The sequence below is a fragment of the Rhinoderma darwinii genome, chromosome 6 (genome assembly GCF_050947455.1).
Source record: "Rhinoderma darwinii isolate aRhiDar2 chromosome 6, aRhiDar2.hap1, whole genome shotgun sequence".
In the NCBI taxonomy this organism is placed as follows: domain Eukaryota; kingdom Metazoa; phylum Chordata; class Amphibia; order Anura; family Rhinodermatidae; genus Rhinoderma; species Rhinoderma darwinii.
The window spans coordinates 138,776,003-138,920,181 of record NC_134692.1 but is presented as its reverse complement, the minus strand read 5'-3'; the positions used below and the strand labels follow the sequence as shown (position 1 = coordinate 138,920,181).

The window sequence follows — 144,179 nt, the reverse complement described above, 5'->3', positions numbered from 1 at the left end:
ACTAACTGCACTGAATCCTGTGTCTTTAACCACTACTCTGAATTCTGTGCCTTTACTCACTACACTGAATCCTGTGCCTTTACACACTACACTGAAACCTGTGAATTTACTCACTGCACTGAATCCTTGGGCCTTTACTCACTACACTGAATCCTGGACCTTTACTCACTGCACTGAATCCTGTGTCTTTACTCACTGCACTGAATCCTGTGTCTTTACTCACTACACTGATTCCTGTGCCTTTACTCACTACACCGAGCCCTGTGCCTTTACTCACTACACCGAGTCCTGTGCCTTTACTCACTACACAGAGTCCTGTGTCTTTACTCACTGCACTGAATTCTGTGTCTTTACTGACTGCACTGAATCCTGTGTCGTTACTCACTACACTGAGTCCTGTGTCTTTGCTGACTACACTGAATCCTGTGCCTTTACACACTACACTGAAACCTGTGAATTTACTCACTGCACTGAATCCTGGGCCTTTACTCACTACACTGAATCCTGTGCTTTAACTCACTGCACTGAATCCTGGGCCTTTACTCACTACACTGAATCCTGGGCCTTAACTCACTGCACTGAATCCTGTGTCTTTACTCACTGCACTGAATCCTGTGTCTTTACTCACTACACTGATTCCTGTGCCTTTACTCACTACACCGAGTCCTGTGCCTTTACTCACTACACAGAGTCCTGTGTCTTTACTCACTGCACTGAATTCTGTGTCTTTACTGACTGCACTGAATCCTGTGTCGTTACTCACTACACTGAGTCCTGTGTCTTTGCTGACTACACTTAATCCTGTGTCTTTACTCACTACACTGAATTCTGTGCATTTACTCACCACACTGAATCCTGGGCCTTTACTCACCACACTGAATCCTGGGCCTTTACTCACCGCACTGAATCCTGTGCCTTTACTCACTGCACTGAATCCTGTGCCTTTACTCACCGCACTGAATCCTGTGCCTTTACTCACTGCACTGAATCCTGTGTCTTTACTCACTGCACTGAATCCTATGGCGTTACTCACTACACTGAATCCTGTGTCTTTACCCACTACACTGAATTCTGTGTCTTTACTCACTACACTGAATCCTGTGTCTTTACTCACTACACAGAAACCTGTGCCTTTACTCACTACACTGAATCCTGGGCCTTTACTCACTACACTGAATCCTGGGCCTTTACTAACTGCACTGAATCCTGTGTCTTTAACCACTACTCTGAATTCTGTGCCTTTACTCACTACACTGAATCCTGTGCCTTTACACACTACACTGAAACCTGTGAATTTACTCACTGCACTGAATCCTTGGGCCTTTACTCACTACACTGAATCCTGGACCTTTACTCACTGCACTGAATCCTGTGTCTTTACTCACTGCACTGAATCCTGTGTCTTTACTCACTACACTGATTCCTGTGCCTTTACTCACTACACCGAGCCCTGTGCCTTTACTCACTACACCGAGTCCTGTGCCTTTACTCACTACACAGAGTCCTGTGTCTTTACTCACTGCACTGAATTCTGTGTCTTTACTGACTGCACTGAATCCTGTGTCGTTACTCACTACACTGAGTCCTGTGTCTTTGCTGACTACACTGAATCCTGTGCCTTTACACACTACACTGAAACCTGTGAATTTACTCACTGCACTGAATCCTGGGCCTTTACTCACTACACTGAATCCTGTGCTTTAACTCACTGCACTGAATCCTGGGCCTTTACTCACTACACTGAATCCTGGGCCTTAACTCACTGCACTGAATCCTGTGTCTTTACTCACTGCACTGAATCCTGTGTCTTTACTCACTACACCGATTCCTGTGCCTTTACTCACTAGACCGAGTCCTGTGCCTTTACTCGCTACACTGAATCATGTGCCTTTACTCACTGCACTGAATCCTGTGCATTTACTCACTACACCGAGTCCTGTGCCTTTACTCACTACACTGAGTCCTGTGCCTTTACTCACTACACCGAGTCCTGTGCCTTTACTCACTACACCGAGTCCTGTGCCTTTACCCACTACACTGAGTCCTGTGCCGTGCTGCTTTGTATTCTATCTATTGTATGATATGTGGGATGAGGGTCGGGGTCCATGTTTTTGTGACTCGTCGATTCCCTGAATGAAGGGACTACAGTTCTTGGATGCTACTTACGGCTTTGTTGTATATTAGCAGCCGTTTGCAGGCGGCCCCATACCTCACCCACCCACCCACCACAACATCTTAATTATATACCTCAGTGAATCTTTACAGCGTGCGCTGAATATGACGCGCCTTTTACTAGCACCTTTCTCCTGTACGACACGCTCAGCAGTACTTTACAGACGAAGAAAAAAAACCAAAACCAGAAGGGCATCCAGCAAAAATACGGGAAATCTGTGGAATTTACACAAGGACAATATAAACAGTAATAGGGGCAGATATATGTGCCGTGTGGAGCAAACGTTTCAGAAACCACTGTGTCCCCATAATAGAGCCTTTCATAGTGTCCCCATAATAGAGACAGCCACAATGCCCTCATAATAGAGACAGCCACAATGCCCTCATAATAGAGACAGCCACCATGCTCCAATAATAGGGAGAGCCACCATGCTCCAATAATAGAGACAGCCACCATGCCCCCATAATAGAGACAGCCACCATGCCCCCATAATAGAGACAGCCTCCATGCCCCCATAATAGAGACAGCCACAATGCCCCCATGATAGTGACAGCCACCATGCTCCAATAATAGAGAGAGCCACCATGTCCCCATAGTAGAGACAGCCACCATGCCCCAATAATAGAGACAGCCACCATGCCCCCATAATAGAGACAACCACCATGCCCAAATAATAGAGACAGCTACCATGCCCCCATAATAGAGACAACCACCATGCCCCCATAATAGAGACAGCCACCATGCCCCCATAATAGAGACAACCACCATGCCCAAATAATAGAGACAGCCACCATGCCCCCATAATAGAGACAGCCACCATGCCCCCATAATAGAGACAACCACCATGCCCCCATGATAGTGACAGCCACCATGCCCCCATAATAGAGACAGCCACCATGCCCCCATAATAGAGACAGCCACCATGCCCCCATAATAGAGACAACCACCATGCCCCCATGATAGTGACAGCCACCATGCCCCCATAATAGAGACAGCCACCATGCCCCCATAATAGAGACAACCACCATGCCCCCATGATAGTGACAGCCACCATGCCCCCATAATAGAGACAGCCACCATGCCCCCATAATAGAGACAGCCACCATGCCCCCATAATAGAGACAGCCACCATACCCCCATAGAGGCAGCCACCATGCCCCCATAATAGAGACAGCCACCATGACCCCCATAATAGAGACAGCCACCAAGCCCCCATAATAGAGACAGCCACCATGCCCCAATAATAGAGACAGCCACCAAGCCCCCATAATAGAGACAGCCACCATGCCCCCATAATAGAGACAGCCACCATGCCCCCATAATAGAGACAGCCACCATGCCCCAATAATAGAGACAGCCACCATGCCCCAATAATAGAGACAGCCACCAAGCCCCCATAATAGAGACAGCCACCATGCCCCCATAACAGAGACAGCCACCATGCCCCAATAATAGAGACAGCCACCAAGCCCCCATAATAGAGACAGCCACCATGCCCCCATAATAGAGACAGCTACCATACCCCAATAATAGACAGCCACCATGCCCCCATAATAGAGGCAGCCACCATGCCCCCATAATAGAGACAGCCACCATGCCCCCATAATAGAGACAGCCACCATGCCCCATAATAGAGACAACCACCATGCCCCATAATAGAGACAACCACCATGCCCCAATAATAGAGACAGCCACCATGCCCCAATAAGAGACAACCACCATGCCCCAATAATAGAGACAGCTACCATGCCCCCATAATAGAGACAACCACCATGCCCCCATAATAGAGACAGCCACCATGCCCCAATAATAGAGATAGCCACCATGCCCCCATAATAGAGACAGCCACCATGCCCCCATAATAGAGACCACCACCATACCCCCATAATAGAAGCAGCCACCATGCCCCAATAATAGAGACAGCCACCATGCCCCCATAATAGAGACCGCCACCATGCCCCCATAATAGAAGCAGCCACCATGCCCCAATATTAGAGACAGCCACCATGCCCAAATAATAGAAGCAGACAGTGTTGCCATAATAGAGCCAGCCACAATGTTCTCATAAAAGAGCCAGTGACAGTGCCCCCATAATGGAGACAGACAGTTTTCCCACAACAAAGTTAGACACAGTGCCCCATAAAAGAGCTCTAGCCACAGTGCCCTCATAACAGTGTTAGCCACATAATGCACTCTGTTGTTTTGATTTTGTGCCACTTTCCCTTATGAATGTGGGTTTAGTTTACCAAGTCATTGGTATCAAATGGTTTAGCGTGTGGTATCCAATGGTTTAGTGCCCCATTCACTGGTGTCAGATGGTTTGGTGCCCCAGGCCGTTCTAACTAATGGTTTAGAACCACATTTTCTGGGATCTATTGATTTAGTGTCTCAGTCCCATCCATTGGCTTGTTTATTAGGTGCTCCAGTCCCTGGTCACCACTAACTGTCCTGATCTCTTGGCACCACAAGTGTCTATGGTAACACATTTTAGGAGTCAGCACAAAATATGAGGGGATGTTGGGGCACGAGCGCTAATTTAGGATATATTCAAACATGGCGCCAAAGTGTTTGTTTGTACAGCCGTCCAATTCACATAGCTATCCGCACAATGGGCAACTTAAGAGTTAACTGCAGCATATAAACATTGATCTGCCAGGGAATATTACGTGCTGAGACTTTAGTCTGGGATTTGTTATCTGGAACAAAGATTTCATACAATGATGCCAAAAGACTTCAAATCCCCAAATTCTTTCTCAAGTTCTGAGCTGGAGAGAGATTAATGGACAGGATTGCACTTGGTCGGGAGGTTTATAGATGTGTCTACCACCGACTCACTACAAATTTCTGTGATGAAATTTGCACTAAATGGGGAAGTTTTTGAGAAATCTGGAAATATTTTGGAGAAGATAGATGTATCAAGGTCTATATGAGATGCTGGAACACTTCAGAGGAAAGGTCTCCAGAGCTTCATAAAAATTATTACTCTTATCTGTCTCTACAAACGTCTAAGATTCGGGGTGGTGCAAGTTTAGAGGTTATAAAATGTGTTTTTGACAATAGAAATTCCCCCTCCGGCACTAGGGACCCTGAAAGATGCCAGGGATAAAAGTCCTGGAGGAGTTTCGGCAATACATGTAGTATAAAAGGTCTTTATGATGGTCTCTACGAGAGCGTGCAGATCCAGTGGAGTCCCCTCTTGAGTCCTGTTGCTAGGCAGTTGACCAAATTCATGGTCCTGCCTAAAAAACTTGGGGCTTGCATAGACCTGTGTGCCAAATAGGACTTGATTCCTGGTGTGATTCTCAGATCAAACATCACTGTCGTCCAAAAAAACTTCCAGAGTTATGGCCAGCAAATAAACACAGCGCTACTAAGCCAGACGTAGACGATGAATCAAACGTGAAGCCCAGGCCAGGAACTGGTGTTCTTCATTGTAAACTGGTCATATCTTCTGATACCTTATAAATATTTACACTGCCTAAATCAAGTGTCTTTGTCACAAAGGTTTTAACAAAACTAGAAGTGTAGAAATTATTACCATCCCCACCTTCTGATGATCCACATATACCCTCAAAGAGGACCATAGGTGGGAAAATGTGTCACCAAAATTCACGGTCAAGGAAAGATCTGCTCCTCTTTGGACTCGGAGTGGTGGACGATAGAGTAAAAAATACATTCTTATGCTCTTAGCAAGGAAAAGGACTGATCAGATGGGCCGGGCATCTGAGGAGGCTTCCCAAGCCTACCTTCTGACCCGTGTAGATGACAGGTGGACCTTTCATGCCAAGCTGCTCAATCGACTAAAGATCTCATATTAATGAACTTGTTGGGTTTGGGGACATTACTAGTTCATTCCCGAGAGTCTAGAGCATTCTAATGCCTTTTGCAATGACCATTTGATCATGTAATCCATCATCTTATATCGACTACTTTATGTCTTGCAGATGCCGTTGGATGTGTTGTCCCAGAAGAGTGTGTTAAAGTTTGTGGGGCTGAAGTTGGTTGCTCTAATATTGCATATCCAAAGCTGGTTATTGAACTGATGCCTAGTGGTAAGAGAACATCTCCTCTCCCCGGTAGATATGATGGCTTCACTGACAATGGGTCAGTCTATTATAATACCATTGGTAGTTGTATTCTATGAGGCTCAATAGATAACAAGAAGGTAAGAAGCCATGTGAGAATCCAAGACAACTCGAAACACTCGAATATAATATTCAAAAACTTTACATAAGAGGATGAGACTTATGTTTCCTGGTCAGGTTATTTAAAGGAATAGCACTCAGTTGTCTTCTTCTCCCCTCTTTCCTTTCCATTGTCACCACAAATGATTCCAAAAGGTCTACGTGGTCTGATGATCGCAGTGATGATGGCGGCTCTCATGTCTTCATTGACCTCCATATTTAACAGCAGCAGCACTCTTTTCACTATGGACATCTGGAGGAAGATCAGGAAGAACGCCAATGAGAAGGAACTTCTGCTGGTGGGAAGGTGAGGAAACCCAATAGACCATCAATGCTGGAACCTGTAGACATGGTAGGGTCTCATGGTTGCTTCTATATTTAATTTCTTTTTTTTCTGATGGTCATTTCTTTTCTCAAGGGTTCCAACAAGCAGATCCCATAAAAACATATATAGATACAGGATTCATAGATTTACAGCATGGGCTCAGGACAAAAGCCATGAGCCGCATTCATTGTGGCCACCAACCCTACAGCTTCTCAATATTTATTGAAATCAATAAATGTGATGTATGCCTCATCTTTCTGCTCAGGAGCCCCCTCTTTTAGCTAAAGCCTAGAGATGCATCCAATGTAGATCTAGAGGGACACTGGCATTAAGATCAAGCAATGCAATGGAAGCCCAATGGTTCATCACATGGGGACTCCCAGCAGAGGGTTTATCCTCTCACCACCGACCCCCCCCCCCCCCATGGTCAGCTTGTCTAAAGGTGGCCATAAATGTTACGTTTCGACAGCTATTCCTCCCGACTCCCTTACACACATCAGTCCAACATGCATGATTCTTCTTTCCCTAAGTCGGGACTCCCCCATACACATTGGACCGTCAGACGGTCATGTCGAAATTGTCGGGTTCGGCAGACTTTCATCTGTGTATGGGCACCTTGAAGGAGATCTGTCTTATGAGAAGGGGGTTCAAATCCTTAAGTGAGTATTAGTTGACACTTCTGTTTGTGTAAAACATGACTCTGGCGCCAATAAAAAAAAAAATCACCAGTTCTTGAGTCGTCTTCTTCTGCCATGGAGTCTGGGGGAATGGGGCGACAACCCTTGTGAGAGCTGTAATGGTGGCCATATTGGTTGTCCAATAGATTTTCAAAGAAATTGATAAAATGAAGAAACCACTGAGTAGAATTTTTTAATATCTCGGCAGCAGAGGACGCCTCAAGGACTTATATTTACGGAGGAGTATGTGAATTGTGGTGGAATGTCTCTGTGTGTTGTATGGACTCCGCTCTCGGAATACGGGCTGCACCGGACTTGTGATGTGTATATTAGATTTCATCCGTCTTTGTTGCAGCCTTCTGCTTCATGAGTTACCTGAAGATAAAAGGAAAATGTATCTCTAGTAATTATGTAGGAGTGGGGGAGAAGTCCTTTGTATATCTTTAAAAGGAAAGTGATTTATAGTTGATGGTTTCATTCGGTTTACGCAGGTGTGTCACTATCGGGCGTATACTGGTGTCAATCATGGTCTCCACAGTTCTCTATAGATCATGGCAAATCCAGATCACATCTGTCGCATCTCAATAAAGGGTCAGCTGTGGCCAGATGTCACTTTCAAAGTATCCCAATCCCACAATATGGCTTCTTGTCTTATATGGGTGAACTTCCTAGGAGTGCACTAGAGAAGAAGCTGGAAAGGACAAGTGTGTTTTCTGTTTCGTTTCATTGTCTTTATCCATTGCATATTAACATGGGGACTTAGGGACTCTCCACATTTTTCTTCGAGGCAATAGTAAGGCACCCCCAGACCACTTCGCAGGTGAACCCCCCGGCCATTTACCTAGTGATATTCAGATATTTAAAGAATGGAAGGAGAAGCGTGATGTTTTTTTATATTCTGCCAAGATGTCTCCCTGCCGCCATTCTGTGTTAAACCCTCAGGGAAATTGCTCTAAAATTGGTTAATTCCAAGCCAGTCTGGTCAGTCTGGGAATGAGGTTTGGTTTCTTTGTATCTTGTCTATTAAAAGATATTTTAATTAGGCTAATTACATAGTGTATGATAAATCACCGCGTCTCAGACTAACCACTAATATGTTTCCGTCCTTAATATTAAATCTTTAATGTAACAGGCAGTTAATGGCCCCATATGGACAGCCACTGTGCCCAATAATGGCAGCCGCAGTTCACCCATAACAGTGTCCGCCATAGTGCCCCCTAATGCACCAGGGCGGGATTACACAGAGAGTCCTCTCCACCACTCCTGGGGACCTATGGTGCCTCCACTCTCCCCAATGGCTGTTTAGTGATCCTCTCCATATGAGAAGAGGTGGAGAAGTGGTCACGCATGTCTGTGGCTCTCTCTTTCAAAGACTAAGGGAAACTTTGGCTCAACTATCTCCATAACACCCACAAACTTGAGTGGAGAGGGTACTTTATATATTTGGCTTCGATAGGGGGTCAGGTAGGGTCTTGGTCAGTTTCCCAGGAGTGGGATGGGTCCAAACTATTATTTTTGCTCAGGGGCTTTCACTAACTTCCAGCCATGACAGGCACAGTCGAGCAATAATAGTGATAACTACACTGACCCCATAACATGAAGGCCATGGTAACCTCGTAAAATAGCTACAGTGACAACCACAGTGACTCCATAATAGTGACAGCCATAGTGCCCCCTAATAATAGCCACAATGCATCCATAACAGTGATAACTACTGTACCCCATAACAGTGACAACCACAGTGACCCCATAAGAGTGACAACCATAGTGACCCCATAACAGTTGGGAGAGACCTGTAAGCAGCCTACGCGTGGCCTTTTGGGAGTCGCTTCCTCGTCCTGTGCTGGTCTCAGGGATCGTCACAGGATGATGGTTTCCTGTCGTGTAGGATCAGTCTTTGATTGACAGCTGTGCGGTAGACTTGCCCGGTTTGCCGGGAGTCTTGGACATCTGTTATCTCCAGAGTTTCCCGAACATTCCAGACGAGGAGGGGAGTTTAGATAGAGCTGAATCCTACTGGACCCCAGGTCTTCATTCATTATGTTTCGTTCCCACCACAGATCCCGGTCTCCCTCCACTTCACGCTAAACGTCCTTGTAGGATGGCTACGTTTGACCAACGTCCAATCTCCACCAGTTTATTTCTAGTTTCTGGACGTATCATATAGATGGAGATAAAACAGAACAATATGTCAATATCCGGCAGTGACCTATTATTTGGCCTTTCCTTGAACGTCTCATTAGTCAGCGCGTCAGTCACATGTTATCCATCTCACATCCATAATCATTAAAATAGAGTAGACAGCAAGTGACGGCTGTAATTGACTTCCCATACCAGTTTACATACCCTGCCGATGATGAACCTCGTCTTGTGTCTGGTGAAGGATCTTATCAGTAAAGATGAGAAGTGCAGCATAAGCCGTGTATAAGATCCAATATAATATGATCAGATGTCACTTATCTGCCTCCAGATCCATGGCCGAGGATAGATCACAATGATTATGGGGGCACGGACGATTTTCTCTCTACCTTATTTGATATCTTTGCAGTTTGTGTGGAGAAGTGGAGCCCTTTTTAGCTTCTCAACATCCATGGGAAAAAGCATGGGAACAACCTGGGTCCTCTCCTTTGCACGTGCCCCATAGGAACTGCATTGACTGCCACTATAATATTAGGACTTTGTCTTAAAGTGAATCTCCACCTTTTAACGCCGTGTAATTTTTAGGTCCAAATTTTTGTGCTGATAAATTTCTTAATTTATATTTATTGGGGTTGAAGCTCCATTTTTCAGGTACATGGCTCCAAATCCCTTACATAGATGTAGAGTTAAATGATAAATTTGCCTGCAGCCACCACTAGGGGGAACTCCCTGCATACTAGTTTGTTATTTAGTTCAATGTATGCACAGTATTCAGTAAGCTCCCCCTACTGGTGACTGCTGGCAGCCAGAATTGTATCATTTTCTTCTATGTCTATGCAGATTTGGAACTCTGTATAAGAAAAACGGCGCTCTGACTGATATAAAGATATATTAGGAAATTAATCATCACAGAATTTTAGACTTATATAGATAAAACAAAACAATGTTCAAGGGGGGACATTCATTTTAAGGATTCACGCACACGACCGTTGTATTCTTGAGCGGATAGCACACTGAACCTTTCACTTCGACAGTCTCTATGAGAACTATGGTGGTAGCGCCACCCCTGGTGACAGTTCTCTATATATGTTGGCGCTTTATACAATTAACAGTTATCATAGGAAATGGTAATGGTAAATATTCCCAACGATAAAATATATATATTTTTTTAACATAAAAAAACGGTGAAAATTATTTAAGTCACATACCCGTCAATCACATCATTCTGGAAATCACACATGTAGGGCAGTGATGATACCATAAAGGCCAAACCTCTGCCAAAGATATTCGTCAAATCTGAAACATGATATCAATGTTAAGTACTGAGAACAAGTCGCTGCATGAACGAGTATTCTCCCTGAGATGATAATACTGTATGGATGGAGATGCTCACGAGCAGTAAAAAAGTTAATGTCGGCGCCAGGAAGAACTATAGAATACATCACTGCAGGTCTATGGGAGAAAATTTTGGTCAGACAAAATATATAATAAAAAGAGAAGACCCTGTTAGGGAATTCTGAGTTAATAGACGAAGGGGGTGTCCCCGATCTAGAACCTTCATCTATTATCTGGTGAAGAGTGGCTACAAAGAGCATCGCCCTCTCTGGAGGACTTGGCCCTGCCATGCATTACACGGACAGCCCATTATTTTCATTTGCATTGTGTAATACTTCATTTCTCCTGTGGCGGCGCTGCAGGGAAATTGAACACTTGCTGCCAGGTTCCTCCACAGATTACAGCTGATCACCGGCAGTCCAAGCAGTGGGACTCCCTGTGATCGACTTATCATTGGGGGACCCTTCTAAGAAACAGGGATGGTTCAGAAGAAAAGAAAGCACTGTAGAGTCACATGGTCTATCACATGGACCCCCACAGCCAATCAGCAGCTCTGAAAAGGATCACGTGACATAAGAAACAGAGTAGTCACAGGCTCGACACCTGATTCTATTCTAAGCTAAGATATAACGGTGTTGGTGCAAATATTTTTCTCCGTTTCACAGAACTAAATAGATAATATACACCGGTGATTATACTTGTATTTTTTTCTTTCCTCCTTTGTCAGAGGTTCTGCCCTTTAATTAATTAGAACAGAATTTGATGTGACTAAATTAATGATTTTACATTGTAAACGGATAATGGATATCAATTTAACAATTAACATATTTGTTACATGATATCAATGCGTTTATTAATGGCTCCAATTATAGGAGGTGTGAATAGTTATTTCCGTCAGAGCAAGACCGGGTTCACACAGCGTTTTTTGGCGCTGATTTTGACGCAGAAACCGCCAAAAAACGTCCAAAATCGCGCCCATAGATTTTAATGGGAGGCAGAGGCGTTTTGGGAAAAAAAAGCGGCATGTCCTTTCTTGTCGCGGTTCCGCCTCTGACCTATTGAAAACAATGGGAGGCAGAAAAAGCGTTTTTTCGCTGCGTTTTTTGCCCGCGGTCCTCAATGTCCGGGGACGAAAAACGCTGTGAAAACCATGGCAAAAAAGCGCAGACAGGTCAAAATCTGACTACAGGAATTTTGAGGCAGATTTTTCATGCCTGCAAAAAACGCAGTGTGAACTAGGCCTAATAAAAGTGCCTATACCCAATAGAGAGAACTGCAGTCTGATGTGTATGGGGGGGGGGGGGGGGGTGTACCGATTCTCCCCGAACGACAGATGTTGGAGTAAAGCTTCTCTTAGGACCGCAACCTGGAGATTCCCAATCCCCGTGAGGGGGTCAAGTGTGAAGTCCGGGACTCCGCTCCTCAGTTTAGCTGAATCTTTGATCTTGACACCCAGTTCACGATCCAGTCCTCCTAGTCCGGGGGGGTGAGAGAGTGGTGGCCATTTAAAATAGTGATTTTAAAAAACAGCGCGGATGATATCCCTCCTTCGTCACCCCGCACCCCTTGTTTGCACATAGAGATTCAATAATTTGTGGGGACGCGGCTAGTCACTATAATAACCGTATATTTATACATCTTCCAGTGTGTTTTCATGCTAGACGGCAAATAACCAAAGCGGGTGCCATGCACTTATCCTCCATGTGTCATCTCCCAGAATCCTTAGCTGTTGGGATTGTTCATAATCTGCTGGTATTGCAACAGCCCAGTGACGCCCGGTGAAGGAAATGGGCCGTGCAGAAGACCGGCTTGTGTGACCTGGATAACTTTTTTTAATTGAATTTAATTAAGGAGCGTTGTTGAAGTTGAGGGAAAAAAAATACAATGACTAAGTGGCCGCGATCTAAAAGCAGATGATGAATCACGGTGAAGGAGGGCCGGGCTTATATCCCAGGAGAATATATATTATCTTAAAGTGGAAGTAACAAAATAATAATTATAATAGGCAAGGAAAGTTGCTGCCATCACAGAATGTTACATAGATAAGGTCCTGTTCACATCACAAGGTTCCTACGTACATGCGAAACGTTTCCGTAGGGTTACAATAGCCAGTCAGAATCCAATTGGTCGTCGCCTGGCCCGTATACCGCCAAAAAATATGTTGTAGACCGCTATTCCGTGCAACAATATCCAGTAAAACGACGTATATCACGCGGTCTATGGTTTATTTTACAATAGGAGCCTATGGGTGATGGATGCCACTATATGAAACTCATCAGAGGCATCGGGTTAAACGTATATGTCAAGAGCTTTTCCTGGTGTGTACGTTAAATTGAGGTCATAAACGTTATGTGAACAGGTCCTTACGGAGACCAATGACTCAGGCTTTAAAAGGTTGTCTGCTTTGGACAATCCCTACTTGTTAGAAGGTCCTATCAGAATAAGGTGATCTGCTGAGACTCCGAGCGATCAGCGGTAATCTGTGGGGAAACCTGGCAGTAAGTGTTTAGTTTCTCTGCAGCGCCACCACAGGGGAATTTAAGTATTACACAAGGTCTATTCATAATCAATGTGTTGTGTGCGTGATACAGGGCAGGACTGGTCCTCCAGAGTGAGAGACGCTCTTTGTAAACGCTCTCCACGGCCAAGAGATGAGGTTCCTGAACAGAGGACCCCCCCCCCCTATTATCTCAGAATTCCCTAATAGGGTGTATGACAATGGGTTTTCTAAATTGGACGACTCTTTTAAAGAGAACTTCTATAAATGAGATTGTCAGTGTGAGACCCTAATAGAGTTATACTAGTGAGGGTAATCACAACCACTTAACAGCCTCCAAAGTGGGTGGGGCAACATAGAATCACTTCCTGGTTCTGTGGAGTCACATGGTGCATCACATGATCCCTCTCAGCAGCTCTGAAAATGATCATGTGACGCACTCTTGCTTCTATGTCACATGATGCTATTCAGAGCTGCTGACTGGCTCACGTGATACACCATGTGACTCCACCGAACTTTTGTGACAGTTTGAGGGGCTGTCAGTATATGTAATTGTACCCACTAATAGACTTCTAGTAGAGTATTGTACCGGTGTCCTTATTTTATTAGGTCCGTCATAGCGACCGTGATAAACCGCTTAATTGTAGTTTATATTTTATCCCATGATGCATTATTTCCATTTTTATTTTTTAACTCTTTCCTACCATGGGCAGATCATTTTAACTGTATTTTGCGCCTGCCGGCCATCAATTGGTCACATTCTTTAGTGCAAATTTCCAATAACCAACAATCCGGTGACATTTTATCCTATCCTGTTGAGTGAGGCCTAAGGCTGGGTTCACACGAGCATGTTACGTCCGTAATGGACGGAACGTATTTCGGCCGCAAGTCCCGGACTGAACACAGTGCAGGGAGCCGGGCTCCTAGCATCATAGTTATGTACGACGCTAGGAGTCCCTGCCTCTCTGCAGGACAACTGTCCCGTACTGAAAACATGATTACAGTACGGGACAGTTGTCCCGCAGCGAGGCAGGGACTCCTAGCATCGTACATAACTATGATGCTAGGAGCCCGGCTCCCTGCAATGTGTTCGGTCCGGGACTTGCGGCCGAAATACGTTCCGTCCATTACGGACGTAACATGCTCGTGTGAACCCAGCCTTAGAAAGACATGAGGGTGGAGGTGGCTGGCGATAAAAATATGCAAATCATGCATTTGAAGCTATCACAGTAATCTGGGTGTCGCCCTGTCTAATACCGGTATCCCGGTGAGCGGTTTGCTAGTAAGGAACTTTACTATAGCGTGCGCCAGGAATAAAGGGCATGATGCGCCAATTGGGGAAAGAGGAGCAGATACGGAGATACGTCAGGTTATACTTTGTAGTTCTGGAAATCGTAGCCAAACCCCCTTTCTCCAGACTCGCATTGTATTAGAAAAAGTGTCAGGAGGCGGCGGGGCTGGATAAATATGGCGCTCAGCCTGGGCACCATTCTCTTCATTGCGATTACACATGGCGCATTTTCTCCTGACTATAGTGAAGAACTATAGAATAAGGCCCCATGCACACGACCGTGCCCGTAATCACAGTCCGTGATTACGGGCACGTCCGGCCGCGGACAGTCATCAGCATTTTCGGCCTGTGCTCCCATATAAAGTCTAGGAGCACGGTCCGCAAAAAGCAAAAAACAGGACATGTCCTATCTTTTGCGGAGCCTTTCAACGGCCCGGACACCTTCCCACAAATATACGTGAAGGTGTCCGTCGGCCATAGAAATGAATGGGTCCGTAATTATGGACGAAATCTACGGTCGTGTGCTGGGGCCTTACATCTGGATGATGAAAAACTGGGTGATATCCGGCAGGTTATCATGTCATTCAAGACTCAGAATCCCCACCAAGCATTGTAAGTGCAGGCACACCCCGGTATTCAACAGCGTTTTAATTCCACCCAGGCGAAGGAAGCCACTAAAATGTACGACGCCACACCTCTGTAATTGTTTTCAGCTTTTGTCTCACGCGCAAAGCGTTCAATTAAACTTCCCCGTGAGGGAGCAGACGACCCAGCCGTAAATGAAGAAAACTTGGCAGCTTCTAGTCACTGGCACGAAGACACGATAAAAGAATAATAAAGCAGCGGAAGGTTCCTGTTGGCTGCAGTGTTACTTAGTTCATTGTATTTGGTGGGGGTTTGACTAAGTTCTGTTTGACTTGTTGTGTTGTACCCTCTTCTGCTGCCAGTGGCTTTGATTAGAAATGAAGTATCACATGATGATGCAAAAGGCATTTATACAGTTAGTTGCAAATGCAGAATAAAAGTGACGAATGATTGCCGCAATTTAAGCCACACCCCCAAAATGAAAACGGTCGGCCATGAGAAGAACACCCACCCACTGCGAGCTCGGCAGTTTCCGTACTCCCGGCCACCTCGTAACTCAGTAGCCAGAACCCAGCGACAGCGAAAGAATGTAGGATGTGGGTCAGGGGTCCCGTTCTAGAGATAGGTGCGGGTCCCAGAGGGGGACATGCATCTATCGGACATTTATGCCATAGCCACAGGATATTCCATAAACGTCCAGGATGGGAATACACCTTTAACTTGGTCCTTGCAGTGGATTTGGAGCTTTGTTTCAGAAAAACAAAGCTCGGACCGTTATAAAGATATATAATGAAATCAGAGCAGAATTTTAAACCTATTTTAGAAAAATGTGGTCACCGTTCCCTGCTCTTTTGTAATGTCTTCAAAAATATGTAGAATGAATACAGATTCCTACAGAAAAACCCTCGGTATGAAGTCGGAGGCATATAGAGGTACAGCAGGACCCCATAGAAGTGTATGGGTGCCCTATTACGGCTCCGGCTTGCTATTGGAATATATGATAAGCGTTCGTTGTAGTTGCCATGAACAGACGTGACGCAACCTCTGGTCTGGATGAAGGGCCCTCGTCTCGGAGATAGGGCGTGATTTTGCATTAGACGAAGTCCTTGAACCTCTTGTTCCCTCACTTGTAGTTAATGTTCTATTGTTCGAACCAGGAACCAGGTAAAAGTCTCCGCACTGAATAGCTCCGTGTTCACATGTCATCTGTGTAATTGTTACAGGTTATGGTAAATTTACTTAATGACATGTGTAACAAAGCTCCGCACCTGCCAAATATTCATTGCTGGAATTTCTGAAATAACCCTGAACAGCTCAATCCTCCCTCAGTATCTGTGACACCTGTGAAAAGTCCAGCGCGGCTGCTTCATATTTCCAGATCTCCCCAGATACTATCGGAGGCACCAGTCGTGATCCAATATATCTTCATTCTATTTCTTTTCAGGTTGTCGTAATATGTACTGCATACATTAAAGGATATTAGAACCAGTAGGTAATGTAGTCCAAAGAAACCCTTGAAAGGCATGGGAGTAGGCAGCTCGCTCTTGCAGTTTTCCTCTTGGAGTGTTGCATAAGCCCTCCACTAGGAATACTCATCATTGGAATGAATGATATGCGGAGTAGGTTGGTGCTGCATAAGAAAGGAATAAGAAACAAAATACTATGTCACCTGACAAAAAGAATGTGACATATACACATCATTGGACAAAAATGTGCTGTGGAAAAATAAACTGCGTGATTGAAACGGATGAGCAGCCTACTCTGTGAAATTCAGTAGCCGTGAGAAGATTGATTATAGCCAAAGACAGAACGTAGCCAAAGATGAAGCATATCCAAGGAATGGGAAGTTATAGCTAAAGAAAGAGCAGGGAAATAGCTGAAGACAGAACCTAGCCAATGAAGGAAGATCATCAAAGACAGAACATAGTCAATAATCAAACATGGCCAACGATGGAACCTGATCAAAGAAAATACATAGCCAAAGACAGCACATAGATACTGGACGTAACCAATGGTAGACCAGAGACAAAGTCAAAATATAGCACCAGTGATGGAGTATTGCCAAAGACAGATCATAGGCACGGATGGAAGATCCAAACAAATGGAGGATAGATAAAGAAAAGTTGTAACCAATGATGGAATAAAGCCAACGATAGAACATGGCCAAAAACAGAACATAGGCGTTGATTAAATATAGTCAAAGAAAGAACATTGGCAAAGACAGAACATAACCAACACGGGACATAGCCAATAACCGAACATAGAGGGATAGATAACAAAACCAGGAACAGAAGATAGCCACACATGAGCAAAAATAAAATGTAGCGAAAGATAGGACATAGCCAATAACAGAAGATAGCCAGAAACAGGACCAAACAGTGAAAGAACATAGCCATGGAAAGAACATAGCTGAATTTAAAGCATAGCCAAAGACAGAACATATCTGTACACAGAATATAACCAGTGACATAACATAGCCAAAAACTGAACATAGCCAATGAGAGAACATAGCCAAAGACCGAACTTAGCCAATGATAGAACAGAGTCAAAGACTGAACATAGCCAAAGACCGAACACAGTCAAAAAACGAAAATAGCCAAAGACTGAAGATAGCCAAAGACTGAAGATAGCCAATGATAGAACAAAGCAAAAGATCAAACATAGCCAATGGTAGAAAAAACTCAAAGATCAAACATAGACAATGATAGAATAAAGCCAATGAGAGAACTTAGCCAAAGACCAAACATGGCAAATGTTAGACCATAGCCAATGACCGAATTATACTAACGAGACGAAACATAGCCAAAGAGCGAAGATAGCTAAAGACCGAACCATTGATAGAACAAAGACTGAGCATAGCCAATGATATAACAAAAGAAAACACATAGCTTCATCTGTCAGAATAAGACAATCTTCTTAAGGCAGGAATCTAGAATTGAGATTTCTCATTACAAAATGTCAATTTCTGTCAATTATCTTTGCAGGATAGTGACTGTGGTCCTTGTGATAATCAGCGTGGTGTGGATTCCCATCCTGCAGAACGCCAACAGCGGGCAGCTCTATGTGTACATCCAGTCTGTCACCAGCTACCTGGCGCCCCCAGTTACAGCCGTGTTTGGCTTGGCAGTATTTTGGAAGAGAGCCAATGAACAGGTAAACCCCATGTGTGCCCGGTTTGGTCCTGAACACACAATACTAAACAATAGACATACCACAATAGGCCGCACCCAATAAACACAATGTATCTTAACACACACAATGCACAGAGTCACTTTCTGTACAAGTATATAAGGTCACTGGTCATAATGAACGTGGAGTCTCATGACAAGAAAATCACAATAATGACTTAAATGCGGATGATTGGGGAGTGGTTCACGTTTATGTCATTGAACAGATTGTTGTTCGTTTCCAGCTGAGATTTTAATTTGGAAGTGGATGTCATTTGTTACACATTAGCGACACTTAGTTGAGCTAAAGATACAAGATGTGGGGTAAGTGGACTAAATAGCACAGACCGTCCTGTCGAGCAATGATATCATGTTAAGACTCTCCCCCTGAGCTTGTAATCGACCGGATGTCACTTTATACAGGCTGTAGAGAACATTTTAGTAAGTTTGGATGGTTCCGTCCGAGTAGATGCATTTTTTGATCAAATTTTGCTAATGTCACGGGTGGCAGAATTTTAGAAACGGGCATATATTCAGTGCCTAGGGGTAGTTAAATAGTGGCCGTAAAATTACAGCTGTAGAGTCCCTTTTATTTGGAATTTGGGGTGCTCGGAGCCATTAGGAAAGTTCTCTGAAAAGGATAAGTGGGGGATGGGGCGCAAGCCCTTCCAGTCAGCGGCTCTCCTCCAATCAGTGGCGCCACTAGAGCCCCTTGGCACCAGTCACCCTGTCAATTAGAAGATTCTCCTGGTTTCGAATACTGGAAACCTTGACAATCAGCCGTTATCGGGGTAGTTCGTGGCAACTTTAAGGGATTTGTATTAAATAAATGGCGAACCATGTAATACATGGACGGGCCACTCTTTCTTAGCAGCATCCCACTCTGGCTTATCACTCCTGAGCAGGGGATCCTGAAATCTGATTGGTTGCATTTGAAAACTGCTCCACTTTTCCTTTGCACCAGTTTTGATCAATGTTCTAGACAAAATAGTAAAATTTACTAAGCAGAATGCGCCAGAGTTCCAAAAAAGTAAAGTACATGCCGTGCGCCATGTTTAAGACACAATTTGCACCTTCTTCGACAGTTTAGAAAAATGCCTAGAAGGACGAGGACTGGAGGAGTTGTAAAATGCACGTAATTTGCTGACGTTGTGCGCCATTTTTTGGTGCAAAATATTGGTGTGAAGTACAAAAGCCAAGAGGTGGCATAAGAAACAGTCTAATGTCTCGTGAGTGGTGCCACATTTATATGCGGTGCCATTTGCGGCAATTTGCACTTTTTCTGCCATCTCATAATACAATTAATTTTTTTACTTTATTGATAAAAGTCATTTTCATTCCCCCCTTTAAAGAATTTTGAGTTAATAGAGGGGCTCCCCGTCCTTCAGGACCCTCATCTCATCAGCCAGAGTGGAGAGCGGATACAAAGAGAATCTCTCACTCTGGAGGACCCATTACATGGATAGCCCATTGATTTCAGGGGGAACTGTGTAATATTTCATTTCTCCTCTGGAGGCGCTGCAGGGAACACATTCTTCTAACATTTAATCTATTGCATTGTATAAATTTCATTCTTGTTTCTAATCTAGATGTAATATATTAGTTCTCAGGCTTGTAAGTAGTGATAAAAACAGATCAGAAATGTTATAGTCCTCACATCAGCGGCTGTGCACACCACATCAGATCCATCATCCTGGGACGCGTCAGTCCTGCAGATTTTCAGCTTTTTACAGGCGTTGAAAGTCAGAGGCAAGGCTCAATAATCCAGCATTATGTGACAGGCTGGATTCAGGAACACAGAGAGAGTCATCATCTTTATTTGGGATAATTGCTGCATTGTAAAAACGGGTGTGGGAAGATTCCTGGGTTCAAAATAAATCCTAATCCTATCAGTTATCCCCCTCCCCTGATAAAAGTGGGAGTTTTACATCATATCTGCTCATTTACAAGCGCCGACGTTCTGAGGATGGAAATTGTATCTGGTAATATTTATTTGTTTAGTCTTCGTGGTATGGAGTTGTACCTGCTTCTCAAATACTAATTAGTATGGCTAGGTCTAGCTTCGCAACCAATTTTATTTATTGTTCCAATAGTTCTGTAATAAAAAAATTAAGCAACTTTGTAAATAGCCCTGATTAAAAATCTTCTACCATTGTGTAAACAGCTCCTATGCAGAAATATGGTCTCCATGGTAACAGACTACAAAAAAAACCCTGTGTAGTCTGATCCTGTAGTCATGTGTTCGTCTCTTCCATCTTAACCAGAAGTGGGGACAGAATCTAAACCTGTAGAGTGTGAGACATGATCTGAAATCAGTGACCAAATATTTACTCGGCTCTCAGGGATGCGCAAGATGGACCAGAGCCTTCATATATAGACTAAGCACTACAAGTTGGTGTTTGGTTGTTTTTTTTATACACATTGAAAAACAAGGAATGCTGGGAATTGTATTTCAATGGTGACAACAGTGAGGGGGGAAGTAGCTAACTTCTCCTCCGACTGGGGTTTTAATAGAAAATATAATTTGATATGTTAACAAATACTTTTCAATGTCTGGGTGTTAGGGAAACGATAAGGTTGGGTTCACACACACTATTTACGGACGTAATTGGGGCGTTTTAGCCCCGAATTACGTCCGAAAATGCGGCTCAATAGCGTCGGCAAACATCTGCCCATTCATTTGAATGGGTCTTACGATGTTCTGTTCCGACGGTCATTTTTTTTACGCCCCGCTGTCAAAAGGCCGGGCGTAAAAAAGACGCCCACGTCAAAGAAGTGCCTGTCACTTCTTGGGACGTAATTGGAGCCGTCTTCCATGGAAAAACAACTCCATTTACGTCCGTAATGGACGCAGTGAAAAGTGCCTCAACATGCCATTACGGCTGAAATTACGGGGATGTTTTCTCCTGAAAATAGCCCAGTAATTTCAGCCGTAACGGACGCTGCCGTGTGAACATACCCTAAATCTCCAACAATGCCGGCTATAACAGTTTATACCCTCCCCCCTTCGCCACTAACAGACCCTTTCTGACCCTTTTGCTAATTTTGGCAAAATCCAACCTGTCTGATGCATGTTTTTCCTGACATACACCTTGAGTGTGCGTCTGCCAGCCACGATAGACATCACATTTTTAGTAGATTTCACCAAAATCAGCAGGACCTGCGGGCAGAAAATTCTATGGGCAGCATTAGGGCTGAACCCTGTTTATGAGGATATCATGAATTCAATGGGTAGTCACCCAAAAAGGCAGCTATATCGTTTATAGGCAACCTGAATGATCTCCTACTCAGTATTAGGCTTTAGCTATGATGGCAGATATCAGAATATGTTATAATATACGGTATAATACTACAGTACGATGCCCGTATATTAACACCATGCTCTTGTGTCTCTTCCCACCTCACAGGGAGCATTCTGGGGTCTTATGATCGGCCTGGCGGTTGGATTAGCTCGGATGATTATGGAGTTTGTGTATCCCATTCCTCGGTGTGGAGTTTACGACGAGCGGCCGTCTATTCTGAAGGACATCCATTACCTGCACTTCGCTATTATTTTATGTGCGTTGACAGTGGGAGTAGTGGTCGGGATAAGTCTATTAACGGAGCCCCCCCTCCACTCTCAGGTTGGTATAATCCATCTGACGTAATACACCAAGAGATCAGGAGGTTATTCACTTTTCTTGCAATGCTACTGAAAATGGCGGCATGTGACACCCGAAACGCCATTTTTTTTTAATGTTGGTAATAATTGCCTAACCACTCTACTTTTTATAGGGGAAAAAAATGTGCGCCCTGTAGGAATTCAGGGTAAGACTTAGTTGACATATATGGCGCATATTTCGATCTCCATATTTACTGATGATACATGTGTCGCCACAGTGCCACCGGGTACCAGTGGTGAAAACATGAACTTCCCGATCATGAACCATACAGGAAGAAGCCTCTGTGCCTCCAGGTTTTTACTGGCCCCATAGTGATGTCAGTGCGCGGTCACTACCAGTATTAGCTCTTTGCATGTAGTTGCAGAATCTGACACTTACAACTCTGGAAACAGGATTTCCCCTCCCCCTCATTATTATTGGGGTCCCTATATAAGAAGAGCAGCGTCACAATGTGGTGGAATAGTGGAATAACATGATAATGTTCAACGATGACATCACACGAGGTGGAGTCAGTGAATTCTGTATACAGTGTGATGTCATCACATACCGAGACTCATGTCATCCATAGAGGTAGATTGGGAGAGAGGGGGTTAAGTCTGCCTAATGTGAACCTGAGTCACATAGAGGAAACAGATGAGAGATCAGGGCAGGAAGAGACAGAGCTGGAGATGTCATCCTGCCCGGGAGAATCACAAACCCCCATTAGGTGGCAGATCAAACACAGCGGTGGTTCTTATAATGAGCAGTAGGGTCTATGAAACAGATAGGCACAGATAAACTATTTCTAACTATTTCCAGGGCGGGTTCAAGTTATGTGGAGGCCCATAGAGCAAAATATTAGGAGAGGGGCTTTCAGAATTCTCAATTTTCCTCTTTCTAATAAAGCGAATGTAATGATGGGGGTAAGGAAACAGACAAGTGAGCCCTAATCTACCCGCCACTCAGTCCCTGCCTACTTGCAACGACCCGCCCTAGGCGACGGGGTACAACTGGGCGGCGGTCCCTACGCTCAATAAGTGCACGACAGACAAACAGACAAGGGTACACAGAAGCAAGGGAAAAGGGGCAGTTGCCCACGGCAACACCGTGAGCAACAAGAGTGGTGAACAAGCCGAGTCAAACCAGGAGTGTACGAAGTACCAAACGCAGAGCAGGAGAGTAGTCAGTAAGCCAGGGTCAATATGAAGCAGGGCCAGGAATAGATCAAGAAGCTGCAGCAGGGCCAGGAAACGAGAAGAATCACAAGCAAGGAGGAACAGGAAAGGCAGGTATAAAAAGACAGAGGGCGGGAGCTAGCTCCGTCTGGCCAGGCTGTGATAGGCTCTCCCACTCCTAAGCCTGCCATCCTGAGTGGTGGAAGATGGAGTCAGTCTCACCGACATAGAAGCAGGTGCAGACTGATTACCTATGGGCGTAGATACAGAAGCTGTGCCTGGCAGATCCTTAACAGCTAATTACAATGGTATTTAGTATATTTTATAGTGCTCTATACAGTCCCATACATTGCTATAGCCCATATACTATACTGCGACTTTCAAGTGCCTCAATAACACCACCAGACTGTGCCCAATATTAGTAATAATAGTAATATACTATATCTAAGTTATTACTTACTGCAGCCATCAGACGCCATGTCAACCGGTGCTTGGGCATGAAAGGTCCTTAGATGGTGAAGGCCCTCTGGCAATTGCTCTTTTTTCCTCTCCTGTAAACCATATTTTATTAGCGCTTCTATTGTATTTTGGTTTTATTTGCCAGTAAAACTTATAAAACAAGGAAAACAACAGAGCAGTCAGTACAAGTAGAAAGCAACAAAAGTCTCAGGCAAAATTACTTATAGCTGCCTGATCCAAATGTGACGCCAAGTCTGGGAATCCGCTCATAGACAATTGAGGCCATAAGTTCCTGAATACAGTAATTCATACAGAAAGTAATAAAATAACTCTTAGCCATGTTATTGAGTGCAGGGCATCATGGGAACAGGTTGTTTCTTGGTAATCTTAGATTGGTGCTTAAAGGGGTTGTCCACACATGAACAACTGATGATCTATCCACAGGATAGGTCATCACTATATGATCAGTGGGGGTCCGACACCCAGCCGGATGTTATGCAGGGTATGCAGTATTCTCAGCCGGAAGCAGATGGCTCCGACTACTGCATAGTGGCCGTACTGGAGAACAGCAACTCTGCTCCTATTCACTGCTATTCCGTGACCAGAGCCATCTGCTTCCGGCATAGACCTTCGGTGTCCGGAGCAGCTGATCAGTGAGGGGACCAGGAGTCGCACCCCCACCGATCATATAATGATGACCTGTCCTGTGGATAGGTCATCTGCTGTCCGTGCGTGGACAGCCCCTTTAAGAAATTATATATTCAAGAGATGGGAAAGTTGAGGTGAAGTCATCAATCTACTGGTCCGGTCTAGACGAATAGCCGCGACCACCGTTGCACAGATGTAGGTGGTTAACATAGCTGCCACCGAGAATCCCAGGCCTACATACTCTACCATGTGAAGGACCTTTAAGAAGACCAGTGATAGATCTGTGATAATTATGTTTTCGACAGGTGAAAAACCTGACTTGGTGGACAATACCCCGTGGAAGGAGCCCCCCCGAGATCACACTCAGGAAAGTGTCCACTCGAAGCCACTCATCCCCAGGAGAGAATGAAGGTGGGTTGAGTTGTAAACTATTATTGTATCAGGCGGTGGTACCAGTGGTATCAGGAGCACATGGTGTAGTCCACGCCACATATCAGAACGGTTGGATCAGAGGTGCCTGATCCATGGTTCCCCGATGCCCTTTGACTTGAATATTTTCTTCTTGCTTTTTTCCAATTTCTTTGGACAGTCCCAGCCAACTGTTCGCCGCGCAGCCGGACCTGGAGCAGCATGTTGTGCAAATCCCCCACAGATCCAGTGGAATCTCCCTCCCCCATTCAACAAAGAAGTATTAAAGAGGATCCATTTTGGGCACGGGTGTGCTGCATAAATGCCATCATTCTCATGTGCGTCAATGTTTTCCTCTATGCGTATTTTGCTTGAAGACCGAGCAGCGGAAAACACTCCATAAAACATGAGTGCCCTTTAAATTAACCATTTTGTTGTCAGCCAGCAATACTTGGCAATGGTTGACACCAATAAATCTCACAGCTGGGGAATACCTCAATATAGTGGCACCATTGCCAGCCTGTGCCATGGTTCAGCTTATTACGGGTGAATCACATGGACAATACAATATTCATGTATAAATGTTGGCAGAATACGGTTTTTCTGTCCTGGTAAAATACTTCTGACTCAGGCAGCCAAACCTCACACCGCATGACGCACATTTTTTTTTATAGAGAAGCCAAGATGGCGGACCACAAGCCTAAACAGTCCGCACGGTGACATCCATGAGATTGTGTGCGGTAATAAAGTGCAATTATTGAATAAAACGTCTTATTAATCCGACTGCCTCCCGCTCAACCCACAACAGGGGCTTTTAATTGCGTCTTTTTGCTGCGATGACGGTCATTAAAATCATGGAGTGTCTCAAATCTTCTCTACACACCAAATAATGAATCATTCAGCCCAACCCCCGCGGCCACAGTTCTCACCCGCGCTGTACAAGAGGGGGCGCTGCAACGTGACGGTCATAAATCTTATTAAACATTCACCACTACATACACATACCCATCTTATTTAGGAAATAGGAAAAGGGGACGGCAAATGCTTTGTAATAGTGACAGTGCCTCCATCACTATGACAGACACAGGCTCCATAACCGTGACAGTGCCTCCATCACTATGACAGACACAAGCTCCATAACCGTGACAGTGCCTCCATTACTATAACAGACACAGGTTCAATTACCGTGACAGTGCCTCCATTACTATAACAGACACAGGTTCCATTACTGTGACAGTGCCTCCATTACTATAACAGACACAGGTTCCATTACTGTGACAGTGCCTCCATTACTATGACAGACACAAGCTCCATTACCGTGACAGTGCCTCCATTACTATGACAGACACAAGCTCCATTACCGTGACAGTGCCTCCATTACTATGACAGACACAGGCTCCATTACCGTGACAGTGCCTCCATCACTATGACAGACACAAGCTCCATTACCGTGACAGTGCCTCCATTACTATAACAGACACAGGTTCCATTACTGTGACAGTGCCTCCATTACTATGACAGACACAAGCTCCATTACCGTGACAGTGCCTCCATCACTATGACAGACACAAGCTCCATTACCGTGACAGTGCCTCCATTACTATGACAGACACAGGCTTCATAACAGTGACAGTGCCTCCATTACTATGACAGACACAGTGCCCAAATTACAGTGACAGCCAAAGTTCCCCATAGCAGTGACAACCACAGAGTTCCATTGCAGAACACCATTGGTGCCAAGATATATGCTCCATTGATAGCTACAGTCACCCCCATAACACTGAGAGCCATGGAGCCCCCATTACAGGGACAGCCACAGTTCCCTTATAACAGTGACAGCCATAGTGCCCCCATAACAGTGATAGCCACAGTGCCTAATAAACACAAAAATACAATAGTACTCTGCAAGCACCAAAATGTATGCTCCATAATAGAGACAGCCGCAGTATCCCCATAACAGTGACAGCCACGGAGCCCCCATAATTGACAGTCAGTTTCCCCATAACACTGACAACCACAGTGCCCAACAAACGCAAAGAAGCAGTAGTACTTTGTGAGGGCCAAGATGTATGCTACATACCAGAGACCACCACAGTGCCCCCATAAGGGACAACCACAGTGTTCAACAATTGTTCAGCAGTGTTACAAAAAAATGAATGGGGGTCTGAACGCTCACTGGGTGGTCTACTTCTCAGGATTGGGGAGTCACTGAGGTTGGAAAACTGGAACATAGGATCCATAATATGCCGCCCGTACTGTACCTGTACAGAGGCACATGGAGGCGGCATGTTCCTATCAGGCACCATATCATGGAGTTATTCGCCCTTAGGCCCCAGCACACGACCGTAGATTTCATCCGTAATTACGGACCCATTCATTTCTATGTCCGCCGGACACCTTCCTGTATATTTACGGGTAGGTGTCCGGGCCGTAGAAGCTTCTGTAAAAAATAGGACGTCCTATTTTGTTATTTTACGGACCGTGCTCCCATTATAAAGTACGCGAATGCGGATGTCTGGCTGTGGCCGTAATCACGGACTGATTACGGGCACGATCGTGTGCATGGGGCCTCAGTAAGTAGTGCCTGACGGAGGCAGAATACAGATGTAGTGACTCTGAGTGCCGCTATAGAGGCTCCGTACAGATCTGCAGAGATTACAGGCAGGCGGCTATATAATACTTCTGCTGACATTGACTATTTCTATGGTCGTTCAGCCAAACACTGCTCCCTGGATATGATCAGAACGATCTGGGATCTACTTAGTAAAATAATATAGAATTCATTTAATGAAAGCGGCGAATAAGTAAATTGCTGAGCTGTGTGTAAACCAGCTGAACCTGCGAAAATAACGCCCCATTAAAGCAATTATAGTGACCAGGCCCTCGCTTAGTATGCAAATATTTACAGGCAATTAAAAGCTTTGCAACAATGAAGCAATGAGGTGAGCATTTTATGCATGTAATAATAGGGGAATATCATGAGCCTCACGTCTGATGTGGGAAATGATGGGGGGGGGGGGGGGGGGGGTATGTAGTGCTGCAGTGTGACTATAACAATGTCACGACCCCTCTGCTCTAGTCTCCTATATGAGAACTTATCTGCTTTTTTTATCTCACACCCAGCCTTATCAATCATCAGTGGCGGCTTGTCACTTTCTACAGACATGAGGATGACCTGAATTTATTACATCTGAATATTTATGTTCCAGTAAATCATCAAGTTGCAGGCCGAAGGAGGAGTGTGCCGGCAAATAACAAAGCCCCTAACGTCACTGTCCATATATGGACAGTGATGTCAGGGGCTTCCTCAGAGCCAGAGTCCCAGAGCAGAGCTTATACTAGCGCTCTGCTCCGGGACTCCTGCTCTGAGGAAGCCCCTAACATCACTGTCCATATATGGACAGTGATGTCAGGAGCAGAGATGGAGACCCAGGCAGAGCGCTAGTAGCGCTCTGCCCAGGACTCCGGCTCTGGGTTTGCCCCTGACATCACTGTCCATATATGGACAGTGATGTCAGGGGCTTCCCCAGAGTTACGGAGCAGGGCCTATACTAGTGCTCTGCGACTCTGGATCTGAGGTTGCCCCTGACATCACATTCTGGTCCTGGAGGATTATAGTAATGTAGTATTATTATAGTAGTTCAAATAACACATTGATTTAACAATAATTTTGTATTGTATCAAATTTAAAAGTAATGTGGCCCGTCAACTTCCCATTTTCTCTATGTGCAGCCTATTTACCCGGCCGAGTTTGAGACCCCTGTTTACAACACTGCTGATAAAGCTGCCCCAGTCTCTCCCCTAAAATTACCTCTTATTATATCATTACCAATCCTCCCTGTACCTGCACATTTTCCTCCTGATCTTGCTTGTTTTTCTGCGATCTTTCCAACATTTCTGCTGCCGGGTTGGAAGAGCTCTAATAACAAATTAAGAAAAACTCCCTGTATCTAAATAAAGGAAAATCCAATTAACCAGAGCTTACTTCATTAATAGAGTCTGCAGCGTCACACAAATAAAGTGACCACAACCGGACATTTGTAGAGTTATCCCGAGCACTGGACGTTTGCAAGTACGGAATAAAAATGATAAATTAAATGTGTGCGGATTAAAAAAAAAGGGGGTCTGTTTGTTTGTTTTTTGCAGAAGCAGCGCCATTCTTGTCTATAGGCTGTTTGTGATATTGCAGCTTGTATTTTCTTGAATGATGAGCTGCAGTACCAGACACAGCCTATGTGTAAGGGTGGCGCTGTTCTAGAAAAAAAAAAAAAGCAGGCCCCTTTTTCTAATCCTGGACAACCCCTTTAATGAATGTATTTATTACTTTCCGGGGTACTTTAAATAATGGGGTGAGATCAACTGTGAAACCCATCCTGTTGTAAGTAACACTGCAATGATGCAATATTTTCCCAGTCGCCATCTGTGCTTACAATTTAATTTTGTCAGTTAAATCGTCTACTTTGCATAAAGATAGAAGACGCTGAAAGAGGAAGTTTACTGGGATTCCAGAATTCATCGTCGCCCCTTCTCTCCCCATAGCTCGCCCACACAGCCGCAGACACCCACACTCCCTCGGGTTTGATAAATTTATTACATTTATGGAGCAACGCTCCTTCAGACACGCACTGCCCGGCCAGACAGTGGAGACATAAAACCTAAGACTTTTGTGCCTCTAAAGGGATGTTGATGAGATGCAATATTGTCATTTTTGCTCCCAAAATCTTGACCACGGGGGTTGTATTCTGGTGAGGACGAATTCTATACTTCTGTCCGTATCAGCATCTCATGGGGTTGGTGGACGACGTGATAAATCTACTATTCAGATAATGCAGTTCCTTTGTGGTCAACAATAAAGAGCTCACATGAAAGACGAGGGTCCGAGGCAGGAAATCACAGGAACTTGTGGTATTGTCAGAAGTGATGGGACGCCTGATATACGGCCTAAAAGCAAGAACTATAGAATGCACTTACACAACTTGGCCCCCTTCCCCTTAAATGCATCATACTGCTCCCTTCCTATTGGTCCCACTATGGGTAGTAAAAATAACCTATTTATAAGGTCCATACAGCCTACTGACAATGTGCTGCTTTGCAGGGTCATGGCATTCACAGGATCTATATGCACCTATAGAGTAGCTTCCACACAGGATGTAAAACTGTATAGCGGCTACACTAGATCGCCTGCTTCGGAGAGAGCATGGTGGCCATAGAGATGTGGATGTCTTATAATAACTGATGGTGACGAGATCTGTCCATTCTGCTCCGGAGCGGTGAACATCAGCCTTTTTTTTTTTTTAAAGTTAGTTACAAAAAGTTTTCGGGAACATTTCCTTCGAGCTATTGCCGACTTGCCCTCGTTGTATGTACTGGTATTCTCCATCTTACACTGCTCAATTCTCACCTGATCATTGTAGTAGAAAAATTCGGACGCGCATGTCCAGCTTTATTCTTCTATAGAACAATTTAGGGTAAAGCTATGTAGACCAACTAGAAGACGGTCGCTCCTTGATATAGGCCTAGTCTTGTAGACAATGACTGAATGTATAGATCATACCCATTATGTGCAAGTTCCCTTATAAACCCAGGTACTCTGCTGTTAGAGCGGAATTTCTTGCCCCCCCAAAAATGGAAAATACCCTTTTCTTTTTGCAAGTCTCTCGTGAGAATGAAGAGAAGATACATTGAGCCTATAGGTAGTATGTAAATAGTATGTTTTCCCCCTCATCTCAGTACAGTTGTCACCTCCTGGCCGACCCGTATAAAAGTACAGTCTCATCCACGGGAAGTAAATCCTGATCACGGAGGTCACTGGTGGATCTGGTTGACATAGTTCCGTGGAAAAAGACCCATTCTTCCGGAAATCCTTCCACTCCACCAGTTGGGATCAGAGTTGTCTATGACTTCGATGATGTCTCCTCGTTGAAATGACAGTTCTGTGGATTTCTCTGAGATGAAGTTGTACTGAGCCTGGACAAAGGTCTTTTTTCTCTGTGGGGACATTAAGAAGACAGAATATTACTAGTGACCTCGAATGACTTTGACAGGTAGGGGGATTAATGGCAGTGGTTGGAACTCTTATCCAAAATCTTATCCAAAAATGCTGAAACTTGGGAGCACTCATGGGTGAGATGTTTGGTCCAGTTTGACCAAGTTCATATAGTGTTATTTTTCTGTAAATTTTAAGGTTTGGATTTCTATTTTTCTTTTCTTTTTGGTTTTGGGAAAGACATGTGACTCAAGACAGCACAAAAGAAAAAAAAATATATTTCCCCGAGGAGCTTAAGGCTAAAGCTGCTCCCAGACGTTTCATCTTCCCCAAACACGTGATCACCACCACTCCCTATACATTGAGCAAAATCAGCAAAAAATCTGCACCAGCCGGTCTCTTGCAGAGCTACATAATCCTGTTCTGTATGAATGGCCGGAGGATGGTATGACCCTTAGAAAAAAAAAAACAACAGAACCTTATGAATGGATGTGGATAAATTCCCACACTTTGATCCAGGGATTTACTTAGATAGACAACCCTATCTGAAGCTGTGAATGCAGCAGATTCATTTTTGTTTTCTTTCACTACCAGTTGTTACTGAAATTAGGATTTAGCTGCTTTTCGTTACATAGTGAGGTCATTCTGGGCAGTGATTTTCTGATATTAGAACATTATTTATTGGCTTACATATTTGTGTCCGGGCCTAGCTTAAAGCTGTATTTAATGAATGGTACAGTAATGGGAGCAAATATCACCCCACACACTGGGAGAAAATGACTAATGTAAACTTTGTAGCATCATTGTGTTAAAAGCATCCATTTATTCCAAGCACCAAGGCCCACCAGCACTCTTATATTAGAGATAGTTGACATTTGCCTTAGTAATTTATGAACATTCTCCTCCATCTGACATTGTTTACTAGACTATAAATGGGACCAGACAGTTGTTGGATTATTAAATAATCTGGAATACCGGATAGCCATAGAAACGGGATGGTAGAGAATATTCAGGAAGAAAAGCCAAAATAAAATGTTACTACAAAATCTTCTGCTATACCTTCATTCCAAATTTTTTAATTAGAGGAATTTCCGAATTGGTTCTTCAGATTTTACGAAATTCCATATTATAATTCAGTTTTATGCTGGAATCAAGTGCCGGATTATGTAACTTTCTGGATATGGAACTTTCTGGATGATCAGATGCCAAATTAAAGAAATTTTACTGTAATAATAATAATGTAATAATTATGTCCTTTTCTGTTGCTGAACCAATGTTAATCAGTATGACTATGATTAAAGCTCCAGCAGGGGTAGTCACTCTGCTTTCCCAGACTCCTGAACTGCAGGTCTGCCTGGTTATTTAAAGGGGTTTTCCAGGATTTATATACTTATGGCCTACTTGAAGGATAGTTCATTTTTATCTGATCGACAGGGGGTCCGACTTCCGGAGCCCCTGCCGATCAGTTATATGAAGGTTCCTGGACTGAGATGTGAGCTGCAGTACCAGGCATAGCCACAACTAATGTATGGCTCTGCGCTAAGCAATGAAGAGGACGTGCCAATCCAACGAGCGTTCCAGCTCCTTCATTCAGCTGATCGGCCAGGTACCGGGAGCCAAGATCCCCACTGTTTAGATGAGTATAGGCCATCAATATCACAGTTCTGGAAAAAACCTTTAACAATACAGAAGCCGGTTAGGTAGCACTACATACATGTGCAGGTTTGCCGTTCAGGATTTTAGGAAAGAGCTGTAATGGCAGCTATCCAGCTTTCCCAGAAGCAGATATAACTAAGTAAGAGCTCTAAATATCTGACAGATCATGAATATAAAAGAAACATGGCCTTAGATATATAATGTAGAGTCTCGTGTTGTCTGCTGCTCATTACACAGGCGGTCGTGGCAGGTAGAAATGGCTCCTCACAGCCGTCAATCTCAGCTCATAACGTTCAGACTGGAGCCCTGCGGCCGGGGAGGAAGCTTCATTTTTCTACATTATTGTAATTAAATTAATTGTGAAAAACAAATGTTAAACATTTGACGTCCTGCCAGGTATGAGGTGATCCTGGAGGACGCATGATGCCAGTTATAATGAACACGCCTGCAGTTAATAATCCTGCACTTTTATTACAAGGTATATATCAAATATACAACATAATACAGAGGCACGGAGGAACACGATGCGCTAATCACAGGGCAGGAGTTGATTACAACTCGTGTATCCAAGATGTCAATTTTCTGGCCACATGTGAAGCAAAATAAAATCTCATATACACTCGTGTTGTGTATTTTACTATGATCCCATAGGAAAGACTCATGATGTTATTATTTAAAGGGCCAGTTACCATGTTATCTCCTCCCACAAATACAGGCCAAACCCCCATAAACAGCAGGGTACCCAGTGGCAGCAGTGTGTGCCACACAAAAAGTACCAGCATTGAATCTCATCTTAAACTATGCCAACGTGGGGCTGGCAGTGTTTTATTTACTGTAAATAGTTCAAAACATTGAGCTGTTTCATTTCATAGTATATCTTTATAGGGCAGTTAAATAATTAACTTCTCCTTGCCTGGAGCTACCACAAGGGGGAGCTCACTGCATACAGATTTATACAGGTCAATGGAAACAGTATAACTACATATGTTACAAGCTCCTCCTAGTGGCGGTCCCCAGAAGCATCTGTAAACCCGCTCCCTATTTCAGGAGTACGCAGGACACCCAGAAATGTCAGGGTCTTGTGTATGAAATCAAGTATAGAAGGTGCTTATGGCAATCGATTAGCTAAAAAAAAATCCTTTAATCTGATAATCTAGCCTCCCTAAAGACCAGATGCAGAAAACTAAGAAGGACCCCGTTAGACTCCTCTGATAGTAGCAGATTTTTTTGGAGTGTATTTTGGGCTTTGTTCATGGCTCGCAGCCAAGTTTTATATACTGTCCATTGGATAATCCAGAACATTTGATAATCTGGCATTTATTAGTTCCCATTACCGCAAGTCTAAATATAATCCCTATACTGCCATATTGGAGAAAGATAGGACATGGGGGTGAGGAAGTAAGAGTTAATACGTCTATCATGCCTGGCTGCCCCCACCTGTAGCCACAATCTCTAGATTCCCATGAGCGCAACTGGCGGTAGGCGGGGGCTGTACAATACAAGAAGTGAAACTTCATTTATATTTCCATGCTCTAAATTTTTATTTATATAAATGTTAAAAAAAACAAGTATAAAAGGCTCCTACTAAGTATTGCATCTAGTGTCATAAATACTGGAGAACCTCATCTTTTTTATCGGGGTGTCCAAAGTCCAGATATACAGATGACTGCTATAGACAAAGGAGGGTGGTGGGCCGAGCTCAGAGACTCCACCAATCGGATCTTCTTGTATCTATCTCTTGGCATGTCCGAAGTCTTTGAAGCTACAAACTGGCAACCCCTAGAGTAATGGAGAACTACTGGAAAGTTTAGATTAAAGGGACACTCTAGACAAAACCGATTCACTGTCTTATGCCTAGTGCAGGGCCTGAGGGGGCGGGGCATGACAAAGGGATTCTCTATGGTGTTGTATGATCACAGTGTCATGCTCCGCCCCCTCAGGCCCTGACACAGTGTATAATATTTGTTGTCCTTTAAAGGCCCGTTGATGTCGTTTTTGTTATTGGGTTGTGTTCTCAGAGGTTGAAGTTACAGGCCTCCCTTTACCTGTTTCTCCAAGACAACACTTCCTGTGCTCTGACAGTTCAGTGTTAGCATAGGGGCAATGAGCCTCGTTGCAAGTAACCAGAAGGCAGCTTTTATTTTTCTAGCAGCAGAGGTAACACATGAATGAGATAAAAGATCAGAATGGTTACTATGAACCCAGTGTCCCTATGATAACACTGAGCTGTCAAAGCACAAGAACAGGAAGGGTTGTTATGTAATTTCACCCTCTGATAACTAATACCAAACAATAACTATATCAAAACATATCGAAAATAACTCAACCCTACTGGACCATAAAATGATGAAAGGCTGGAGTTTGGTTAAAACCCAATTTAATGTCCCCAATATATTAGTATAAGAAACACAGAAAGTGTTCGTCTCTAATCCTTTGTGTGGTGCTGATGTTTACAAGCACATTCCAGGGTGTAATAAAAGCCCTGGCTGTAGATCATTGTCATTATTGTGCTATAATACCTCAGCCAATCAGATGCCAGCGTTTCCTTTATAAGTGACAATCCCATATAATGCAGGGAGGTATTCAGAAAGCACTGTAATCATTAAACTTATTTACATGCTTCAGGCATTGCGACCTGCCCATATTATATACATGGAAGTTCAGTGCGCACTAGGAGAAAACATGTTTTTAGACAAATATAATATGTGCAAGTAACAGAAGAGCCCTGGAGCCTTTCTGAGAAAGTTATGTTGTATGCTAGTAGTAAGGAAATATCAAATAATAATCTTAGTTTTCCCCTATTCTTGCTGCGTAGAAAAAAAATAAAAAAAGGGACCGCAATGGGGTCTGCCAATATGCCTCTTAAGTCTCCTGGTAAGTAGATGTGTAGTATCATCTATCAATACCTTTTTTTTTGGTCTGAAAACAATTGATTACTGATATTGTTATTTCCCCAGAACACAGGGACACTAACATTCATGTGCATGGAGGCTGAGGGGATACAAATCCTACCATGCAGCCTGGATCAAATCTCACCAGGGTTTCATTCATAGTAGCAGGCTGATGTTTCTTGACCGGGAATTACTGTTTTGATGCAGCGTTGGAGATATATGTGACATAAGTCCTCTCTAGCATCACCTAACCCAGGCAATACAGACGCCTCTGCCAGTTTTGCACTGACACAATACAGGCTACCATAAACATTGCCAGCAGTGGGGAATTTAACTGCCCCAAAGCCCTGAAATATTAATATAATATCAGTCCAGGGAACGATTCTGATAATGTTATATCAGGAAGCTGCTAGCCATGACTCCAAACCTTAGGCTACATTCAGACGAGCGTGTACGATTTGCGCGCATAAAAAAATGCAGCGTTTTCCTATATTTCATGTCCGTGTGTGGCATCCGTGTGCTTTGCACATGGCATGAGTTTTTCACTTCCATGCAAGCACTTCTTTTTTTACAAAATGTATCTCTGCTTTTCTATGTAACAGTTGCGTGAAACACGGACAGCACGCGGATGTCGTCCGTGTGCTGCCCATGGTTTTCACCCACCCATAGACTTCAATAAGCGACCAAGTGCGTGATAACGCACCAATATAGGACATGCAGTGAGTTTCATACAACGGACACACACTGCATGAATACTCCTGCATGTCTGAATAGCCCCACTGAAATGAACGGGTCCGTGTGCTGAGAGTGATTTCAACGCACAGCACACGGACAAGTATCACGCTCGTCTGAATGAGCCCTTAGCTCCATTTTAATGAGTCTGGTCTCACATTCTTCCCTTCATCTCTTAGCTCTGTGGACTAGTTGGACAGCAGATTACAAATAATCTGAGATTTCACTTTCAATTCTAATTAGTGACAGAGCTATAATGAAATAATGATAACTGTTGTGCGTCTAGCAATGATGAGTACAGATATTATAATCGCCCTTAATAATTGCGCCCCTTCCACCTCCCCCAGCATCTCTACCTTCTCCTCCTCATCTCGTAGGAGCACTAGGTGGGTTTTGGCGATGGAATTTGATTTGTAGTAATCCACCAGCTCATTCAGGGAGTTGAACTTGGTCTCCCACAGGTAATATGTTCCGTTCCGCTCTCTCAATACTTTGAAGTGCTGCACGTGGTGGCCGTAACTGGGGAGAAGAAGAGCGAACAAGAAAAAAGTTCATTTGAGACCATTAAGATTTTAGGTTATTATGTAATATCTTGACTTTTCATACATGACGCTGTCCCATAGCCCAATATGTCTAATAATTCCAAAATTCTAATTTTGAAACAGTGGCTTAACAATTAATTCTGGGGCCCCATTGAACCTTAAAAAGGACCCCCCAGTGTACAATGACGAGCTGGGCCAATGGTTACTGGGCCAGGCAGCTGCTATATCTCAAATATTGGCAGGGCCAGCCTCACGATGGATGGTGCCCTGTGCAGTACCCTATGCTGGCAACACCCCTCATCCATATGCTGTTCTGTCATACAGTGTACAAATGACCATGCCAAACAGTGCCCAATTCAGTACCATACAGTATGGTTCCCAAATGCCAAATAACACTTTCATACAATTGCCTAAAACAATACCGTACCGTCACCTCCACCATACACTGCAAAAAGAATATACTGTCCAGTGCCTAAGTAGCATTGCCACACATAGTAAATACCGCCAAATAATAACATGATCGTAATATAATAACTCTGCTATACAATTAATATGAAGGTTGTTGGTGGACTCAAGTCTTGGGTGCCAGGCCATCGAGCAGGGATTTAGCACGGTGGCTGATCCGCGTTGTACAGCCGCAATGCTTGCACGCCCTAATGGTCGGCCCTGCCCTCTGGTAGTTGTGCCCTTATTCCGAAGTATAAATGGGTACATGTAGCAGTAGGGTCATGGGTTGAAATCCAACCAGGCTCCACTCGGGTAGAGCGTGTATATTCTTGCCATATCTTTATAGGTACTTTGGTTTGTTCCTTTTATTACAAAAAGAAACCAAAAATCTGATATTCTATTTAACTGGTTCTACTGGTTTTCTACCGGCTTGAATAAGTAAAGTTCTATGGAAAAAGACGATTGTTTTCAGCTCGTCCTGCAGATATCCAAATGTTTATAGAGGCTAATATGTTAATAGGGGAATAAATCCGCCTTATATGTGCTGCCCCCCCTCCCTGCACATTCTTATACAATTAAATTGGGTGTCTCATCTTGTTAAAAGTGTCCCACTGACATTAATGGTGACCCGCTGCTCTGTCCCTTTGCTGTAATATGTGCGAGAACTAAGAAACAAATGTTCAATTTCCCTGCAGCACCACCACAGGTGAAATGAAGCATTACATGTTCGGTGTCTGTTGAAATAAATTGACTGTCCTTGTAATCCATGGATGTTTCGGGTCCTCCAGAGGGAGACACTCTTTGTGGCCAATCTCTGCTCTGACTAATAGATGAGCGTCCTTAACACCCTCCTAAATAGGGTATTTGATAATGGGTTTTGTAAGCCGCACAATCCATTTAAGTTGTGACAGGAAATGCTCAATCAATACGGAGGAAGCAGGAAGTTTACATTTTGGATGATTAATATCACGTACATAATCTTGATATATAAAACCACATTGAATTACATTTTGTGTTTGTAAATGATTAGTGACAGATTTAATCTCTAAACTGAAAACTGAGCATCCTAAAGCCAGCAATTCAAGGCCTGATCCTGGCAGTCCTCTTCTATGGGTAATGTGGCAGATCATGGTGCGTGTGCACACTTGTATTCATATACTCAGGGACGGCTCCAGGTTTATGTGGGCCCTTGGGCAACATAGACTTAGTGGGACCCTCTTAGTGGGACCCTCACTTAAAGCTGCAGTAAACCGTCAGTTTGTGCCCCCATATAGAAGTTAGGCCTTGTTTATGCCCCCATATAAAGGTTAGGCCCCCAGTTCATTCCCCCACATATACAGTGCCGTCTGTAGATAATGCCACACAGGCCCCTGTAGATAATGCCACACACACACCCCTGTAGATAATGCCATGCAGCCCCCTGTAGATAATGCCACACACACACCCCTGTAGATAATGCCACGCAGCCCCCTGTAGATAATGCCACACACACCCCTGTAGATAATGCCACGCAGCCCCCTGTAGATAATGCCACACACACATCCCATGTAGATAATGCCACACACTGCCCCCTGTAGATAGTGCCACACACAGCCCCCTGTAGATAATGCCACACACAGCCCCCTGTAGATAATGCCACACACATCCCATATAGATGCCACACACAGCCCCCTGTAGATAATGCCACACACAGCACCTGCCCCCAGCTAAGCCTGCCCCTGGACTCCCCGGGGAACCAAGGACGGCTGCTATGAGGAGAGCCATGATGCCGGCCCTGCATATACTGGTACGCTATAGCTATTCCTATTCCATATTGGAGCATAGCTATAGGGGGTGCAGAAGTGCCTGGGCCCTGAAAGGGCCACCTCTGGTACATAAGAAAACACCAGTAGTATAAATGGCACATGGCAGGTGGGGGATCCTTTTACAGATTTAGAATTAGGGTCCAGGAGCTTTAAAGGGTAACTAAACTGTGACATAGTGACATGTCAGAAGTTTTGATTGTGGCGGTTTTAAGCACTGAAACCCCCACCGATCGCTAAAACAATGCGGCAGAAGCGCTTGGGTGAGCGCTGAGCCGCTTGGTTTCTGAACGGCTTTTCTCACAAAGCCGAGGTAACATTGTACGGACATAATATGAAGTCTATGAGCCCGAGAAAAGCCGATCAGAAACCAAGCGGCTCAGCGCTCACCTGAGTCCTTCTGCAGCTTCGTTTTAGCGATCGGTGGGGGTCTCAGCGCTCAGACCTCCACTGATCAACTTCTGACATTTCGCTTTGACATGTTAGAAGTTTTCTGCAAGTTTAGTTACCCTATACCACTTGTGTTCCTACCGAATATCCTGTGCAGGAAATGCTGGGAAATCTGAACACTCACAGTCATGAGGATCACATTTAGGTAAGTTTGGATTCATTTAATCATAGTATGGCTGTGATTAAATATGATTAAATATGAATAATCGTAAATCCCCTGAAGTGGGGGGGACCGTGCCCCAATCTCCTGAGAATGGAACTATAAGAATATCCAAAAAGGTGATCGATCTAATAGTTTGTATCTGCCTAAGGGCTCTTGCATGTTGTGCCACCTACACAACCTCCGGACAGATGTGGAGCTATTTTTGTAACAAAGCAGCCATCTTTTTCTAATCCTGGACTACCCCGTTTAACCCTTATGTTCTTCAAACGCGACTTTTTACCCATTGGTCCCTTGATCGGTGTACCTTAAATATGGTCGAACATCATAGCAAACCATTTTGTAAAACAACATACAATTCTGTGCTAGAGAATACAATTTTGTGACACCTAATTATTCTGTAAAACGATACTGTACAATTTGTGACAAAATCCAATTATTGTCACATTATATATTTTTTTCTAAACAGATTTTTGTTAATTATTGGAACAAATCAGACAAAGTGGCAACAACTTAACAAAACCACAACAACATTTGAGCTTCTCATAAAAACTTTACGATAACGGAAACCAGTTATACTGGAACGCTAATGGCCTCGTCATACAAATGTGGTGAAATGTGAAATTACCACGTACGAAAAACCCCGGTGGCCGTCATCTTGTGGTTGTGATCACCGTAGAGGCAATGAATATGCTTTACAGCAGTGGTGTAAAACCTGTGCCTCAACTGAGGTTACAAAACTACAACTCCCAACGTTCCCTGGCAAACTGTGCTGGGAGGATGTTTTTGCAGTAGTTGGAGACCCCTGCTTTAGTATGTGCCTCCCAACATCTGAATCCCCAATCGCAGGACATATTGAGCCCAATCCATTAGAAATGGTCACAAAAGCTCCCAGAAATGCCCACTTCTGAAAAATTAGCATATGCTCCACCCCTTTTCAGTCCGTTTGGCGGGACAATTATGTATAATGTCCATATATATATATATAAAATAGCATCTTCTGGCAGGTTTTTTCCCAGCCCAATTCCAGCAGGAGTAATTTTTTTTTTTCGTTCTTATTTGCTTATGTTGAACACAGACCAGCGGGCCCCTATATATAAGGGCCAATCAGAGATAAAGCTATAGAGGATGCAGAAGTAGCAGTCGCACCCAGACACTGGTGTCTGAGGGGGCCCCAAAAGCTCCTCTAACACATAAGAAGACACCATTATAAATGACACATAGTAGGTGGGGGCCCCGTTCCAGATTTTGCATTGGGCCCCAGAAGCTTTAAGTTGGGTCTCTGGGGCAAATTTATATCTGTAATGTCTGCAACCCTTAGGCTCTGTTCACATTTGTGTCCGAGGCTCCGCTATGGGCCTCCGTTATGGGCCTCCGTTATGGGCTCCGTCACAGATCTGTCCGGGTTTACCGGAGACTATAGTGCAGCATGACGTTGGTTCAGTTATTCCAACGCAGATGTGAACAGAGCCTTAGTTCCTCTCCACTGTAGGTTATGTTGAGTTCAGTACTTTGTGGTGTTCTTATCGCTGTGCAGTTATCTGGTTTTTGATCTTTTTAACAATATTTATTTTCCAGGAAAAGAAAAAATGGTGAGAAGATGTTTTATCATTCTATTTCTTATACGAATACTACTAAATATTTAGGACGATAACACAAGTGAGCATCTTATTAGCAAACACAACTAAACTCTGCTGCGGAATGTCATATTATGGCACAAAGATCATTCTGTAACACAAAATATCATTCTGTGACACAAAATATCATTCTGTAACACAAAATATCATTCTGTAACACAAAATATCATTGTGACACAAAATATCATTTTGTGATAGAAAATACTATTTTGTGTCACAAATACATTTTTGTTACCCAAATAATTATTAACACTGATTAACGATGTGTGTAGAATAGCATTTTAAAGCACAGAATTGAGTCATTCTGTCATTGTAATTAAACGCCGGGCAGTGACATGAGAATAAGGGAATTATATGGCTTGTTGTGGGTTCATTAATAAACACCTTTTGGTGATGGGGAAAGACTATACAAATCCTGCGGATTATCTGAGAGGGTGCGGATTGTGTCATTTTGCTACCGTTCTCCATAAACTCACTGTACCTGCAGCTTAACATGGAAATAAGTGGCTATAAACCACAACTATGAAATGATCCTCATCTGATTACTGAGGCTCTGTTCACACGACAAACTAAAAATGCCCGTAAAATACGCAGCTTTTTTCAAGGGAAAACAGCCCCATGATTTTCAGCTGTTTTTTATGCATTAAGCTTTTTTATGGCTGTTTTTGGAGCGGTTTTTCTTTTGAGACAATGAAAAACGGCTCAAGAAGTGACATGCACTTCTTTTTTACGGGGCGGTATTTTAAGCGCTGTTTTTACAAATGGCCACGTAAAAAAATGCCCCGTAAGAACGAAACGCCATTTTTTTCATTGAAATCAATGGGCAGATGTTTGGAGGCGTTCAGCCTCCGTATTTTTACGGCATTTACGGCCCGAAAAACGGCTGAAAATAAGCCGTGTGAACATACTCTCGTGGGGCTGACATCTTGGATTCAACAGTCACGTGCGCTAAATGTGCAATTCCACAATAAAGGAGTCGCACAACGTTTCACCAACATTGAAATTGGTGACATCAACAAAGCAATGGCCGCACATTATTTAGTGTCATTTCCTTCTAGAATTTCCTATTTGGAAACTCAAAGGTCACAAAAAAGACTAAAAAAAACAACAGCTCAATCTCCGTCTATAGTAGTTTTCTGTGATTGGATTCTGCATGAAGACTAATGTCCTTTAACACGAGGGACTTTATTCGATTATAGCTGGGATCAGTAATGTGGTCATGTTTTAAAATTCTATATGCAGATGTAGCAGAGCTGAGATGTTCATTGAATACTAGGTTGCAGAATGTGATAAATTGCAATGATGCAGTAGGTTTACCTGCAGTCCTATGTAAAACCTCAGATAACACATCATAATATTACCATGAGCTGTGATGAATGGCAAACTCAGCTCTGCTACATCTATAAATGAATTGATGATATTTTAGCAGCTTTCATCCATTGCTTATATACTAAAAAAAAAAAAACCCTAGCAATATCTGATCTTATTAACAGAATATTACCGATCATAAATAAACAGAGGAACCATGGAAATTAATCTGACATAGACCTGACATAACTGTGACAGAATACAGAAAATAGCAGCTGACAGGACGGATTAACCGAAACGCGTCGTCTCCTCTTAACTTAACATTTCTCAGAACTTTCTAGAGGTGAAATATAATTGATCTTAGAAGTGTTTCCAACAGCAGTCACACTTGGATCAAAATCAATAGAAGCCCCTGGGGGAAGCGACCTCCTCCCCCATACAGCCCCCAAATCCCTGTATGGCGGAGAGACCATACATACATACAAGTCCCTGCTGCACACAGACCACCACAGGGCAGGGTGCTGTGTACTCCCTGGTATCCAGTGATGTCATTATAAGTGCACCAAGTAGCCAATCAGATCAGGGGCCCATTGCCTGGGGCCCCGATGGAATCGCCCCTTTTGCCTCTGCTTCAATACATCCCACTGCACAAATTATACTAAATTCCATCAACCATAAACCAGAGATAATATGGTGGTATAGCGGCACACGCTACATCCCAGAAAATTTCCGCCATTGATACCTACCTTCAATCCATGTGATCGCTCCCAGTCACCCAGCTTTCTCACATCTCTGAAGTCTTCCTACAGATGTAGCCATTTTTATCTTGACTTTCAACGCATTGAATACACAATATAAACTTGGCTACATCTGTATGTATGTATCGTTATGTATCAGATTTGGCATCCATGACTTTAGGAAATTAGGGTTACGACCCCCCTGTGGGAGCAGTAATAGCAGCCATACTGGTTGCGACCACCTTTCCCATATCCCAGCAGATATAAGACTAGAAACTTGCTGAATAGAATTTTTAATAATTTGACAGAAGACGACGACCCTAAATGTGCGACCATTACATAGACAGCGGGGCCAAATCCAACAGTCCTCGAAATCGGTGCATTGATGCGTTAAATATGGGCTCTGCCAAAATGGCTGCCCTCGCTGTCACCAGGGGACTGTGTGGTATCTGCAGCTTGTACGGTGCCTGCGCAGCCGTACTGCAGGGATAATGATCGTGGAGATGTGCGGAGTTTGCAGCCTCTACCAGCCTAGGGCAGACACTTTCCGGTGACTAATCGGCAGCTCAGCTTTGTCTAAACCTGCTCCTTACTGCTCTCATTCACAAGGGGAATTTTCTGAAATTTCCTGATACGTAATATTTATAATTAATGACTGTACACGTCTTATTGCTCATTGACGGAACTAGGAAATCATGGCGGTGTGTGGGCTGCAGGAATCTACGGAAAAGAAGATTGTGATGGTGCAGGAGAGGCTGAGCCGAGAGTAAAGCAGGTGTAATGTAGGGGTAGTGAGACAGACAGGTGAGCCCTAATCTACCCGCCACTCAGTCCCTGCCTACTTGCAACGACCCACCCTAGGCGACGGGGTACAACTGGGCGACGGTCCCTACACTCAATAGGTGCACGACAGACAAGCAGACAAGGGTACAAAGAACCCGGGGAAATTGCCCACGGGAACACCGTGAGCAACAAGCGAGGAGAACGAGCCGAGTCAAACCAGGAGATAAGCGAGGTACCAAACGCAGAGCAGAAGAGTGGTCAGTAAAGCCAAGGTCAAATACAAGCAGAGGATAGTAGTTCAAGAAGCTGCAGCAGGGCCAGGAAACCAGCAGAGAAGAATCACAAGCAAAGGAGTAACAGGAAAGGCAGGTATAAATAGACAGAGGGCAGGAGCTAGCTCCGTCTGGCCAGGCTGTGATAGGCTCTCCCACTCCTAAGCCTGCCATCCTGAGTGGTGGAAGATGGAGTCGGTCTCACAGACATAGAAGCAGGTGCAGACTGATTACCTATGGGCATTGATACAGAAGCTGTGTCTGGCAGATCCTTTACAGCAGGTTCCTCTTCCTAGATGAGGGCGTGTCACAAAGCCCCTGTAATGTGATTGGTCGGACTGATCATACAGCGATCATGCGGATCATGAAGAAGGAAGCCACTGTAGGATGACAGCCGCTCCTTCTGCAATCAAGGATTAAATTGAGCTCAGTTGCAAAAATGTAAAAGTAATTTCCATTTTTATGTAACGTTTTCCTTTACTTTACTTTCTAATATACTCTGTTTGTATTTCTCACAATTTTGAAGATCTCTGTGTGCTGTCAGTGAATAGGAACATTCTTGTTAACATAAAGAGGCAGATTTAAAGGGATTGTCCTGTCCCTAAAAATTGATGGCCTATCCTCAGTATAGGCCATCAACATTTGATTGGTCGGGGCCCCCACCGATCAGCTATTTTAAAGGGGCCGCAGCGCTCGTACTTCCCCTTCATTTCCCTTACTGCTCGTACTGTGAATCTTTGACATGCTTGTAGCGATGGTTCACAGTATTATAGCCTCCTCCCATTCACTTCAATGGGAGAAGGTTGTAATACTGTGAACCGCTGCTACTGCTATGTGGGCCATTCACAGTACGAGCAGTGAACTGAATGAAGGGGAAGCAGCGCTCGTACGAGCGCTGTGGCCCCTTCAAAATAACTGATTGGCAGGGGTCCCAGCAGTCGGACCCCGACCGATCAGATACTGATGATAGGTCTGGACTCCTGGCTGATTCATTTTTACCTGCACTGATACTTTGCAACAAACTATCAGCGCAGGAGAGAGATTTGCTCTGTTGATGTATTTACGTCACAGAGGATTATGTGTCGGTAATTCACGTCTTTACAGCTCTACTTTGTATTCCTTGACTATCAGGTTGTCGACTTTATTTTATTAGCAATAAATCTGGACTGGAGGGCGTTGACAGGCAAAAAGACCTGCCGTGAAAGAATCTCCACCGGAGGTGAGGGGTTATACAAGCAAACAATCAGGGAATAGAATTGGAGGACGATGATGACTCAACTACGTTAAGAAGATTTATGGATCCACCCAGTGGATCTGTCTATTGAGCGAGAGAAAGCAAAGTCAATGTCAAACAGCAGTAGGCACAGGAAGCCTGGGCACCGGCGGGTCCTAAATAAAGCTGTCTAAACTATGAGCTCACTGCTACACGACTGTCATAAATGTTTTATAAAATGTAAAACTGAATACAGAGCTTAGTGTCAGCATTGATGTAGTTAATCCCATACAACGAAGTCATAGAGGGAATCCCACCAGGTCACATCCAAGGGCAAAAATATATAAACGGAGTGGCCTAGGCTCACTCCCCATTGACGCAGGGTGGTGGAGACCAGTTGTCAATTTTACCATAAAATAGTAAATAGGCGGCTGAAACTAACGGGGCTGATTGCGGGGAAAAGGAATCCCGGAGAGAGATTTAAGAAAAAAAAGGCGCTGGAATTAGGGGTAGGGCAGGAATCTGGCTTTTGCGTCCTCTTTGAGTTGGCCATACAGTAGGAAATTCAGAACTTCGAATTCTCAGACATTTCATTCTTGGTCGGTCTGTGAAGGTTGTGGTTTTGGATAAATCGGCGATCGATCTGTGGTCTAGTCTTCTATTGATAGGATATGTTGTTTGCCATCAACGACTTCACAAGACTGCACCGATAATGACCAAAAAAAAAAATCAAAACATTTTCTACAGAACTTGGTCTTCGGTTGGCGTCTGTCACGCTCGCCCGTGTTTTGCGAAAAGGAGCAACAGTTGGCAGAAAACGGTCTAAATCATTATTTTGTCCAACCAAAATCTACGTGTATGGCCAGCTTTAGGGTTCTGACCAACCTACAGACTAGTAGATTCTACCTAATCCAAGCATTAATGACCAGACTGAAGCTTTATTTTATTCTGGATGTGTTATGGGAAGACCCAGATCATTGGAAAAGACTATTATGCTTGGAAGTGTTGAAGGAAACAGGTGAAGAGGACGATCAGCACCAAGATGGATGGAGACAACCATAAATTTATAAACGTTTCAATGGGAATCTTGAAGACCCGATTGTGGATGAGACTTTCTGTAGAAACACCATTCGTATGGTCAAAGGAAGTTAAAGCCAATGAGTCCTGATCAGGAACCATGATGTGACTTCCAAATCTTCTAGTTTGGAGTGGTCTCCTGATTTTTTATCTGGAGAGGTCTTCTGATTTCGCATCTGGAGAGGTCTTCTAATTCTGCGTCTGGAGAGGTCTTCTGGTTTATGTCACCGCACCCCTCCTCTGTTGGTATAGAAGGGTCTGGCATTTGTTCACTCTTTCTTTTAAGACCCTCAGGCCCATTGCTTCTCTCTTTTGTGTGTACCTACGGAGAGGGGAAGGAGTGTGGGTTACCTGAGGCGGTGCCATATGTTTCTATGGGTTCTAGGGTACGAACAACAATGTCTTCCAATAGGTTAAGAAACCTACAGGAACGTACAAAGTCCATGTGGATGGTCTTCAGGAGAACCTATGGCCCCGGACGGTAAACTCTGATCCATCGTATGACTCCATCTGTCTCTTATAACCTTATTTGACTCCTTCGATCCTTTGTTGTGCCATGGACCACACCACCGTATGACTCCTTCTGTCTCTTATAACCTTTGTTGTGCCATGGACCACAATGTATCCTTGGATGACTACACAGATGACTTCACCTTATTTTGTTTGACGATCTCTGCCTTAGAATAACACTTTGTATGTTTATGTTATATGAAGATTGCCGGTGAGCTAATTACCTCCACAATATGGGGATATGAACGCTCTGTTTTGGCAGGTGACACAAGGTGAAACGTAATAAATCTGAATTTCATTTGTTAGTGAAGTATCCTAACAGGAGCGGAGAGATTGCAGACGGGAACATTGTGATTGATTAGTGTCACAGAGCAATTATCTGGTGGCGTCTGGGATGGCATTGACATCTCTGCAGCGAGGTATGAATGGAATTGGATGATAATCGTTGTGTATTGATCAGAATGTTTTTGGGAAAAGTCACGAGACCATTACATATGTTGACTCAACACCCCCACACACACACTTCATTACCTTAAATAAACTCCCTGCCTATTACATGCAAAGTGCGGGTGACCACGACTATTTCTATCCAACTGCTCAAGAAGTGAAGTAACATGTCATATAGATAATGACAACAGCCCCTGACCAGTTATTGAATTACCAGATGACCCTCTAGTGAGCCATATAGTGCAGCCATAGATGGGCAGATGTCTTACCGACATCAATGCTGCCATAGGCATATGATAGTATAACTGAATTTTTTTGGCTGACCTGTCTCTGTCTGTAAGGCAACTGGCTGCAGCAGGAGCTCTCCCCCACTAATGTGTCTGCTGCAGACACACACACAAACCGGTTTATTTTTATCATCCATTTCTAGGTTTAGTGGTCCTTTAACATGCTTGTCCAGATGGGCCGAATGGGCATGTTACTTCCTGTAAAGAGAGGGAGGTAAGCGGCTACCGGATAATGGCACCGCTTATCTCAGGGGAAACTAAAGTTCGGATAGGTAAAAATCCAACCTGTTCTTTTCTTATTTAACCCAACGGAAGACATTAAAGGGGGACCGTCAGGCTGAGTCAACAGACCTCAAATTGTTGGTCGATGCTGCTAAAATTGGTGGGATCCACAACCGTTTACTTATGTCTATGGCAAGAATTACAATCAGTGAGACATCGTGCGTCACTGGTGTGATCATTATAGAAAATGCAAGAATTATGTTCATTAAAAAGAAGTTTCCGGACGATAAGCTTGACCGCAAGTCCAACTGACTCAAGCGTATGGCTCGTTACAGTATATCAGAGCTCTCTCATTTAACGAGTCCTGCAGCTGTGTCAGATGGACAAGATTAGGACAGGTTTTCAGCCTCTGAAAGTTTCCATTGAGTGACAGCAAGCAGAGGTCTTCACAATGGTGAGGAATAAAAACACACAGAGGGAATTTATCAATCGTTTTTTGCCTGTTTTCTAGCGTAGAAAAGTTGGCACCTTGCAGGAGCGGTGGGGACTTCCATTGCCTGACAAATTTACAATAATTTTTCCAGAAATTGGCGTAAATTATAGTGCACATCTACTTCCTAGCTGGCGTCGATGTGACTTTCTGGGGCACAGACATCTTAATAAATTCTCCCGAAGTGTATTAGAAAGTTGCAGAACTTTTTCATTTACTAATTTACATAAAACTGGAAAAATCCTTAACCCATTAATAGCTATATTCCTTACCAAGTGGTAGTCTGCATTCTGCTGGTTAAAGAGCATGGGATTTGAAATGTTTTTATCCCACCTTGGACATTTATCACCTCTTTGGTCTAAATGTCTGATCGGTGGGAGCCCCAGCGTTGTACTCCATTAGCCCCATAAACAGTGAATGGAGCGGCAGGGCCCATGCGTGACTACTGCACCATTCAAACTCCTCCTCACTGAGGTTGTGCAGTGAGGAGGTACAGGGGGGCTTGGGACCCTCGTTCTAGTGATCGGTGGCGATCTCAGCGGTGGGGCCCCCAGTGATCAGACATCGATCACCTATCCTTCATTTGACAACCCCTTTAAGGGAGCAATTTCATTATTAACGTTATAATACAGAATTGTTATTTATGCCAACAGTCCAGCGAACAGCACCCCCAAAAGAGTTTATGCTAATGTGCTTTGAAGAGGCGTTTCTGGTAGTTTTATGGGCATTCCGAGTGGGCGCAAAATGTCCCACAATTTGGATTTCTAACGTTGGTGAAGATATCCTAACATATTCTTCAAACTAGATCTCCCCTTTAAGTGAACAATCCCTTTAAGGATGAATTGCATCTCGGTGCTTAAAGGGGGTTTTACACTGCGCGAGCGTTCATGGAACGCTCATTGATGATAATTGCCTTGTGTAAACAGGTCAGCGATCAGCAGATGAACGAGCAAACGCCCAATCATCTGCTCATCGTATCGTTTAAAAAAAGTAAAACATGATCGTTGTCGGCAGTGCATCTCCCTGACGTGCTGCCGACATGATAATAATGTAGGGGGATCGGAGTAACGACCGCTCGTCCCCATACATAGCTCCTTGTGGGAGGAGCAAACGAGCGCCAATCAACGATGTCTCGTTGATCGGTGCTCACTGCAGCGGCCGATTAGCGGCCGGTGTAACAGGGGCTTTAGAATACGCAACTAGGAATTGCTAGGTTTGGCGTTCATGAAATCACAAGACAATTAGCATTTAAAACATGGACCAGCCCTTTCTCTATTCTTAGCATTGCTATCGGTGCCTTATGAATAACTCGGCGGAGATCTACATGATAAAGAAACACAACACCTACTATAGATAGTCATTTCCCAGCGCAGCAGATTTATCTCCTGACATACGCACACTCCACCCCATCTACAACACCGCGGCCATTTATACAGGGGAGAATATTGTCTTCTCCCACCTGGAGAGAATCCAGTGACAACAGCCCGACTCATGGGGCGCCAGGTGCCGAGGTGGTCACGATGGGATGATGTATTGATAAGAGGTTTTGTAACACTGGCTTCCCACTCCTGGTCCAGTGACTCAGATGTTGGGTTCATGTTAAGACTAGACACAGGCTGACTCCACAATGGGACAAGATACAACAAGACGTCAGACAGGAACATAGGGAAAGACGTTCCCATAACTATTGGGAAAACTTTCATACAAAATATATTAGCCAATCCCCCCACCCGCACCCATCAGAAGCATTCAGCTCGGAAAATCAAGCTTGTTGTCTCCATGTTTCCCAGGATAAACATAATTTCCCCCCAAAATGATGTCCTTGATTTAACTCTATGCAGCCGTTTCTCAGATATCTCATTTTTTGGGAAAGCCAAGTGACCACCAATATGGCTGCCCTTAATACTGTAGCTCTTTCAGGGGTTGTCGTTCAGCTTTATTAGACTCTTGAAGTGCAAAGCTGCAGAGAGATGTCCCTCTGGCTGGCATTATTCATGGGGGAACTGTGGCTGACACTGTTATGGGTGCACTCTAGCTGGCAATGTTATGGGGTACTGTGATGTTGGCACTGGCTGATGGTGTTATGGGCACATATACTGGCACTGTTATAGGAGCATTGTGGCTATCATTGTTATGGGGCACTCTGGCACTGTTATGGGACATTCTATCTGGCACTATTATGGGCACACTGTGGAGGACACTCATGAGGCCACTCTGGCATTGTTATGGGGGCAATCTGGCTGGCACTGTTACGTTGTGCTGTGGCTCTCAACATTATGGGGCACTTAGCCAGAATGCCCCCGTGACAATGTCTATCATTATGGCGTTGTAATCAGAATTTGAGGGCCATGGCTTCTCACCAACAAGAACAAAGGATCAGGCATGTTAAATTCTGACATGCCTGATCCTTCTTCCTCCGACATCTGCCATCAGGGGCTAGTCGGAAGACCCCCATACACGTTAGATTGTCGGGTTCGGTCAACTAATAGATCTATCTAGGCCTGGAGGATCAGTCATTTGGTAACATATGGCGACTGTTTGTTGACGTGACTGCAATTAATACCCAATTCATGGCACCAGCAGCGGGCATCTGAGGCTTTTGCTACATGGGCGATTAATGTGTTGCCTACTTAGACATTGACTCACTGGAAATTGGTAACTAAAATTCTCATTAGAATGAATCAGTTTTGTGGAGCCAGACATCGGTATGAAATCCAGGGCTAATCCTGACACTTACCAAAGCCTGGCATCAGATCAGGTTCAACTATAATTATTATACGGGCTCGGAAAGCAGTAGGGTGAGAAGTAATGTGTGAGCCTACAGCCTGAGATGTGAGCGACCCCTGCTGGCAGAGCAGGAACATGACATGAGCTGGAGGGGCAATTACTTTGTGGGCTCCACCACCACATCTGGTAGACTGTGGGTTTATGAAACTTCTGCTATGAATTCTCCTAATATGGCAATTTGTAGGGTATAGACCTGTTTCATGTGGTTTGTGATGGTAACCAGTTCTCAGTGCCAAAGCCAACATGTGTGCAGATAAGAACTTGTATTCCGCAGGCTTCTCCGTACATGTTATTTGTTGTCATGGGACATGAATGATTCAATATTTTCTCCAGACACCAAATGCAAAAAGTGCTTAAAGAGGAACACTTGCAGACGCTCGTTCTCGTGATCGGTGAGGGTCCCGGCCGTGGTCGGACTCCCATCGATCAGACATTTATCACCTATACTGTGGATAGGTGATAAATGATGATTATGGAAAAACCCCTTTAATACAAGATGCCGGCCCTTTAAGAAGAGACTACGATGTTGTCACAGCCACGCCCACCATTTCAGCTGCGCTGGACGATCTACCGGGTAACTCTTTCTAAAACTTTTCTTGTAACGCGCTCCGATTTCAATGTTTCTTTTAAAGGGGGATCCAAAGCAAAACCATTGGTTCCGGCTATTCTATGGGATCGTTCTTAAAGGGCCACAACATAGGTATACGCATTGGGATCGTCTTCTATAGTTGTTTCTAGTTCCCAGTCTCGTGTCTTACACTCCATCTGGAGATCATCCGTGCTGCTGTCCTGCCCTCTAATGGAAGGATCCTGTATTTCCGAATTTATTAAAGCATATTTGTATTTCCATATTTCATAGATGTTTTTAAATGCTAGGAAATCTGAACAGGAAGAGTTTGCATTGAATGTAGGATGTCATGTGGACCTTTCAACCTCTGTGTAGGACTCCAGCTATTGTATACTATCCGAAGTAGGCATAACAGGTTCAGGGGAGTGACTAAGGGAGACACATATGGAAAAAGGAGAAGACAGGGAAGAGTTTGTGTATACTTATATGCAGGCGGGTGACCGGGTGACTACAGACAGTTGGTCAGAGCCACCAAAATGGCTGATTATGATTGATTCGAACAACCTTTAGTTTTGGTAGGGAGAGCGGTTTTGGGGTTTAAACTCCTGAACTCTTATGTAGACTGAAGGAATGGGAACATTTATGAAAGTTTTAGTAATTGGGTGGATATTCGCTTTATCGTGGTCAGTGATATGGTCCTATTTAGTCAAGATAATTACTAGACACCTTGGTTTTTGGGGACACGTCTTGAGATACAGGACCGGTTCTTGGGGTTATCATTACAAGTGCATGAGAGACGATATGAAGCAAGGACTACATATTTAAATCAATTGTTAGTTGCCCCAACAGATGCCCCTGAGGTGTGAAGGCCCCGTAGTAAGTTGTTACAAGTAATAGACTGCTAGATCTGTGCCTAGTGTCGCAGAGAGATGTTGCCAAGTGCCAACATTGCGTGCCAACAGTAGATTGATGTTAGTATGTGGCCCTCATCTTAATATGAGTGGCACAATAAATATCTAATAAGGCCGTAGGGCAAAACCACCAAATATATTGCTACTTTAAATGAAATAAAGAATCTTCCTGACTTACTTGACGGAGATTGAGAATTCACCCGGGGAGCTTTCACTGTCACGGATTAGGAAGGCGCCTGTGAACTTCCGGCTTAACAAGATTTCTTCAGCTACTTGTCTGGAGATCCGGCCACCATACCAACTATATGAAGAAACACAATGTACGTCACGCCAGAAATAGAGGAATACTATAGAGTTAGGATAAAAGGACAATACTAAAAAAAACATTAAGTTATACATCTTCTTGTATATAGTGATATGGAGCATGCTGGTATAACCTGGGTATCTTCTGTATATAATTATATATGTACAGTGGGTATAAGTTATACATCTTCCTGTATATAGTGATATGCAGCATGCTGGTATAACCTGGGTATCTTCTGTATATAATTATATATGTACAGCTGGTATAAGTTATACATCTTCTTGTATATAGTGATATGGAGCATGCTGGTATAACCTGGGTATCTTCTGTATATAATTATATATGTACAGCTGGTATAAGTTATACATCTTCTTGTATGTAGTGATATGGAGCATGCTGGTGTAACCTGGGTATCTTCTGTATATAATTATATATGTACAACTGGTATAAGTTATACATCTTCTTGTATATAGTGATATGGAGCATGCTGGTATAACCTGGGTATCTTCTGTATATAATTATATATGTACAGCTGGTATAAGTTATACATCTTCTTGTATATAGTGATATGGAGCATGCTGGTATAACCTGGGTATCTTCTGTATATAATTATATATGTACAGCTGGTATAAGTTATACATCTTCCTGTATATAGTGATATGGAGCATGCTGGTATAACCTGGGTATCTTCTGTATATAATTATATATGTACAGTTGGTAGAAGTTATACATCTTCCTGTATATAGTGATATGGAGCATGCTGGTATAACCTGGGTATCTTCTGTATATAATTATATATGTACAGCTGGTATAAATGATACATTTTCTTGTATATAGTGATATGGAGCATGCTGGTATAACCTGGGTATCTTCTGTATATAATTATATATGTACAGCTGGTATAAGTTGTACATCTTCTTGTATATAGTGATATGGAGCATGCTGGTATAACCTGGGTATCTTCTGTGTATAATTATATATGTACAGCTGGCATAAGTTATACATGTTCTTGTATATAGTGATACGGAGCGTGCTGGTATAACCTGGGTATCTTCTGTATATAATTATATATGTACAGCTGGTAGAAGTTATACATCTTCTTGTATATAGTGATATGGGTCATGCTGGTATAACCTGGGTATCTTCTGTATATAATTATATATGTACAGCTGGTATAAGTTATACATCTTTCTGCATATAGTGATATGGAGCATGCTGGTATAACCTGGGTATCTTCTGTATATAATTATATATGTACAGCTGGTATAAGTTATACATCTTCTTGTATATAATGATATGGAGCATGCTGGTATAACCTGGGTATATTCTGTATATAATTATATATGTACAGCTGGTATAAGTTATACATCTTCCTGTATATAGTGATATGGAGCATGCTGGTATAACCTGGGTATCTTCTGTATATAATTATATATGTACAGCTGGTATAAGTTATACATCTTTCTGCATATAGTGATATGGAGCATGCTGGTATAACCTGGGTATCTTCTGTATATAATTATATATGTACAGCTGGTATAAGTTATACATCTTCTTGTATATAGTGATATGCAGCATGCTGGTATAACCTGGGTATCTTCTGTATATAATTATATATGTACAGCTGGTATAAGTTATACATCTTCTTGTATATAGTGATATGGGTCATGCTGGTATAACCTGGGTATCTTCTGTATATAATTATATATGTACAGCTGGTATAAGTTATACATCTTTCTGCATATAGTGATATGGAGCATGCTGGTATAACCTGGGTATCTTCTGTATATAATTATATATGTACAGCTGGTATAAGTTATACATCTTTCTGCATATAGTGATATGGAGCATGCTGGTATAACCTGGGTATCTTCTGTATATAATTATATATGTGCAGCTGGTATAAGTTATACATCTTCTTGTATATAGTGATATGGAGCATGCTGGTATAACCTGGGTATCTTCTGTATAGAATTATATATGTACAGCTGGTATAAGTTATACATCTTCTTGTATATAGTGATATGGAGCATGCTGGTATAACCTGGGTATCTTCTATATATGATTATATATGTACAGCTGGTATAAGTTATACATCTTCTTGTATATAGTGATATGGAGCATGCTGGTATAACCTGGGTATCTTCTGTATATAATTATATATGTACAGCTGGTATAAGTTATACATCTTCCTGTATATAGTGAAATGGAGCATGCTGGTATAACCTGGGTATCTTCTGTCTATAATTATATATGCACAGTTGGTATATGTTATACATCTTCTTGTATATAGTGATAAAGAGCATGCTGGTATAACCTGGGTATCTTCTGTATAGAATTATATATGTACAGCTGGTATAAGTTATACATCTTCTTGTATATAGTGATATGGAGTATGCTGGTATAACCTGGGTATCTTCTATATATAATTATATATGTACAGCTGGTATAAGTTATACATCTTCTTTTATATAGTGATATAGAGCATGATGGTATAACCTGGGTATCTTCTGTATGTAATTATATATGTACAGCTGGTATAAGTTATACATCTTCCTGTATATAGTGATATGGAGCATGCTGGTATAACCTGGGTATCTTCTGTATATAATTATATATGTACAGCTGGTATAAGTTATACTTCTTCCTGTATATAGTGATATGGAGCATGCTGGTATAACCTGGGTATCTTCTGTATGTAATTATATATGTACAGCTGGTATGAGTTATACATCTTCTTGTATATAGTGATATGGAGAATGCTGGTATAACCTGGGTATCTTCTGTCTATAATTATATATGCACAGTTGGTATATGTTATACATCTTCTTGTATATAGTGATATGGAGCATGCTGGTATAACCTGGGTATCTTCTGTATAGAATTATATATGTACAGCTGGTATAAGTTATACATCTTCTTGTATATAGGGATATGGAGCATGCTGGTATAACCTGGGTATCTTCTATATATGATTATATATGTACAGCTGGTATAAGTTATACATCTTCTTGTATATAGTGATATGGAGCATGCTGGTATAAAATGGGTATCTTCTATATATAATTATATATGTACAGCTGATATAAGTTATACATCTTCCTGTATATAGTGATATGGAGCATGCTGGTATAACCTGGGTATCTTCTATATATAATTATATATGTACAGCTGGTATAAGTTATACATCTTCCTGTATATAGTGATATGGAGCATGCTGGTATAACCTGGGTATCTTCTGTATATAATTATATATGTACAGCTGGTATAAGTTATACCCCTTCTTGTATATAGTGATATGGAGCATGCTGGTATAACCTGGGTATCTTCTGTATATAATTATATATGTACAGCTGGTAGAATTTATACATCTTCTTGTATATAGTGATATGGAGTATGCTGGTATAACCTGGGTATCTTCTATATATAATTATATATGTACAGCTGGTATAAGTTATACATCTTCTTTTATATAGTGATATAGAGCATGCTGGTATAACCTGGGTATCTTCTGTATGTAATTATATATGTACAGCTGGTATAAGTTATACATCTTCTTGTATATAGTGATATGGAGCATGCTGGTATAACCTGGGTATCTTCTGTATATAATTATATATGTACAGCTGGTATAAGTTATACATCTTCTTGTATATAGTGATATGGAGAATGCTGGTATAACCTGGGTATCTTCTGTATATAATTATATATGTACAGCTGGTATAAGTTATACATCTTCCTGTATATAGTGATATGGAGCATGCTGGTATAACCTGGGTATCTTCTGTATATAATTATATATGTACAGCTGGTATAAGTTATACTTCTTCTTGTATATAGTGATATGGAGCATGCTGGTATAACCTGGGTATCTTCTGTATATAATTATATATGTACAGCTGGTATAAGTTATACATCTTCTTGTATATAGTGATATGGAGCATGCTGGTATAACCTGGGTATCTTCTGTATATAATTATATGTGTACAGCTGGTATAAGTTATACATCTTCTTGTATATAGTGATATGGAGCATGCTGGTATAACCTGGGTATCTTCTGTATATAATTATATGTGTACAGCTGGTATAAGTTATACATCTTCTTGTATATAGTAATATGGAGCATGCTGGTATAACCTGGGTATCTTCTGTATATAATTATATATGTACAGTTGGTATAAGTTATACATCTTCTTGTATATAGTGATATGGAGCATGCTGGTATAACCTGGGAATCTTCTGTATATAATTATATATGTACAGTTGGTATAAGTTATACATCTTCCTGTATATAGTGATATGGAGCATGCTGGTATAACCTGGGCATCTTCTGTATATAATTATATATGTACAGCTGGTATAAGTTATACATCTTCTTGTATATAGTGATATGGAGCAAGCTGGTATAACCTGGACATCTTCTGTATATAATTATATATGTACAGCTGGTATAAGTTATACATCTTCTTGTATATAGTGATATGGAGCATGCTGGTATAACCTAGGTATCTTCTGTATATAATTGTATATGTACAGCTGGTATAAGTTATACATCTTCCTGTATATAGTGATATGGAGCATGCTGGTATAACCTGGGTATCTTCTGTATATAATTATATATGTACAGCTGGTATAAGTTATACATCTTCTTGTATATAGTGATATGGAGCGTGCTGGTATAACCTGGGTATCTTCTGTATATAATTATATATGTACAGCGGGTATAAGTTATACATCTTCTTGTATATAGTGATATGGAGCATGCTGGTATAACCTTGGTATCTTCTGTATATAATTATATATGTACAGCTGGTATAAGTTATACATCTTCTTGTATATAGTGATATGGAGCATGCTGGTATAACCTGGGTATCTTCTGTATATAATTATATATGTACAGCTGGTATAAGATATACATCTTCCTGTATATAGTGATATGGAGCATGCTGTTATAACCTGGGTATCTTCTGTATGTAATTATATATGTACAGCTGGTATAAGTTATACATCTTCCTGTATATAGTGATATGGAGCATGCTGGTATAACCTGGGTATCTTCTGTATATAATTATATATGTACAGCTGGTATAAGTTATACATCTTCTTGTATATAGTGATATGGAGCATGCTGGTATAACCTGGGTATCTTCTGTATATAATTATATATGTACAGCTGGTATAAGTTATACATCTTCTTGTATATAGTGATATGGAGCATGCTGGTATAACCTGGGTATCTTCTGTATATAATTATATATGTACAGCTGGTATAAGTTATACATCTTCTTGTATATAGTGATATGGAGCATGCTGGTATAACCTGGGTATATTCTGTATATAATTATATATGTACAGCTGGTATAAGTTATACATCTTCTTGTATATAGTGATATGGAGCATGCTGGTATAACCTGGGTATATTCTGTATATAATTATATATGTACAGCTGGTATAAGTTATACATCTTCTTGTATATAGTGATATGGAGCATGCTGGTATAACCTGGGTATCTTCTGTATATAATTATATGTGTACAGCTGGTATAAGTTATACATCTTCCAGTATATCGTGATATGGAGCATGCTGGTATATCCTGGGTATCTTCTGTATATAATTATATATGTACAGCTGGTATAAGTTATACATCTTCCTGTATATAGTGATATGGAGCATGCTGGTATAACCTGGGTATCTTCTGTATATAATTATATATGTACAGCTGGTATAAGTTATACATCTTCTTGTATATAGTGATATGGAGCATGCTGGTATAACCTGGGTATCTTCTGTATATAATTATATATGTACAGCTGGTATAAGTTATACATCTTCCTGTATATAGTGATATGGAGCATGCTGGTATAACCTGGATATCTTCTGTATATAATTATATATGTACAGCTGGTATAAGTTATACATCTTGTATATAGTGATATGGAGCATGCTGGTATAACCTGGGTATCTTCTGTATATAATTATACATGTACAGCTAGTAACATCTTCCTGTATATAGTGATATGGAGCATGCTGGTATAACCTGGGTATCTTCTGTATATAATTATATATGCACAGTTGGTATATGTTATACATCTTCTTGTATATAGTGATATGGAGCATGCTGCTATAACCTGGGTATCTTCTGTATATAACTATATATGTACAGCTGGTATAAGTTATACATCTTCCTGTATATAGTGATATGTAGCATGCTGGTATAACCTGGGTATCTTCTGTATATGATTATATATGTACAGCTGGTATAAGTTATACATCTTCTTGTATATAGTGATATGGAGCATGCTGGTATAACCTGGGTATCTTCTGTATATAATTATATATGTACAGCTGGTATAAGTTATACATCTTCCTGTATATAGTGATATGGAGCATGCTGGTATAACCTGGGTATCTTCTGTATATAATTATATATGCACAGTTGGTATATGTTATACATCTTCTTGTATATAGTGATATGGAGCATGCTGGTATAACCTGGGTATCTTCTGTATATAATTATATATGTGCAGCTGGTATAAGTTATACATCTTCTTGTATATAGTGATATGGAGCATGCTGGTATAACCTGGGTATCTTCTGTATATAATTATATATGTACAGCTGGTATAAGTTATACATCTTCTTGTATATAGTGATATGGAGCATGTTGGTATAACCTGGGTATATTCTGTATATAATTATATATGTACAGCTGGTATAAGTTATACATCTTCTTGTATATAGTGATATGGAGCATGCTGGTATAACCTGGGTATCTTCTGTATATAATTATATATGTACAGATGGTATAAGTTATACATCTTCCTGTATATAGTGATATGGAGCATGCTGGTATAACCTGGATATCTTCTGTATATAATTATATATGTACAGCTGGTATAAGTTATACATCTTGTATATAGTCATATGGAGCATGCTGGTATAACCTGGGTATCTTCTGTATATAATTATACATGTACAGCTAGTAACATCTTCCTGTATATAGTGATATGGAGCATGCTGGTATAACCTGGGTATCTTCTGTATATAATTATATATGCACAGTTGGTATATGTTATACATCTTCTTGTATATAGTGATATGGAGCATGCTGCTATAACCTGGGTATCTTCTGTATATAACTATATATGTACAGCTGGTATAAGTTATACATCTTCCTGTATATAGTGATATGTAGCATGCTGGTATAACCTGGGTATCTTCTGTATATAACTATATATGTACAGCTGGTATAAGTTATACATCTTCCTGTATATAGTGATATGTAGCATGCTGGTATAACCTGGGTATCTTCTGTATATAATTATATATGTACAGCTGGTATAAGTTATACATCTTCCTGTATATAGTGATATGGAGCATGCTGGTATAACCTGGGTATCTTCTGTATATAATTATATATGCACAGTTGGTATATGTTATACATCTTCTTGTATATAGTGATATGGAGCATGCTGGTATAACCTGGGTATCTTCTGTATATAATTATATATGTGCAGCTGGTATAAGTTATACATCTTCTTGTATATAGTGATATGGAGCATGCTGGTATAACCTGGGTATCTTCTGTATATAATTATATATGTACAGCTGGTATAAGTTATACATCTTCTTGTATATAGTGATATGGAGCATGCTGGTATAACCTGGGTATATTCTGTATATAATTATATATGTACAGCTGGTATAAGTTATACATCTTCTTGTACATAGTGATATGGAGCATGCTGGTATAACCTGGGTATCTTCTGTATATAATTATATATGTACAGCTGGTATAAGTTATACATCTTCTTGTATATAGGGATATGGAGCATGCTGGTATAACCTGGGTATCTCCTGTATATAATTATATATGTACAGCTGGTATAAGTTATACATCTTCTTGTATATAGTGATATGGAGCATGCTGGTATAACCTGGGTATCTCCTGTATATAATTATAGATGTACAGCTGGTATAAGTTACACATCTTCTTGTATATAATGATATGGAGCATGCTGGTATAACCTGGGTATCTTCTGTATATAATTATATGTGTACAGCGGGTATAAGTTATACATCTTCTTGTATATAGTGATATGGAGCATGCTGGTATAACCTTGGTATCTTCTGTATATAATTATATATGTACAGCTGGTATAAGTTATACATCTTCTTGTATATAGTGATATGGAGCATGCTGGTATAACCTGGGTATCTTCTGTATATAATTATATATGTACAGCTGGTATAAGATATACATCTTCCTGTATATAGTGATATGGAGCATGCTGTTATAACCTGGGTATCTTCTGTATGTAATTATATATGTACAGCTGGTATAAGTTATACATCTTCCTGTATATAGTGATATGGAGCATGCTGGTATAACCTGGGTATCTTCTGTATATAATTATATATGTACAGCTGGTATAAGTTATACATCTTCTTGTATATAGTGATATGGAACATGCTGGTATAACCTGGGTATCTTCTGTATATAATTATATATGTACAGCTGGTATAAGTTATACATCTTCTTGTATATAGTGATATGGAGCATGCTGGTATAACCTGGGTATCTTCTGTATATAATTATATATGTACAGCTGGTATAAGTTATACATCTTCTTGTATATAGTGATATGGAGCATGCTGGTATAACCTGGGTATATTCTGTATATAATTATATATGTACAGCTGGTATAAGTTATACATCTTCTTGTATATAGTGATATGGAGCATGCTGGTATAACCTGGGTATATTCTGTATATAATTATATATGTACAGCTGGTATAAGTTATACATCTTCTTGTATATAGTGATATGGAGCATGCTGGTATAACCTGGGTATCTTCTGTATATAATTATATGTGTACAGCTGGTATAAGTTATACATCTTCTTGTATATAGTGATATGGACAATGCTGGTATAACCTGGATATCTTCTGTATATAATTATATATGTACAGCTGGTATAAGTTATACATCTTCCAGTATATCGTGATATGGAGCATGCTGGTATATCCTGGGTATCTTCTGTATATAATTATATATGTACAGCTGGTATAAGTTATACATCTTCCTGTATATAGTGATATGGAGCATGCTGGTATAACCTGGGTATCTTCTGTATATAATTATATATGTACAGCTGGTATAAGTTATACATCTTCTTGTATATAGTGATATGGAGCATGCTGGTATAACCTGGGTATCTTCTGTATATAATTATATATGTACAGCTGGTATAAGTTATACATCTTCCTGTATATAGTGATATGGAGCATGCTGGTATAACCTGGATATCTTCTGTATATAATTATATATGTACAGCTGGTATAAGTTATACATCTTGTATATAGTGATATGGAGCATGCTGGTATAACCTGGGTATCTTCTGTATATAATTATACATGTACAGCTAGTAACATCTTCCTGTATATAGTGATATGGAGCATGCTGGTATAACCTGGGTATCTTCTGTATATAATTATATATGCACAGTTGGTATATGTTATACATCTTCTTGTATATAGTGATATGGAGCATGCTGCTATAACCTGGGTATCTTCTGTATATAACTATATATGTACAGCTGGTATAAGTTATACATCTTCCTGTATATAGTGATATGTAGCATGCTGGTATAACCTGGGTATCTTCTGTATATGATTATATATGTACAGCTGGTATAAGTTATACATCTTCTTGTATATAGTGATATGGAGCATGCTGGTATAACCTGGGTATCTTCTGTATATAATTATATATGTACAGCTGGTATAAGTTATACATCTTCCTGTATATAGTGATATGGAGCATGCTGGTATAACCTGGGTATCTTCTGTATATAATTATATATGCACAGTTGGTATATGTTATACATCTTCTTGTATATAGTGATATGGAGCATGCTGGTATAACCTGGGTATCTTCTGTATATAATTATATATGTGCAGCTGGTATAAGTTATACATCTTCTTGTATATAGTGATATGGAGCATGCTGGTATAACCTGGGTATCTTCTGTATATAATTATATATGTACAGCTGGTATAAGTTATACATCTTCTTGTATATAGTGATATGGAGCATGTTGGTATAACCTGGGTATATTCTGTATATAATTATATATGTACAGCTGGTATAAGTTATACATCTTCTTGTATATAGTGATATGGAGCATGCTGGTATAACCTGGGTATCTTCTGTATATAATTATATATGTACAGATGGTATAAGTTATACATCTTCCTGTATATAGTGATATGGAGCATGCTGGTATAACCTGGATATCTTCTGTATATAATTATATATGTACAGCTGGTATAAGTTATACATCTTGTATATAGTGATATGGAGCATGCTGGTATAACCTGGGTATCTTCTGTATATAATTATACATGTACAGCTAGTAACATCTTCCTGTATATAGTGATATGGAGCATGCTGGTATAACCTGGGTATCTTCTGTATATAATTATATATGCACAGTTGGTATATGTTATACATCTTCTTGTATATAGTGATATGGAGCATGCTGCTATAACCTGGGTATCTTCTGTATATAACTATATATGTACAGCTGGTATAAGTTATACATCTTCCTGTATATAGTGATATGTAGCATGCTGGTATAACCTGGGTATCTTCTGTATATAACTATATATGTACAGCTGGTATAAGTTATACATCTTCCTGTATATAGTGATATGTAGCATGCTGGTATAACCTGGGTATCTTCTGTATATAATTATATATGTACAGCTGGTATAAGTTATACATCTTCCTGTATATAGTGATATGGAGCATGCTGGTATAACCTGGGTATCTTCTGTATATAATTATATATGCACAGTTGGTATATGTTATACATCTTCTTGTATATAGTGATATGGAGCATGCTGGTATAACCTGGGTATCTTCTGTATATAATTATATATGTGCAGCTGGTATAAGTTATACATCTTCTTGTATATAGTGATATGGAGCATGCTGGTATAACCTGGGTATCTTCTGTATATAATTATATATGTACAGCTGGTATAAGTTATACATCTTCTTGTATATAGTGATATGGAGCATGCTGGTATAACCTGGGTATATTCTGTATATAATTATATATGTACAGCTGGTATAAGTTATACATCTTCTTGTATATAGTGATATGGAGCATGCTGGTATAACCTGGGTATCTTCTGTATATAATTATATATCTACAGCTGGTATAAGTTATACATCTTCTTGTATATAGGGATATGGAGCATGCTGGTATAACCTGGGTATCTCCTGTATATAATTATATATGTACAGCTGGTATAAGTTATACATCTTCTTGTATATAGTGATATGGAGCATGCTGGTATAACCTGGGTATCTCCTGTATATAATTATAGATGTACAGCTGGTATAAGTTACACATCTTCTTGTATATAATGATATGGAGCATGCTGGTATAACCTGGGTATCTTCTGTATATAATTATATGTGTACAGCTGGTATAAGTTATACATCTTCCTGTATATAGTGATATGTAGCATGCTGGTATAACCTGGGTATCTTCTGTATATAACTATATATGTACAGCTGGTATAAGTTATACATCTTCCTGTATATAGTGATATGTAGCATGCTGGTATAACCTGGGTATCTTCTGTATATAATTATATATGTACAGCTGGTATAAGTTATACATCTTCCTGTATATAGTGATATGGAGCATGCTGGTATAACCTGGGTATCTTCTGTATATAATTATATATGCACAGTTGGTATATGTTATACATCTTCTTGTATATAGTGATATGGAGCATGCTGGTATAACCTGGGTATCTTCTGTATATAATTATATATGTGCAGCTGGTATAAGTTATACATCTTCTTGTATATAGTGATATGGAGCATGCTGGTATAACCTGGGTATCTTCTGTATATAATTATATATGTACAGCTGGTATAAGTTATACATCTTCTTGTATATAGTGATATGGAGCATGCTGGTATAACCTGGGTATATTCTGTATATAATTATATATGTACAGCTGGTATAAGTTATACATCTTCTTGTATATAGTGATATGGAGCATGCTGGTATAACCTGGGTATCTTCTGTATATAATTATATATCTACAGCTGGTATAAGTTATACATCTTCTTGTATATAGGGATATGGAGCATGCTGGTATAACCTGGGTATCTCCTGTATATAATTATATATGTACAGCTGGTATAAGTTATACATCTTCTTGTATATAGTGATATGGAGCATGCTGGTATAACCTGGGTATCTCCTGTATATAATTATAGATGTACAGCTGGTATAAGTTACACATCTTCTTGTATATAATGATATGGAGCATGCTGGTATATCCTGGGTATCTTCTGTATATAATTATATGTGTACAGCTGGTATAAGTTATACATCTTCTTGTATATAGTGATATGGAGCATGCTGCTATAACCTGGGCACTTTATATGTGTACAGCTGCTAGTAAATAATATCCTTTGTACTTTTATAATTCTAGTCCTCACTATAACTGGTATTATACATGTTACAGGCTTTGTGCTGGTCGTTGTGGTTTTAGTTTCCTATTTGTACATCAGTGACATTAGTGAAATAGAGATTATTGTTATCTTGTTTTTTAGAATTTACCAAGAAGTAGAAGGGGAGAAGTTGGGAGGGTGGAGGATTGTGTGCAGACAGGTGATCAGTAGATGTACATGTGATATAACTTTACTTACGGGTGGGGTTTCACTTTGATATAATTTTTGGGAACAAAACCTTCCATGCCATAAAGTTCTGCCTTGTACCAATTCTGGTCATCCTCCATATTGAGAATCTGTAAGGGAATAAGGAAACAATGAATATATGTAATGTTCTGTACTAAAGCTTCAGATCTATCTATCTATCTATCTATCTATCTATCTATCTATCTATCTATCTATCTATCTATCTATCTATCTCATAGCTATCTATCTATCTATCTATCTATCTATCTATCTATCTATCTATCTATCTATCTATCTATCTCATATCTATCTATCTATCTATCTCATATCTATCTATCTATCTATCTCATATCTATCTATCTCATATCTATCTATCTCATATCTATCTATCTATCTCATATCTATCTATCTCATATCTATCTATCTATCTCATATCTATCTATCTATCTATCTCATATCTATCTATCTATCTCATATCTATCTATCTATCTATCTAATATCTATCTATCTAATATCTATCTATCTATCTATCTATCTATCTATCTATCTATCTATCTATCTATCTATCTATCTATCTATCTATCTATCTAATATCTATCTATCTATCTAATATCTATCTATCTATCTAATATCTATCTATCTATCTAATATCTATCTATCTATCTAATATCTATCTATCTATCTAATATCTATCTATCTAATATCTATCTATCTATCTATCTAATATCTATCTATCTATCTATCTATCTATCTATCTATCTATCTATCTATCTATCTATCTATCTATCTATCTCATATCTATCTATCTCATATCTATCTATCTAATATCTATCTATCTATCTAATATCTATCTATCTATCTATCTATCTATCTATCTATCTATCTATCTATCTATCTATCTATCTATCTATCTATCTATCTAATATCTATCTATCTATCTATCTAATATCTATCTATCTATCTATCTATCTATCTATCTATCTATCTATCTATCTATCTATCTATCTATCTATCTATCTATCTAATATCTATCATCTATCTATCTATCTAATATCTATCTATCTAATATCTATCTATCTAATATCTATCTATCTAATATCTATCTATCTATCTATCTATCTATCTATCTATCTATCTATCTATCTATCTATCTATCTATCTATCTATCTATCTATCTATCTATCTATCTATCTATCTATCTATCTATCTACCCTGTAGGTCTCTGCTATCAGTTGATTTCAATGTGTCCTGTGCAATGTTTTTTAAAATTTTTTTTTTAACCCCACAATTCCCTTAATGAAAACCGCTTAACCCCAAGGGTCTGACAACTGATATTGGTGGTGTCCAATCTGGATGACTTGGAGTATTGTCTCAGCAGCTTCGCCATCCTGCAACCTTTACATGTGACATGGCACTTCACGCCTCCCAGTGTATAGATGGACATAATAGCACATGACATTTCAGGTCTGATCACCCAGACAAAACATCTATGAATAGAGCATTTGTGTACTGCACTAAAAAGGAAAAGAAACATCCTGTTTGTGCGGATATACTGTATTATATTTTTGGCCCGTGACGAAAGAATCAAGCGGATTCCTCCTCATTATTAACCCTTTAAAAGTAAAATGTTCAAAACCACAAAGAAACCTTTTCGGCAAATCTGCAATGACTTGGGAGGATATAGGCAGTTTGTGATCCGTGTAAAAACAAGCAGCTCTGCAGATCTGAGAACATCCATATTTTCTATATAATACATTGTTCTATAAAGGTGGTATAGATTCAACCTATTACCCCTGGTTTCCTACTAACATGCATGTTTAGCTCAGCCAAATATATATATCGGATATATCTATCAAAGGATAACAGGCGATCAGTGATCAGGCACCACCGAACATGGGGGAAAAAAAACAGCGCCACATCTGTCCAGAGGCTTTGTATGGTAGTGCAGCTGAGCTCCACACACAACCTGTGGACAGGTGTGGCACTGTTTTTGGAATAAAGCAGCCATGTTTTTCTAATCCTGGACACCTTTAAATATTTTTTTAATTATGGCCCTAAGGACTTATTCACACGATATTTCTTTGCTGCGATTTTTACAAAACTTGTGGATCCATCTAACAGATTTCTAAGGGATCCACCAACAATCTAATATTTATAAGGAAAGCCTGATGGTCTCCCACTGACAAAGATCTAACATAAGAGATGCAAGAGAAGCGTCACCCGGACCGCACATCTCCTGCCCCCTATTTCTTTGACATGAACCTTCAGAGCATGGTCCATAAAAAGCAAAAAAATAAGACGTGTCCTTTTTTTTTTGCAGAGTCTTTCTATGGTCCGGACACCTTACCGTGAAGATATGAGTGTGTCCCCCGGCCATAGAAATGAATGGGTCCGTAATTACAGTCCGTAATTAGGGACAAAATCTACGGTCGTGTGAATGGGGCCTTACTAGAGCAGCACAAATTATTTACACTGTTTCGGACACAAATACTGGGTAACCAAAACTAATGGCCCCCGTTATTGTGCCCATAGGGCCTGTCCTTTTGTTTCCTGAAGAGAATGTAAATCTAGAATTTGCAGAGTCACCTCACTATCATCCTGTTTGTCAGTCTTCACTGATGTTCTGGCATTTTATTCAGGAACCAGCAGCAATAGGCCCCACCAAGTTAGCAAAGTGTTTGACATCTATAAAATCTATAGGATTTTCCTGGAATTGATCTATTAAGCAGCAAAATGCTCAATATGAATTAACTTCTATAGGGGGTGCAGAGATTGTAGTAGCACATGGGTCCTGGAGCCTGAGGATCTCTAGGAGACCAGTATTATAAATGATGGGAGATAGTTGGGGGGCCCTGTACAGATTATTCTTGGGGCCCACGTGCTTCAAGTTAAAACTTGATAAAAAGTGATTAAAAAAAAAGATAAAAAGTCGCTTACTATAATATCAGAAACTGTTCTTCCACTTTCCACACCTGCAGTCTAAGGCTTCGTTCACATCTGCATCAGGGCTCCGTTCCGATGAGCTTTCCGTCGGAACGGAGCCCTGACTGACACAAACTGAAACCGTTTCCGTTTCCATCACCGTTGATTTCAATGGTGACGGATCCGGTGCCAATGGTTTGCGTTTCTCTCCGTTGTGCAAGGGCTCCGTCGTTTTGATGGAATCAATATCGCAGTCGATGATGTGAACGAAGCCTAACTCCTCCCAATAGGCTTGCAGTTGAATATAGTCTATTGTTTTCTGTTATCAGCCATTCCAGGCTATGGTGAGACTGACTACTGTTCCCCTCCCCCATAATCACTATTTTATGTCACCTATCTCCAGTCCTGAGACATTTACATTACACATGTGATATCAGTCGCTTCTCTTATAACGCTACTGCACTATTATAAGTATAGACTCTGAGTAGCACCTTGAAGCCAAATTTGGGTGTCCAGATGGAGGGAACCACACCAACATATATATATATATGCATATTTTTTATTTTAAATGTGGGGTTCCCCTTTAATAAGGTGCACTGACATCAATTCTATAGAAATCGACTACAGGACTCCCCACTTCTTACTATACAATATGATCAGTCTCACCTTCATTGTGTCTCCCTTGCTGAATGGCAGCTCGTCCCTTTCTTTGGTCTTAAAGTTGTATATGGCCATAGCCTCCATGTCGTCTGGTCGGGGTTCCTCTGGGTATAGTGACCGCTTGCAGCAGATGACATGTACTGGTGGAAAATCTGTGGGTGGGTGACAGCCTCCCCTGGGCTCTCAAACGGTGAAGAAGTCAGAGATCTTAGTAGTGGAAACCAAGTCATGCATGTCTAAGACCGGAGGCCGGGCCTGGGAAATTCAGAGGGGGGACGACCTAGACTTAGGGCTGTACCAGAGAAGAAGTCGGCGACCTGTGCCTAGGACACGAGAAAAAAGAAAATCTTATTGCAAAGTATTATATATGCTCAATTCTAGCGTCTATGACCAGTATGAAGTGAAGCTGAACCCAAACTCATATATAAGGCAACGCATAAATAGCAATTCCCGAATATAAACGTATTGGACATCCTTCACAAGCAAGGTACAGCGGTCCTCACTATGGAGGCACAGGCTGTCGGGACATACTGAGGGTTGTAGTTTTACAATAGTTGGAGGTTGGAGATCACTGACCTATTACCCGGATCAGATTCTGTGCAATTGCTTTCCTGACGCCATCGGGAGTATATAGACGGCATGTACGGCACCTGTAGGATTGTCATGGTGGCCGTCAGCGCTGCTTTCTCCTCATTCTACTGACAGGTGCTATAAGTGACGCCTAAATATTAGCAGTACCAGGAAGAGCAGCTGCAGTGAACGTGACTTCCCTCCAGCTGCTCCCCCAATAAGCTAGGGTTCTATGACATCTCTCGCGAGTCACGATAAAAATCACGATATTACCGCAACTTCAATGTAAAAAAAACTGTGAGCCACCTGGTGGCCATTACAAAAAAATGAGTCCATGATGGATTATTTGTCACTCAACTTTTTTTCCTTCACAATAACTTTTTACGTTTTTTATTAAAATGGTAATGGCGGTTTTTATGGCGTTTTTCACATTGCAAATCATGTGATTGTGATGGAAGATTCTTCTTTGCAACACATGATATATTCTGGAAAAACGCCACACACGTTGACACAAAAAAACGCACGGTTTGTAGTGCGTTCACTAATAGAGCTATATATTAGAGAACGGCTGTCAATGCACTAACCCTGGTACCTCTTTCAGCCGTCCACCCAAAATTGTCATAAACGGTCTTTTAGAGGGGTGGTCCTGTCGCAGAAGATGCCGCTATACATAGGATGTAGGGGAATTGAAAATCTGTCACAGCAGAATCTGCCATAGATGAAGGGTGGTCTTCTCAGATAGGAGGAGCGGTCTCACTGTATATATGTGAAGGTTCAAAAAAAGGTGACACGTCGCTTTAAATGCAAACGTCGTGTGGATCATTTAAAGGGGAAGTAACACTAAAAGCTTCTAATATCACATGCGGTTTCTGCCGACATTATAAATAAAGTTGATTGATCCAGCGGATGAGGAATGTGTACATAGATCTCCATTGAGATAGACTTGTCAGCTATACATACAACAAAGACCCTATAGCGCCTCCCCCATATCAATATTTATAATGTCCCGTAGCACTTGTTTAATTATACACCTGTGACAGACGGGAGAACACCCACCATACACACCTCCTGTATAACTCACCTGACCGGCTGCTCTCAGGCCTCCTCCGATGAGAACATGAAATCTCAAGCCTCAGCCGCAGTTTTATCTCCGCTCTGCTGAGTCTGCGAAGGAAGAGACGATTCTCTCACTAAAGTCTTAACCTTTTTTTTTTTTTTTTAGATAAAGACAAACAGGATGTTGCTGTAAAACACTCTGCCAAAATACAAGGCCGCATGACAGCCCAGGATAACCCGTACTGAAGGTCCACAACATCAGTCCCATGACAGCGGGGTCACTGAGAAAAATGTCCTCCTGTTTTATCCAATCATATTCATGACACTAAAATAACACAATGACCACATATATTCATTATATATATCTAATAAAAAGTTATAATGACTAGTAATATAGATATTATATTCTTATATATAGGGGGCAGCAGTATTATAGTAGTTATATTCTTGTATATAGGGGGCAGTATTATAGTAGATATATTCTTGTATGTAGGAGCAGTATTATAGTAGTTATATTCTTGTATATAGGGGGCAGTATTATAGTAGTTATATTCTTGTATATAGGAGCAGTATTATAGTAGTTATATTCTTGTATATAGGGGGCAGTATTATAGTAGTTATATTCTTGTATATAGGAGGCAGTATTATAGTAGTTATATTCTTGTATATAGGGGGCAGTATTATAGTAGTTATATTCTTGTATATAGGGGGCAGTATTATAGTAGGTATATTCTTGTATATAGGGGCAGTATTATAGTAGTTATATTCTTGTATATAGGGAGCAGTATTATAGTAGTTATATTCTTGTATATAGGGGGCAGTATTATAGTAGTTATATTCTTGCATATAGGGGTCAGTATTATAGTAGTTATATTCTTGTATATAGCAGTATTATAGTAGTTATATTCTTGTATATAGGGAGCAGTATTATAGTAGTTATATTCTTGTATATAGGGGCAGTATTATAGTAGTTATATTCTTGTATATAGGGAGCAGTATTATAGTAGTTATATTCTTGTATATAGGGAGCAGTATTATAGTAGTTATATTCTTGTATATAGGGGGCAGTATTATAGTAGTTATATTCTTGTATATAGGAGGCAGTATTATAGTAGTTATATTCTTGTACATAGGGAGCAGTATTATAGTAGCTATATTCTTGTATATAGGGGGCAGTATTATAGTAGTTATATTCTTGTATATAGGGCAGTATTATAGTAGTTATATTCTTGTATATAGGGGCAGTATTATAGTAACTATATTCTTGTACATAGGGGCCAGAAATGGACTTAGAGCAGTTTTTAGGATAGATGGGGATTACTTATTTACTGTTGATACTGATCATGTTGGTCTGCGCCTAAAGTTTTACTATGGGCCCCCATCGATATGCATTATGCTCTTACCCAGATTACATGGCAGCTCATACAAAGTACTTAACTCTTCACTGTGTACATTTTTTCAACTTCTTCATATCAACCGATTACAGTGAATGCAATATCGTCACTTTTATTAAGTTATATATGAATGTCAGTAATCTTTATGGTAAAGGCATACGCAATGTGCCAAAAGTGATTATGACTATTTAATAAACTGAGGATATTCTGCACCTATGTGATTATATAGAAAAAAATGGCAGCCACATAGCACCATCTAGTGACCATTACTAGGTACAGCATTATCCTGTTTCAAGCTTGCAAACCAAAATGTCATATTTTCTGTGCAAGAAAACTAAAACTGTGGCTCTCTACCTGTTGCAAGACTACATCCCTCAGCATATGCTGACAGTCTGCCTGCTGGGAGGTGTAGTTTAAAAATAAAAGGAGAGCCACAGGTTGGAGACCACTGCTGTTATGCAAGGCATGTAATTGTTAAATAGACTTTTATGACCAAAAAGACAATAGACCTGGTGTCAGGCCTTAACCCCCTTGTAGCAGGTGCAACAAGCGCCGATCAACGAGTCAGCTCGTTTATCGGCGCTCGTTTGCTCCTTTCACAAGGAGCTATAGATGCAGTCGAGAACTCTTTACTCCGATTACTCGTCCCCATTCATTATTATCATGTCGACAGCGCGTCTCTCTGTTTACACAGGGAGATGTGCTGCCGACAACGATATTTTACACATTTAAAACGATACAATCAGCAGATGAACGAGCGTTTGCTCGATCATCTGCTGATGGCTGCCATGTTTACACAGGGCAATTATAATCATAACTAGCCAGTGTAAAGGGCCTTTACTTGAAGCTTCTGGGCCCCAATGCACAATCTAAACCATACATAATGCTCCATTTAAAATACTGGTGCCTTCAGTTCTCATGTGGTAAAGGGGCCTTTAGGCCCCCTCAACCACTAGGCCTCAAGTGCAAATGTTACCACTGCACTCCCTATAGCTAAGCCCCTGTTTTGAGTGGTTATCCCTTGCAACTGCGAGCATACCTCCCAACCATCCCGGATTCATCGGGGTAGTCCCAGGTTTCGGGCAGTGTCCTGCTGTCCGGGCGGCCGGTGGTATGTCTCAGGTTCAACTGTTTCTGCATCCTCAGGACGCAGATAAAGTTGAATCCAATTCTGGAGCAGTGAGCCGTCAGCTCCTTACTACAGCATTCACTGTGTATCGCCAGCTGTGAGAAGCTTGGCACAGACAGGCACGATGAAGTATCGTCATTGTGCCTTTCTGGGATCTCCCCCACTCATGATTACGGGGCTACCTGAGTATTTATTTGATTATTTTTTTATTAGGCACTATCGGGCATTATACTGTATGGTGGCAGCTAAGGGGGCATTATATTGTATGGGGGCACCTGAGGGTGCATTATACTGTATGGGTGCAGCTGTGTGAGTATTATACAGTATGGTGGTAGCTAAGGGGGCATTATACTGTATGGGGCACCTGTGGGAGCGTTATACTGTATGGGGATTGCTGTGGGGGCATTATACTGTATGTCAGGCACTATGCGGTATTATACTGTGTGTGGTGCACTATGGGTGAATTATAATGTGTAGGGGGCACTATGGGGCATTATACTGTGTGGGGGAAGCTATAGAGGCATTATACTGTGTGAGAGCAGCTATAAGGGCATTATACTGTGTGGGGGGTTCTATGGGGGTATTATACTATAGGGAGGCAATATGGGAGCAGGATACTGTGTGGGTGGCATTATGCTGCATGGGAGCACTATGTGGACATTATGCTGTGTTAGGGGCAGCCTTGGGGTCATTATACTGTGTGTGGGTTTCTTAGGGGGCATTATACTGTGGGTAGGCACAATGTGAGCATTATACCTCCCAACCATCCCGGATTCAGCGGGTCAGTCCCGGATTCCGGGCCGTGTCCCAGGCGTATGTCCCGCTGTCAAATGTATCTGTGTCCTCCTCAGGACGCAGATACAGTTAAACCCAATTCTGAAGCAGGGAACCATCAGCTCCATGCTTCAGAATTAGTTCATAGCGGAAGATCAGAGGGAGCTCCTCCACTCGCCGAAGACTCCCCGTACACAGCACTACTTTAAGCTCTATGGTCGGGGAAGCCCTTCACGTTACTGTTCATATATGGACTGTGACATCATTGGCTACTTCTTAGGCGGAATCCCCGTTGCCGATAATCTGGCCGGGGATTCCGCTCCTAAAGGAAAACCCTGAGGTCACTGTCCATATATGGACAATGATGTTAGGGGCTCCTCCTGGAGCGGAATCCTCGGGCCAGAGTCGGCAACGGGGATTCCGCTCAAGGAGTAGCCACTGACGTCACTGTCCATATATGGACAGTAACGTCAAGTGCTTCCCCCGAGCACAACGCTTAGAGTGGCGTTGTGCACGGGGAGTCCTCGGCGAGTGGAGGAGCTCCCTCTGCTCCTCTACTCTGAACTAATTCTGAAGCAGGGAGCTGATGGTTCCCTGATTCAGAATTAGTGGCTACTCCTTGAGCGGAATCCCCGTTGCCAATGATCTTGCCAGGGATTCCACTCCTAGAGGAAAACCCTGAGGTCACTGTCCATATACTGACATTGACATCAGGGGCTCCTCCTGGAGCGGAATCCTCAGCCAGAGTCGGCAATGTGGGTTCCGCTCAAGGAGTAGCCACTGACGTCACTGTCCATATATGGAGAGTGACATCAGGTCTTCCCTCTAGGAGCGGAATCCCCGGCTTATGCTTTGGCTGGGGATTCCGCTCCTAGAGGGAGTCCCAATGGCGCTATCTTCAAGAGGGGTGTGGCACTATCTACATGGACACTGTGGCATTATATAGGGGCACTATCTACAGGGGACACTGTGGCGCTATGTACATGGTCACTATCTACATAGGCACTGTGTCACTATCTACAAGGGCACTGGCACTAGGGGAAACTAAGGGGGCATAATACTGTATGGGGTATCTATGGGGGCATTATGCTGTATGGGGGAATTTGTTTGGGCATTATACTGCATAGGGGCATCTGTAGGGACATTATACTGCATGGGAGAATCTGTGTGGGCATTATACTGTATGGGGGCATCTGTGTGGGCATTATACTCTATGGGGGCATATATGGGGCAGTATACTGTATGGTGGCAGCTAGAGGACATTATACTGTGTGGGGCAGCTATTTGGTATTATACTGTGTGGGCGGCACTCTGGGAGCATGATACTGTGTGGGCTGAACCGGGTGTGTATGGGCGGGGATTGGGTGGGATTAGAGGCGTGGCTTAAAATTTAAAAAACTCGCATCGGTTGTCCTTTGTGATACTTGAAAGTTGGGAGGTATGGGAGCATGATACTGTGTGTGGGGGGGCACTATGGGGCATTATACTGTGTGGGGGGGCAGCTATAGTGGCATTGGACTGTGTAGGGGCACTATGGGACATTATACTCTGTGGTGTGCAGCTATGGTGGCATTGTACCGCATGGAGGCACTATGGGAGCAATATAGTGTGTGTGTGTGTGTGTGTGTGTGTGTGTTTGTGTGTGTGGGGGGGCATTATGGGGCTGCAGATTGGGCGGGATTAGAGACGTGGCATAACAGGAAATACATTTTCCATTTGCATCTGTTGTCCCGCTTTGCAGTACTTGATAGTTGGGAGGTATGTATGTGTATAGGGCTGTATCATGTCTTCTTGACCTCCATGGGAAGACAGGTATCCTAATCCATACAAATACAGTGACAGACAAACATGAGAATGGATGACCTTACAAACTTTACAAAGCAGCAACAGTGGCCACTGTGAGCATTAATTGTCTAGGAAGCTTCCCATTTAAAAAGGTTTATTGGCAAATAACATATATGATGCGCACAGCAACCACTAAAATGTTATGCTGAATAAGGTTTGTGAGAATGTAAAAAGTTCCAGTGCGCCTCCATCTTTGTTTATACTACATGTAATACCTAGCTTTGACCACTAAGGTGAGCTGTGTGATTAATATATGGCTGCCAGCTCTGGGAGTTGGCAGCTTTTTTTTGCCAGCTACTTGCCAACCATTTGCTTAGTTATTTTCCATGGTATTAAAGCCATGTGCTGTCACATAATTCAGAGATCTGCACTTATCCCCACCAGACTGTTTGAACATTTATTTTTTGTGGCAAGATTCATAATAAATTGGAAAATTGCTCCTGTCCTGTAGCAATAAAGAATATGGATTCAGCCTACATACTGTTCATACTTTGACAAGTGCACTAGCTGAAAACCTGGTACATAACGGTCATACAACAGGGTGAGGGCTGGATCAAAGTTTGTGGAGGCCCCTGGGCAAAAGACTGCGTGGAGTACCCCTCCTCTTCTCAGTACAGTGCTCCACAATGGCACAATACAGCACCCACATAGTACTGCAATACAATACCCATATAATTCTGTAATACAGCACCCACATAATACCGCAAAACAGCACCCACATAATACTGCAAAACAGCACCCACATAATACCGCAATATAGTGCCCACATAATACTACCATGCAGCTCCACATAATACTGCAATACAGCACCCACATAATACTACCTTGCAACTCAAGATAATTCTGCAACACACAGCCCATATAGTACTGTAATACAGCACCCACAATATACTGCACAACAGCACCCACACAATACTGCAATATAGTGCCCACATAATATAGCACCCACACAATACTACCATGCAGCTCCACATAATACCGCAACACAGTGCCAAGGGGTGTAACTTCAGGGGAGGCACACCAGGGCCTAGGTGCCATAGAATACCCAACCACCTCTCTGCCACATAAGAGGACAATGTAATTATACATAGAATATGATAGATGGGGGGGGGGCGCTGTTAGAGATTATTATTTGGTACCAAAAACCACAAGTTACGTCTCTGATAGCGCCCACATAGTATGACATTATAGTGCCCATTTAATACCGCCATACAGTTCCCAAATAATACCGCCTTACATGCTGGAAAAAAAACACCTTGTTGGGCCAAAATAATAACATAATAATAACATAATAATAACATAATAATAACATAATAATAACATAATATTAAGTATGTAAAGAAAAGTAATCAGATCAGGAAAACAGGAGCACAAAGTGCTCTGCTTGATTGTCAGCTCTATTGTAGCCCCTGCTGGGCCTAAGGGCTTATTCAGACGAACGGGATATACGTCCGTGCAACGCGCGTGATTTTCACGCGCGTCGCACGGACCTATATTAGTCTATGGGGCCGTGCAGACAGTTCCGTGATTTTTACGCAGCGTGAGTCCGCGGCGAAAAAGTCACGACATGTCCGTTCTTTCTGCGTTTTTCGCGCATCACGCACCCATTGAAGTCAATGGGTGCGTGAAAATCACGCAGGTCACACGGAAGCACTTCCATGGGACAAGCGTGATTCGCGCAACAGCTGTGAAAAGGATGAATGAAAACAGAAAAGCACCACGTGCTTTTCTGTTTACAAACATCCAAATGGAGTGTCATAATGATGGCGGCTGCGCGAAAAGCACGCAGCCGCGCATCATATGCTGCTGCCACACGGAGCTGTCAAGTGCCTTTTGCGCAGACAAAACGGCGCGTTTTTTGCGTGCGCAAAAGGCACAGGCTCGTGTGAATCCAGCCTAAGGCTGTGTTCACATCACTGTTGTCCTCCCGTTGAGGTGGTCCGTCGGAGGTTTCCGTCTGAAACCTTAGCTTCCGTTTCTGTCATGGTTTCCGTTTGTCACAGTTGTGACAGGGTTCCATCGGAAACCTTTAGCAACGTTTCCGTCACCATTAATACCAATGGTGATGCAAATGGAAGCTTAGGTTTCTGTTTGCCTTTCCGTTGAGGGGTTAACCCGACGGAAACCTCAACGGAACCCCTCAACCGAAGGGCAACGGTGATGTGAACAGGCCATTAAAGAGGATCTGTCACCAGTTTATTAATTCCCTATCTCCTAACTAATCGAATAGGCGCTTTGCTTCTGATAACTACAGTGTGATTTGTTTTCAAAAACGTTTTTTATTTGCAAAGTTATGAACATTTTTCTAGATATGGTAATTTAGCGCTAACAGCCAAATAGGAGGTGACTCTTTCATTTCACTCTGGGCGGTGTAATGTTTTCTGTATGACGCTGTCCAATCAGCACACAGCTTCTTCCCGTTCCCTGCTCAGCAATACAGCCAAATCTTAGAGAATACAGCTTCCATTCCCGACTGTGTATTCAACTGGTGATATCTCTGGTTGTGTCACAGCTGGTGCCATGTGAAAGATTAGAATCTCATCTTTCATATGCTATCTGAACCGCTGTTCTAGGTGGTCCAGAGCCCGAGATATGGCCATTTGAAGTGATCCCCCTTCCTCCAGCCTCAGTCTCTCACATTGTGTGAAACAGCTTCGTGCTGATAGGACAGCATCAGAGGAGGCTCTGCCTCAGGAGAATCGTTGCTGGTACCGCCCACTTGTCTAGTATAGCCTCATTTGTATATTTAGAAAAAAAGCTCATAACTTTTATAATAATAAACTTTTTGGGACACAATTTTCACTAGCATTATCAGTGTGACAGCGCCTATCAGATTAGCTGGGAGATAGGGCATTACTAAACTAGAGTCACCAGATTATAAGTGCCCTATCTCCTACATAATCTGATCGGCACTGTAATGTAGATAACGGCAGTGGTTTTTATTTTGAAAAACGATAATTTTTGAGCAAGTTATGAGCAATTTTAAATTTATGCTAATGAGTTTCTCAGTGGACCACTGGGCGTGTTTTTACTTTTTACCAACTGGGTGTTGTACAGAGGAGTGTATGACGCTGACTAATCAGTGACCAATCAGCTTCATACACTTCTCATTGTTCCAGCCCAGCATGATCCACAGCACAGTGAGATTGTGCAGTGAAAGAAGCTGGACTGGAACAATGAAAAGTGTATGACGCTGATTGGTCGCTGATTGGTCACTGATTAGTCAGCGTCATACACTCCTCTGTACAACACCCAGTTGGTAAAAAGTAAAAACACGCCCAGTTTTCCATTGAGAAACTCATTAGCATAAATCTAAACTAGCTCATAACTTGCTCAAAAATTATTGTTTTTCAAAATAAAAACCACTGCTGTTATCTACATTACAGCGCCGATCAGATTATGTAGGAGATAGGCCACGTATAATCTGGTGACAGAGCCTCTTTAAAGGTACACTAGCAGCTGGGTAGGTGTGGTAGGGCTGGGTGGTGGGGGCCTGAGAGCATTGGATGGATCACGAGATTTGCAGAACTTTTTGTGTATGTGTGAAGAACCACTAAGTATTACATTAACTTTTCACTCCATTGCCCTCCCACTCCCTCCGTCAGTTTTAGTTTTTCTATTTACTGTAATATAATGCCAGTTGCCCAACACCAGGATTGCAAAATGTAAGCGAATCATAAACCACAAAATTCCAGACCCTTGTGAAATATCCTTCAGACTAGATCTATGATTGACAGCAGCAGAACCATTGGTCAATATGATGGGACGTGTTCTCTCCAGCATCACCTCCAGAAAGGCAATATTAGTTTTTCCCCATTTTCTCGACTGATAAATAATCTAATAATGAATGATGTCAGAGGTGATAAGGGCATGATGTCATGTGCCGGCCTCGGGGTCCCTTAGGGTTACACTGACAGTAAGTGAATGATCTGAGCTGCTAATGATGTGTCTGAATAATACAGGACAGAGATTCGACATGTACAGATCCCTGGAGGGTGGAACAAGCTGAGGCCCGGTGACCCACAGCTGTGCTAAGTGATGTGTGCAATCAATGTGCAGGGTCCAAGGGACGAGACTGGGATAATGTACTCATCACAGAGACCTTTAGTGCTGGCAAATGCATTTCCCTGCCACCTAATGTCACTGTGATATAAGCCACGGGCCACAGGTGCCTCAAGTGTGGTGGGACGTACAGGAGGTCTCTGGATCCGGAGGGTGATGGTGACTTTTTGCCATCTTTTACAGGTCATTCCAAACTATTTTCAACGAAGTCATTCGACATCCTCAAGATGTTAAAAATTATATTCAGACATTTCTTAACTCTGGGAAATGTAAGTGACAACTGACAACCAATACGGCCACCATTACAGCTCCCACAGGGGTTGTCACAATATTTTTTTTTTTATATAATATGGCCAAAGTATTCATTATTTAGCCACAACAACCGCACCCTTATGGCTTTACCAAACTGAATTTAGATTATGATAGTAACCTATAGTGATCTAAGTTTGGTTCAGATGAACCGCAGGGGTGCCGGTGTGGCCGCTGTAATATGGATGGTAAAACGTGACTGTATTTGGGCCATGTGAAACATAGGAGGTGACAATTAGGGCGGATTCACACGAACGTGAATTTTCACGTGGTTTTCATGCGGCTCGCATGGACCAATAGAAGAATATGGGGCAGTACAGACAGTCCGTGCTTTTTGCACAGCGTTTGTCCGCTGCGTAAAAAGCGCGACATGTTCAATATCTCAGCGTTTTTCGCGAAGTCAATGGGTGCGTGAAAACCACGCAGGTCACACGGAAGCACTTCCGTGCGAACTGGCTGTTTCGCGCAACAGCTGTGAAAAGGATGAATGAAAACAGAAAAGCACCACGTGCTTTTCTGTTTACAAACATCCAAATGGCGTGTCATAATGATGGCGGCTGCGCGAAAACCACGCAGCTGCGCATCATATGATACTGCCACACGGAGCTGTCAAGTGGCTTTTGCGCATGCAAAACGCCGCGTGTTTTGCGTGCGCAAAAACGCCACGTTCGTCTGAATCAGCCCTTACTTACATTTCTGACTGACAGATCTGATTGCCACATATATGGAAAGTGGCGTGAAGGGGTAAAACGTGGCAACCTAATGGGGAACCTATTTGGATCTTTGCTATAAGGTCATGTTACTACCGTGTATCAATAAATTCATTGTAGGATGTCTTGCTGCTGGGACCTCCTTGATCAGTTATAATCTGTGGGAGAACCTGGCAGCAAGTGTTCCATTTCTCTGCAGTGCCTCAACAGGTGAAATGAAGCATTACATGATGCCCACCGAACTCAATGGGTGTAATGCATGGATGTGCTGGGTCCTTCAGACACTTTATAGCTGCTTTTCAATTCGGTAAGACACACACACACACAGATAGCAGGCATCCTGCCAGTGATGCTGACAAGAAAACGTAAAAGTCAGACTGTTGATGTTATATAAGTGAGTGTAGTGCTGGCTGTGAAAGGGTTAAGTTGCATGGATTCTTCTCCAAGTATTTGGTTTACTTTGAAGCACCCAGGAATGTGGCACACCTGCTCCCTCTATTGTTGTGTTTGAGCAGTGCGGCCTGCGGAGGATTGGGTGTGTCTTTTGAGTGTCACACCCGGAGTATATATATGCCTGGGGGAGGTGTAATTACACTGACATCCATTGTCACATTCATATGTAATTCACCAAGTGCAGTCATCTGAATGCAGTCATTGTTAGGACTTGATTACAGGAACGAGCTGCAAGCACAAAGGTGAATCGTAAGAAACCGGGGTAGACACGGTCTATACAAACTGTCATATGAGACAGTATATACTATGGTATAGTCCATCATCAATTTGATCTATAACCCTCCTGTATGAAGACCCTAAAACTTCATCAAGACCCCCTTATCATAGTCCAGTCTACTAAAGGAACCCCTCATGTTGCCTTACAACTTATAGACCTTGAAACATGAATACCTGTGAACAAAACCCTGTTCCTTGAGGACCTTCAAATCTCACACCATCATCTCTACAGGCTCTTTGTTTTTACCTACTGGCCCTACAGCATGCCTCAAAAAGACATGTCAAATCAAAAACAATTACAGGTTCTCCAACATGACCTCTTCTCCATCTCGATCTTCCAACATGACCTCTTCTCCATCTCGATCTTCCAACATGACCTCTTCTTCCTCTCGATCTTCCAACATGACCTCTTCTTCTCGATCTTCCAACATGACCTCTTCTCCTTCTTGATCTTCCAACATGACTCCTTCTCCCTCTCCATCTTCCAACGTTACCTCTTCCACCTCTCGATCTTACAACATGACCTATTCCTCTATTCAAACAACTTCTTCCACCTCTCGCTCTTCCAACGTGACTTCTTCCTCCTCTCAATCTTTCAACACATCTTGATCTTCCGACATGACCTCTTCCTACGCTCAATCTTTCAACATGACCTCTAACTCCTTTCAACACGACCTGTTCCACCTCTCAATCTACAACCATTCCCTTTTCCACCACTTTATCTTCCAACATCATCTCTTCCAACACTATCTTTGAACATGACCTCTTCCACCATTGGATCTTCCAACATGACCTCTTCCACCTCTCAACCTTCCAACATTCTTCTTAGGCTTCGGTCACATCTGCGCCAGGGCACCGTTCCGACGGAACGTGGGAGCTTTCCGTCTGAATGGAGCCCTGACTGACACAAACGGAAATCATAGGTTTCCATTTCCACCATCATTGATTTCAATGGTGACGGATCCGGTGCTAATGGTTTCCGTTTGTCTCAGTTGTGCAAAGGTTCCGTCGTTTTGCGGTATCAATAGCGAAGTCGACTACGCTATTGATTCCGTCAAAACGACGAAACCCTTGCACAACGGAGAGAAACGCAAACCATTAGCACAGGATCAGTCACCATAGAAGTCAATTGTGATGGAAACGGAAACCTATGATTTCCGTTTGTGTCAGTCAGGGCTCCATTCTGACGGAAAGCTTAGACGGAACGGGACCCTGGTGCAGATGTGAACGAAGCCTAACACCTCTCGATCATTCAACTTGACCTCTTGTACCTCCCAACATGACCTGTTAGGAAGACTATCCCCATTCCACAGTGGTGTTCATATAACCCCTAATTATTGCACACCCATTAACATTACTGATCCCATATGAGATTTTATATGACCACTACTGCTTAAGGGAAATTATGCTCTTTCCCAGTTTAGATCTTTTCCCAATATGATCTGACCCAATCCTGACCTAGAAACCTTACCCTCCAACATGACCTCTTTTGCCAATTTTTGTCTGTGTTTTAATATATGAGGTACATGCTGTTTTAAACCTTAGTGATATCACAGTTTTTTTGGAAAACTGATGCTGGCAGGAATATCAGATTAATGCATAAGTAGCTGCTCCAGTAGGTCTAGATGACTTCACATGTTAATTAACCACTCATTTCCAGTAGAAATAACATTCCCATTCTCTTCTGACTGAGTCTATTCCATGTACGTAGGTGGAGGGCGAGTCCTGGCATAGCTAATTATCTAACACTCTGTTTTGCTTCTAGCGATTGAAAGTTGGTACTCCGCGTGCACAGGATGTTTGGGACAGAGCAAAACGTGTCCAGAGGGAAAACCACTTAAATGGAAATAATTCTTTCATTTACAATCACATAAAATGTTATTTTATCCCCAAATGTAAAAAAAACTATGGGAACCCAGTGCAAGTTAGAGTCTCCTACTTGTCAGCACCATAGAGTTGTCAGCCAGGGGCAGTATTATAGTAGTTATATTCTTGTATATAGGGGCAGTATTATAATAGTTATATTATTGTATATAGGAGCAGTATTATAGTAGTTATATTCTTGTATATAGAGGGCAGTATTATAGTAGTTATATTATTGTATATAGGGGCAGTATTATAGTAGTTATATTCCTGTATATAGAGGGCAGTATTATAGTAGTTATATTCTTGTATATAGGGGGCAGTATTATAGTAGTTATATTCTTGTATATAGGGCCAGTATTATAGTAGTTATATTCTTGTATATAGGAGCAGTATTATAGTAGTTATATTCTTGTATATAGGAGCAGTATTATAGTAGTTATATTCTTGTATATAGGAGCAGTATTATAGTAGTTATATTCTTGTATATATGGGAGCAGTATTATAGTAGTTATATTCTTGTATATAGGGGGCAGTATTATAGTAGTTATATTCTTGTATATAGGAGCAGTATCATAGTAGTTATATTCTTGTATATAGGGGGCAGTATTATAGTAGTTATATTCTTGTATATAGAGGCAGTATTATAGTAGATATATTCTTGTATATAGGGAGCAGTATTATAGTAGTTATATTCTTGTATATAGGGGCAGTATTATAGTAGTTATATTCTTGTATATAGAGGCAGTATTATAGTAGATATATTCTTGTATATAGGGAGCAGTATTATAGTAGTTATATTCTTGTATATAGGGGCAGTATTATAGTAGTTATATTCTTGTATATAGGGGCAGTATTATAGTAGTTATATTCTTGTATATAGGAGCAGTATTATAGTAGTTATATTCTTGTATATAGGGGCAGTATTATAGTAGTTATATTCTTGTATGTAGGAGCAGTATTATAGTAGTTATATTCTTGTATATAAGGGGCAGTATTATAGTAGTTATATTCTTGTATATAGGGGCAGTATTATAGTAGTTATATTCTTGTATATAGTAGCAGTATTATAGTAGTTACATTCTTGTATATAGGGGCAATATTATAGTAGTTATATTCTTGTATATAGGAGCAGTATTATAGTAGTTATATTCTTGTATATAGGGAGCAGTATTATAGTAGTTATATTCTTGTATATAGGAGAAGTATTATAGTAGTTATATTCTTGTATATAGGGGGCAGTATTATAGTAGTTATATTCTTGTATATAGGGAGCAGTATTATAGTAGTTATATTGTTGTACATAGGGGCAGTATTATAATAGTTATATTCCTGTATATAGGGGGCAGTATTATAGTAGTTATATTGTTGTATATAGGGGCAGTATTATAGTACTTATATTCTTGTATATAGGAGCAGTATTATAGTAGTTATATTCTTGTATATAGGGAGCAGTATTATAGTAGTTATATTCTTGTATATAGGAGAAGTATTATAGTAGTTATATTCTTGTATATAGGGGGCAGTATTATAGTAGTTATATTCTTGTATATAGGGAGCAGTATTATAGTAGTTATATTGTTGTACATAGGGGCAGTATTATAATAGTTATATTCCTGTATATAGGGGGCAGTATTATAGTAGTTATATTGTTGTATATAGGGGCAGTATTATAGTACTTATATTCTTGTATATAGGGAGCAGTATTAGGGCATGGCCACACGTGGCGGATTTCCTCCGCAACTGTCCGCATCAATGCCGCACCTAATCCGGGTTGCGGATTACGGCTGCGGATCTGCCCAAAATGTGCAGAAAATTGATGCGGACTAGCTGCTGCGGACTGCGGGAAAAGTGCTTCCCTTCTCCCTATCAGTGCAGGATAGAGAGAAGGGACAGCACTTTCCCTAGTGAAAGTAAACGAATTTCATACTTACCGGCCGTTGTCTTGGTGACGCGTCCCTCTTTCGGCATCCAGCCCGACCTCCCTGGATGACGCGCCAGTCCATGTGACCGCTGCAGCCTGTGCTTGGCCTGTGATTGGCTGCAGCCGTCACTTAGACTGAAACGTCATCCTGGGAGGCCGGACTGGAGACAGAAGCAGGGAGTTCTCGGTAAGTATGAACTTATATTTTTTTACAGGTTGCTGTATATTGGGATCGGTAGTCACTGTCCCGGGTGCAGAAACAGTTACTGCCGATCGCTTAACTCTTTCAGCACCCTGGACAGTGACTATTTACAGACGTCTCCTAGCAACGCTCCCGTCATTACGGGAGCCCCATTGACTTCCTCAGTCTGGCTGTAGACCTAGAAATACATAGGTCCAGCCAGAATGAAGAAATGTCAAGTAAAAAGCAAGACGCATCCGCAGCGCACACAACATGTGCATGACAGCTGCGGACTTCATTGCGGAAATTAGAATCTCCATTGAAGTCAATGGAGAAATTCCGCCATGAGTCCGCCACTGCTCCGCAACAGACAGAGCATGCTGCGGACACCAAATTCCGCTCCGCAGCCTATGCTCCGCAGCGGAATTTTACGCATCGTCTAAACGAACACTGCTAAATTAAAGTGGAAGTCAATGGACAAACGGCTCCGCTGCGGATTAACGCTGCGGAATGTCCGCAGCGGAATTTAAGTGAAATTCCGCCACGTGTGAACCCAGCCTTATAGTAGTTATATTCTTGTATATAGGGGGCAGTATTATAGTAGTTATATTCTTGTATATAGGGGCAGTATTACAGTAGTTATATTCTTGTATATAGGGGCAGTATTATAGTAGTTACATTTTTGTATATAGGAGCAGTATTATAGTAGTTACATTTTTGTATATAGGAGAAGTATTATAGTAGTTATATTTTTGTATATAGGAGCAGTATTATAGTAGTTATATTCTTGTATATAGGGAGCAGTATTATAGTAGTTAAATTCTTGTATATAGGGGCAGTATTATAGTAGTTATATTTTTGTATATAGGAGCAGTATTATAGTAGTTATATTTTTGTATATAGGAGCAGTATTATAGTAGTTATATTCTTGTATATAGGGGCAGTATTATAGTAGTTATATTCTTGTATATAGGAGCAGTATTATAGTAGTTATATTCTTGTATATAAGGGGCAGTATTATAGTAGTTATATTCTTGTATATAGGGGCAGTATTATAGTAGTTATATTCTTGTATATAGGAGCAGTATTATAGTAGTTACATTCTTGTATATAGGGAGCAGTATTATAGTAGTTATATTCTTGTATATAGGAGAAGTATTATAGTAGTTATATTCTTGTATATAGGGAGCAGTATTATAGTAGTTATATTGTTGTACATAGGGGCAGTATTATAATAGTTATATTCCTGTATATAGGGGGCAGTATTATAGTAGTTATATTGTTGTATATAGGGGCAGTATTATAGTACTTATATTCTTGTATATAGGGAGCAGTATTATAGTAGTTATATTCTTGTATATAGGGGGCAGTATTATAGTAGTTATATTCTTGTATATAGGGGCAGTATTACAGTAGTTATATTCTTGTATATAGGGGCAGTATTATAGTAGTTACATTTTTGTATATAAGAGCAGTATTATAGTAGTTACATTTTTGTATATAGGAGAAGTATTATAGTAGTTATATTTTTGTATATAGGAGCAGTATTATAGTAGTTATATTCTTGTATATAGGGAGCAGTATTATAGTAGTTATATTCTTGTATATAGGGGCAGTATAATAGTAGTTATATTTTTGTATATAGGAGCAGTATTATAGTAGTTGTATTTTTGTATATAGGAGCAGTATTATAGTAGTTATATTCTTGTATATAGGAGCAGTATTATAGTAGTTATATTCTTGTATATAGGGGCAGTATTATAGTACTTATATTCTTGTATAAAGGGGCAGTATTATAGTAGTTATATTCTTGTGTATAGGGGCAGTATTATAGTAGTTATATTCTTGTGTATAGGGGCAGTATTATAGTAGATATATTCTTGTATATAGGGGCAGTATTATAGTTGTTATATTCTTGTATATAGGGGCATTATTATAGTAGTTATATCCTTGTATATAGGGGGCAGTATTATAGTAGTTATATTCTTGTACATTGGAGCAGCATTATAGTAGTTATATTCTTGTATATAAGGGCAGTATTATAGTAGTTATATTCTTGTATATAGGGGCAGTATTATAGTAGTTATATTCTTGTATATAAGGGCAGTATTATAGTAGTTATATTCTTGTATGTAGGAGCAGTATTATAGTAGTTATATTCTTGTATATAGGAGCAGTATTATAGTAGTTATATTCTTGTATATAGATGGCAGTATTATAGTAGTTATATTCTTGTATATAGGATCAGTATTATAGTAGTTATATTCTTGTATATAGGGAGCAGTATTATAGTAATTATATTCTTGTATATAGGGGGCAGTATTATAGTAGTTATATTCTGGTATATAGGGGGCAGTATTATAGTAGTTATATTCTTGTATATAGGAGCAGTATTATAGTAGTTATATTCTTGTATATAGATGGCAGTATTATAGTAGTTATATTCTTGTATATAGGATCAGTATTATAGTAGTTATATTCTTGTATATAGGGAGCAGTATTATAGTAATTATATTCTTGTATATAGGGGGCAGTATTATAGTAGTTATATTCTTGTACATTGGAGCAGCATTATAGTAGTTATATTCTTGTATATAGGAGCAGTATTATAGTAGTTATATTCTTGTATATAGGGGCAGTATTATAGTAGTTATATTCTTGTATATAGGAGCAGTATTATAGTAGTTATATTCTTGTATATAGGGGCAGTATTATAGTCGTTATATTCTTGTATATAGGGGCAGTATTATAGTAGTTATATTCTTGTATATAAGGGCAGTATTATAGTAGTTATATTCTTGTATGTAGGAGCAGTATTATAGTAGTTATATTCTTGTATATAGGAGCAGTATTATAGTAGTTATATTCTTGTATATAGATGGCAGTATTATAGTAGTTATATTCTTGTATATAGGATCAGTATTATAGTAGTTATATTCTTGTATATAGGGAGCAGTATTATAGTAATTATATTCTTGTATATAGGGGGCAGTATTATAGTAGTTATATTCTTGTATATAGAGGCAGTATTATAGTAGTTATATTCTTGTATATAGGAGTAGTATTATAGTAGTTATATTCTTGTATATAGATGGCAGTATTATAGTAGTTATATTCTTGTATATAGGGGTAGTATTATAGTAGTTATATTCTTGTATATAGGAGGCAGTATTATAGTAGTTATATTCTTGTATATAGGAGGCAGTATTATAGTAGTTATATTCTTGTATATAGGAGCAGTATTATAGTAGTTATATTCTTGTATATAGGAGCAGTATTATAGTAGTTATATTCTTGTATATAGGGGCAGTATTATAGTAGTTATATTCTTGTATATAGGAGCAGTATTATAGTAGTTATATTCTTGTATATAGGGGCAGTATTATAGTCGTTATATTCTTGTATATAGGGGCAGAATTATAGTAGTTATATTCATGTATATAGGGAGCAGTATTATAGTAGTTATATTCTTGTATATAGGGGCAGTATTATAATAGTTATATTCTTGTATATAGGAGCAGTGTTATAGTAGATATATTCTTGTATATAGGGGCAGTATTATAGTAGATATATTCTTGTATATAGGAGCAGTATTATAGTAGTTATATTCTTGTATATAGGAGCAGTGTTATAGTAGATATATTCTTGTATATAGGGGCATTATTATAGTAGATATATTCTTGTATATAGGGGCAGTATTATAGTAGATATATTCTTGTATATAGGGGCAGTATTATAGTAGATACATTCTTGTATATAGGGGGCAATATTATAGTCATTATATTCTTGTATATAGGGGCAGTATTGTAGTTATATTCATGTATATAGGGGGCAGTATTATAGTAGTTATATTCTTGTATATAGGGGGCAGTATTATAGTAGTTATATTCTTGTATATAGGAGGCAGTATTATAGTAGTTATATTCTTGTATATAAGAGACAGTATTATAGTAGTTATATTCTTGTATATAGGGGCAGTATTATAGTAGATATATTCTTGTATATAGGGGCAGTATTATAGTAGTTATATTCTTGTATATAGGGGGCAATATTATAGTCATTATATTCTTGTATATAGGGGCAGTATTGTAGTTATATTCATGTATATAGGGGGCAGTATTATAGTAGTTATATTCTTCTCCATAGGGGGCAGTATTATAGTAGTTGTATTCTTGTATATAAGGGCAGTATTATAGTAGTTATATTCATGTATATAGGGGCAGTATTATAGTAGTTATAGTCCTGTATATAGGAGCAGTATTATAGTAGTTATATTTCTGTATATAGGAGTAGTATTATAGTAGTTATATTCTTGTATTTAGGGGCAGTATTATAGTAGTTATATTCTTGTATATAGGGGGCAGTATTATAGTAGTTATATTCTTGTATATAGGGGGCAGTATTATAGCAGTTATATTTCTGCCATAGGGGGCAGTATTACTTATTTAGAATAAAACGAGGGTATTGAGAAAAACAGTAAAATGTCTTTACAATATAAGTTAGGAACGTTTTCTGCTCCATTGATGTTATTATTGTTAACGAGTGTGATGCTTTGGGGATATTGTGCGGTGGCTTCAGACTTTGCGGATTATCCTAGTAGTTATAAAGTAACCCTGCAACACATCCAGACAGCCTCATCAGGTTAATGATTCACTGATAATACCGCTCAGTAAGCACAAAGACATCTCCATCCTATTACAGAGCTGTATTGAAGCACTACTAAAACATAGTACATAGTCAGGAACATAGATGAAGAAGGGGGCTCATGGCCAAATTAAAATGCTGTTGGCACAGTAAACCCTAGATCTCTATTCATCCTGAGCTTCTTGGTTTGTGAATAAAATGCAAGAACTACAGTGAAGACTGACACAAAGACAGAATGTAGCTCTGCATAACAATACAGATTCCTATTCCACTTAGGGTGTCACTCGCCATGCATTAGGATGTAGGATGACACCTTTTACAGGTAATCTTTAGATTTTACAGGGAATTGTTCTCATGTGAACACGTTGGCAGGAGCACAAACTTTCCTACTTGAATTTGCAAAAGAATTTGCTTATCTTTTAAGGGTCACAGACAGTAATAGTGACAAGTGATGTGTGAGCAGAAACACAAATTGTAGGCTCCGAGGAGACGCGCCCCTGTGACCGCTGACAGATGTCACCACACTACTTCCTGTGGTCGGTCTTGGTTGACATGGTGAGTGATTGTTATTCAGCTAGATGATTTGCTGCAGCAGTAAAGGGGACCTCATAGTCCCTATTTTTTTGCACTGTTTTATGGCAGGCTGTTCCAAGGACGGTAGTGACCTGCGCACATCAATGGCTGCCGGTATACACGGCATGGCCTAACAAGTTGAAGGCAGCTGTCACCTCTGAGGATACAAGGTGGTTGAAACCGGTACAGAGCTAAATATAGACTGGCACTTCACAAGTCATCTGATGTAAAATTGCTGGAGACCTGGCGAGGACGGTGAGTCTCTCTATTATTATTCTTAGCCGTCATAGCCGAGCACTGGCGATCTGCTGCACGGTTACGGACAGCCACAACTTTTTATAGACAGATCATTACGTATAAAGGTTTATCATTGTATAATTTTTATTTCATTTTTGCATGATTTTTTTTTTATATTTCCAAGATCTCTGCTATCTGTCAGTGAATGGATCTATTCTTATTTACATTCAATACGAGGGCATGGCTCATTACAGTAAGTAGTGTACCTGTGTTAGTTGGACATGCTCGTACAGGTTTTCACCCTTCGAATGTAAAAAAGAATATTCCCATTCACTGTCAGTAAGTAGAGATCTTAAAAAACATGAACTGAAAGACGTTGCAAAACTTTTTACTATAACATGGTCAAACTTTACTTATACAAAACCAGAAAGTCCCAACAGGAAGCATCTGTAGACAACCCCTTATAAAGTGTCCAAATGCCCCTTTAAAAAGAATGCTCTCTTCAGATCCTGAAGTGATGTCACAGCACTGATGATGTCACATTAAGTGATGTCACTTTTCTGATGATTTCATAATAGGTGATGTCACTATACTGATGATTTTACATCGAGAAATGTCCCTGCTCTGATGAGGTCACATTACATGATGTCAGTATACTGATGATGTCACATTAAATGATGTCACTGTACTGATGATGTCACATTACATGATAATAGAGAGTGAGACAACAACAGACCTAATTTGCAAGTACAAATGTATTTGATGGTCATTATTCCAAAATAGAGATCCAGGAAGATTGTAGAGGCAACTGCATCCTTTTCATTATATCGCTTTTATTCCGCCCAAAGTGACAAGCAGAGTTTCAGCAGCAACGTTTCGACCCATTACAGTGGCTGGGTCAAGCTTGGGAAAAACCCAGCCACTGTAATGGGTCGAAACGTTTCTGCTGAAACTTTGTATGTCACTTTGGGCACAATAAAAGCGATATACTGCAAAGGATGCTGTTGCCTCTACTATCTTCCTGGACCACACAGATAATGTCACCACACCGATGATGTCACATTAAGCTCCATCACTGCACTGATGATGATGTCACTGCACTGATCGAGTCCAACAGACACGGGTGCAGGGCTCGTTCCTCTGATAAACTGTAAAAAGCTTGTGAGATGGACATGATCAGGATGGGTTTTCCGCCTCTATATGTAAACCATGATTGTTTCCAGCAAGCAGAGATCTTGAAAATGGTGGGGAATTAATACATTTAGTCTATTAGAAAGTCACAGAACATGTCCACCTTGTATCTTTAGACATGCAACCAGACTACATGTATAAGCATAAAAGGCTTCCCACAATTTTGAAAACTAGGGTTCCATCAATAGACTGTAGTGTTGAATTATAGATTTGTATATATCACGAGATCTTTGTCATGTTAGATCCGTGGCAGTAGAAATGTCAGCCGCCTCATACTTTACAGACACTGCCTACAATACTTGTTCATCAGGCGTGTGCACTTTAAATAGCTAAAGAGCCCGACCCAATCAGACGACTGTACGAATGCTTTTCCATTATGGGAACGTCATCCTTAATACTTGCACAAATATTTTGCCACAAACACAACAATATTCTTTTTGTCACCCAGGTTTTCACAGATCATAAGTGATATATAGAGCTCCACTGTTACATTGCTCTTTGCTTCTGGAATTCTGCTAGTGTCAGTCTTTACTGTAGTCCTAGCATTCTATTCTTGAGTCAGGAGTTGGAGGATAAACAATGCTATAGGCCCTGCACATAAAGTTGTATCTGATACTGTTCTACAGGCCATAGAATTGTAGACATATACATTTGGATTATAATCAATCAGTAATGGTGCATCTGTAAATGCAATCTATGGGAGCCGCCTCTTCAATGATTCAGGCCAATAAGATCCTATTTAGGGGTCATCGTCCTCAATGCCGCATGGAGCAGGTGACGTCATATGAAAATGGACGGACGCTGCACTACACAGAGATTATTGTGGACTCTCACCAGTCATTCATGGAGGTTTCCATATGGACCAAGCCATAAAAAAAAGGCTCCACAAGTTGCCAGCACAGACGGGGGTGACTCATTCGGGGCCAGGTTTTGTGGAAGAGGGCGTCAGGAAGGAAGAGAGAAAAATAATAAGTCTTCCTGAGGCATCGGCGTTTTTTCAGCCTTCCACTTTCCTGCACAGAATCTCTATAGATAACAGGCAGTGGACAAGAGACCGGGAACGATGCCAGGACTGCCCATGATTCCTGGTTATGCCAGAGACTAATTGGGCATCTGGTTAATTTGTCAGAAGCCGAGGGCAGCTCTGTAAATGCCCAATTCATTAAAGAAAAGGGAAAGAGGAAAAGACCCAGGTGGGTGGCACAGATATTAGACACATGAATGGTACACAGTTTGGATTGAATGCCCACCTGCTTCTGGGCTGCTTTCCCAGACATAGGTCCCGTGCCCAGTACTCTGAGGGTAGCTTGATGCGTAAACTGTTAATGTTACCAAAAACCCTATCAAGCATCCTTGTAGTACAAAATAAATGTATGGTGATGCCGCAGACTAATTGGGCATTGAAGCCTCTGCCAGCACGGTGTCATATTTTTAAAACTGTTTTCCCTTCGGCTGTGACCTCCTTTGGAGTGAATTGAAACTGTATGACAGGAGGAGTTTGCATTGCCAACTCCCAAAGTGAATGTGGGCTGTCATGTGGACTTTCCTAGCTTACTGTAGCTCTCTTTCCATTGTGCAGTAATCTATATAGGCCCTCAAGTGAAACCTTGGAGTAATATACAAAAGATTATTAGGCGGAAGAGATGTCAAGGTAAGGTAGAGAGAGCAGGGAAGTGTCTGTGTATACTTGTCAGCAGGTGGGTGACCGGGTGACCAGAATGCTCAGCTCTATAACCCTTAAATGGCTGACTATGGTTGTAACTTTCCATCTCCAGGTTCAAGAGGTAGCTTGTAGCACAAACTGTTACTCTAACATAAGAACAGGACCATCTATGATTTGATTATTTGGGTGGAGATGCGTTTTAATCTCCTAGGCACCATTACGTTTTTTTATTAATGGTCACCGAGGGAATATGATGCTATTGTTTGGTCCAGGTAATTCAGCTTCACCGGTGCATGCGTTGAATGTGTACTTCAAACGCAGTGGGAATAGAGTCTTATCTACACATTCATGGGATAGGGAGATGAATGTGCGCATACAAACATGGTATAGCCGCGAGGAGTTTGTCATGATTAAAGGAATGTGATTACTGCTCACTTTATCTGTGTGTGTGTGTGTGGGGGGGGGGGGGGGGGGCGACAAGGATAGAGAGATGAATGGTGGGACAAGTAGGTTAAGATTATGACCCAGACGCAGTACCAGCACTCCTGCTACACTCCTTTGATGCACCCCATCCAAGTGCCCCCTCTAAAATCGGGATATTGGGCAGGAGATAGGATGGGTCTACGTGCTATAACACCCTTCAGAATAGGGAAGTAGTAACATGGGATAGAAACAAGCCGCCCTACATCTGCATATCATGGCCGTAGCATAGCCCGACTCTCTAAAGGGGTTGTGCCCTATATGAAATATATGGCCAGCGGAGCTTCTCCTGCCGATAACAGCTGATTGTTGGGGTTCTTGAAGCCAGACCCTAGGCAAACAGCCAGCTTCAATAAAGAAAGGGGTCGTCATGTTTAGACAGCCCCTTTAAGACCAACTCTCTAGTCTGCAGACCCCAACAAACAGAGCAAGACCCATTTCCCATGCCCCAGTGTTAGGGAGTCGTCTAGGCCGGATGGACGACAAGCCAGAGTTAGCGGGTGATTGTTGTAATGTACCATATGGGCATAATGCCATGTAGAGGCATTTATTAGTCATCCATAAGATTGTATTTATACAGGGATGACGTAATAAATCTGTTGCTGTAAGTTTGTAACCATTCTAGGCGACCATTGTTCCAACTTCTAGCAGGAGGATTGGAAACTATTTTATACATTGTGGCTCAGGTTAGTTATGCTAAGCCCTACTTCTCGCCGTGTTTACAGCCTGGGCCGGGCCTGGTTTGTCTCTCGTTAAGGATTAAGGTAAACTAAATCCTATAGCGTGGAAAGAGGATCCAAAAGCGTCTCTGTAAACACCGGCGGGCCCTAAAAGGTGACCTGGCATGTGTTAATCGAATGGCATGAGACCGAAATGTAAATGATACGTCACTGAGCTGCATGGCAGAGGGCGAGAGGGGCCTGTGGTCATAGGAGTGATACAGCAGATATGCCCATGGTGGCTGGGCTGGGATTTCCATATCCACCCCCCTCCCATTTGCAGCCTCTTAGATGCAGGAACTATTGGATGACACGTACTTGCAAACATATGTGTGCAATTCCCAGGGCCACATTCCTGCATTAATACACAGACCTACACGATGGCCCTACTCGGGGCTGCAAGTGCAACCCTGGAATCATCAACTGTCCGTAGCTGTAACGTAAAGGTAAAGGGTCTTTTACACCGGCCGAAAAGCGGCCGATGCAGCGAGCGCTGATCAATGAGACATTGTTGATCGGCGATCGTTTGCTCCTGTCACGCGGAGCTATGGATGGGGACGAGTAATCGTTACTCCGATCGCTCGTCGCCATACATTATTATCATGTCGGCAGCGCGTCTCGCTGTTTACACAACAAGATGTGCTGCCGACAATGATAATATTTTGCTTTTCTAAAACGATACGACCCCCAGATGATTGAGTGTTTGCTTGTTCTTCTGCTGATCGCTGCCCTGTTTACACAAGGCAATTATCGGCAACGAGTGTTATATCGAAAAATCGCCCAGAGTAAAACCTCCTTAACTAAAAGCTTGTAATATACTCTTATTGGAAATTTGACCCTGAGCTGAGATCTTGGGGGCCCGTGTCTATAAGGAGCATCCCTACATCATCATCTATGGACTCATCTCGGTGTGCAATAACGGATGCCATATGCACAAATGCAGAACTCCAAATCCGGCCGCAGACCCTGGGATTTCAACAGATGTACATTACAAATCTACAGCCAAGGCCAGATCAAGGTCTGTGGAGGCGCCTGTGCAAAACCTAAGTGGAGGTCCCATCTATTTTTGTTTTTTTAGAAGTAGGGAAATGGAGATTAATATTGCCAGGATACAACCCGAATAATACTACACCTAAATAACCATACATTGCCCGTTATAATAGTGCCGCACAGTGAACACGTGCGAGTGCCATACAGTGCAAAAATTGTAGTGCCATATGGTACACAAGTAATACCTCTACGCAGTGCCTAAATAATGGCCGTTGCACACGACCGAGTGACACTTGGGCCGTTTTTCACGGGATCCAAGTGGCACCCGATAGTTTTCACGGACCTATTAAGTTAGCGGGTGGATCGGGTTCATGAAAACGGACGTGACTTTCCGAACCGTGGAAAGATATGACAGGTCCTTTCTTTCCACGGATCACGGACGGGACCCGGCCGGCGCCCACTGTCGTGTACATGAGGCATTAGACCATGAGGTAAGTTTGCGATGAGACCACATATGGTGGGGACTGTGCGGTGGGGGCCACAGGAAAAGTAAGATGGCTGCTGGGATCCAGCTTTGGATTGTGGGGATCGAGTGAGATTTATACGCTTCGCTGTTTTTAATAGACCCAAAAATGTATAAAGGGCAGATAATAATATAATAATATATTGAATTGTCCCGCCCAATACAGCCCATGTGTCCGACATGCCACTTATAATACACCCGCCCTATATACGGTCTGTCATGAAGCCTTTAAGGGGCACAGCTGTTTGATAGTAAATCTATCGGCCCCTGAGTGCCCCCCTAAGCAGATCACTTTATAACCACAAACCTTTTATCAAATTCTCCAGTGCTCACAGTTACCAGGAGTTCAATGCCGCAGCTCCAGCTACTTCCCGGCCTCCGCTGTCTGATTTTATTATATTTCCATTAGTCCAAACTGCTGGCGACATTTATTCACTGTCATTCTCTATTGTCTGGGAAGTGAGGAAATAAAGACAGGCTAATGATGGTCTGGGGGTCCCCGAGAGACCACCCTCCCCCTCCCCTGGATCATCAGACTTGGCATTATCACTTGAATTATACATCATTTTATGTTCCGGTGATTGAATAAGAGTCAATTGATTGTTATTTGTCTGCTTGTTGTCAACATAAGAAGGTGGAGATAATTAAAGGGAAACTCCACTTTCGAGTGAAAATTCTGACATCCCGCAGGGAAAAAAATCGGTATAAAATGTTGAGTAACTTTGTAAATACTTTGCTTTAATTACCTTGTTTAGTTTACACGATTATATCTTCTCCATTCACATCCAAAGCTGAGTTCAGAATTCTTTTGGTTTCATGTTATCAGGGAGCAGTGCATTGTGGGAGCTCAGATGACAGTTACATAGTTAGTTTCGGTGTTAGATCACATGTCTGACATGGGGTGGAGCTAATCCGCTGTCTGTTTCCAAGGACGACCAGCAGAATTTTGAAGGCAGCCATGACTGGAGAGAATAACATGAGATAACTTACTGTTTTCATGAACCCTATGAATATACTTATGAAAATAGGATCTAGCAGAAGGACGTCAACAAATGTCTCACAAAAATTCTCTGGTTAAACTACATTTTTGCATCTTCGAGTCATTATAATTTCGTGTCAGCGGTCTCTTTCAGAAAGAAAACCAATATGGCTTGAAAAAGGGTGGTCATCCAGCTTTCCCAGACCCCTGAATAGCAAACCTGGCTAGTTATGCAATGATACACCCCACACTGCCTTATATATGCCTTTCAGGAGCTTAGGAAAGGTAGGTGAGAAGAAGTTGTTATGGTGGCCATATTGTTTTTCGACCAGCTTTTCCAGTAACAGCTTAGAGACAACTTGACAGAGGAGGAGGCCGACTAATACCAACACGTAGTAGTATAGATTATGCAAAACACATTTACATGAAAGGATCCATTGCTGGTCATCAACACAGAGGGCTTCACCTGCCTCAGGGGAGAAAGGGCCTCGTTACCCATGGCAACCAATCAGAGATGAGCTTACATTTGTCCAGTACAGTATAGACAATGAAAGCTGAGCTCTGATTGGTTGCTAGGGGTAACAGGTTCAGGTTTATTACATGAGGCCTAGAGATTTTCTCAAATCATATAATGACTGGATATTTTATTGGTATTGGAACAAATTGTAAAAAATAAGAATTATAATAAATTCTAGATGTTTGTGGTTCTCCTAACAGGGGTGTAGCTATAGCGGGTGCAGAGGTAGAAGTCACACCTGGGCAGTGGGGCATGAGGGGGCCCAAAGGCCACTCTACCACATAAGAAGATACCAGTATTCGAAATGGCTCATGAGGGTGGGGGCGTATTACAGATTTTACATTGGGTCCTTCAAGTTTCGCCTCTAACCCATCAGTTTTCCATAGCTTTTTGTGTAGTCCGGTAACAAAAACCCAAAAAACGAAAAAGAAAAATGTAATCCATGACACCAGTGTGAACAGAGCATTATACAGATTTCCTACCATAAGCATTCATGGGATTTTGATTAGTTTTGCCACCATGTCTGATTGGTGGGGAGCCACAGTGATCGGCCCCTTATTTATATGGGCTGCTGCAGTACCATCGATTTTTTGGCGTAACGGCGCCATTTATGACCCAACGCTGCATCTGGAATCTACGTCATTGAAATAATAATCACATAAAGTAAATGTATTGGCCTATAAAATGTGTTTGGATAAGGCAGAGTAACCTTGGTGAGCGATCGGATAGCAGATGGGGATTAATGCAGCGTCCGGCCTGCCAGAGCAAGCGCGGACTGCAGCGCCTTCCAATTTAAAGGGACATTTATCTCTGTGGGGGGGGGGGGGGGGGGGGGATCTGGCTTCAGTGCCTAGGCTTTCCTTCACCTGGGGCAAAGATTCCGTTTTCTACCCTAACCCTGTATCTGAATACCCTGTTCAAGACTGAGTGGCTAATTAGCACCCAAAGTACCAGGCATATGACCCGCCAGCCCCCCAGCTACACCCCTGCCTGCACCTCTGTACAACAAGGCTCCAGAACATTTTGGACTATATAAAGACCATAGACTGATCATTCTTATCGATTGTCGTTTTCACTTCTATTGCGCGATTTAACAGCAATCCACCAGGAATTTCCCATAATGCACTATACATAATGATACCTATTTTTTATAATCTTCCATGTGACGATTATTAGAGCGATGTATCTGCTGATGTATATTGTTTAGAACATATAATAATGCAACAATTGTCAATTCTTCGTGTGGTTGGCGCCTTTAGCCCTGGCAGAGCTGGGACTTATCGTTCCACAACCGCTGGAAGCCACAGGTGCTCTACTATACTCTCCCACTGTTATATAGTAGTCACATAATGTCTCTCCTTATAGGTAGTGCTGTCTGCCCCCTTATAATCCTCTTCTGTGACGCCATTCTGCTATGTGCATTGGTCTTCTGCAGTTTCCATCTTGATATACAATGTATCACTTTATCTGTGAGCTGATACATAGTATCAGTACAGTGTGGCTGGCACCCCAGGGGGTGTATGGAGACCCCCTCAGCCCTGGCTCTCCCTTCCTCCTCCCTGCTCTCCCCCTCCCTTCCTTGCAGGCTCTTGTTTCTCGCTCACCCTCCTCCCTTCTCTCCTCCCCTCATCCTTCCCTGGCTGCCTCACATCTCCCTGCCGCCCGTCTGGGGCTCAAAAGACACCCGATCTCTTCTCACCAGTGGCCCTCTAAGGTCTCACCCTGAGCTGGGAGGGGTGGGGGGAGAGGAGCACCCTCCCTGCCCCCTCTGCACACAGTCACAGGAGACCCTGCTTGGCACAGAGAAGACCCCTGCAAGAAGGAGAGAGTCCAGTGGGGTGAGTGTGGGTGGCTTTTCCTTTTTAGGGTGTGTGGGTTGGGGTGTTTACATACACATCTGAAAATATGGGCAAGGGGGCCCTCACCTACTCTGCCAGCTTGCAGATGCCCATGGGCCTGTTGCATGAGATGTCTGGAGGAAGAGGCCTCTTTTTGAGGGTGTGGGGATGCACCCCCTCCTACTCCATCCTTGTTTATTTATTAGTATTCCTTTATTGATACAATGTATCTATGTATTTATTCCCCCCAATAACTTGAATGCAAGGCCTCCCCTTCCCTCTAAAGAATTCCAGTGGGCAGAGTATGTTGGCATGTAGCACTGAGCTTGTTAAAATATCCTTCCCTCCCTAAAATACCTCCTGGCACAGTGAACTATTTGTGCTGGATTCACTGCTACCTCTGCAACTCCTATATTATTCCATGGAACTTACCCCACCCTGTGCCCAGAGGATGGCACCATGCCCGACGAAGCGGCTTCTGCTTTGTATATGTATACATTTAATCGTGGGTACCATAGTGTGTACCCTAGTGAGCCCTGGGATGAGATTGCAGGATCCATCTTGCTCTATAACCTTTTGTTCCCTGAAGGGTCTCAGTGCCGGGGGTGGGGGGAGGTTGTGTGCAGGAAGTTTAGGTTGTGGCAACACTTATCCCCTGGTATCAGATACATTGTAGTCACTGTATTGTTAGCAGGGTCTTTACATTGTATGGGTAAGGTTCACCCTTTTCTTACCAGCCCCCTTAACAATTTGACTTTTTAAACTCATTAACCATTTGTGTGCCGCACAGATCACCTGTGTATTCTATATCTAATTCGCTTACGTTCTGACTTTTTCTGAACTTTAAAATCTGGAAAAACCAGAATGTTTGAGTAAAATATGCTGTAGCATTTTTTTCTACATTTTTTTGACGGGAGGGGGGTTTGTTTTGATCAGTCTAACTCTTCAGCACTTCATCGTTATCATAAGGCAGAATTCAGACGACCGTAGTATACGCGTGATGGCCGTTAAAACAACGGCCGTCACACGGACGCATGTTTTTTAATGGAGCCGTTCACACGCCCGTTGTTTTAACAGACCGTGTGAAGGGTCCGTTGATGGATAGAACATGTCCTATTTTCGTCCGTTTTCATGGATCCCTCGACAGACTCAAGTCTATGGGGATCCGTGAAAACGGGTCCTGCACGGGTGCAACTCGGACGTGAAAAACGGCTGTGAATCTGGCCTAAAGGTGGTGACGTCTGTGTAAAAGTTGTTTTTCTTGTGGCGTAACTCTCGCTCTGGATTGTGATTTGCCACACACACACACACACACACACACACACACACACACGTGGGTTAAGCTTGTAAACATTGGGCATCGGAGGAATTCTAGGCATTATAGAGGGATAGGGTAAAGAGCATTTCCCCCAATGATGAAAAGGAAAGCTGTTTACTGAGATGTAGTTAAATTGCGGCGTTACTCAAACAAGCACGTGACTCCAATGAGGGAAAAAACGGCGGGTGTCAGAATTCTTACCATTGTGGTGCAATTTTTTTCACTGCAGGATTGTAATGAGGTTGCACTCGAGTCGCTGTAATGCCACAAATGGGCAACCGAATGTCGCAGTGGAGCACTAGTCATTGTCATCATTATGGATTTATTTTGCTACAATAGTAACATAAACTTATACTATGTCTTTCTATAGATTCCCTTCAACTAGCAAGGGTCCCGAAAATCGACTATCAGGTGGGAATTGGGGCAGGTCTTTTATGGCCATTTTTACGTTTAGGGAGCACCAGTTACATAGTTACATAGTTAGTACAGCTGAAAAAAGACACATGTCCATCAAGTTCAACCAAGGGACGGGAAAAGGGAAGGAAAAAATTTCTACACATAAGAGCGAATACCAGTGAGGTGTCAGTAATGGGTTTATATAAAACTGTCGAGATACAATGTTTGAGTTTCTTAGTTTCTTGTGTCAAAAGCACCAAGGAGACATAAGCCCAGGAGGATTGTCCTTAGTAGGATGATAGTCTTCCTGTTTGAAATATTCTAATATTCTCTCCAGTCTATTTTTTGACATATGGCCAGCAGACCCCGATTGTCATCCAGTTTTTCCGGACCCGTGAAGGGCAAATCTGCCTAGATGTAAAGGATAAAGTTTGTATATAGAATTAATCTAAAAAGTTTAGTCACTTTGTAAACACATTACATTACCTATTCAGTACTGATCCTGAGTTACATCCTGTATTATACTCCAGAGCTGCACTCACTATTCTGCTGGTGGGGTCACAGTGTACATACATTACATTACTTATCCTGTACTGATCCTGAGTTACATCCTGTATTATACTCCAGAGCTGCACTCACTATTCTGCTGGTGGAGTCACTGTGTACATACATTACATTACTTATCCTGTACTGATCCTGAGTTACATCATGTATTATACTCCAGAGCTGCACTCACTATTCTGCTGGTGGAGTCACTGTGTACATACATTACATTACTTATCCTGTACTGATCCTGAGTTACATCATGTATTATACTCCAGAGCTGCACTCACTATTCTGCTGGTGGGGTCACTGTGTACATACATTACATTACTTATCCTGTACTGAACCTGAGTTACATCATGTATTATACTCCAGAGCTGCACTCACTATTCTGCTGGTGGAGTCACTGTGTACATAGATTATATATCCTGTACTGATCCTGAGTTACTTCCTGTATTATACTGCAGAGCTGCACTCACTATTCTGCTGGTGGAGTCACTGTGTACATACATTACATTACTTATCCTGTACTGATCCTGAGTTACTTCCTGTATTATACTGCAGAGCTGCACTCACTATTCTGCTGGTGGAGTAACTGTGTACATACATTACATTACTTATCCTGTACTGATCCTGAGTTACATCCTGTATTATACTCCAGAGCTGCACTCACTAGTCTGCTGGTGGAGTCACTGTGTACATACATTACATTACTTATCCTGTACTGATCCGGAGTTACATCATGTATTATACTCCAGAGCTGCACTCACTGTGTACATACATTACATTACTTATCCTGTACTGATCCTGAGTTACTTCCTGTATTATACTGCAGAGCTGCACTCACTATTCTGCTGGTGGAGTAACTGTGTACATACATTACATTACTTATCCTGTACTGATCCTGAGTTACATCCTGTATTATACTCCAGAGCTGCACTCACTATTCTGCTGGTGGAGTCACTGTGTACATACATTACATTACTTATCCTGTACTGATCCTCAGTTACAGCCTGTATTATACTTTTTATGTGAATTAATTCTCTATGTGAACTGTAAGAGGGTATTCATATATGGACATACCCTATAAGGTTTACAACACCTAGTCATCATTAATATCTGGGGAAATTGCAGAGAAATTTAAACTCAACCTATAGATGGTAAACTGTTGGTATTATAGATGACTCCTATTCAGAGTTATTTCCCTTCCATAAGTAGATGCTACTGTGATACAAAAGTAATATTGTGTATTCAGGTCACTTTGGCCTTACATGTATATGATCTGCTCTTCTACTCAAGTGAAGTTTAGTTATGAGTCTGAGAGCAGATCTAACAAGGGCCTGGATTTAAAGAGGTGCTGATGTTGCCCGGCAACCTGTCAGACGTCACGGAAAGTAATCACGGCACCGTGTAGATATAGTCATCATGTTCATTAATGAAAAAATGTAGAAAAACATTGCACAGTCTGACTGGTAAATGTACACAGAGCGGAGGCTGTTATATACATTCACATTTCACCTAGGCCAGGTCTATTTATTTATACTCCAACTGCTTCAAGATTTTCAGTATTAATATGAGCTAAGAATAACCCGACCGAAAATCATCCTCATCACACAAAGCTTCATGGTAAATATTTGTCTTACACGGCAGACACAAAAATGAGAATAACAATTCAAGTTTACTTGTCCGTGTCACATTGTTATTTAAATATTAATCTGTCACCACATTCTTATCCATAGGGGGCAGTATTATAGTAGTTATATTCTTGTATATAGGAGCAGTATTATAGTAGTTATATTCTTGTATAATGGGGTAGTATTATAGTAGTTATATTCTTGTATATAGGGGCAGTATTATAGTAGTTATATTCTTGTATATAGGAGCAGTATTATAGTAGGTATATTCTTGTATATAGGGGGCAGTATTATAGTAGTTATATTCTTGTATATAGTGGGCAGTATTATAGTAGTTATATTCTTGTATATAGTGGGCAGTATTATAGTAGTTATATTCTTGTATATAGGAGCAGTATTATAGTAGTTATATTCTTGTATATAGGAGCAGTATTATAGTAGTTATATTCTTGTATATAGGAGCAGTATTATAGTAGTTATATTCTTGTATATAGGGCAGTATTATAGTAGTTATATTCTTGTATATAGGGGCAGTATTATAGTAGTTATATTCTTGTATATAGGGGGCAGTATTATAGTAGTTATATTCTGGTATATAGGGGGCAGTATTATAGTAGTTATATTCTTGTATATAGGAGGCAGTATTATAGTAGTTATATGCTTGTATATAGGGGGCAGTATTATAGTAGTAATATTCTTGTATATAGGGGGCAGTATTATAGTAGTTATATTCTTGTATATAGGGGGGAGTATTATAGTAGTTATATTCTTGTATATAGGGGGCAGTATTATAGTAGTTATATTCTTGTATATAGGAGCAGTATTATAGTGGTTATATTCTTGTATATAGGAGCAGTATTAGAGTAGTTATATTCTTGTATATAGGAGGCAGTATTATAGTAGTTATATTCTTGTATATAGGAGGCAGTATTATAGTAGTTATATTCTTGTATATAGGGGGCAGTATTATAGTAGTTATATTCTTGTATATTGGGGGCAGTATTATAGTAGTTATATTCTTGTATATAGGGGCAGTATTATAGTAGTTATATTCTTGTATATAGGGGCAGTATTATAGTAGTTATATTCTTGTATATAGGGGCAATATTATAGTAGTTATATTCTTGTATATAGGAGCAGTATTATAGTAGTTATATTCTTGTATATAGGGGGCAGTATTATAGTAGTTCTATTCTTGTATATAGGGGGCAGTATTATAGTAGTTATATTCTTGTATATAGGAGCAGTGTTATAGTAGTTATATTCTTGTATATAGGAGCAGTATTATAGTAGTTATATTCTTGTATATAGGAGTAGTATTATAGTAGTCATATTCTTGTATATAGGGGGCAGTATTATAGTAGTTCTATTCTTGTATATAGGGGGCAGTATTATAGTAGTTATATTATTGTATATAGGGGGCAGTATTATAGTAGTTCTATTCTTGTATATAGGAGCAGTATTATAGTAGTTATATTCTTGTATATAGGAGCAGTATTATAGTAGTTATATTCTTGTATATAGGGGCAGTATTATAGTAGTTATATTCTTGTATATAGAGGCAGTATTATAGTAGTTAGATTATTGTATATAGGGGGCAGTATTATAGTAGTTATTTTCTTGTATATAGGGGGCAGTATTATATTAGTTATATTCTTGTACATAGGAGGCAGTATTATAGTAGTTATATTCTTGTATGTAGGGAGCAGTATTATAGTAGTTATATTCTTGTATATAGGAGCAGTATTATAGTAGTTATATTCTTGTATATAGGGGGCAGTATTGTAGTAGTTATATTCTTGTATATAGGGGCAGTATTATAGTAGTTATATTCTTGTATATAGGGGGCAGTATTATAGTAGTTATATTCTTGTATATAGGAACAGTATTATAGTAGTTATATTTTTGTATATAGGGAGCAGTATTATAGTAGTTATATTCTTGTATATAGGGTCAGTATTATAGTAGTTATATTCTTGTATATAGGGGGCAGTATTATAGTAGTTATATTCTTGTACATAAGAGGCAGTATTATAGTAGTTATATTCTTGTATGTAGGGAGCAGTATTATAGTAGTTATATTCTTGTATATAGGAGCAGTATTATAGTAGTTATATTCTTGTATATAGGAGCAGTATTATAGTAGTTATATTCTTGTATATGGGGCAGTATTATAGTAGTTATATTTTTGTATATAGGGAGCAGTATTATAGTAGTTATATTCTTGTATATAGGGGCAGTATTATAGTAGTTATATTCTTGTATATAGGGAGCAGTATTATAGTAGTTGTATTCTTGTATATAGGGGGCAGTATTATAGTAGTTATATTCTTGTATATAGGGAGCAGTATTATAGTAGTTATATTCTTGTATATAGGGGCAGTATTATAGTAGTTATATTATTGTACATAGGAGGCAGTATTATAGTAGTTATATTCTTGTATATAGGGGCAGTATTATAGTAGTTATATTCTTGTATATAGGGGGGCAGTATTATAGTAGTTATATTCTTGTATATAGGAGCAGTATTATAGTAGTTATATTCTTGTATATAGGAGCAGTATTATAGTAGTTATATTCTTGTATATAGGGGGCAGTATTATAGTAGTTATATTCTTGTATATAGGAGCAGTATTATAGTAGTTATATTCTTGTACATAGGGCGCAGTATTATAGTAGTTATATTCTTGTATATAAGGCGCAGTATTATTGTAGTTATATCCTGCTATATACCAGTTTTTTCTACTGTGAATGCTGGGAGATTTCAGCTCTGACACTTGCACAATTGTGAATGCAGCTCTGAATTTTAATACAGCCCTCAGAATGCCGTTATCTAAAGCAAGCAACTTTTTTTAGTTGCCGCAAGCAATTGCTTGAAAGGCTACTGGGCAATAGAGTGTATTTGGTGTCCTCTCCTGGTTTTACTAAATCTGTAACATCCTGAGTTTGCTGCCAGTCTGCTGTAGACATTATTCCTACGTCAGAATAAATTCCATGTGTTTGGACGTAGCCCAAGTAAGTGTGTGGCTCTATGCGGACAAGTGGGCCTCGGGAACCTGCTATGACTTGATTTCCTCTCCAACAGGAAGAACTCTGAGAGAATGACCTTATAAAGACTCCGCAACGATCCCCTGACTGGGAAGTGGCCCCAATAATAACAGGATGAGTATTAGGACAGAGTTAGATGTTTATTATAATTAAGGGAGTTTTCCAGTTTTAGGTTAGATGTATAAATGAGAAAGTTCTGCAACTTTGCAATATACTAGGTATTTCAATTCCCTACCGTTTCCCAGATTTCTGTTTGTTGTCATTGAATCGGAACAATCTTGTTTACATATAGAGGATGAAAACTGTTCTGATTATGTCACGATGACACAGATACAAGGCTGCATACAGTGTATCAGGGGTCACGATTATAACATGCTGAGCATGACAGCAAGCAGAGATCTTGAAAAGTATATTAGAAAGTGGCAGGATTTTTCATAAAACAATGATCATATCTACATAAAACAAAAAAAACAAAAACTTTAATTATACTTGCAGTGAGCGTCAGATATGATTATCAACCAGTTTGGTCACAAATTGAGACATTCCTAAAGTTTTAAAGGCACAGCCCCCTAAAAAAATATCTTTGCTCAGGACTGGACCGATTCCTGGAGTCAGGTAGACATTGGGGGTAATTTATCATTGGCAATACACCAGTATCAGGCCCCATGCACACGACCGTAAAAATCACCCATAATTGCGGACCGCAATTACGGATGCATTCACTTCTATTGTCCACGGACACTTTTCCGTTTATTTATGGGAAGGTGTCCGGGCCGTAGAAGTGTACCGCAAAAGATAGGATATGTCCTATACTTTGCGTCTTACGGGCCGTGCTCCCAAACTTTGTATGGGAGCACGGGCCGAGAATGTGCGCTGCTTTCCACGGCGAAGATTTCCCTTTTTGGCGCATGGACAGCCAGAGAGGCGCCTAATTTATCAAGAGGCGTGACTTTTTGAGTTACGTTTCTATTGGGGTCTATGGATTTTTTTTTATTTTTTTTTAACAAACTGAGTCCTAAGGTCTACGTTATTTCATCTTTACTATATGAATTCTAGTGTATTACAGTTCATGGTATACTTACACCTTATACTACCGTAACACTTCTATTCTGTAATGCTGACACCCATTACTTAAAATGAAGGTTGTCACAGTCCCGCCTCTCTACCAAACTATAACATGGTAATAATATATGTGGCAGTAAAGGATAACTCTACCAAAAACTATTTGGTATCAGAACAAAGGATCGGGGAGAAGTAAAATTTGTTGCAATTTTTTATACTCTCCATACTGCCTCCTGGGCCAGCCAACAGTATAGTCATGGGGAGGTGTGAGGTTTCCTGCATTATTGACTCTGTCACCACATTAGAAGTGCCCTATGTCCTACATAAGGAGATCGGCGCTGTAATGTAGGTGACAGTGATGCTTTTTATTTAGAAAAACAATCTATTTTTACCATGTTAGGAGCGATTTTAGCTTCATGCGAATGACTTTCTTAATGCCCAACTGGGCGTGTTTTTACTTTAGACCAAGTGGGCGTTGTACAGAGGAGTGTATGACGCTGACCAATCAGTGACCAATCAGCGTCATACACTTCTCCCCATTCATTTAGTCAGCGCATAGTGATCCTGCGTTATTCACTATGTGCTGCCTTATACTGACACATTAACGTTACTGAAGTGTTTAGACAGTGAATAGACATCGCGACCAGCCAAGACGCGATGTCTATTCACGATCCCTGCACTTCAGTAACGTTTCTGTGGTACTTACAGCAGAGCAAGCGTAATCTCACGAGAACTCGCTGTAAATGACAGGTTACAGCGAGATTACGCTTGCTCTGCTGTAAGTACCACAGAAACGTTACCGAAGTGTCGGGATTGTGAATAGATATCCCGTCCTGGCTGGAAGGAATGTCTATTCACTGTCTAAACACTTCAGTAACGTTAATGTGTCAGTATAAGACAGCACATAAGGATCTAACAGGATCCCTATGCGCTGAGGAAATGAATGGAGAGAAGTGCATGAAGCAGATTGGTCACTGATTGGTCAGTTGGACATTAAGAAAGTAATTCGCATAAAGCTAAAATCGCTAATAACGTGATAAAAACAGATAGTTTTTCTAAATAAAAAGCATTACTGTCCCCTACATTACAGCGCCGATCATATTATGTAGGAGATAGGGCACTTATAATGTGGTGACAGAGCCTCTTTAATACAGCTGGCAAAAAATTAACCCAAAGACCAATAGACGTCAGGTCGTCTGGCAGTACGCTATGTAGGGTCCCAACTGGTTTCCATCTGACGTTGCAATGTCTAGGTTAATGGATATGATCAGGGAGAATATAGCCCATAGTTGAGGTCCCGATGCATGATGGGATAAGAGGTTGGTCCATAGCCCATGTTACACCCTATATTGCCGCTATAGATACTTGTTCTCATAGTATACATTTCTATGGGGCTCCCTCTCTTCTAGTTACCCCTTGTTGAATTGTACCGGCCTTGTCTATGGTATAGTATCCAGGGTCTGAAGCAAGACATAGTGTATCGGACTAATGAATCGGACTACTTTACATGACACCGTGAGAATAAGAGATAACTCCCGTTATTTGAGATATATATATATATATATGACACATGATTTGCACTGTATAGAACATTTTATAGATATTTCTCCACGCGTTTCGGTCTCCAACCTTCACCTAGATCATTGCTCTTTCCGAAAGCTGAAATCTTGCTCCAATCTTTACAAGACTCGGAAGTCTCCTGCGCCTTCATACACAGGCTGGACCGTTTTCTTTAGTCCGGAATAGTCCATGAATGTCTCCATTTACAGAGCCACATGAAGCGTTCTCTGTCTCCACTATGAAACAGTGTAGGTTGTATTCACCATGTCCTCAATTCTTTACAATGCTCGCTTGTCTCCCTTCCTGTCTGGATTACATGAGAACGCATTAGAATAAACAATACCGTAACTTTAGGCCGGACACATCTAGACAGCCACCTGTTGTACTGCAAACCCCAGCAGATAGGGGTGCATGTTGAGAGTTGTAGTGGAACAGTAACTTGAGGGTGTTGGGGTGAGATGATGGAGGTGGTGCTCTAGTTATAATACTTCTCTTGATGATGGATGATGATCATCATACAAGATAAAGGAGAGATAAAAATGATGGCTATCAGTGCCCAATTTACCTCTCTTCATTGTCATAAGGGTTCTCTTACACGGCCCTACGCCGGCCGTGTAAATGAGCGGCGATCAACGAGACAGCTCATTGATCGGCATTCATTTGCTCCTTTCACAAGAACCTAGTATGGGGACAAGTGCTCGTTACTACAATCGCTCGTCCTCATACCTTTCCATCCTGTCGGCAGCGCGTCTCCCTGTTTACACCGGGCAAGGATCGGGAACGAGCGTTCATGTGAACGCTCGTTTACCCGATCATTGACCAGCGTAAAAAAGGCCTAAGGCCCCATGCACACGAAAGTGTTTTTGCGGCAGCAATTCACCCGCAAATCTGCGGGTGAATTGCTGACCCATTCATTTCTATGGGCCTATGCAAACGATCGTGGTTTCCTCGGTCCTTGCATTGGCTGGAAACCCAGACCGCAAAAAGATAGGACAAGTCATTATACGGTCCGGGCTTGTGGTCCGGGCTCATTGGAATCAATGTGTGCATGGTCCGTGAATTGCGAGCGGCCCGCGGATGACACTCCGTGGCCGTCCGTGCCGCAATCACGGGCCGTGCACATGGCTAGGGTCGTGTGCATGAGCCCTTACTGTTGTAGATGAGTCAGTGAAAAGCGAATGAACACCAGCATGACCGCCACTCCAACAGGGATCGTCACCCATCGGTCTCCAGATCCAACAACGTGGTGACAACCCCTATGGGAGATGTAATGGCAGCCGTGTTGGTTGTCACCAATAACAGTTATTTAAATTGGGCCCTTCTGGCGATCCCCAACATGCTTACTAGGCTGCATCCAGGCTATGACTCCCCAGTCACACTTCTCTTGACAACGCCGCTCAGGTATAGTTGTCACCTCTTCCACCTAAAAATACCGCCAGGTTTATGGTATAATTACACGTGACGATTTTGTTTATTTTTTTTCCCTGCAATTTTGCAAAAATTGCGGTAAAAAAGAAATAAATCACAAAAATAGTAAATACCACCAAACACGGGTAGAAAGTGGGTGTGATTTTGGCGGCGTGACCTCACACGGAGTGATTTTGGTGGAGTGACCTCACACGGAGTGAGATTTTTTACTTCGGTCTGGGAGTATTAGACAGATAATGACTCAGTATCGTCCTCCGAACTCCATTCTTGACTTTCGAGCTGCGCAGACATAATGCAGAATTACCGGCGATTGTCGGTATACATTTTTTATAAATCCCGTCTGGGACGGTGGTTTAGGTCCAGTACGGGCTTCCGTTTTGGCCTAGAAGAAGTCAGCACGTAAGTGAAACTTTGGGGGCCAGTAGAACGCAGCGGAGGAATTTTCCAGTTTTGCCCGGAGTTACCCCGCTATCTATGTTCCGTAGTTTTAAGGAAGCGGTCTGTGAATTTCCTGTGCATTGTCTGTGAACCCCATGGAGGATCCGGTGTCTTCACAATAAGTTATACCAGTTGTGCCGTTTCCTGTCAATCTGAACAATAACCATGTAAACAAGCACGCTGGCCGAACATCCCCGCTGCCAACATGAGAACACAGGGCGCATAAATAAATGTGTATTAGATGCCCAGCGTGGCTCCGACTGTAACCCTAACGCTATGCCATACCATTCTCTCCATACATTGATACAGTTACATCTGTCCCTGGGAAAGCTGGGTAACAACCAGTATAGATCCACCATCACAGCCCTCGTATTGGATGGCACCCAGCTTTCCAAGCGTTCACAAAGTTGGTTCATCCTAAATATTGTTCAGTACAAGTGTGGGGATGTAATACTGCATGATTACCACTCAGGAGTCTAGGAAAGCTGGGTGACACTCTTTATAAGAGCACCTGTATTGATGAGTGAGAGCAACATGTTTTTTTTTCCTCAAATGGCTCGCAATTTTTTTTTCTTAAAGGAACACTCCACACAAAACATACGCTATATAATATATATAGAGCAGGACCTGAGGGGGCGGAGCATGACAGGGATTCTCTCTTTGTGTCATGCTCCACCCACTCAGGTCCCGCAATGTGCATACGTTTTAAAGAAGCAGTTATAGGAATTTATGTAAACCAGTTAGCTACTTCTAAACTTTGGGATGATGTCGAAGGGCAAAGAGGGGAGATGTGTAAACAGGAGGACTGAATAACACAATTAGACGGGGACTGTTAATTGGTCGCTTTTTGGTCTCGTTATTTGCACTCTCTATGCAAAAAAATGAGCCCCATTGATTGCCCCATGCTATTTCAACAAAAACAACTTTATTGTAAAAGTCTCGCTTGGCACTTGGCAGTTTGTATGGCATAATTATGTAGTCTAGGAATGGGGGAACGATACTTTGTGATCATGAGGGGACAGTATGACGTTCCTAAGATGGTATGTGCTCCTTTAAACATCCATCTTGAGACATGTCAGAAGATATGATCGGAGGAGTCCATGAGCTGAAACTCTGGGCGATCATTGTAATGAAGGGGCAGCTATTCTTCACTAGTCACATCCAAAGCTAACCTCTTTTACCAGAGATATGTGCATTGTGGGAACTCAGATGACAGTTACAGTCACATGACTGACAGTGGGGTGGAACTAAACTGCTGTCTGTTTCCAAGGGCAACCAGTTGGAATTTGAAAGCAGATCTGGCTGTGACCAGAGAAAACAAAATGAAATAACTCAAAAGTTATACAGAAAAGTAAAGGATTCACAAAATGCCTCAACTTTTTGTGCAGATTTAGAGGGGAACTAAATGTTCAACAAACTTCTGACATGTCATAGTGACATGTCCGAAGTTTTGATTGGTGGGGGTCCAAGCACTGAGACCCCCACCAAACGCTAAAACGAAACGGTAGAAGATCTCGTGTGAGCGCTCAGCCGCTTCGTGTCTGTTTGACTTTTTCTGGAAATGAATGTATCGGAGTACGGACTCAATAGAAAGTCTATGAGCCCGTACTCCGATACATCGGCTTTCCGGAAAAAGTCGAAGAGAAGCGAAGTGGCTGAGCGCTCACACGAACACTGCTGACGCTTTGTTTTAGTGATTGGTGGGGGTCTCAGCGCTCGGACCCCCACCAATCAAAACTTCGGACATGTCACTATGACATGTCAGAAGTTTGATGAACGTTTAGTTACTCTTTAGGCTGAATATAACAGAACGTTAGGTCACCTACTCTGGAAGGCGGGGGAGGGGAGATGGGGCTGTTTGCTATTGGTTGACAGTTATCGTATGTCTGGTCTTTGATAATTTGGTGAACATTTATAATCTCCAGCTCCTCCACACCTGTTTACCTAGGCCGAACCAGCATATACCTATAGATGGAGATAAGTGGCAGCCATACATGTCTAACACCGCTTATCTCCAGGGAATTAAATGATAAAACCGGTCTGATTCCGGTTTCCCCTGATGTTGGGGGGCATACCGGCTGACATTAGATTGTTTCTGGATCTTCTAGCCCTGAGTTATATTGCAGGGTAAATATTGTCACACTGTCTAATTAATACGTAAATAGCTTGTCACAGCAAACACAGAAATCCCTCACAATGCTGTTTATTTACTGTCGCTCTATTTATTTGCCTGCTACTATCTGGACTGTCTTTAGATATGGAAATAAGTGTAAACACTGCTGGGACTGATTTTGTTAGAAGGCGTCCCCCCCCCCTAACAGGGTGTTCTGGTGCTGGAATCCCCAGCAATCAACTGTAATCTGTGGGGGAACCTGGCAGTAAGTATTCAATTTCCCTGCAGTGCCACCACAGGGGGAATGAAGTATTACACAGGACATGTCGGGTCCTAGAGACACATTTTGTAGACGTTGGTCAGGATCCTCAACGGGGGGGTCACCTCTGTCTATTGACTCAGAATTTCATAATATGGTAATACGTCCTTTAAGAACTTTTTGAATTTTCTTCTTTTATAGGTTTCCTGCACCGTAAAGAACTGACGATTGTTTATTTTCCCTTTAGGTTCTGGGATCGCATGATGTATGTTGGCTGAGGAGATGCTTTTAACCAAAATTGGACCACATTTCTTATCATGCATGGAAATACCCAGTGACTTCTCCTTCAGAGGATTTCCTTACTTGCTTTTTAACGTGAGGACCCGGGGTATCTCAGACTTTTTGAGTTTGTTTTTTTTAAGCTAAAAATTTGAGGGGTTTTTAAGTTTTTAATCAATTTAAAAAAATGACGACCTCATCCATAAGGAGACAGATGAAGAACATCGTAAATAATTATTCGGAGGCAGAGATTAAAGTTAGGGAAGCCACCTCCAATGATCCTTGGGGTCCTTCCAGTTCCCTCATGACGGAGATTGCTGACTTGACCTATAACGTGGTGGCTTTTTCCGAAATCATGAGCATGATCTGGAAGAGACTTAATGACCATGGGAAGAACTGGAGACATGTTTACAAAGCCTTGACCCTACTGGACTATCTTATCAAGACCGGTTCGGAGAGAGTGTCCCACCAGTGCAAAGAAAACATATTTGCCATACAGACGCTTAAAGATTTCCAGTATATCGACCGGGATGGGAAAGACCAAGGAATTAACGTGAGGGAAAAGTCAAAACAGCTGGTAAGCCTCCTGAAAGATGACGAGAGGTTGAAGGGTGAAAGGGCCCAGGCACTTAAGACCAAAGAACGAATGGCTCAGGTGGCCACAGCAGTCGGGAGCAACAACCAGACCAATGTTGGCCGCGGTTCTAGCCAGCCCAACTTGTCTACGAGTTACTCTGAACAAGACTACGGGAAATCTGGTGGTTCTCCGGCATCTTACCATGGATGTGAGTATCCGTGCACTCTCGTCTTCATTCTATCGATATGCTTTTCATTGTAGCTAGAGGACACGTTTTTAGTAGGATCAGGGTCGGACTGGCCCAATAGAGTACTAGAGGATCCTCCGGTGGTCCCTGCTTCTGACAAAATAATGGACGCCGAAGTTCAAGGAAAAGACAACCCAATTTTGAGGTGACTTTGGAGCCAATCACTTGGTAATAGGGTGTATTTCTTATAGGTCGATTCACAAATAACCTATTAGACCATGTTGATGATTGTCCTGGTGGGCCCAAGGAACCTCAATCCGACTACTCTTAGATCCTATTCACACGACAGGGTTTCTCGGCCGTGTGACGGCCGTTCAAAAAACGGCACCGCACGGACGCAGTAGGAACAAGAGACTCCAAATGGGGCTATTCACACGACCAAATGGGACATGCCCTATTTTCGGCCGTTTTCCCAGCTCCCATAGAAGTCTATGGGGTCGGGTAATACACGGCCATCACTTGAATGTGTTCCGAGAGACGGCCGTGTCTTCCGTCGCTCGCTCTCTCCTCCTCACAGCGCAGAGTGCATGTGAGGAGAAGGAAAAGTTTTTGCTATTTGGACCTTGGACGAAGCGCTGTATACAGGTGGGATGTGTAGCGCTATATACAGGAAGGGGGGGTGCTACCTACGAGGGTGGTGTGGCAGGGGCTGTGTAGTGTGGTACTATGTATAGTGGGCTGTGTGCCACTATATATATATATATATATATATATATATATATATATACTATATCATGTGACCTTCCTAGGTGTATTTTTAGTGGGTTGGCAACAAAAAAAATTGACATGAAATTCATCCGATTTTAAAACGGACAGGGGAAAAAAAATGGATGCAAAACGGGTCAAAATCGGCCGTTAAAAACGGAAACACGGAACGGAACGAATGCAAAGCGGCTGGGAAAAACGGACCAAAACAGCCGACACTCGGACCCTGTCGTGTGAATAGAGCCTTACCAAAAAATATCACGGGACACAGCGAATTTGTGATAATTGTTGAGTTACTAAAGTTGACCATAAACATAAGATCGCCATCATGTCCTAAACCCTCAGAAAAACGGTTGTCTCATGAAGACAACCCCTGTCAATTGCACTTCCGCCGTTTTAGCGGACTTATGGCAATTCATCTATCGGCGGCCATCGGTGTATTCAATATGAAAGGGTTTGTCTCTGATGAAACAACCCCTTTAACTTCAGCGACCACCTGCTCTCCAGCTTGATGACAGACCCTCCCCCTAGAACATGGTTCTTTGCTGCACTGCATTCTGGGAGAGATAGTTTTTCTTTAAAATTACTGTACAGTGCCTGATGTAAAGACTATACATCCCCCGATTCCAAATCATCGTAGCGTGAAGGTAAATGCGTATTTTATAAATGTGTATGTGCGATCAGGATGGAGGCAGGGGCATTTTTTGGGCCGAGTTAAAGCGTTATTTCACTTTTTACAAGATTTCCCAGTTCTACCTAAAAAGTTGAGTAACTTTCCAAATCCTTTGCTTTACTTATTTTAGTTATTTCATATCATTTTCTCCATTCATATTTATATCTGCTTTAAAAAAAAAGTTCTGCTGGTTGCCCTTGGAAACAGACAGCAGTTGAGCCACACCCCATTGTCAGTCACGTGACCCAAGAGCTTAGCTCTAAGGCCTCATGCATACGACCGAGCCCATAATCATGGTCCGTTATTATGGGCACGGGCGGCCGCGGATGCCATTTTCGGCCCGTGCTCCCATATAAAGTTCGGGGGGTTCGGGAGCTCTATATAGTGCTCTATTTTGGAGTTATAGGGTCAGAGTTCATGGATCCTCATATTTGCATATAGGGGCTAGAGTTCCCCTTTAATGCGTTCCTATATGAGGCATCCCACCATTGCAGCTCTAGATTTACTGAAACATTGCATCAACAACGAGTCATGTGACACAAGTGACATCATGAGCTTGTAATGACATCACCGCTCACCTTTTATAAGGATATAATGTGCAGGATCGTTTACAGATGATTTTTGCGTACTACGTTAATTCTTGTACTATTGTGTTTTTGTTATTTTGCCTCACCATCCAGTTATGTGTGATGTCATATCAGGTGAGTGTCACATTAGGCTTCGACTGGACTGCATGCTTGCTTGTGTAAGGCCAGTGGCCCGCTGCGGGAGAGTTGCATGGTACCCCCCTCCCTCACTACTGCCTCAATAAACAGACCCGCTCTTCATGAGAAGCCTGATGGTGCCAGCTCACATAAACAGCTGATTGTACCGGCTCAGCTGGCTCCTATTGTGGCCGCACCAGCTTCACGTGACTTGCCGCCATACGCGGCCTTCCCAAATAATATCAAAAACATCAAGAACACAACCCATAAAACAGGCTCCGAACAGTCAATCAAAATAAAAAAAAACCATAGAATGTAAAATTCCTTTTATCCGGCAGTCCTGATAGTCCAGAACAACTGTTTGATAATCCGGAAGCGTTGGCCGCTGGAAGCAGAAGACGCCCCTGACTGAAGTCATTAAAATTCCTTTAAACCGGCATCTGATTGTCCAGAAATTCCAATAGTCTGGCACAACAAAATACGGAGAAGAGATTTTGAGACTTCTCAGCAGATTTTGAATTGCCATTTTTCTAATAATCCAGAACCTATCAGGTCCCCTCTCCTGACAGGTCTGTTTTAGAAAATAATTGTATTCCCCATGAAATAACAATTCTGGAGCATCTGGTCTTAGAACTCTTCGTTGTGCTGTTCCTCTGTTATTCCTCCTAGAAATGTATGAATAAATTGACAACTGGGTGTAAGCAGTTGGGGGTGTGTCCCTACACTGATTGACACTGACCAATCAGTGCTGACAGAGTGAGACTGTGTAGGGACACGTCCCTTTGACAAGGGGAATGGTAACACCCAGTTGTCAATTTATTCATACATTTCTAGGAGGACTAACAGAGGAACGACACAATGCAGAGTTCTAAGAAAATATATTCCAAAATTGGGATTTCAAGGGGAAAAATTTAGGGGGTTTCAAGGGAAATATTTAGTAAAATAGACATGTCGGGAGAGGGGACTGGTGCTCCTTATTGCCATGTTAACAGAATTTTACTGCGTTCCATGTTGGGTTGTGAGTTTAATAAAAATTGGGTAATTGATAATTCGGCATCTGTCGGGTCTTGTGAATGACGGATTATTAGGATTTTACATGGGATGTAATCCAAAAATATCCTGCACTTATGTAAGGTTGTGGTATATTAGATGCCCCTTTTATGTGCCACCTATTTGGCTGGTGAAAGGATTGCTTTGCATGGCATGACATGGCAGTATGGCTTTAAGAGGACCGTTACTCTTCTAGTTACCTTTTTTGTTTTCTTAAAGGGGTTGTCCATTTGGAAAACCCCTATCCATATACCCTATTGCGGGATATGGACATCATCAAGGGGTGTTGTCCATGTATTACATGAGTGGCCGCCATTTTTTTCTACACTTTCCCTGTAGCGGCCGCTGCTGGAGAAATTCATAGCCAAATTCATAACGTGTTTTGCGCCATTGTTAGATTATGGGGCGCCATTTGTAAACTGCACACTTTTGTGCCAAAAAGTAATATTCTGTGCTGTAAAATATATATACGAGACGTATGGAAGCGGAATCAGCTGAGAATGTACCTAGGACACCAGGGCGGCGCCCTCCCCGATACTGTACTATATATCTCTCCCATACTGGACATCTCCCACGTATTAACCCCTGATCTCTTACATGGTATAACACCATATTTGCCAACTCTCCTGGAACGTCCGTGAGACTCCTCGAAAAAGGGGAGACCTACCGCGAAAGCAGGTAAATCTCCCCAGTGCTCCGTGTCCTATGTAAATTATACTCACCTCATCAGGGCCGGCGGCAGGACAAGGTATTTCCAGAATATTTATCACCAGATTATTTAATCAAGACTATGTATCATCATATTATATATTTCCATAATATTTATTACCAGATTAGGTGTCCAGATTATCTAGCATCATATTATAGATTTCCAAAATATTTATCCCCAGATTATGTTTCCAGATTATTTATCACCAGATTATATATTTCCAGATTATTTATCACCAGATTATATATTTCCAGATTATTTATCACCAGATTATGTTTCCAGATTATCTATCATCAGATTATATATTTCCAGAATATTTATTACCAGATTATATGTGTCCAGATTATGTAGCATCATATTATAGATTTCCGAAATATTTATCCCCAGATTATGTTTCCAGATTATTTATTTCCAGATTATATGTTTCCAGATTATCTATCATCAGATTATATCTTTTTAGAATATATGTCTCCAGGTTACTGATCATCAGATTATATATTCAGTATTATTTGTCACCAGATGTTATGTTTTCGATTTATTACTAGATTATACATTTACAGATTATATATTAGTGGATCATCTATGCCATATAATATTTTACTGGATTTTTTTTTACCTGTTTCTAGTTATCACCAAACTATTTCTTGCTGGATTAGGTGATACCAGACTATTTATCAATATATTTTGTGTTACTGGATTATATTTTACCAGATTATTACGCATTATAGGTCGTGGTCAAATTGCGCTTTTTGTCGCAAAATTGTGCCAAAATGTTGCAATGTTGGGAAATCACGATTTGACAGCGACATGTGAACACACCCTTATGGTCACTGATGTCTGACCCCAGAGTACTATCAAAATAAAGAGGCCTAAATTTATGGATCACTACCGCTAACAGTTTGTCATTGTGGCCTGTGAGTAGATAATGTGGATTTCCCCTTTAAGGATGAGGATTATGGTGACGCAGGAAGATGCGTTCATCGTATCGGGGGTAGATCTGTGCAGAGACACCGGTACGGCAGGAAACGCATGGAGTGATCCTAACTATAACCCCGATCCCTCAGGATTTGAGTAGAATTGACAGGTGCCCACATATGCCATCTCCCTGCCGGCCCGGTGGCTGTAGCTCTGGTGCGGAGGATAGACAGATGGTGTGTTGGGAATCCTGCTTTAGTGATTAGCAGAGTTTGGAAGTCATTTCTCATGTGCTGGAGGCGAGCGGGGAAAACCGGCCTGTGGTGTCCATCAACGAGAGGGTGGGGGAATCCCAGATACAGGAATGGCCGGGTACTGCCGGGTAACAAGTGGATTTTACGGATGATTGGATATCGCCAGAAGGCGATGAGATAGGAGACGTTTCACCCATCAGAATGCTACCGTCCTGTTCATTTGATTGGAAAGCCCCCGTCAGACCCCCTGCTGGTGCATTAGGGGCAAACCTGTCTATGTCGTCCGAGACTGGCGTTTAAGGGTTAGTTCACACGGCGGATTTTGCTTGGCGGGTCCTGCGGCAAAATCGACTACGGAACTATTCCTGCCGACGGCAGAAAGATTCCTTCCTCCCAATGAGAGGATCGGGCAGGAGGCTTCTTTTTCCCGCTACCTGAAATAATCAGCTAGCGGGAAAAACAAATGTCCGACTCCCATTAAAATGACTGGGAGGCGAAATTTTGCAGCGGAGTCCTGCCGCAATTTTCCTCCGTGTGAACATATCCTAAGGCTAAATGAACACGTTGCAGAATTTGGTGCAGAAAATCTGCATCCAAACCGCAAGTTATTCCGTAGGTAAATTCCACACCTAATAGTTCGGGGTTTTTTTTTACACGTTTTTAGATGCGTTTTTTACATTTTGATGCGGAATTAGGTGCGTTTTTATGCTGTGGATTTTGGTGCGTTTTTTAAAAAAACGAGTCAGATACAAAACGCAAGAGAAATTGACATGTTGCGGATTTTAAAATGCGCATCGCAGGTCCATGTAGGTGCAAAAAAACCAAACAAACAACGTGTAGATGAGACTTCTTGAGATCACATTTACTTTGCTGGTACCGTGTTACGCTGCGGATGTACAATATAGAAAATACGCGCTGCAAATCCGTATGTAATACGAATCGTGTGCATTTGGCCTAATATCTTCTTGTGGTGCATGATGGGATGCAGAATTCATAGGTGCAACCATTGTAGCCAAATATTCTATTTTACCTTTTCTCTTAGTTATATCTGTTTTACGGAAAGTTGGGTGACAACAAATATGGCGGCCATTACAGCTCCCACGGAGGCCGCCACCCGGCAAATCTTGTTTGTTTGGCAGTGACCATAGGGGTTTTTGGAAATTGTGCCCAGCCGTAATTACATCGTGTTTTTAATTTAAAAAAAGTCGGGAGGAAGAAGTAGTGCGGGGACTGGGACAGTACCGGAGGTGGGGGTGCACACTAAGGATCGGGGGCAGGCCTGGCAGTGCCCTCGGTGCCAGGGGGCTGCCAACAAGCTACTCTGCTTTGGCCAGCACACGTACATACAGAATTAGGGCAGTGTACTAAATCTTTGCCTTAGATAAAAGATAGCCTAGCTCCACCTCCGAGGTGGTGGGTATACTGGGGTGCTTTTGGGGTGCTATGTGAGGGGGGCACAGTCTGTACTCTCTGTCCCGAGCAGCACTCTTTTTGTAAGATCAGCTCCGTATGTCTTTGTCACAGGAATTCCGGGAATGAGGCCTTGTGACCCCGTACATCCCATAACCCTGCCCCTGCTTCCTGCCTGTGGGGGCTCTAGAGTATTTTTTGGAGAGCTAAATGGTCCATGTTGGGGTATATGTGCCGTATACTCTGGGGTTCTTAATGTTAATGCCATCTGAATCAGGCTTGGCACATAACGATGCCAGGCTGGACAGCTGCGGTGGCACAATACAGTCTGTACTGCGTGTCCATGATTTAGGACTGAGTTTCCCACGGTTTTGTGACTACATGTTCGTGATATCAGTGAAGGGGACAACGGAGGGGGAGGGGGTGTATCCTTCCACATTTCCCTCTAAAAGTCGTCCTCTTCTGTCAACATGTTTATGTCAGAGCCAGTTTCCTCATGATAACCCTTACTACTTCGTTTGTGGTTTCAGCACTGTCATAGTGACACTGGGTAAAAAAAAAATATGACTCTTTTTTTAGTTTTGCTCTTAACAGCCATTAAAATGTCATAGTATCCTCTCTATCGACTGTTCTTTACTAATTTTAAGTTATTTCATGACATTTTCTACATTCATAGTCATTGCCGCATTCAGGAAAAAGTTCTGCTGGTTACCCTTGGAAACAGACAGCAGTTTAGCCCCACCCTGTTGTCATTCATGTGACCTAAAAGCTTAGTTCTAACTGTTATAACTGTCTGATCTCCCACCATGCATTGCTCTCTGGTACCAGGCAACCAGCAGAATTCTCAAATTAGCTTTAGATCTGAATGGAGAAGAACGGTAAGGATTTACAAAGTGAAGGACCGGAAAATAAAGGGGTACCATCAAAATCTTACAGTAAACCCTTATTGCTCCCCGTTCTGTTCTCCGTTGTGTTTTTCTTGAATTGAATGTCACCTCGAGTGATTTAGTCTCATTGTTTGTTTTTTGTTCCCCAGCTACCTCCCCCCGAGTCTCTTCGGAGCTGGAACAAGCTCGGCCTCAGACGAGCGGAGAGGAGGAGCTGCAGTTACAGCTGGCGCTCGCCATGAGCCGAGAGGTGGCTGAACAGGTGAGCCCCGATCCAGCATTACATGAACGATGCACTACATGTCCCAGCATGCCCTGCTCTGCCCAACGCTGTGGCATCATAGAAGTAGCGCGTGCAGTGGGCATAGCTTGAATGTGCCCCACCCTCTTACGCCGTGGGTGATGTGAACCTTTGCAGGGCTCTCCCTCTCCACAACAATTGTCAGACCACCCTTCTTGCCACTAAGGAATGGGATGGGAAGGGTCAGGTTGAACAAGAGTGGGCCGCCATGTCCCGGACTGGGGGACGTATAATAGAGTGGATCAGGAGAGAGATTTGTTCTAATTGCATTGTATATATATCCAGGAGGAGCGCGTCCGCCGTGGGGACGACTTACGACTTCAGATGGCGTTGGAGGAAAGCAGAAAGCACACTATCAAAGTCCCGAAAAAGAAATCGGTAAGACAAGCAGGGTCACCAGTCACATGTCCTATTATGGTCTCTCTCCTGCTCATATGCTGTACCCCCAAAAGAGCGGCCCATGGATCTCTGCATGGCTCGGCAGTCGCTTACTCAGGCCTTGCCCCTGGAATGGCCTCTATAACCTTTATATAACTTTTATAAAACTTTTACCAATATATAAGTGCCTTACGTTATCTTTATAAATTATGTTACGCTATCCAAAAATCGCACTGCGTAATCTGGTCTATGGGTCGGATCAGATATTGCAGTTCTGAGGGGTTTTCACTTCCCTCCCCCACATAAGTGACTATGCTGAAGTTTATCAAAATGAACGGCAAATATGTCATAATTTATTTTTCTTATTCATAATTTGCTTTATATTGACAGCAACCACAGACTTCATTGTTGGACCTCATGAATGCTTTGCCTGCAGGGGCCCCAGCACCAAAGAAGTCAGAACCGTGGGCAGCAGTGTCAGCAACAGCATCAAGTAACCAGAAAGACCCCTGGGGGGCATCGGCTGCCTCATCTGCCGGCATAGATGCCTGGCAGTCTTTTGGTATGTCCTTCAGTAGCCGTCAGATTTATTCCAGGATCTGGTTTTAATTTGTTTTTTTTTTACAATGTTGTGCAGCTCTGCGTACTGGTTGTCGTTGTCAAGTTCTGTGACACGGCTAAAATAAAACGCACTGGACACTGTAAAATACGTATTTACTCACTTTTAGCTACTTGTACTTATTGACGCCCACTGGTGAGTAATGTACTTTGCGGGGGAAGAGATCGCTTCTCTTATTTCTGCCGTAGAAGAGCAGACGTCGCTATTCAGGCTAATGGCTTGACAAACTATAATACTGCCCCCTATGAACAAGAATATAACTACTATAATACTGCCCGTATATACAAGAATATAACTACTATAATACTGCCCCCTGTATACAAGAATATAACTACTATAATACTGACTCCTATATACAAGAATATAACTACTATAATACTGCCCCCTATATACAAGAATATAACTACTATAATACTGCTCCCTATATACAAGAATGTAACTACTATAATACTGCCCCCTATATACAAGAATATAACTACTATAATACTGCCCCCTATATACAAGAATATAACTACTATAATACTGCTCCCTATATACAAGAATACAACTACTATAATACTGCCCCTATATACAAGAATATAACTACTATAATACTGCCCCTATATACAAGAATATAACTACTATAATACTGCCCCCTATATACAAGAATATAACTACTATAATACTGCCCCCTATATACAAGAATATAACTACTATAATACAGCCCCCTATGTACAAGAATATAACTACTATAATACTGCCCCCTATGTACAAGAATATAACTACTATAATGCCTCCTATATACAAGAATATAACTACTATAATACTGCCCCCTGTATACAAGAATATAACTACTATAATACTGCCCCCTATGTACAAGAATATAACTACTATAATACTGCCCCCTATGTACAAGAATATAACTACTATAATGCCTCCTATATACAAGAATATAACTACTATAATACTGCCCCCTATATACAAGAATATAACTACTATAATACTGCCCCCCATATACAAGAATATAACTACTATAATACTGCCCCCTATATACAAGAATATAACTACTATAATACTGCCCCCTATATACAAGAATATAACTACTATAATACTGCCCCCTATATACAAGAATATAACTACTATAATACTGCTCCCTATATACAAGAATATAAATACTATAATACTGCCCCTATATACAAGAATATAACTACTATAATACTGCCCGTATATACAAGAATATAACTACTATAATACTGCCCCCTATGTACAAGAATATAACTACTATAATATTGCCCCCTATATACAAGAATATAACTACTATAATACTGCCCCCCATATACAAGAATATAACTACTATAATACTGCCCCTATATATAAGAATATAAATACTATAATACTGCCCCTATATACAAGAATATAACTACTATAATACTGCCCCCTATGTACAAGAATATAACTACTATAATACTGCCCCCTATATACAAGAATATAACTACTATAATACTGCTCCTATATACAAGAATATAACTACTATAATACTGCTCCTATATACAAGAATATAACTACTATAATACTGCTCCTATATACAAGAATATTACTATAATACTACCCCCTATATACAAGAATATAACTACTATAATACTGCCCCCTATGTACAAGAATATAACTACTATAATGCCTCCTATATACAAGAATATAACTACTATAATACTGCCCCCTGTATACAAGAATATAACTACTATAATACTGCCCCCTATGTACAAGAATATAACTACTATAATACTGCCCCCTATGTACAAGAATATAACTACTATAATGCCTCCTATATACAAGAATATAACTACTATAATACTGCCCCCTATATACAAGAATATAACTACTATAATACTGCCCCCCATATACAAGAATATAACTACTATAATACTGCCCCCTATATACAAGAATATAACTACTATAATACTGCCCCCTATATACAAGAATATAACTACTATAATACTGCCCCCTATATACAAGAATATAACTACTATAATACTGCTCCCTATATACAAGAATATAAATACTATAATACTGCCCCTATATACAAGAATATAACTACTATAATACTGCCCGTATATACAAGAATATAACTACTATAATACTGCCCCCTATGTACAAGAATATAACTACTATAATATTGCCCCCTATATACAAGAATATAACTACTATAATACTGCCCCCCATATACAAGAATATAACTACTATAATACTGCCCCTATATATAAGAATATAAATACTATAATACTGCCCCTATATACAAGAATATAACTACTATAATACTGCCCCCTATGTACAAGAATATAACTACTATAATACTGCCCCCTATATACAAGAATATAACTACTATAATACTGCTCCTATATACAAGAATATAACTACTATAATACTGCTCCTATATACAAGAATATAACTACTATAATACTGCTCCTATATACAAGAATATTACTATAATACTACCCCCTATATACAAGAATATAACTACTATAATACTACCCCCTATATACAAGAATATAACTACTATAATACTGCTCCTATATACAAGAATATAACTACTATAATACTGCTCCTATATACAAGTATATAACTACTATAATACTGCCCACTATATACAAGAATATAACTACTATAATACTGCCTCTATGCACAAGAATATAACTAATATAATACTGCGCCTATATACAAGAATATAACTACTATAATACTGCCCCTATATACAAGAATATAACTACTATAATACTGCCCCTATATACAAGAATATAACTACTATAATACTGTCCCCTATATACAAGAATATAACTACTATAATACTGCCCCCTATGAACAAGAATATAACTACTATAATACTGCCCGTATATACAAGAATATAACTACTATAATACTGCCCCTATATACAAGAATATAACTACTATAATACTACCCCCTATATACAAGAATATAACTACTATAATACTACCCCTATATACAAGACTATAACTACTATAATACTGCCCCCTATATACAAGAATATAACTACTATAATACTGCCCCTATATACAAGAATATATCTACTATAATACTGCTCCTATATACAAGAATATATCTACTATAATACTGCTCCTATATACAAGAATATATCTACTATAATACTGCCCCCTATATACAAGAATATAACAACTATAATACTGCCCCTATATACAAGAATATAACTACTATAATACTGCTCCTATATACAAGAATATAACTACTATAATACTGTCCCTATATACAAGAATATAACTACTATAATACTGCCCCCTATATACAAGAATATAACTACTATAATACTGCCCCCTATATACAAGAATATAACTACTATAATACTGCCCCTATATACAAGAATATAACTACTATAATACTGCTCCTATATACAAGAATATAACTACTATAATACTGCCCCTATATACAAGAATATAACTACTATAATACTGCCCCCTATATACAAGAATATAACTACTATAATACTGCCCCCTGTATACAAGAATATAACTACCATAATACTGCCCCCTAAATACAAGAATATAACTACTATAATACTGCTCCCTATATACAAGAATATAACTACTATAATACTGCCCCTATATACAAGAATATAACTACTATAATACTGCTCCTATATACAAGAATATAACTACTATAATACTGCCCCTATATACAAGAATATAACTACTATAATACTGCCCCCTATATACAAGAATATAACTACCATAATACTGCTCCTATATACAAGAATATAACTACTATAATACTGCTCCTATATACAAGAATATAACTACTATAATACTGCCCCCTATATACAAGAATATAACTACTATAATACTGCCCCTATATACAAGAATATAACTACTATAATACTGCTCCTATATACAAGAATATAACTACTATAATACTGCTCCTATATACAAGAATATAACTACTATAATACTGCCCCTATGTACAAGAATATAACTACTATAATACTGCCCCTATATACAAGAATATAACTACTATAATACTGCTCCTATATACAAGAATATAACTACTATAATACTGCTCTCTATATACAATAATATAACTACTATAATACTGCCCCCTATATACAAGAATATAACTACTATAATACTGCCCCTATATACAAGAATATAACTACTATAATACTGCCCCTATATACAAGAATATAACTACTATAATACTGCTCCTATATACAAGAATATAACTACTATAATACTGCCTCCTATATACAAGAATATAACTACTATAATACTGCCCCTATATACAAGAATATAACTACTATAATACTATACCCTATATACAAGAATATAACTACTATAATACTGCTCCTATATACAAGAATATAACTACTATAATACTGCCCCCTATATACAATAATATAACTACTATAATACTGCCAGCTATATACAGGAATATAACTACTATAATACTGCCCCCTATATACAGGAATATAACTATTATAATACTGCCCCCTATATACAAGAATATAACTACTATAATACTGCTCCTATATACAAGAATATAACTACTATAATACTGCTCCTATATACAAGAATATAACTACTATAATACTGCCCCTATATACAAGAATATAACTACTATAATACTGCCCCTATATACAAGAATATAACTACTATAATACTGCCCCTATATACAAGAATATAACTACTATAATACTGCCCCTATATACAAGAATATAACTACTATAATACTGCTCCTTCTATACAAGAATATCACTACTATAATGCTCTCCCCTATATACAAGAATATAACTGCTATAATACTGCCCCCTATATACAAGAATATAACTACTATAATACTGCTCCTATATACAAGAATATAACGACTATAATACTGCCCCTATATACAAGAATATAACTACAATAATACTGCTCCTTCTATACAAGAATATAACTACTATAATGCTGTCCCCTATATACAAGAATATAACTACTATAATGCTGTCCCCTATATACAAGAATATAACTGCTATAATACTGCCCCCTATATACAAGAATATAACTACTATAATACTGCTCCTATATACAAGAATATAACTGCTATAATACTGCCCCCTATATACAAGAATATAACTACTATAATACTGCTCCTATATACAAGAATATAACTACTATAATACTGCCCCCTATATACAAGAATATAACTACTATAATACTGCCTCCTATATACAAGAATATAACTACTATAATACTGCCCCTATATACAAGAATATAACTACTATAATACTGCTCCCTATATACAAGAATATAACTACTATAATACTGCCCCCTATGTACAAGAATATAACTACTATAATACTGCTCCCTATATACAAGAATATATCTCCTATAATACTGCCCCCTATATACAAGAATATAACTACTATAATACTGCTCCCTATATACAAGAATATAACTACTATAATACTGCTCCCTATATACAAGAATATAACTACTATAATACTGCTCCCTATGTACAAGAATATAACTACTATAATACTGCCCCCTATATACAAGAATATAACTACTATAATACTGCCCCCTATATACAAGAATATAACTACTATAATACTGCCCCTATATACAAGAATATAACTAATATAATACTGCCCCCTATATACAAGAATATAACTACTATAAGGGCATGTTCACACGTGGCGGAATTGCTGTGGAATTCCGCTGCGGACAGTCTGTCCATTGGTTTCCACACCTTTTTAGTTATCTTCATGCAGACGTTGCGGACCATAGGTTGCGGTGTGGAATTTGGTGTCCGCAGCATACACTGGCTGTTGCGGACTTGATGTGTACTAGTGGCGTAATTTCTCCATGGACTTCAATGGAGTTGAAAAATTCCCCAATGAAATCCACAGACGTCATGTGTGTTGCGTTGCGGATTGGTTTTACGAACAGGATATTTCTTCATTCTGGCTGGACCTATGTGTTTCGAGGTCTACAGCCAGACTGAGATGAAATGTTTTAAAAGATAGCAGCATGTACTCTTCACCTGAATACGCAACGGCGAATCCGCAGCAATTTACTGCACATTTTAGGCAAAGCCGCAACGGAATCTGCAACGCAGATTATGTGCGGCATTGATGCGGACAGTGTAGCTGGACAAGTTTGCTTATTGTTCTCGTAGCTCATTATATAGTGGTTGACTAGCCGGCCACCTGCCCCTCGGGTTACTCGTACGATACACAGGAGCTTAGTGTTGGAGTCCGCCTGACATGACATCATTCATTTGGAAAGTTTCTTGGCGATTCTGACACATTCCTCCATGTAAGGTCACAATGTTGCAGCAGAAAAAAGATCTTGCTGGAATTTGAAGGAGGCCTCGGTCCAGGACATACGCACAAGTGTCTGAACACATGTCTGACTCAGAGCTACCTTAAAAAAAGCCCTCATTGTATGATTAAACCAACAATTCCCGTAACCGGACAAAAACAGAAGGCCGGTGGGATGACTTATCTCATCTTCGGAACTCCTAGCGTCAATTTTAGGAATTTTATATGGGGGGTGGGTTATGGTTGTGTCCCTGTTTATGTATTGACTGCTCATAGTTGTGTGATGAACTTATTTATTTAGCAGGTACAAAACCCCCTGCCAAAAGCGATCCCTGGGGAACAAGTTCGGCTTCTACGCAGTCTCTTCCAAAAAAACAGGATCCCTGGGCACCACCGGTGGCGGGAGCAACTAATTCCACAGCGGACCCTTGGGGACCTGCTCCTGGAGTTAAAACAAGTACAAGTACAGGTGGGAAAGCTCAGTCAGGTAGAGGATGTGGATGAAATATATAAAAGGTTACATTTCCAATGCCCAAAAAAATCTGACGGATCCCTTATTTTCATTAAAGGGGCTTCCCTGTGTCAAGTCTGTAGGGGTTGGATGTTTACTTTCACTGACAGCAAGCAGACATTTTGAAATTGGTGAAGAGTTGATACACATGAACTTTTGATACGCAATAATATTTTTTTTTTTACATAAAACTTGAAAAATACCCTTTTAATTACCTTTGTTTTTACGAACAGGAGGTTCCGCTTTTGACCCCTTCAGCAATTTAAATGGGACGGCGAAAGATGATTTCTCCGAGTTTGACAGCCTGAGATCCACCTCCAAAGTATCGGGTAAATCACGTAGTTAGAAGCCTAAAAAAAAAAAAAAATTGATGTTTCTGGAGTTTGATGGCCAAAAATATTGGAATATTGGTATAATGGTCTGACGGCTCAGATGCGCAGTACTGTGGTCAGTCCACCAGTCAGTCCTGTTAATAGTATTTTGACCATATTGCTATGGATAGGAGGACTGACAAAGGACAATTCACAGGACGGATTGTAGGGCTATGCACTGAAAGACTGAACTTAATACTATGCACAGGTGCACTAACAACGGACTATTCAGAGGACTGAATGTAGGGCTATACACAGGAAGACTGACCATACTGCTACACACAGGAGTACTCAGTCTTCATGTGCATAGCCCTACATTCAGTTCTGCAAATAGTCCTTTGTCAGGTCTTCTGTGCGCACTATAGTTAGTCCTTCTGAGCATAGCCCCTACATTCAGTCCTGTGAGTAGTCCTTTGTCAGTTCTTCTGTACGCAGCACTATAGTTAGTCCTTCTGAGCATAGCCATATGGTCAGTCTTGTGAATAGTCCTGTCAGCTCTCCTGTGTGCAGTACTATGGTTAGACTTTCTGTGCATAGCCCTACAGTCAGTCCTGTGAATAGTCTTTTGTTAGTCCACCTGTGCATAGTATTATGGTCATTCTTTCAGTGCATAGCCCTACAGTCAGTCTTGTGAAGTCCTTTGCCAGTTCTGTGCGCAGCACTATAGTTAGTCCTTCTGTGCATAGCCCTAGTCAGTCCTGTGAATAGTCCTTTGCCAGTTCTCCTGTGCGCAGCACTATAGTTAGTCCTTCTGTGCATAGCTCTACAGTCAGTCCTGTGAATAGTCCTTTGTTAGTCCACCTGTGCATAGTATTGTGGTCATTCTTTCAGTGCATAGCCCTACAGTCAGTCTTCTTGTGGTTCTTCTATGAATAACCCTACGGTCAGGCCTCCCATGCATAGCCCTGCGGTCAGTCGTTTAATACACCTCCATCTCTCATCGTACTCTGGTGCCATCGGTCAGTAGCAGCTGCAAAAGCTGATTAATTCCGTCAATGCGTCCCTCTTACAAAGTTAAACACAACTTGTTTTCCATCCAGAACATTCCTCTGGCGACTGAGACTGTGTAAGAATTTTCTTCCTGGAAAGTGCATGGTGAAATGTGATGCGTCCCAGGTGCCGGGGAGAGTGGAACATCTGGTAGATTCCCCGGTTGTACATGTACGGCAGCTCTGAATGGGGTGTTGGGTCACGGGTCACACATGTGCGGTGTAGTTTTGGGACATGCAGAAAGGAAAGGAAGAGGCCCGTTGTCCAAACCTGAAGACATATGTTATGTAATGTGCTGCAGCTGGAGACTTTACCTTAAATTACATACAGCATGTTTACTATAAGGCTGAGTTCACACGTCGCAGATTTGGTTGCGGTTTTGACGCAGAGCTCACCCTTTTGCATTGCAACGGGTAAAATCTGCGCTGAAAGTCTGAGTCAAATCCGCGACGTGTGAACTCAGCCTAAAGCTCGTCTTCATTTAAGGGGGTTCTCCGGCTGTTATTATGTACCCTTTGGTATACATTAAAAAATGTGAAAACTATTTATTAATATGTCGCTTCTATACGGAGATATGATCACTTGAATTTACAGGCCCGAAGCCTGAGGCTGCACTACTGAGAAATTCTGATGACAACATGCGTTCTGTCAGGTGCTGTGCTCTCTGTGTGGAGCCAAATTCTTACGTTCTTATGTTTTCTCTTTCAGCCGACTCCATATCAACTTTATCCTCCTTGCGCAGTGGCACCACAAGTCCTGATCTCTTTGATTCCCAGATCACCACTAGCACCAGCAAACAAACCATAGCTCGGAAAACCCCGGAGTCCTTCCTGGGACCGAACGCTGCCTTAGTGAACTTGGAGACACTGGTTACCATGCCTACTCCGCCTGCCCCTACGTTCAACCCGTTCTTTGCATCAGGTAGGAGTCAAGTGGTATTTCAGAATTATATACGCAAAATCATTTAGTGATTGTTTCGCTGAGATTAGGCAAGGCTCATTTGACAACTCGTGGTGACATCACGATAACTTATCTGTCATTTTACATAGGACTGCGGGTGCATCTATGTGGCGATGCACCAACAAGTTCAGCTCTGCTACATATATTTATATATTAAGGGTGTAGGACCTTTTAGAAGAGATGTCAAGTATAAAATATGCTAGCACTTGGGTGAGTAATTTAAAGGGTAAATAAACTTTGGAAAAACTTTTGACATGTTATAGTGATATGTCAGAAGTTTTGATTGGTGGGGTCCGAGAATTGAGACCCCCCACCGATCGTTAAAACTAAGCGGCAGAAGCGCTCGGGTGAGCGCTGAGTCACTTCGTTTCTGATCGGCTTATCTCGGAAAGCAGAACAGTTGGCGTACGGGCCCATAGCCTTTCTTTTAAGCCCGTACACCAATTGTTCGGCGTTACGAAAGTTTAGTTACGGAAGTTTAGTTACCCTTTCAGATTCCTTTATAAAGGTTGAGGCTCAGTTTTGGAGGCTCCAAATTTCCCCACAGCTGTACCCTTAAAGCTAAGTTTTTTTTGCTGCCTGCAGCCACCACTAGGGGGAGCTTACTGAAGACGGATTAATTGTTGGCATTCAATGAGATCTGTCTTCCCCTAGTGGCAGCTGAAGGTACCACAATTTTATCATTTAACGTTATGTCTAAGCAGGGAATTTGGAGCTCTGTATCAGAAATAAAGAGCACCGACCTCTATAAAGAAATACTATGAAGCGCAGAATTAAGGGCCGAAAAGGGACACTGGCGAAAACTGGCACTGGGCTCATGTGTTGTCATTATGGAGCATGGCACAGATGAGCGACCTGTAGGAATGTAAGGAGCCACAATGCGGCTTGTGAATACTGATCAAGCAGAGTATAAAGGAGATTTGACCCTTTTAGATCTGGACCAGCAGCGGACAAAGCCCTTTAGTGTCTGGAGCGGGTCTATGTGGGGGGGGGGGGTCCAGCATTGTGTTGACTTGTAGTGTCATCCGTCCCTGCAGTACTGAATAGCAAGTAAGTTCATCTTATCCTAAATACTCCTGAAGCTCATGACCCGCCCCCGGCCCCCCGGGACGTCCATGTGTATCCTATGGGCTGTGGAGGAGGCTCCCCCCGTTTCAGAGACTTTGTAATTGGCCCTGGCACCAGGCCAGGGGGCTCTTAATACTGGAGAAAGTTTCTTTCCTGTGTTTTTCCTGTCTGCCTGGAAATCGGAAATGACCTGTTTACATTTGGGATTCCTGAAATACCTTGTAAGCCGCCCACAGTCCCTCCAGTCAGAGCAGCATAAAGAGGCCTCTCACAAATCCAGGACAGTCTCTCCTCGGACCCACAGGAACTTCCGAAGGGGCGTCAAGCATCTTTTTCTCGTTTTAGAACAATTTAATTATTTCATGTGTTGTTCCGGCTCCTGAGATACATGGGGCTCGCACACCCCTTGTTATAGGACATCTGCTGCGGGATATTCTGTGGGAAGAGATCACGCACAATCCTAAAGCGCAAGTCCTGCCTCGGTACATGGGTGCTATATATACTATATATGACCCTACCCTAAATTTAAAGGGGACCTGTCCCCACTTTTATCCCTTGGAAATAAACATGGGAGAGTGTGGACAAGACTGGGGGCCACCTCTTTCATTTTACGGGAGCCTCAAAATTTCTTGCTGTTAATGCAAATGATGCTTGCAGTAGTCCCAGGCCGAGAGGAGTCCGACTCTACTGGTCATGTGCTGCTATTCAGCCAATCGCATGACAAAGATTCAGCCCTATCTGATTGGCTGGAAAGCTGCACATGACTAGTAGAGTAGGACTCCCCTCTGCCTGGGACTCCGCTGTGGGACGTCCATGACCATTTATTTATTACTTTTCTTCTTTCAGGAACTCCTGCGCAAGGATCTACGCCAGTCGTTAACCCTTTCCAGGTAAACCAGCCACAAGCGCTCACCTTGAACCAGCTGCGTTCCAGCCCAATGATGGGAGTCAGCCCGTCCTTTAACGCAGTGCCAGCCGTGGCTCCAGAGGTCTCCGTATCACCGCCATTATTTGGGATGTCCACATTACCTGCCGTACCGCCAACGGGACTGGGGATTAACATGAACATGGCAGCCACCTTGCCCCACCACAGTTCCGCCATCGCCCCCTCGGCAGCCCAAGCCATGAACGCCACCAATCCTTTCTTGCTATGAAGGCGGCAGGATATTGTCTATCAAGTACAGTAAACACTACGCACCGCTAAACTGTTGTCGTCTTCTTCCAGTCCCGAGAGTAACGTCTGGCGGTTCCGTCCTTCGGGGGCAGGGGTGGTGTGGGCCCGAGGGGCAAGCCTCTAGCCAAGGATGATGAGTTCCGGCGTTCTATCACTTCCGATTTAACATGGACACCAAAGCTGGACCTCGGCTTCCCGTCTTTCACTTGTCACGTTAATCTAAGTGGATCGTGGTCTTCGTTTCCACCGAGGCTCCGTCACTCACACTGGGATTCGAGGCTTGTTTACACCGCGCTGGAAAGGAAAACCGAAATATGGATTTGTAATATTTGTCCCTTTGAGGAGACGCTGGTTTGGACTGAGTATTTCTAAAGACAGAAAGTCTATCCTGTTACGTAAAGAAAAACCGCGGTGATGCGGACCGGACGAGAGAATGCGTCGTGCGCCTACGACATGATTTACACGGTTACGTTACCCTTCCCGATGTCCTGTGGGTTTGAATGCGCCTGTAATGGAGACGAGTTTCTGATCAGATCTTGGCTCCGTGATCTAACAGACGAAGGCTTAAAACAGCGCCGTGTGGCCATCTTGTAAGGTGGATTAAAGGGGTTTTCCGACTTTATGTCGATAAAGCGAAATCATTGTCTTTTGAAATGTTCAGCAGCTTTCTAATATGCTTTGTGCTTAAATGTCTCAGCATTTTCAAGACCTCTGCTTGCTGTCAGTTAAGAACACTACTGTTTTTACATCCAGAGGCCAAAAAAACAAACAGACAGTACAGATGTAATACTTCTCACCGCTTGCTAGTTGTATGCGGTCTAGACAATTCTCTGTGAGCTGAGCAGTCTCCAGACTGAGACATATTACCTGCACTGATACATTGTAACAAACGGGTCAGCAGAGACATTTCAGCTGCTGATGTGTTTAGCTCACAGTGGATTGTCCAGGCTGGATAATATTGTAACAAGACATCGGCTGTGTGAGCAGAAATAGATCTAGATCGGATTTCAGCTTCTGGGCGTAAGCAAGACTATTTCCATTCACTAACAGCAAGCAGAGATCTTGAAGATACTAGGAAGATTTACATAAAATCGGAAAAACCCTTTAAATGTCATGTCCATGCAGCCCATGAGTATGATGGATGGTTCTTATGAGCGGTGGGGTCCACGGAGAAGCGTTACATAATGGGTGTAGGTATCATGACATCACGGTTGCAGCGCGGCCTGTGCTAGACGGTGACCGTTGGTGCGCGCTGAGTGGCATATTTTCAATGAAAACGAGACACCAGGTTTCTCCGTAATCATACCTCCCAACAATTGAATATCCACTTGCTAAAAATGATTAAGCTCCAGCCATATTCCACCCAGAAACGCCAACAAATCCACCCAAAAACGACCGCTTTGGGACATATTTGTATAAGCCCCACCCACTTTAATGCTCAAGTCACGTGACAATCCTGCAAAAACGGGACGGTTGAGAGGTGTGCGTAATTTCAGAAGATTGTTATACTAGAATGACTTGTAAGTGAATGCGGGGCCGCGGCGGTCACATGACTTTTTCCATTTAATCCTATTGGGCCGAATGGAACTCAAATCGCTCTCCACCCCGGGACTCGCTGTTGATTCAGCCACACCCCTGTGCTGATTGGCTGCATTCATGGACATTTCTCCATCTGACAAAATGGCCGCCATTAGAAAAAAAATCTTTGCTGCTTTAATCTGTCGTGGTCGGGCGGCCATACTGACTGGTGAACTGGCGTCATCCATTGGAGGATAGTGACCCAATGTATGACATCTAGTATGAAAGACAAAATGGCAGCGTTGCTCATAGCAACCAATCAGATCACTGCTCACATGAAATGGCAGCTGATTGGTTGCTATGGACATGCATTGCCTGCGCCGGTAAATAAGCGCCAGTGATGTCCGCACACTCCCCTCTCGCTCGCTTCATTCTTATGATTTTCTTGTCACCATTAGACGCTCCGATCTCATCCTGTTTTGCCTTTTGTTGGTTCTTTTATTTTATACGAGTGAAATGTGGATTTTCAGGGATTTAAAGTCATTTCAGTTTTATAATTTAGCCAAAAAAAAAAAAAAAAAGCAAATTTCACAGGAAAAACATTTATTTTCCTAAAAGAAAACTCCATATTTGTTATACTACATGGCTGCAAATTGGTGCACAGGAAAAAGGTATTATAACCATATAAAACGTTGGTTACTAGGAGCCTGCAGCACAATGTTCCTGTGCACCAGTTTTATAAACGCTACGTTATTTCTCACTAAGGGAAAGGTTTCTCCACCCGTGTCCCCATGATAACACTTCCTGTCCCAATGCTTTGGCAGCTCAGTGTTACGATAGTAACACTGGGCCTCATTGCATCCAATCAGGTGTGTGCTTTTATTTTCATAGAAAACTGGTTTATAATTGGTTGCTATGCGCCCATGAGTCCCTATGATAACACTTATTTGTCAAAAGACGGGCAGGAAGTGTTGTCGTGGGGGCATAGGCATTAATCTCTGATATCTCAGCCCTGGAATGAGATACTCCGCTTTTTTCACGTTAGATACTAATGTACTTATTGAGCGGATCCTGCCCTGGAATCAGCTGTACCCGCAATCCTGACAGTCGGTAATCCAGCCCTATATTATAAACGTATAAACTACGAATGTAGTCAACAGATCAGGACGACGGCGTCCACCCCATTAGTGAGATTTAGTGGCACAGCTGTCCATAGCAACCAATCAGATTACAGCTTTCATTTTCTGACCTGCACTGAAAAAAAATGACAGCCAATCAGGGATCGGAATGTTTGTGGGAATCGGGGAAAATGTCCGTGCTTCTGCCAGACGTCTCGTTCATAGTCGTTGCTTGTGGGCTGAAATATTTTTAGGTCATTAATCTGAACGACATACACAATGAGATTTAGAAGAGCAGTTCCTCATAGCAACCAATCCGGTCGCTTCTTTCATTTTTAACATGGCCTCTGAAAATTAAGAGCTGGAATCTGATTGGTTGCTATGGGAAACTGCTCCACTTTTTCAGTTTTGATAAATCTTTCCCAATCTGTCTCTACAGGCGGCAAACAAACCCCCAATGTTTACATCTGGTAATCAGCAGAAATATATCATTAGCGTCCAAAAATGTATTTTGTTTATAATTTTAAATATTTTTTTTTCAAATATTTTAAAAAAAGAACGTTTTCCCTGTAAAAATGAAATCACTATTAAATATAAGTCCCAGAGTCCTCCCCCTCTGTCAAGTTGTATTCTGTCATGTTTCCTAGTTGTTTCTGGAAAAGCTGGGTGACAACCAATATGGCCGCCATGGCAGCTTCCACAGACTGGAAAAGCTGGGTGACAACCAATATGGCCGCCATGGCAGCTTCCACAGACTGGAAAAGCTGGGTGACAACAAATATGGCCGCCATGGCAGCTTCCACAGACTGGAAAAGCTGGGTGACAACAAATATGGCCGCCATGGCAGCTTCCACAGACTGGAAAACCTGGGTGACAACTAATATGGCCGCCATGGCAGCTTCCACAGACTGGGAAAGCTGGGTGACAACAAATATGGCCGCCATGGCAGCTTCCACAGACTGGAAAAGCTGGGTGACAACAAATATGGCCGCCATGGCAGCTTCCACAGACTGGAAAACCTGGGTGACAACTAATATGGCCGCCATGGCAGCTTCCACAGACTGGGAAAGCTGGGTGACAACAAATATGGCCGCCATGGCAGCTTCCACAGACTGGAAAACCTGGGTGACAACTAATATGGCCGCCATGGCAGCTTCCACAGACTGGGAAAGCTGGGTGACAACAAATATGGCCGCCATGGCAGCTTCCACAGACTGGAAAACCTGGGTGACAACTAATATGGCCGCCATTACAGCTTTCACAGACTGGGAAAGCTGGGTGGCAACTAATATGTCTATCGTGACAGCTTCTACAGACTGGAAAAGCTTGATAACAACCCCCATGGAACCTGTCATGGCGGCCATAGTGGTTGTCACTTTTCCCACATATAACTAAGAAACTGATCATTTTTAATAATTTGACAGAAAGGGACTCAAAGATTGATGATTTTTTTTTCTTTTTTTGCAGCGAACTGTTCTTTATATCTTTATTAATATGAAAATTTAATCTCTAGCATTCTAGTAAAAGGCAGGGGCCTATAAATTAGAAAATTATTTCGAGGGATTCTCCAGAAGCCCCTTCATTTAAAAATAAATAAATCTGATCATGTGACTGTGATCGCCACAATCAGACGGTAACAAGCGATGCTGTTACGAAGTATCGAGCTTACTTTCGATCATTTTTCGGGCTGTAAACGGCCGAAAAATCGGAAGCAGAACGCCTCCAAACATCTGTACATTGATTGCAATGGGAAAAACAATATTCTGTTCCGACGGGCAGTTTTTTTACGCGGCCTTTTTGAAAAACGGCCGCGAAGAAGTGCATGTCACTTCTTGCGACGTTTTTGGAGCCGTTTTTCATAGACTCTATAGAAAAACAGATCCAAGAACGGACGTAAAAAACGCACCGAAAAGCGCGAGTGGCTTTTCTGTTTTCCCTAGAAAACAGCTCCGTATATTCAGACGTTTTTTGTTAAGCGTGTGAACATACCCTAAGGGTATGTTCACGCGACAACGCAAAATACGTCTGAAATTATGGAGCTGTTTTCAGGCGTTTTTGCATGTACTCGCGGATTTTGCGACGTTTTTTTACGGACATAATTGGAGCTGTTCTCCATTGGAGTCCATGAAAAACGGCTCCAAAAAACGTCCCAAGAAGTGTCCTGCACTTCTTTGACGTGGGCGTAATTTTACGCGCCGTCTTTTGACAGCGACGCCTAAAATGACACCTCGTCTGAACAGAACATCGTAAAACCCAATGCAAGTAAAGGGCAGATGTTTGCAGACGTAATGGAGCCGTCTTTTCAGGCGTTATTCGAGGCGTAAAACGCCTGAATTACGTCTGAAAATAGGTCGTGTGCACACACCCTACACGAAGCGAAAGCCACTCCGACATGTTTTTCCGAACGCAGTTTTGGCAGGTGAAACCGCATGGCGCCGTGGTTTTCGGCCAAACAGCAGCGGATACACGTGGTCTGACCCTTTTAGGTCATTATTACCCCCAGTTCCAGATCATCTGTGACAGAATATTCATCTTACGTTTTTAACCCCTTATTTTTAATCGTCAGTATAACAAGGCCCAGGGGAAAATGGCGGTTACTCGCGGCTCAATTATCGCACCGTTGGATTTCTTTCGATCCAAAATCGCGGGTGCATGAATCAACATGTAAATATGCGATTTTATGCACCACTATAAAATAATATTTGTATGTCATCTAGTTCAATCGGATAGTGCAATAATTGGCGCATTTATCATCGCCATGGAGCCCGGAAGGAGAAAATCAAAGCGTCCACGATTTGGACAATTAATTTGTTAAACCGTACGCCTGAAATTATTCTATTCCTCCAAAAGAATCAAATTATTGTTATGTTTTCTTTTTAATGCCGGGTTCACACAGCGCGAATTGCGCAATTTTTTTTTTTATCTAAGAGAAATAAATTCTTTCCTTTGTATTCAATCTCAATTTATGGTAAAAAAAAAATTTACTAAAAATTCAGCGCGCTGTGTGAACCCGGGTATGTAAATCCCGTGTTTTGTTGCATTGATGATTTTCATTATGGCGGTTGCGATATCCCGCTGTCACATGTTCTGTGTACCGCTCGGCTCTGCCACGTCTAAGTTATTTTTTTCTTTTGTATTTACTCCACTTAAAGTCCTATTTTTACGACAAGATGAACTCTGAGACTTTTCTATGAATGCTGATATAAAGGCCGAATATGAATACACCTGTCGTGGACTCAGAATGAGAGTTGTAGTCTCATACAAGAGAACACCCATGACCTCCCTGGGATCCCAGTCTCTGATCTTTTTGTCATTTGCAAACATACAACAACTTGACTATAGATACATAGCTACTCACACATACAGATATAGCAGAGCTGAGTGTGTCATTTGTTTCTTTTGAAGGAATTACTGCAGGATTCTTGCTAAATGACAAACTTAACTCTGCTACATCCATATATTTATTATGTACTGTATATATACACTTTGGAAGCTTGGATACATAAATGTATATACATGCACAATCGGTGTAACGGTGTATTGCTCTTAGCCATGACTTGTCACACCGACGGCTGGATGTCCCAATTTTGTGTAACGGTATACGATATTGGTCGGTATGTTGGCGCCAACATCTTTGTATGGTCCTCCAGCCGTGAAGGTATAGCGATGTCTCACTAATTCTGCATAGGAGAGTAGTGCATTGTGGGAGCTCAGATAACAAAAACACAGCTCGAATCCAGACAACCGTAGTAGACGTCCATTCACGACACACGGACGCATGCATTTCAATGGGGCCGTTCACGCGGCCGTCGTTTCAACGGACCGTGTAAAGGGTCAGTTGAAAAATAGAACAAGTCCTATTATCTTCCGTATTCACAGATCCCTCCATAGACTCAAGTTTATGGGGATCCGTGAAAACGGGATTCGCATGGGTGCAACTCGGACGTGAAAAACGGCCGTTTTTCACGTCCGACTTTGCACTCGTTCGTGTGAATCCGGCCTTAAAGGATTATTCCCATCCTGGACATTTATGACATAACCGCAGGATATGCCCGAAATGTCCAATACATTTGTGTCCCACCTCCGGGACCTGCACTTATCTCTATTACAGGGCCCCCTAACCCCAATCCTACATTCTGCTGCTGGGCTTCGGCCACGGTTTGACAAGGTGGCCGGGTTTTTCCGTAAACAGCCGAGCGGGTTTTGCTACTCTCGGAAGTCCCATAGAAGTGAATGGAAGTTACGGAAACAACGTAGCAGAGCCAGCTATGTTGTTTCCTGGAAGTCAGGAGCTCTAGAGGAAGTGTAGCCCGCTCTGCTACACTGTTTATGGAACTTACATTAATTTTATGGGAGTTCCAGAAACAGCCCGGCCGCCCCGTCATAAGACTTTTTCTATTTCTTTTTATTTCACTCTTTATTGGGGTTCACCGTGCGGGATAAATAATTTTATATTGTAATAGTTTGAACATTTACGGACGTGGCGATATCAATGATGTTTATTTTTTAGATTTTTTAAGAAAAATCAGCAGCAGCTCTACCGTGTGAAGACCCCAGCAAACAGCGCCCAATATCTCAGCTTCCTAGACTCAGTGCACTGAGATTTAAACCCATATCCCCCATTTGTCAAGAATTGCAAACTGTGTCCCCTAAGGAGAGGTGGATAACTCCCTGCCCCCATGATCATTACTCTAGGTCACAGTGTCCAGAATGAAACTTCTGCACCCCCACCTTCTTAAAGGGCTAGTCACTATCTATTTTGATACTTGGGGCCCACACTTTCCCACAGAGATGTCTCCGAACACAAAGGAAGAAACAACTAAGGTCAATGTCTCTTTAAGACTAATATATATATATTGTTTTCTCACAATTTTGTTACATTTTAATGGGCTTCAAACCTTACGTCCTGCAGCGAGGGATAACTGCGGCCGCTTTCCTGTCTTTACAATTAGCCAAAGCCCCACAGCCATTAGCAGCGGCCTATTGATTAATTGTCAAGCTGCAGCAATTAAGAATCATGTGGAGTAATTGACAGTGATTTGCGTCCTGCCTGAGGGAGCACTCGAATATAATTCACCACCATTACCTCAAGTGATTCATGTAAAAGGTTGACTGAGCCATGAGATCTGCAGTGACACCGCCGCTTATCCTCCAAATGTGACCAAATAATTTGTTACTAAATTTGTTTACTCAGGATTATAATCCGAGGACACGCTAGGAAATTCCAGTATTATCAACCTCTTCTGCAATAGAGGCTGCTATACTGGTAGTGTCATACATAAGTGTCATACATAATAGTGTCATACATAATAGTGTTATACATAATAGTGTTATACATAATAGTGTCATACATAATAGTGTTATACATAATAGTGTTATACATAATAGTGTCATACATAATAGTGTCATACATAATAGTGTTATACATAATAGTGTTATACATAATAGTGTCATACATAATAGTGTTATACATAATAGTGTTATACATAATAGTGTCATACATAATAGTGTTATACATAATAGTGTCATACATAATAGTGTTATACATAATAGTGTCATACATAATAGTGTTATACATAATAGTGTTATACATAATAGTGTTATACATAATAGTGTCATACATAATAGTGTTATACATAATAGTGTCATACATAATAGTGTCATACATAAGTGTCATACATAATAGTGTTATACATAATAGTGTCATACATAATAGTGTTATACATAATAGTGTCATACATAATAGTGTCATACATAATAGTGTCATACATAATAGTGTCATACATAAGTGTCATACATAATAGTGTTATACATAATAGTGTTATACATAATAGTGTCATACATAATAGTGTTATACATAATAGTGTTATACATAATAGTGTCATACATAATAGTGTCATACATAATAGTGTCATACATAATAGTGTTATACATAATAGTGTTATACATAATAGTGTTATACATAATAGTGTCATACATAATAGTGTTATACATAATAGTGTCATACATAATAGTGCCATACATAATAGTGTCATACATAATAGTGTCATACATAATAGCGTTATACATAATAGTGTCATACATTAGTGTCATACATAATAGTGTCATACATAATAGTGTTATACATAATAGTGTCATACATAATAGTGTTATACATAATAGTGTCATACATAATAGTGTTATACATAATAGTGTCATACATAATAGTGTTATACATAATAGTGTCATACATAATAGTGTCATACATAATAGTGTTATACATAATAGTGTCATACATAATAGTGTCATACATAATAGTGTTATACATAATAGTGTCATACATAATAGTGTCATACATAATAGTGTCATACATAATAGTGTCATACATAATAGTGTCATACATAATAGTGTTATACATAATAGTGTTATACATAATAGTGTCATACATAATAGTGTTATACATAATAGTGTCATACATAATAGTGCCATACATAATAGTGTCATACATAATAGTGTCATACATAATAGCGTTATACATAAT

At 41.3% G+C, this 144,179-nt stretch overlaps 3 protein-coding genes across 10 annotated transcripts in view; 2 read left to right on the top strand and 1 right to left on the bottom strand.

Moving 5' to 3' along the window:
* SLC5A10 (solute carrier family 5 member 10) overlaps positions 1-25,138 on the top strand; it is an 86,774-nt gene extending 61,636 nt beyond the window's left edge. Inside the window, exons 9-14 of the mRNA XM_075830615.1 lie at positions 6,118-6,225; positions 6,514-6,664; positions 18,191-18,359; positions 21,781-21,996; positions 24,602-24,707; positions 24,886-25,138. Of these exons, the coding sequence (XP_075686730.1) occupies positions 6,118-6,225; positions 6,514-6,664; positions 18,191-18,359; positions 21,781-21,996; positions 24,602-24,707; positions 24,886-25,079 (944 nt within the window). The 3' untranslated portion in view covers positions 25,080-25,138. The remainder of the gene's footprint in view (positions 1-6,117; positions 6,226-6,513; positions 6,665-18,190; positions 18,360-21,780; positions 21,997-24,601; positions 24,708-24,885) is intronic.
* Positions 25,139-29,788: 4,650 nt separating this feature from the next.
* On the bottom strand, positions 29,789-130,760 carry GRAP (GRB2 related adaptor protein). 5 transcript variants are annotated; one of them, XM_075830607.1, is made up of 9 exons: positions 130,676-130,760; positions 97,551-97,766; positions 97,112-97,256; positions 70,890-70,972; positions 69,245-69,561; positions 65,669-65,766; positions 52,798-52,920; positions 36,326-36,488; positions 29,789-30,692 (listed from the first exon to the last, which is right to left on the bottom strand). In XM_075830607.1, exons 5-9 carry the CDS (start codon positions 69,320-69,322, stop codon positions 30,510-30,512), a joined length of 645 nt encoding a protein of 214 aa, XP_075686722.1. In that variant the 5' UTR covers positions 69,323-69,561; positions 70,890-70,972; positions 97,112-97,256; positions 97,551-97,766; positions 130,676-130,760; the 3' UTR covers positions 29,789-30,509. The 5 variants fall into 5 exon arrangements, with proteins under 5 accessions (XP_075686722.1, XP_075686725.1, XP_075686726.1 ...); XM_075830610.1 differs by lacking the exon at positions 130,676-130,760 and adding an exon at positions 98,208-98,270; XM_075830611.1 differs by lacking the exon at positions 70,890-70,972.
* Positions 99,862-140,879, top strand: EPN2 (epsin 2). 4 transcript variants are annotated; one of them, XM_075830602.1, is made up of 10 exons: positions 99,862-100,138; positions 114,185-115,001; positions 117,099-117,119; positions 122,497-122,609; positions 122,934-123,026; positions 123,417-123,588; positions 130,254-130,418; positions 130,694-130,789; positions 132,530-132,742; positions 134,696-137,018. In XM_075830602.1, exons 2-10 carry the CDS (start codon positions 114,404-114,406, stop codon positions 135,001-135,003), a joined length of 1,779 nt encoding a protein of 592 aa, XP_075686717.1. In that variant the 5' UTR covers positions 99,862-100,138; positions 114,185-114,403; the 3' UTR covers positions 135,004-137,018. The 4 variants fall into 4 exon arrangements, with proteins under 4 accessions (XP_075686717.1, XP_075686716.1, XP_075686720.1 ...); XM_075830601.1 differs by having other exon boundaries at positions 99,864-100,138; positions 130,251-130,418; positions 134,696-140,879; XM_075830605.1 differs by lacking the exon at positions 117,099-117,119 and having other exon boundaries at positions 99,864-100,138.
* The last annotated feature ends 3,300 nt before the right edge of the window (positions 140,880-144,179 follow it).

What these genes read in the sequence shown, in the direction of transcription:
- EPN2 (XM_075830601.1), top strand. Translation starts at nt 114,404, where the DNA reads ATGACGACCTCATCCATAAGGAGACAGATGAAGAACATCGTAAATAAT. An exon ending in AAGTCCCGAAAAAGAAATCG is followed by an intron (nt 123,027 to 123,416) that starts GTAAGACAAGCA and finishes TTATATTGACAG; the next exon opens with CAACCACAGACTTCATTGTT. An exon ending in ATCCACCTCCAAAGTATCGG is followed by an intron (nt 130,790 to 132,529) that starts GTAAATCACGTA and finishes TTTCTCTTTCAG; the next exon opens with CCGACTCCATATCAACTTTA.
- GRAP (XM_075830607.1), bottom strand. Translation starts at nt 69,322, where the DNA reads ATGGAGGCTATGGCCATATACAACTTTAAGACCAAAGAAAGGGACGAG. An exon ending in GCAAGGGAGACACAATGAAG is followed by an intron (nt 65,767 to 69,244) that starts GTGAGACTGATC and finishes ATTCCCTTACAG; the next exon opens with ATTCTCAATATGGAGGATGA. An exon ending in GAATTCTCAATCTCCGTCAA is followed by an intron (nt 36,489 to 52,797) that starts GTAAGTCAGGAA and finishes TCTTCTCCCCAG; the next exon opens with TTACGGCCACCACGTGCAGC.